This window comes from Narcine bancroftii, chromosome 5 (assembly GCF_036971445.1).
Source record: "Narcine bancroftii isolate sNarBan1 chromosome 5, sNarBan1.hap1, whole genome shotgun sequence".
In the NCBI taxonomy this organism is placed as follows: Eukaryota; Metazoa; Chordata; class Chondrichthyes; order Torpediniformes; family Narcinidae; genus Narcine; species Narcine bancroftii.
The window spans coordinates 253,145,174-253,271,486 of record NC_091473.1 but is presented as its reverse complement, the minus strand read 5'-3'; the positions used below and the strand labels follow the sequence as shown (position 1 = coordinate 253,271,486).

General features: G+C 44.3%; 4 protein-coding genes across 14 annotated transcripts; 2 read left to right on the top strand and 2 right to left on the bottom strand.

Moving 5' to 3' along the window:
• Nucleotides 1-5,342: 5,342 nt before the first annotated feature.
• On the bottom strand, nucleotides 5,343-47,700 carry LOC138765215 (protein Mdm4-like). 10 transcript variants are annotated; one of them, XM_069942183.1, is made up of 13 exons: nucleotides 41,162-41,249; nucleotides 37,662-37,812; nucleotides 34,795-34,995; nucleotides 30,253-30,346; nucleotides 29,871-29,945; nucleotides 24,515-24,648; nucleotides 21,446-21,495; nucleotides 16,891-16,955; nucleotides 15,429-15,519; nucleotides 13,187-13,353; nucleotides 9,725-9,892; nucleotides 8,800-8,892; nucleotides 5,343-7,487 (listed from the first exon to the last, which is right to left on the bottom strand). In XM_069942183.1, exons 4-13 carry the CDS (start codon nucleotides 30,328-30,330, stop codon nucleotides 6,912-6,914), a joined length of 1,497 nt encoding a protein of 498 aa, XP_069798284.1. In that variant the 5' UTR covers nucleotides 30,331-30,346; nucleotides 34,795-34,995; nucleotides 37,662-37,812; nucleotides 41,162-41,249; the 3' UTR covers nucleotides 5,343-6,911. The 10 variants fall into 10 exon arrangements, 8 of the variants coding, with proteins under 8 accessions (XP_069798284.1, XP_069798281.1, XP_069798282.1 ...); XM_069942180.1 differs by lacking the exons at nucleotides 34,795-34,995; nucleotides 37,662-37,812 and adding an exon at nucleotides 42,284-42,448 and having other exon boundaries at nucleotides 41,162-41,311; XM_069942181.1 differs by lacking the exon at nucleotides 34,795-34,995.
• On the top strand, nucleotides 42,554-43,987 carry LOC138765217 (uncharacterized). The gene is made up of 2 exons (XM_069942190.1): nucleotides 42,554-43,202; nucleotides 43,308-43,987. Exons 1-2 carry the CDS (start codon nucleotides 42,569-42,571, stop codon nucleotides 43,709-43,711), a joined length of 1,038 nt encoding a protein of 345 aa, XP_069798291.1. The 5' UTR covers nucleotides 42,554-42,568; the 3' UTR covers nucleotides 43,712-43,987.
• A 9,177-nt stretch (nucleotides 47,701-56,877) lies between the features above and the next one.
• LOC138765216 (uncharacterized) lies at nucleotides 56,878-58,339 on the top strand. The gene is made up of 2 exons (XM_069942189.1): nucleotides 56,878-57,496; nucleotides 57,603-58,339. The coding sequence occupies exons 1-2, from the start codon at nucleotides 56,893-56,895 to the stop codon at nucleotides 58,046-58,048; spliced, it is 1,050 nt and encodes a 349-aa protein (XP_069798290.1). The 5' UTR covers nucleotides 56,878-56,892; the 3' UTR covers nucleotides 58,049-58,339.
• A 767-nt stretch (nucleotides 58,340-59,106) lies between these two features.
• On the bottom strand, nucleotides 59,107-85,479 carry taf8 (TAF8 RNA polymerase II, TATA box binding protein (TBP)-associated factor). 2 transcript variants are annotated; one of them, XM_069942192.1, is made up of 9 exons: nucleotides 85,405-85,479; nucleotides 82,655-82,744; nucleotides 80,341-80,500; nucleotides 74,600-74,698; nucleotides 71,941-72,003; nucleotides 66,828-66,952; nucleotides 65,004-65,151; nucleotides 61,869-62,011; nucleotides 59,107-59,691 (listed from the first exon to the last, which is right to left on the bottom strand). In XM_069942192.1, exons 2-9 carry the CDS (start codon nucleotides 82,730-82,732, stop codon nucleotides 59,551-59,553), a joined length of 957 nt encoding a protein of 318 aa, XP_069798293.1. In that variant the 5' UTR covers nucleotides 82,733-82,744; nucleotides 85,405-85,479; the 3' UTR covers nucleotides 59,107-59,550. The 2 variants fall into 2 exon arrangements, with proteins under 2 accessions (XP_069798293.1, XP_069798292.1); XM_069942191.1 differs by having other exon boundaries at nucleotides 85,338-85,435.
• Nucleotides 85,480-126,313: the final 40,834 nt, after the last annotated feature.

Sequence of the window (126,313 nt, the reverse complement as noted above, 5' to 3'; positions counted from 1 at the left end):
TTTTCTTCAATTACACTCAATTAACCTACAACCCTCCTGTATATTTTGAACAGTGGGAGGAAACTGGAGCCCACCAGGGAAAACCCACAAAGACAGGGAGAATATACTAACTCCTTTACAAACGGCACAGAATTCAAACCCAGATCACTGGCCTTGTATCAGCATTGCAATAACTTTAATGGGTCAGCAAGGTGTATCGGTTATAGCACGTGATCAGGACTGGAGTTCAAATCCCACACTGTAAAGAGTTTGAATGTTCTCTTAGTGTCTGCATGGGTTTTCCCAGGGGGCTTTTCTAGTTTCCTCCCGCCGTTCGAAACGTACCAGGGGTGTAGGTTAAATGGGTGCAATTGGGCAGCATGCTCGTGGGCTGAAATGACCTGTTACCACGCTATATGTCTACATTTCATTTAAAATTTAACTGCTACACTAACCGTGCCTTACTAACATCCACATGGACCACATCTACCACCCTAACTCATTAATTTCTTTTGTTACTTCTTCAAAACACTTAATTAGGCTCATAAGGCAAGGTTCAGAGGTAAATGTGCATTCCTTGCAATAAAATCAGGAAATATTTGAAACATCAGGCAGGTTAGAGCATATTTGGAGAGGAGCAGATTTTTATTCCAGACTAATAACTGATTAGTGTCGAGTATAAACAATCTGCTGATTGTGGCTGAGGACCAGTTGTACATTTGAGGGGGGAACAATTACTGATCAAATCAAGAACCTGCAGAGCTGTTCCCACGGAGGAGGCAGGAACTTGTGATTGTTGGCAAGGGGTCAGTAATGTACAATGGGTAGAAATGTCTTTGTGCCGTAAATCTTTCCCTCAGGAAGGATGCTGTGGCACTAAAGAGGAGTCAGAGAAAACTAACAATGATTCACCCGCAAATTGATTGTTTTCAGTTATGGAAATGATTAGCAGGAGGTTGAGGGGTGATCTCAGAGAAGTGTAGAAAACCATGAGAAGAATAGATCGTGTGAGTGTTTTCCCCAGAGTAGGAGAATCAGTAACCAGAGGGCATGGGTTAAAGGTGGGGGGGGGGGGGGGAGGAAGAAGAGATTTAACTCTGTTACACAGAGGGTGGTGGGTGTATGGAGCAGAGTATGGATAGGATGGACTGGTTGGGGTTGAGGAGAAATCTACTGAATACTGAAAGCCTGGATAGAATGGTTGTTGAGAAGATATTTCCAGTGGAGGGAGCGTCTTGAACCTGAGGACACAGCCTCAGGATAAAAGAACATCTCTTTAGAACAATGAAGAGGAACTTCTTTTGGCAGAATTGGTTGCTATAGTTGGCTATGGAAGCTGAATCATTTGGCTATATTTAAAGCTGACAATGAGAGGTTCTTAGTAATAAGGGAGAAGGCAGGAGATTTGAGTCGAGGGAAAAGTACATCAGCCACGATTTGAACAGTGAAGCAGACTCGAAGGGCTGAATGGCCTAATTTGGCTCCTATGCTTTATGGACATCATGGGGACCGACTTTGTGTGAGGTTCTCCCTTGGGAAGACAGCCAACATCACCAACTTTTCTCGCTGCTACTGTCATGCAGAAGACACAGAACAGCAATGTACAGGTCCCTGGCTAACGCTGTTGTGCCGACCTAAATAAATCTACTCAAAAAAACTAAATCCTCCCTACCTCATGATCCTCTATTTTTCTTTCATCCCTGGTCCTGTCTTAAAAATCTTTTAAATGTCCCTATTGCATCAGCCTCCATCACCACCCCTGGCGATGCATTCCAGGCACCCACCATTCTTCGTGTAAAAAAAAAGCCTAACCCTGACATTTCCCCTAAACTTTCCTCCCCTCACTTTATGGTGTTTGCTACTCTATGCCTTGCATAATCTTGCAGGCATCCCCTCGCATCCTTCTTCACTCCAAAGAGAAAAGTCCCAGCTCTGCTAACCTCACCTCAACAGACATGTTCTCCAATCCAGGCAACATCATGGTAAATCTCCTCTGCACCCTCTTCACAGCTTCCACATCCTTCCTGTAATGAGGTGACCAGAACTGAAAACAATATTCCAAGTAACCCTAACACTATTCCAGGACCATCTCTGTCTGCACACTTAACAAGGCACATCTTTTGCACTAACAGCCAACTGTGCATATTTCTTTATGTTCCTTTTTCCCCCAATTGTTTGAGTTAATTATACTTAAATTGTTAGTGTGTTGTTACCATGGACTTCCATTGCATCTGTATTATGGCTATGACAATAAACCATTAATTATCTACTAACCAGCAAGCTTTAATTGTAGGAAGTGCAATAGCTGGTGCCATCTTGTGGCTTTATGTAGAATTTCCCATCCAAATGCCATCAAGCAGGGTTGAAGCATGAAAGTCTGCAGACGTTGTGACTGTAGTTAAAAACACAGAAATGCTGTAGGAACCCAGCATGTCTCACAGTGTCCATAGAAGGAAAAGATTTATTACTGGCATTTTGGACTTGAGCCGTTCATCAAGGTGTGAGAGAAAAACAGGAAGGTACCTGAATTAAAAGGTGTACAGACCAAAAGTGTTTACTGAATATGGATAGGAGTGGTTGCAAACTGCCAGGCTTAATATTGTTTGGCCCACGACTCATTATTTTTATATGTGGCCCACAACAAAAAAGGTTTGGCCACCTCTGCTCTACACCTTTCCTGACCATGTGCCTGTCCAAATGTTTTTAAAAGTTACAATTGTATCTGCCTCTATCACTTCCTCTGGCACCTTGTTCAACGTACCAGTGGGCCAGTTAGCATGATGCTATTGCAGTGCTAGCGACCCAGGTTGCCCACTGTCCATAAGGATCTTGTACATTTTCCGTGTTTTGACATGGGTTTCTTGCCAATTTTCAATATATAGATAAATTTGTGTGAAATTGGGCTGGAATCTGCTTCCATTGTGCTGTAAATAATCAAACCTTGCTCTTTAGGTTCTCTCCGAATCTCTCTCCCCTACCTGAAGTCTGTTCTGTAGATTTAGGGTGCCTACCCTAGGAGAAAGACGGCTCTGTTCTCGCTGCTGCCATCAGGAAAGAGGTGTCGGTGCCACCAGACTTGCACCACCAGGTTCAGGAACAGCTGCTTCCCCTCCACCATCAGACTCCTCAATGACAAACTCAATCAGAGACTCATTTAAGATCTCTTATTTTTGGACATCACTGATGTTTTTTTTCTCTGTATTGCAGTTTGTTTACATTTCTTCTAGTGCAGACCCGCAGAAAGCAGGGGGTGAAGCCTCAGCTCTCCCTCGCGAGTTCAATCGTAGTCACAGCAGAAATGCACAAAATGGAGCAATGGTGATTACAGTTGCAGATGACCGCCATTTTGGAATACATAGAGCAACATCAGTGGGAGAAATTTTAAATTGGATTTATGGCAATCTAGTTGCTTCATGGTCTATATCCACTGGTAAAAACATGATAGGAATTGATATCATCAATTAATTTTAAAAAAATATATATATATATATATTTTATATATATATTATATATAATATATATTATATAATATATATATAATATATATATAATATATATATATATATATATATATATATATATATATATATTATATATATATATATAGCTCTATAAAACTACTTAAGAGTATATTTTCAGTTCTGGTCACTGCAATACAGGAAGGATGTGGAAGCTGTGCATATGAGATTTACCAGGATGATGTCTGGATTGGAGAACGCAGAGCCAGGGCTTTTCTCTTTGGAGCGCAGAAGGATGACAGATGACTTAATAGAGGTCTACAAGATTCTGAGAGACATACATAGGGTGGACAGCCAGCACCTTTATTCCCAGGGAGAGAGATGCAAATACCAGAGGACATCTGTACAAGGTGAGAGGAGAAAGTTTAGGGGAGATCTCAGAAGTAAGTTTTTTTTTTAAACGGAGTGGTGGGTGCCTGGAATGCATTTCTGGGGTGGTGGTGGAGGCTGGTATAATAGGGACATTCAGGACTCTTACACAGGCATATCGCTACAAGAGAAATAGAGGGTTACGGGTGTGAATGGAGGGAAAGTTTAGTTTGTTAAGTAGGTTTATATCGGTCGCCACATCGGGGGCCGAAGAGCCTGTAATGTTCTATGTTAATTAAATTCCACACCAATTGGAATGAGATGAAAACATAAATATAAAAAACCATTGCTAATCCTTCATTTAATTACAAATGGTACAAACACATAGTTGGAGTACTGTCAACCTTTTTCAGTACCGACAGACCAGTGTCCTAAAGACTTTAAACAGATGCTTGTAATAATCAAGAGAAGGATTACAAGAATCTCACATGAAATGTGCTTCTGGTTGTTATGGTAGAATTTTAGGTACATCAGGACGCTTGTTAGAAAAATAATCAATTGGTTCCAAGTGTACCAAAGTACTGGATCTCTTCATGTGTAAGTTCCAACCACCCACCTTAAACAGACAACTACTTTTCTTATCTATGTCCAATGTTCAAATTTTTAACTATCAACTTACTGTCTCAAGATGAAAGAACGTTCTCGTCACCTCCTTTGTATGTCCATTGTCACTGTGCAAGGAAGCAACTCTGTACCATTTAGTGCGATTATCAGCCAGGCCCAGGAACTGCCAGAACAAGATTCAAGGATATAAAACCATACATTACAACACAGAAAGAGTTAGTTTGGCTCTTCTAGTCTGTGCCAAACTATTATTCTGCCTCGTCCCATTGACCTCAATCATTCCATATCCCTCCCATTTTTAGTTAAAATCTCACATTCACCTGGTAGCTCTTTCCACACTGCCACCATTCCCTGTAAAGAAGGCCTCCCCTTTCACCCTTAATCCATCCCCTCTGATATATCTCACCTACCCTCAGTGGGAAAAGCCTACTTGCATTTACTCTATCAATACCCATCATAATTTTCTATACTTCCATCAAATCGCCCATCATTCTTCTATGCTCCAGGGAAAAACAGAAGCCAGTCATAATTCAGTCAATCCATCTAACAAGCAGTATCGGAGAACCACGTTAGACAGTCTGCCAATGGAAATACTAATCATGAAATGGAGAGTGGTTCGATGTAGACTATTGGATTTCCTGAATAAAACTGCTTTTTATCTGCATCCATAATGAATGCTGATAAGTGCTCAACAGACAGGATGTCCAATAATAATGCACTTCATTGGCAAAGCTTCACAATGAGAAACAAACATCTGGTGGGGATCTTACTGGGAGAAGTAATGGACCCTCTATTTTCCGACAGGGTTGAACCTTGATACAATAAAGGTTTCATTTCTTCAATGACAAATCCCATTCAAGTGACGGGGGAAAAAAATTTAAAGCCAAAATAAGAAACAAAGAGGTTTGATAATAAATATTCAAATCGTATTTATTAACTTTAAGCTGTAAAATTCTTTTCAAGTTCAAACTGTTAACACATTTTGCAGATAAATGCAACTATTTAAATACGACATCCTTCTCCCACAAGTAAAGCAGTGAACAAGCAAAACAATCTGAGAATCATACCAATCTGGGTCACTGTGAGGCATAATGACAAAGCAACTCTATAACACAGAGAAAATAAATCTCACAAGCTCAATTTCAACAAAGACGGCTATAATTATATCTGAATTCACAATCTACCCATTGAAGGGTTAGGGAGAAAATATTAACGTCAGCATGAGCAATTACTGTCACAGGAGTTTCACAAACATAAATCGATACAGAGGTTCAAAATAGGATGAAATTTTAAATTTTCTTTCTTAACCAGAAATGCATTTGGAACAGCAACTGCAATCTTCATAACATCAGGAGGAAAATCAGGCCAGTTGTTTTTTTTTAAAATTAAAAAAAAATTTCGACCTGCAGGTCAGAGTCTGTGCTGCCCAATGGCACCAAATTGACTTACAGCACCCGATACACTTTTGAAGGGTGGGACGAAACCAGAGCCTCCGGAGAAAAGCCATGCAGACACGGGGAGAGCGTACAAACTCTTTACCGACAGTGGGGGATTCGAACCCTGGCCCCAATCGCTGGCACTGTAACTGCTACACCAAACATGCTGCCTGTGTGGAGGAAAGTTTGTACCGAGGGCACAGAAGACTCAAAATATTGGTTTGTGTGGTAGATTTTCATTCTTATCATTATAGCACCATCAACTGCTAAATATTGATAACTACTTTTTAGTGTTTCATGAAATTCAGCATTGGATAGAACCTTCAAATTCTGGATGGTGCTGCTTTGGGAAGAATTAGTGAAGTATAAAGTCTAAGGAATTGCTGTCTTCTAGCTCAAGCAAGGGAAAATGTCCCATCTCCAGTGTAAAACAGTAATTGAAAATAATTGTCGAGCTTGATCTAATATTAGAAGTACAAATCCAATCATCGCTCTGGCCGACTTTGTAATTTTACACATTTAGTAAACTTTTTTTGTGGCACATCAGTTTTCGCGCCCTTGCCATCAGAAAGAATTAGATACAATGTTGGAAAAAGAACTGTGCCACTAAGTGTCATGGCCAATGGCTCTGTGGATTATTATTTGGCACTATCTCATCACATTAAATCCCCAAAATACCTTTACTTTAATCTCACTAAAATAGTAGCAAACACTGAAAACCACAGGCTTAAACAGCAAGGTTATTGTTTCAGTAATTCAAATGGACTCATTACTTCCCAAGATGTCTCACTGTTAATTAAGTCATTAATCAAAGTAGTTACTGAATGCATTCCCCCCTCTGCAGTGTGTTTTACAATTGACGAGAATCCAGACTAATGTCCTGCCAATGGATTGATGTGGAATGATCAAAATGAGTTGTTTTTCTGAAGGCAGAGATCTCCTTCATCATATCCATTTGATGCAACAAAGACTGGAATCTATAGGACGTAACAGGAAGCTGAATTGTTCTACGTCACATTCATTTCAATAGAGTAGGATTTGTAGTTTATGCTACAAATGTTTTTATGACTGTATTGATCGGTTGCACACACACAGGACAAGGCTGCTTACGCTTGAATAACATCTTAGCACATACGTAGCATGCTACAAGATGTCCAGTCTTTCCATGAATGATATTCCCAGATCTCGGACGCACACCACAGAGCAGGCAGGGCCCTAACCGATTCCTTTGATACTGCATGGATCCCTCGTATTGCACATTTGCTTCTTTGCCTGCGGAGTCAAGCACCTCTTTACTTCCATACAAGCTGATATGTGAAGTGGATGGCTGCAAAAGTCTCTCTATGGATTCCGAAGAGCAATGCTGGGCATGTTTCCCTTTCTCCCCACATTTCACTTCTTCAGTCTGAAGCAGAGGCTCAGAAATGGACCTCCGACAGTCGGGAACATCAAAACCTTCATCTTGCTCCACATCCGCACTGAGCATGATGGCTGGGTCAGAGACGCATGGTGTAAACCTGGGACAGTTAAGGTGCCAGCCTTTACGAAGTGCCCAGCACTGAAGGCAGTATTGCTTTTGAGAAGGATTAGGCCTCCGACATTTGGTACACTTCCAGGAGCCCTAGAAGGAAAAGCAGACAGTGCAAGTCATCACAGATCCCAAAAAGCACTTGGAGTGCAACAGGCTTGCTGGAAGGCCACAACATCATGTTATAACACTGAACAAATATTTGGCAACAATTCACCGTGAAGCTTAACTTCCATTATCAATACTTACTTGCAAACTAATCAATGTTAATATTTTATATAGCAAAAGCAGAACATATGTTTACATGTCCTTTCATGTTTAAAACTAAATGTGAAACACCATTTGAACCATACCAACTTCAATAAATTAAAAAATATATGAAGACAAAGGTACATCAGGCAGATCAAGCAAGAAATTTGAAGAACCCAATGACTAACTTTTTTTAAGATTATCTATTTTATTTTTAAAAAAAAACAAATTACAATCATCAACTTTGTTAATAAGGCACAGATAGGGACCAATGTCAATCAAACACAAAATGACATTTTATTTAAACCTAGCCAGAATTCTCTCTAGTTGTTGCTAACAAGGAGAACATTTGCTTTGACTTGTTCCCAGGATCCACACATCATTGCTGAGGCTAATATATATAGTTTGAGGAGGTTGTATTGAGCCACTGCCTTGAATGGCATTCGTCCTTCAGATGACGCTGCTTCCACAATGCCGTGGGAGGGGTCAGGGTGAGTGAGCTCCAATATTCAGACCCAATCACAATGAAGAAACACCAAGATTTTACAAGCAAGTGTAGGTGTTCCAATGTGCTTGCTGCCCCTTGTCCTTGATTTGGGCAGTAATGTTGCTTTGCAAGAGGGTAGCCCAGTTTTCACAAGAGCCAAACTTGGATGTGAATGACTGCTCATGGGTAGCCGTAAATGTATCAGAACCCAAGATGTTGAATGCTCAAATGAACCATATTTTACCCAGATAATTGATGTAAATTGTAACAACCTTTGGCTCGTATTGTATGGATTACAGAAGTCTACAAATGGTAAGAACATCAGGGTGGTGACTAGTGAGTGGCTCCGCTGCTCAAAAGACCCACAACAGGCTGCAGGCGGCTTGCGGTCAAAGCAACCACACCAGGTTATGGGCTGCTGGAAACCAGCTCATGGGAACCAGGTATCAGAACCAGGAGTCGAGTGGGTACTGAGGGCAAGAAGGGCTCCGAGGCTTCCTGGTCATATCAGAAGATTGGATGAGGAGAGGGACTTTCTTTTGCTGTAAGGGGCACTGAGCAACATTAATGGCGACTCTTTGCCTGCCTAAGAGCAGACTAAAGGACATTTCATGTACTATGACATCTGTTTTATTACATAACAATAAAAGGACCTTGAATCTCTCATACCTTCAAATCAGAGGAATCCTCGGCCACTTCAGATACTTCTGTGTCAGTTTCATCCTCTGAGCATGGTAGATCTTTATCTGTAACTCCAATAACCTTTGAAAGGGAGGTATGAAAATCACAACCAAAGCCACACAAGGGACTGCTGTTATTGAGAAAGTGTAAATCACTAAATGATGATCTGGTGCACTGTCATTCTTACCTTGGCTACTCGGAGATTAGGGTTACCAACTTTTCACTTTCACCGTGAAGAATGATAATATTGTTTTTTTTTTAACCCAGTGGCAGTACTGAGCACTTCTGAGCCTTATGCCATAGGTTAGAAGCAAGGTACAGCTGTCTACACATATTTGGTGACATAATGACTTTAGCGAAGTACCATCATACCACATCAGAGTAAAACTTCCCCAAACATTTCATCCATGAGTTTTCTATAACTGAGCTTGTTGAATTGGAAGCAGTCTATGCTAAATTCAGGGCATTTAACTGAGTCAATTGCCCACAAGCTCATTTTATTCCTGGGAAATTAAGAGGCTTCGGAGAAGAGACCTGTGTGGCATCTATTTTGTCTAGTTTCCACTCCAATTCAAGGTTCTTCTCCAGTCAGGAAATGAGCACTTTTTTAACCTGAGACAGACAATGACCAAGGTAAAAAATCTTCAACTAGCTGTTGTTATTAGTTCTAACACAAACTTTGCCAAATGCAAGGTACATTCATTTTCTTTCATGCTGCTAATTTTTGAATAACAATCTTCGTAAGTTATGATCAAATCTAAAGATTCTCAAATATTCAATACAGTGAAACATCTTTAAAAATGACTTACAAAATCACCTTAAATTAGACTCATCAATCAATAGCTTGTCCTTGGAGAAGGGTACGAGTGATTTGACCAGAATTAGCTTTTGTTTGAAATTATATTCTGCTTACCTCCTTGTGATCTGTGTTTTTTTCTTTCTCTATTTGGCCCTCACAATCATCTTTCTCTTTCAGCTCAACCGTATCCAACTTGATCTCCACATTTATCTGGTCAGGAGCAGGTTCATTCAGAAACCACAGATCATCGGTCGAGTCAGAAACAATGGCAGTGTCTATATCCTGCAGAATCAAAATCCACCATTACTCTTATTCAACTGAGATAGCAAGTGATTCTTCACCCCACTGCCACCTTACCCAGGCAGAACCAAGAGGGTCAAGGTTGGGGTAGGCAACTTGGCCATTCTTTCATTGGATCACTGAATCTTTACAGTAATGTACAATATTCGATTCTGTTGGTGCCCAGAATCTATTGCTCAGTTCTGTATAAGCTCAGCAACTAAGGATAATAAATTCTAAAGATTCATAGGGAAATTTCACCTTGTTTTAAACAAACCAAACCCATGTCCCGATGTGTCATGAGCACGAGCTTTAGGATTTTCAGCAAGGGGAAGTGAATCTCAACTTCATGATCACACACTCAGAAACTTCTAAGCTCAAGAGAATACATCCCGATTCCAATCTCATCTTGCCCTGTGGTCCATCTCAGCATCCTACAACACAGTTACAATCACCTTGGCAAGAAACTTGCTTGGCATGCACTAGTTCAGCTGAAGCCCTGAACTCTGACTACAAGTACTTAACTGGCAAAAGAGCAGTTCACTGTCATTAGATCTTAGCTTGTTTCTAAGGAATAGCAACCTTTTGGTCAGTGCTGAATGGGGCTAAGATGAGACTACACACTCCTTAAATGAGCTAACTTTTCCAGTTTTGTGCCTCAGACCCCTGAAGGTTGATGGTGCTTCTGACCCATCAGGGTGAAATGATTGAATTAGCAAGTTTACAAGAGTAAATTACCCAAAAAAAAGCTACAAAGCAAATCTGGAGTGGTTGTGGAAAAGATGTTAAAGCTGCAGACAAATGCACACTATAAAAGTTGTGAACAGTGGGAATATTGTTCTGAGTTGCATCTATTACAATGTAAGTATTGTAGGAAAGGAAGATGAACTTAAAGCATGAATCAAGACATGGAATTATGACATTTTGGCCATTAGTGAAATTTGGTCGCAGGAGGGGCAGGACTGGCAGCTCAATGTTCCAGGGTACAGATATGAAAAAGGGAGGGGTAGCATTGCTAATCAGGGAAAATGTCACCACAGTGCTCAGACAGGACAGACTAGAGAGCTCAACCACTGAGGCTATATGAGTGGAACTGAGAATGAGAAAGGGAAGAGCACATTAATGGAACTATATCATGGACCACCCAATAGACAGCAAAAATTGGTCAGCAAATTTATAGAAAGACAGCAGACAGTTGCAGGAAGCAATGTTGTCATAGTAGGTGACTTTAACTTTCCACATATTGACGGGGAATCCCATATTGTAAAATGGCTAGATGGGTTCGTTTTTCAAATGTTTTTAAGAATATTTCCTTAATTAATATATAGAAGTCCCAACTAACGAATGCAATATTGGATCTCGTATTAGGGAATGAGATAATCAGGAAAATTAAGTGTGCGCAAGGGAACTTTTGATCTATTGATTAGTTTATGGGGGGGGGGGGGGGGGGGGGAGGCGCAGCAGGATATAGGATTGAGATTCTAAATTGAGGAAAGGAGCTATCAAGTGTGGATTAGAACAAATGGTTTTCTGGCAAAGTTATGCATGTTAAGTAGGAGGCCTTGAAAGGTGAAATGTACAGAATACTGAGTTTGTATGTTCCTAACAGGTATAAAGGAATCTTGGCTTTCAAGAGACATTAGGCCCCCCAGTTAAAGAGGTGCATAGCAGGTATTGGCAAAAGGAGTAAATGAGATACTTGAGTTTTACACAGATTACAGAAGGAGTGCTTGTCATTTTGAGGATAAGGGTGGATAAATCCCCTGATCTTGACAAAATAGATCCTGAAGGAGGTTAGAGCTTAAATTGCATGGACCCTAGCAGAGGTATTTAAAACATCCTTAGCCACAGGTGAGGTGCAGGAGGGTTGGAGGATAGATAATGTTGTTCCTTTGTTTAAGAAAGGCTCAAAGAATCTGGAAAATGACAGGCCAGAAGGCTTGACATCAGTACGCAAGTTAATGGAATCTAAAAATATACAAGTACTTGGATAGACAAGCACAGATAAGGGATAGTCAAAATGGCTTTGTGAATGGTAGGGTTGCCTAACCAACCTTATAAAGTTTTACAAGGAGATTATCAGGAAAGTTGATGAAGGAAAGGCCATAGATGCTGTCAGTATAGACTTGAGTGAGGCCTCTGACAGGGTCTCGCATGGGAGGTTGGTCAAGAAGGTTCAGTTATTCAGGATAAGGTGATAAATTGGATTAAACATTGGCTTTGCAGGAGAAGCCCGAGAATGGCAGCAGATGACTGCCTCTCTGACTGGCGGTCTAAGACTAGTGGTGTGCCTCAGGGATCAACACTGAGTCCATTATGTTCCTCATATTTACCAATAATCTGGATGATAATGTGGTAAAATGGATCAGCAAATTTGCCGATAACACTAAGATCTGGGGTGCAGTGCATAGCGAGGAAGGCTTTGCAGAAAGATTTGGACTGCAAAATGGCAATGAAATTTAATACGGAAAAGTGTGAGGTATTGCACTTTGGGAGGACAACCGAGGAGGGCTTGCACAGTAAACAGTAGGGAACTGTGGAGTGTGGTAGAAAAGACAGATCTGGGAATCCAGATACATAATTCCTTTTAAGTGGCGTCTCAGGTAGAAAGTCAGCTTTTGGCACATTATCCTTCATAAATCTAAGTATCGAGTACAGGATTGGGGATGTTATGTTGAAGTCATTGTTGAAGCCAAATTTGGATCATTGTGTGTGGCTTTGGTTAGTACTTACAGGAAAGCTATCAATATCTGTGCAGAGAAAGAGAGCAGAGAATATTTTTAAGGATGTTGCCAAGATTTGCAGAGCTGGGTTATAGGGAAAGGGGAAAGGTTATAATAGGTTAGGCTTTTTATTCCCTGGAGCATGGGAGAATGAAGGTAGAATTGATGAGGTATACAACATTATGAGGGGTATAGATAGGGTCAATGTCAGCAGGCTTTTTCCCCACATTAACCGAGTCAAGAACTAAAGGACACAAGTTAGGGGTGAAACATTTAAGGGGGAATATTTTTAAATTAAATTTTAATTTTATTTATTTTAAATGTAGATAGACAGCACGGTTACAGGCCCTTTCAGCTCATGAGCCCATACTGCCCAATTTCACCCAATTGACCTACACCCTCCTCCCCCAGATGCATTTTGATGGGTGCAAGGATGAGAGGGGTATGGAGGGCTATTGTCCAGGTGCAGGTCAATGGGATTAGGTGAAGTAATATCTTAGAAAACTAGATGGGCTGAAGGGCCTGTTTCTGTGCTGCAGTGTTCTATGGTTAATGAAAACCAAAATCACATCACCTGGTTGCTATGAATGTCAGTTGATCCACTTCTCCTGCTTCCGTAATTAGTACGCAAGGATTTTATAAACCACCATGGCAGTCCAGCAGCATCCCAGAGATCAGAAATATTATCGGCTTTGAATTTTTTGGCTTGACATTCAGTGTGATCATCTGTTACAGACTCATCTGGAAAAGTGAACACATTGCTTTAATCCCAAACTCTCCTCATCATGTTTGAAGTTCTCCACTTATAAAAATAGAATCTCTCAAAGTTCAGGATTGATTTTTATTTATTTACAGCAGGTAGAAGCTGAATCCGGCCATTTAAACTCGTGCCGCCCAATTCTCTTTGGCTTGGCTTCGCGGACGAAGATTAATGGAGGGGTAATGTCCACGTCAGCTGCAGGCTAGTTGGTGACTGACAAGTCCGATGTGGGACAGGCAGACACGGTTGCAGCGGTTGCAAGGGAAAATTGGTGGGTTGGGGTTGGGCGTTGGGTTTTTCCTCCTTTGTCTGCCTACAACCCCTGTACATTTTTTGAAGGGTGGGAGGAAACTGGAGCACGGGGAAAGCCCATGCAAACATGTGGAGAACGTACAAACTCCTTACAGACAGTAACTCTGTATCAGCATCGCAATAACCACCTACACCAACTGTTCTGCCCATCGGTACCATGGTTCTTAAAAGAACATGAACAGCAGAAACCAAACTGAGCTTCGAGACGACATGAATCCACAGCAGTGCCCAACTAAGTGGAAACATTAGTGGATGTTCTCCTCAGAAAAAGGCCAAGTTTATATTCTCAGAATGTCAAACAGAACAGCTTCCTGTTTGAGTTGCCGTAGTAGAGATTAATATTAATGCTGGTGTCTGCAAAAGGAAGAGTTCTGATCCCAATTGCATCCATTACATTGAGTCCTTTTATGCAATTTTAAATGTTACAAGATTATAATTACTCCAACAGGACCAATTTCAGACTTGGGGGGCGGGGCTCTGTTAATATTAACAGTGATCCAATTCTAGCCAAAGATGAATTTGTCAATAGACCTGGAGAATTCAATTCACCAATTCTATTCAGAGTGACAGAGTGAAACCCAAAGGGGGGGGGGGGAGAGGGGAAAAACGGGATGACTTTCTATTTGCTACCAAAAGATTATGGAGTAAAATCACAGAAGGTTAACAGCAGAGGGAACCCATGAACTCAAATAAAGAATGACTCATCTAGTTTCAGTCCCCAAAGCTCAATCTAAGCATTCAGTGTACGCAGCGTCAATAGAAGGCAAATCTAAATACAGTGTAATGCGCGTCAAAAGAACCAAAGACTTGTTGATCCAAACCAAGGCTTTTATTAACTAAAAGACTGGAGCATATCACAAGTAGGTCGACCAGTCCAGAATGACCTAGTCTGGCAAGGAGCAATCCTTTTAAGACCTGCCAGTAGGTGTGGCCACACTCTCAGCCAATCACAGTCATCCTACACGACCATCTGTACATATGTACATATACACATTGGTGATAGAATCTGTCCTATCACAGACAGTAAAGCCCCTGTTATCCGAAATTAAAGCACAAAAATTTGCAGAAAATCATGAAAAATACAAAAGTTTAAAATTGACACACCTCGCCGTTAATTCGCCAATCCAATCTCAAGCAAATGGAAAATTCTCTTATGCACATCTATCAATCCTCATAGGTGCCAGATACCAGGGGTTTACTGTAATATACAATGATCTCAACACAAAATGATCTCCTGGGTTATGGGATAGAGAACACTGAGGTATGAAGTGTTAGGAGAAAATTAATGGCCGAATATCATTCTGTGCCATAATGATTTATACCATTCCCAACTTAAATTTGATCCACCTTGTTACAGAAATGACAGGACTGTCACTTAGCTCAACCCACTGTCTTTGAAGCCACAGGTTGCGTGCTCAAGCCACACACCAGAATTTAAACCGAGACATAATCTATGCTGACACTTTGTGTTCGCCAGAATCCACAATGCAAAGTTGAAGAGATGCCCCCTTTCAATGATCTGGCAGAAATTAAAATTTCTTTATCACAAAAATATCTCCTGTTCTGATCTATTTTTGTTTCTGAAATACCAGTAAAATCAGATTAAATGGTTTTACTCATAAATTATCTGCTGTTTTTGGATTTCAAATGAGGTTCTGTGTTTCTGAAGTTTTTTTTTTAAATGGCATTTAAATAAAAATATTTTGTTCAAACTCAAACTGCATGCTGATACAAATTCACAGACCTGATTCAGAGCTTTTTCTTTTCGTGTGTGAGGTAGCTGAAGTTGCTATGTTCCATGTAGCTGTTTCTTCACATTCCCCTGATGCAGGACACTGCGTAAGGAAGACAAAGTGAGAAGCAAGCGTTTACACAATGTTCTTTGCTTGGGAATAGGATGTAGCAGTTCAACTCAGTCACCAACCTTTGTGTTCACAAAAAGGCAGAAACCCTACCAACATTCTCAAACCCCCTGGAAGAATCAAAGATTTAAAGCGACTTGTAAATTGAAATTCGGACACGTTACACCCGCCAGCAAGTGTACTTTATGTTAAAGCATCTGTATGATGCTTTTCCAGTCCAATCAAAATGAGGAGGAGGAGGTGTGGCACAACTGATTCTGTGAAACAGTGGAGATAAAACTGAGCCATCACAATTATAATGAATGTTCACAAAGCTCATTTTTGTCGTGTGAAGTGCAGATCCATGCAAAATAATATTGCACCCAAATATAGATTCATTTTACAAACTTTTCAGCTTTCAACTGGCACTTCCAAATTGAGATTCAAACATTTCCACTCCAAACTGGGTTTAAACAAACTTGTCACAACAATTAATTGCAAATTTCTATAATTGACCATGTCAATTCCATTAATTGTTACGATTATATTTTCCAAATATATTATAACATAAACCATACAGATGTCGTTCCAGCAAAAATTTCTTATAAAATGTCCCACATCTCAAAGAATTCAACTGGGTAAGAGTGGAAACATTGCATAAAATATTCAAGACCTGTTCAGATCCCTGCCCAGTGCACTTCTATTGTTCATTCTTGCTGTTTTTGAGAGGTGGTGGTAAGTTAGCTCCCATTCAAATTGTTCAGGTGGTGTTGATGAGCCCAGTGTACTGTGAGACGTAATAAAGAATTATCAGTGCTAGGATGGTGTGACACTTGGGATGAGTAGCTCACAGATAATGGTGCTCCAATGTATCTGCTGCCTTCATCCTTCTTGGCAAGAGGCATGAGAGCAACTGAAGGACGGAAGTGCCACTGTACCAATACTGGTCACGTGGGAGCTGCAGCTATTGAAGTGGTATTCTATAGTTGAAAGGCCACGGGCAATAAGAAAGGCAATAACTCACAAGAGATGCTACGTCCCAACTCTCGTGATTCTTTTGGAAAATCGTGTTGTGAATATAGCAAATTTTTGTAGATGGAAAGAAAAACAATTAAGTCATTCAATTTGCAACCTCCCTCATATATTTCCAAAGACCATTGCAAGTTTACAAGCAGCTTACACATTTCTGCCAACTTTCACAAATGGAGGCTGTGAACAGAGAAAGAGATGCTACATCCTACAAAAAACAAACAGAGAAGAGAACTCTGAAAACAGAGAAGGAGACTCTGTCCCACCCGTCTAAGCTCAGACGAGAAGTACAGAGACGGGGCCACTCTGTACAAAACAAAACACGCAGTAGTTTACCTTCGGATGATCTTCCCTCAAAGGCAGGCATTTCGTTTCCTTTAGTGCGCGAGTCTGTGCAGCATCTACATTGCAGGCAAAACAAAGAAAGAAAAAGACCTTCCCCAATATTAACCATTCTCACAAGAAACATTAGAAATTCAGTGCGCTTTACCACTCAACCTCGATCACTGATTGAAAAAAAACAAGGAAGAATTATTAGTTTCCCTTATTAATACTCTTCTCTCATTCCACACCTTCCTTCCAAGTAGAAATCGAACTGCAGATCTACAGTTAATAAGGGGATTTAAACAATATGTTTTAGTGCAAAGTATACATACGAGGGAAGAAAAAGACTCCTGATTCTTTAGAGGTTTCCTTTTGTAAGTTATTTTTCCACTATATTGAAGCTTTGTAGGGAAAGCTTTCTAGATCTAAACCAGTGTTTTTGCCTCATTTAACCACGGTGCTTAATCCAATGACAACAATTATTTACACTATATTAAAAGCAAATGTGGAAATCCCACACTTCACCTCTGACCTACTGGAGAATGGAGTGAATTGGGTGAAGGGCTCTTTTTTTTAAACTTTAATGCCTATTTGAGGTTCTTTGTGCACACTCTCGAATACATTGCAATTTCACATCTGGTGGGAGGAAAAAAAACTAGAAAACATGTCTTGCTTTGCACAATTTAATTCAAGCAGCCATTCTGCTGAAGAGCATGACACAGTACAACTTGCTCTACATTTTAATGTCCAGATGAAGTTAAAAACTTATTGATGTCTCTGTTCTGTGGAACACCTTCTGGGAGTACCAAGATAGGAAGACCTGAATTTTTGATGATCACATAGCTATTTAATCCCTCATCTGGATCTAAAATAACCTTCCCAGGAGATTATCTGCCAAAAGATTCTAATTTTGGGATGACGGTTTGCAAATTATGCGTTGGTAAACTGAAAGGGGACAGTTCGGCAACAAACCATTTATCACGCAGTGTAAACCAGGAGGATTGGAGTTCAAACTCAGGCATCGACTGATATGCCAACTCACCTGCCCCCTCTGGGGGGAGCTTCATCAATTCTTGGCCAGACTGCCAGATGGAGCACTTTGCAGTGGAGTGCTCACTCTCGATTGGGGAGGGGGAACTGGCAGGACCAATTCCACCCTGCAGAAGTGCAGCTTCTGTCAGCTGGTCAGGAAGCAAAACTGAAAGCAGTCACTGAAGTCTGCCACCAAAAACATGCCGGCTGAAGGAGGAAGCCCAGCGGCAGCAGGGACCTACAAGGGTAATAAAAAGAGGCATGGGGAAGGGTGCACATATCAATAATATTGCACATCGATTTTTAAAAATTAATTTCAAAAAAATGTTGTTAAAAATGAGTAAATTTCTACTGTCAATGCTCGAGGACCCACAAAGCACAAACCAACCACAACAATGGGTCAGAAATGGCAGCCGGTGGTCAGACCTTGCTCGTCACTGGGCTACACAGCACGTACTTACTTTTACAGGATTCACAGGAGTCAAGTCGCACTCAAAATTGGCCACCATTGCCACTCACCCCCATCTAAAAGTGTCAAGGCCAGCATGCCACAAGGGCCATATAAAAAATAATATCATTGGAAGAGGGCTGGGGAGGAAGGAGATTTGATTGTTTATTGAAGTGTGTAACGATAGGGTGAAAAACTGTTACATACCATCTGGACAAGTAAACCTCTATGTTGTACAGCAGGAAGTGCAAGAATAAAAACAAATGGAGAACAGTGCTACAACAAAACAAAAAAAAATCCCATGGTATATAGAGAAAAGTATGGTTAATCAGGGCAAGGCTGATGGAAGGCCTGTTCAAGGGTCTGTTAACAGCAGGAAAGAAACTGTCCTTCAATCTGGAGGTGTGCGATTTTAGATTCATGCATCTTCTATCCGACGGGAGAGGGAAGGATGGTATGAGGCAGCAGAAGGTACAGTCTGGAAGGGAGGTTTGTTTGCACAATACCCTGAGCTGCGTTCATAACACTCTGCAATTTCTTGCCGACATGGGCAAAGCAGTTCCCAGACCAACCATTCACTACACAACTGGATAAGTAACTTTGCCAGCTAGCTAAACATGCCTGATCTTAGCAAACCATCACATCTATCAGGGACTTTGAATATTTTTGAATGCTCTTGACATTCAGAAATGACCCAAAACTAAAAGTAATACACATCAAAAGGTAGAAATGGTTAGGGACGCAAAATTAAAATACATTAAAATCAATTGATTTTTTCTTAATTTGGAGATTCAACAGTCACAGGCCACAAATCCATGCTGCCAAAATATACTCATGTGATTAATTAACCTATTTACCTCATACATTTTTGGAAGTCGGGTGGGGGGGGGGGGGGAAAGAAGCCAGATAACCCAGGAGAGATCCACACGGTCATGGGGAGAACAACTCCTTACAGACAGTGGCAGATTCAAACCCAGGTCGTTGACACTATAATTAGTGGTGCACTAACTGCTACATTATCTGTGCTATCCAATTAGTGAAAGAGGTCTCTGCCCTCATACAGGTCCTATGCATCTAGTCATATGAAAGAAATCACTGGGCAGATTCCTCGGTTTTCCTGCTGAGGAAGTTACAGCCAATTCACACAGCCATTGGACTCCACGTGATAACAAAAATTTGAAGGCAGCTGGTTATTGCCAAAGAGATAACAGTGACAAGCGGCAAACCTATCCACCTTGGTTGGCTGACATCAACTTCATTCAGCTATTAGTTCCCACCATCTCTGATGAAAATATGGTCGATATTCCGATGAGTTTAGCTGAGTAACTTGCCACTATACAGTACTCAAATATAACCCACTCCATGATGAAACTGTGCAGAGTCAAGGGTAAAGAACTGGAGCAATAGTCACAGGGTTTTTAAATCAAAATAAGTTCATTGCTCTTTGGATGTTTCAACTGAATAAGTTGCATGCACTCAGACAGCACACAACAGCTGTAACAGCATAATAGCATCTTTAGACTCTAGCACTAATCCAGTCTCAAAGCCATATAAAATAACATTTTTTTTCTTAATTTAGTAATTCTCTGCTCAGAAAATATCCATTATATTCATCTTTAAAATTTAAATTAGAAGCCGATTCCGGCCACTTAAACCTGTGCCACACAATTACACCCAATTTAACCTAGACCCCCCATACATTTTGGAGGGCAAAAGGAAACCACAGTACCCAGAGAGAACCCACACAGACAGAGGGAGAGCATACAAACTCCTTACAGACAGCGCTGGATTCGCAAACCCCCGTCTCTGGCGCTCTAATAGCTTTGCACTAACCCAGTGGTTTTCAAACTTTTTCTTTCCACTCACATTCCACCTTAAGTAATCCTTATGCCATCGGTGCTCAGTGATTAGTAAGAGATTGCTTAAGGTGGGATGTGAGTGGGAAGGGAAGGTTGAGAACCACTGCTCTCGACCCAATCGTCACTGAAATATCTTGCTTGAGAAAAACTGTCATTGGCCCATTTCCCTTGGAGTTCTGAAACCGTGCACATTAGTGGCTTACAAACTTTTTCTTCCCACTGACATGCCACTTTAAGTAATCCCTTACTAATCACAAGAGCACTGATGGCATAGGGATTACTCAAGGTGGGATGTGAGTGAAAAGAAAAAGTTTGAAAACTGCTATGCTAACCGTGTGTTCCTTTAACACACAAATTATTTTCAAAAATATACTGGCTAAGAACTTGCTAAAAAGGAACCATGGTCTGACTGATTAGTTAAAACCTTTGTTGTGCTCTTCAACCTCACTTATTTTGTCTTTCAAGCTGCAGTCGGTAAGAAAACAAGAGGAATTAGGATATGATTGCAATGCATCACCTTAAGATTCAAGGTTTGTGAAAACAGAAGAGATGTCAAAATGAGAAATAAAGCCTGAGTTAAGAAAATAAAAAAGGAAGATGGGAAAAAAAAACACCTGATATTATATTTCCAACAATTCACTGACTAATTTGTTTGTTTCTATACAAGGTTGGTTTCTGCAGGAAGTTAAAAGGGAAAATAAAATGGCAATACTCATGAGGTTATGACTGAGATACCATTTTTTGAAAACCTAACATCTGAATACTTTCAATCCACAAGGTTTCAACAAACTGTTGACTGATATGCACAGGGATAAAAGAAACAATCATTCAGATGCTATTTCTCTTTCCATTAAACTGCAGACCAAACACACTGACGTTTCACCCATTTTTTAACAAGCGCAGGATAATGTAAGAGATCAAAACGTGCACAAGTAGTTATTTAGCTGTAAGCCTTCATTCAATACTCATACTCTTGAAAACTTTTATTCTCTTTCCTTCTTTTCAAATGGTCACGGTTCTGCAAAACAATACTTAATTGGAATAATCTTAATTACTGTACACTGATAAATCCACCATTTCATTTTTGTCAATACCTGAATGGGATTGCTTAATCACATTTGTACTCTACTTTTTCTCCATCTGTACATGAGCTTCAATCTTTGCCTTGTTGAAACAAGAACAAGTATACACTTCAGTAGAATGACAAAGTCCCAAATCATATACATACCTTGAAAGCTTGCAGCTATCAAGTTTCTTGAAAGCATTTCGTATAACTGGCTGTAAGAAAATAAAATTGTGGTTAAATACAGCAAGATATACTGTCATTTCAATCAGCATGCAATGGATTAAGAGAACGTAACTATTTATTTCCGAAGCATCCATGATGTAAAACCTTGGCGTTCATGTTGAAATCAAAACAAGTTGCTAAAAAACAATGCCAGTAAATAACCATCACCACAGGAGCCTGCCAATCCAACAGTGAATTTTTGACGCAAATTCAAATATAGCCATGTAACGGTGCAATTTCTCTGCTTGACATTTTGTCCCTGTACTGCAACTCATTTCACTCAAACTTCACATTTCTCAACAATATCTTGCCAGATTGCAACACCATATGATAGAATGCCTAATGAATCAACTTTATCAAAGATAAAAGTACAAACCTCAAAAAAGTAATGTGAACATTTCATTGTTTTAGTAAACATTTTGTTTTGATAAAAAAAACAAACTAGTGAAGGAAGTCACCAGTCAAGCAGCATCTGTGAACATGAAGAGATGTTGACATTTTAAGTTGAGACCTGCATCAGGAGTGCATCAACCACCCGCAAATAGGAGGAAGAACATTTGATTTTCCATCTGGGCACTCCAAATGGATGAGATTAACATCGACTTCTCTGCTTTCTGCTAGCCTATTCTCCCTCCCTCCCTCCCTCCCCTTTCCCCTTGTGTTCTCTCCTCCAGTTCTTCATACCCTTCCCTCTCCATTCATAGCCAACCCTCCTCCCTGCTTCCTGGCATGCTCTCCCTCCCTTATCCACCTTTTACCTTTTGACTTTGAGAAAATGCTCCTCCCCCTACCACTTCCCCCATCTACCATTTTGTTTGGGCGCCTACCGACATTTCTTCATACCTTGAAGGGCTATCTATCTACCTTTATCTTTGCTACGTAAAGGACACGGTTTGACCAGCTGAATTTCTCCAGCATCGTGTTTTTACTTCAACCACAGTGCCTGCAGACTTTTATGTTCTGACTTGCATGTTTTAAACCTTACTACTTGAAGTATTTTTGGGATGGTTAATTAGCTAAATGCATCTAATCATCTTATGTTTTTACATCTATCCAGATATAATAACCATGTGTCATTATTCTTTGAAGTAGCTCATTTCCTGCTCCAGATTCCTTTCATCTTGAATTTTTGCTTTGCCATGTCAATTTACAGGTATCTTTTTCAATCTTTTTATTGTTTTTTTAAAAAAATCAGATACATAGATATGATATAATGTACACTTTATAAAAAAAAGTCAAGCAAAGCAAAACTCACTCCCCCAACATAACATGTCTGCAATTGTCAGTGAAGATTGAAATTTAAATCCAGGCTGAAGCCGAATTCAGAATGTAAATGAAAAGTGGGATTAACTGGCATAATCTGTCAATTAAAACAAATAAATTTTGCTTTTAAAACCATCCAGATAATTGAAGACTTTAGATCAGGGTAACAAGATATAATAATCTTAAATTTAGACATACATACTGTAAGGACAACCCTCCCAATTAAACGCAATTGGTCTACAACCCCCGGTATGTTCTGAATGATGGGAGGAGACCAGAGGCCCAGGGGAAAGCACATGCAGACACATGGAAAACGTACAAACTCCTTAGAGACAGCATGGGTTTCAAACCCAGGCCCCAATCGATGATGCTGTAACAGTATTACATTAACCGCTACATTAATCGTGCTGCCCTAATGAAGGCACATCAAGAAACACTACACTTCATCTTAGCCAAAAGGCCGATCACATCAAGAAACACAAGGAAATCTTTGTAAAATAGGTGCATTAGTTTTTAAATTAAAAAGACAAGCTGCAAAATAATTAAAAAGCACCATTGAACAAAGGCAAACGAAACCAAGTGCTGTCATTTGGGAAAGAAAGTTACAAGGTCTACCTATCGGCTATAGTTCGTGAGGAGTTTGAGGAAATTCGGGACGTCACCAAAGATTTTTGCCACTTTCTACAGGTGGACTGTGGAGAGCAGCCTGACTGGTTGCATCCCTGACTGGTGTGGAGGTGTCAATGCACAGGACAGGAAAAGGCCACAGAGTTGTGAACTGGGCCAGTGTCATCATGGGCATCAAAGTTCACTTCATCAAGAGGCAGTGACACAGGAAAACAGCCTCCATCCAGGCCGTGCCCTCTTCTCACCGCTACCTTTGGGAAGGAGGTCCAGGAGCCCGAAGACAAAACACCCAACGGTACAAAAACAGCTTCTTCCCCACTGCCATCAGATTTCTGAATGGGTAATGACCATCACTTTCTCCTCCTTTGCACTAATTTAATTGTTTTTTTCAAAAATGTAATTTATAGCAACATTTGCTTCTGTCATGTCGCTGCAAATTTTGAGATAGCTTCATGACAAAAAAGTCTGATTCCAAAGCAGAAAGATAAAATCTGCTGTGAGACACGAAAATACACCAAAATGCTGGAGGAACTCAGCTGGTATTGCAGCATCTATATGGTCGACGTTTTGGACCTGATCCACTTTCTTCAAGTAATAAGCAAAAAAAAAGATCTCACTCAGAATATAGAGACAGTGCCAGCTGGAGGGTGCCCAGATGAAAGATGAGGTGTGTCTCTCAGTGGCCACCCATTTCAATTTCAGTCTGGCAGTGCAGGAGACCATGGACAGGCATATTAGCAAGGGAGTGGGATGAGGAATTGAAATGGATGGCCTCTGGGATATCCATGTTTCAAATATTAAAAACATTCTAAACGGGCATATTAAAATGCAAAGCGGTTGAAATTTTTTTCAATACTTTGAGTTTTACAAGTAATAATAATAATAAGTATACAACAAAGTAGATAAAAGCAGTGGAAATTCTAAATTGTTCTGGAACCCTATTCAATGCAATATAAAAAAAACAACATGCTGGAAACACCGAGCAGGTCTGAGAGCATCTCTGCAAAGAGAAGCAGTTAATGTTTCAGGCCTGAGATCTTTCACCCTACCCTCCTCTTTCAATATCGTCTTGATGCTATCCAGAAAACATTAAAAGAATTTAAAGCCCGAAATATTTACCTTGGGTCTTTAACTGAGAAACTCTGAACTCCAAATACTTTTCCAAGAGCATCATTTCCACAGTATACAATGTGTTGCTGTTGTTGGTCGTAGAGTTGCTTTAACATTATGTACTGACCAAGATAATACATTACCTGAAAAGGAAAGCATCAAGAATTAAGATGAGCTTCAAAATCCAGTGATTTAAAAAAAAATAAAAGTTATTCAGGATAAGAACGTGGCTGGAAACACTTTCATTTAATGAGTAATACTGTTCAATTAGACCTACAGCACAGTAACAGGGCCTTTTGACCCACGAGCCTGTGCCACCCAATTAAACCCAATTGACCTACAACCACGGTGTGTTTGGGTGGGGGAAACCACACATTCACAGAGAGAACGCAGGAACCCCTTAGACAGCGTCGGATATGAACACGGGTCACTGGCGATGTAATAGATGCGTTAACCGCTATGCTAACCATGCCACCCTCACAGATAATGCAGGGATTATCCAACAGGTTAATAAGCATCTGCAAAACAGAGTCAACTTCTCGTCTGTTTGCCAGATCAAGCCTGAGGGAAGAGTCAGAAATGACAGTGAGGTCAGAAACATGCCATTCTTTTCTGATGGTGGTGCAGAACCTACAAAAAACAAAATGAGGAACTGGGACAGAGGCTTTAACTAAATCATATCAACACAATCTATAGTTAGAGCAAATAATTATTTCATTACAGGACTGATAAGCAATAATCAAATTTGCAGCAGATTGGAGGAGCTAGTGGAGTTGTTCAAGTGAACCGGTACGGACTTGAAGGGCCGACATGGCCTGTTTCTGTGCTGTAAACGGTTACCCCAGACCAGGGTGCTGGCTTGTGGGAACCAGGTATTGGGACCCGGACTTGTGAGCAAGGCCTTGGGCACTGACAGCTTCTTAACCGTATCTGAGGTTCAGAACCAGAGGCCAAGGACGGTGGCATGGATGCCTCGAGCATGCATTCACTGCAGGAAAACAGACGATGTGGCTACGGGTGTTACGAGGGCACTGGAGGATGTGGTACTGCAGGAATGGCAATGATGACACTGGAGAGACTCTCCTTTCTTGTCTCGAGAGGGGCGCTGGATTAATGATGTCTCTTTGTGCATCTTTACAGGACAAAGGAAAACAAATGTGTATTTTGCATTTATGGCAATAAATGGAATTCTGAATCCTATCCTCTCTCATTGAATGACACAGCAAATGGCACCTTCTCTTCACTCAGAGTCCATCTCACTTTTAAACTCACCAATGTGAACCTTCTCAAAAACAGAGGTTTCCCTCCTAACCATTGCCTTAATAATAACTCATTTTTTTCTTTGATCCTGAATATTTTGTTATCCCATGTCGTCACCCACCCAATCTATTGGTGGAAATATTTGACACTAAACACTATGGCAAGACCTGCTTTTTCCAGTTGTGCATCATTCTGGAGGCATAAACCACTGGTTGTTCCCTTTATTCAGTTACTTGTGACAACACCGCTCCTAATCCTCTAATCCTACTGGTGACGCATCCACTATCAGATTAACTGCTTTGTTTGGGTCATAGTGGACGAGAACATGGTTGCTTGACGTTAGTATTTCTTTCAAGCGATCCACAGTGCAACTAGTCTCGTCATTCCAGTAGCATTTCAGGTCTCTTTTTAACAGTTGGTTTAGTGGGTTGCACAACGTCGACATATTTGGAATGAGCTTCCGATAATGGCTAACTAAGCCTAGGAATGACTGCAATTCAGCTCAGTTTGTGGGGCAGGGTGCTCTGCGGACTGGTGCCAGCAATGTCCATTCTTACTCCTTCACTGTTAATTGTAAAGCCCAGATATGTGACTCTTGGCGCAGCTGGACTTTTACTTCTTGTCGACCTGTTTAATGGCGAAGTGAGGCAGGGGTCATCGTTTAAATTTAATGGCATCAGCGAAAACTGCTACTCCTGTGTCCAGCTCCATTCGAAGAGGTTCATTGTTGATTTTCACCTTGAAATAGAATTCTGATTTTCTAGTTTTAAATCCACAAATATCTCATCTTCTTCTGAACCATTTGTTTCAGTGCTCGGGCTTTGGTCCTTCTCTTCCACTGTTCTTATTCCAGTGGGGGCATTTTTCATATCTCTGCCCCTTCTTTTTACCTTTGTTTCTCAGCTTTGATGTGCCCTCTTTGTCACATAGATAGTACCTAGACCTTCTGAAATATTAGTTATCAGGCGTAGTGTTGCCTTTTCCTTAGCGGAAGCAGTTTCGGTGGGAAAATTTGGGGATCATCTTGGCAGATGTCCACGATATTATCGACCATCTTGAAACCCAAGGATGCCTCACATGCAGAATTAAGAGTTCTCTTTTTTGACTTAGTAGTTTTTGTCTGGCACTGCGGTCGGCTAAGCTCATTATTAATCGATCTCTTAATGCATCGTTTAAGAATTAACCAAATTCACAGTGGCATGAAAATTTACATAATCCTGCCAAATATTTACTTACAGATTCATCTGTACTTTGCAATAAAATCTTTGCCTTGCTGCTACAACTGGTGGTTTGGGACTTAGATGTTCCCCTACAACTGTACACAAATTTTAGATACAGATTTTTCAGGAGCGATGAGATTTTTTAACAGTTGAAAAGTTTTACTGCCCATTTAGCTTAAAAACAGCGATCTCTTTCCATTAATAGAACCATATAGGCGTAGCATCACTAATATTATGGGCTACACAGTGATGATCATATTGTTCCACGTAGTCATACCAGTTTTTTTCTGACCCCATGAACTGCCCAAACTGTGCCTTCGCCACCTTGAATCTTCTTTTCTTTGATCTTTGTGGTTGTGCTTGTGATATCCACTGTGAGAATGAACTTGCATTTCACTTTTAAATTTTCACTCCAAGGTCTGGACTATCAAGAGGTCCTTGGTGTCACTGTTATGTATTTGATGTTTCAAGGACAAACACTGAACACTGAGATGTGGTGCTTCTTTCATTCTTTAATCCAGAACTAAAATGGTTCCCCTTGATACACAGTATATAAAGTGACCATGTTATAAGCACACAGGAGTAAATACCTAATAGTGGTGGAGGCTGAAACATTAGGGCATTTAAGAAACTTTTAGAGAAGCACATGGATGAAAGGAAAATAGAGGGTTATGAGGTAGAAAGAGTTTAGTACTTTTCTTTTTTGTGGGAATATATAGGTCAGCACAACATCAAGGGCTGAAGGGCCTGTACTGTGCTGCAATGTTCTCTGTTCTAATATTGTCAGTCACCATTTCAGGTCAGGCCCTCTTACTGAGACAAATGTGGGAAGGTGAAATATCAACTATATCAAGGGTAGAAGAAGCTGGAGAGGGACTAAGATATGATGAGTAATGGATAGAAGGGGAAGATGTGGAGAGAGAAAAGTAGAGGGAGAAACCACTTTGAGCAGGTAAGGTTGTCTCGAAAAGCAAAAATAGGAGCAGTTAAAGAGATAGAAACAACAAAAACAGACAAAGGAGGGGTTTACCTAAAATTGGAAAAAAAAAATCAATGTTTCTGCTGGTTCCAAGAGGAAAATGATGTGTTGCAACAAGTGACAAACACACCTATGTGGAAATGGTGAAGGGAATTGAACAGGAGCTCAAGTTTGGACTCGGCGTACAGTTATTTGACGAATCTGTCACTCACGAGAAGAGGGCAATTACTTAATTTTAACAGCGAATCAAAGTTGTTCACCGAACATCAATTTAATACAATATTTCAAACATTGATTGATTGAGTGATTTTAGTCTTCACATTTGCAAAGTACTTCCATCACCATCACTAACTCATTAACATCAAGTCCTATGGCAACTGATATAGGCCAGTCATTGTGACAATGACCCAGTTTTGACACTAGAGGTACTCAGCAAGCAACGAAAGTGGAAAATCTTCATTTACTGATAGGAAACACTTGGATGGATTCCTTCTATTATTTGCCTGCCCGGCAGTCCTGTGTTACATCTACATTATTTCTTCAAGGATAGGTTTCTGGAGCTCTATTTTAGAACCTACAACTACCTGAACTAATGGAAGCAAAATAATATTATTGGTAGTGAATAGAAAACATTTTTTGTGCGACGTCCTGGATCATAAAACTCCTTGAAGGGCAAAGGGTGAGCTATATATCTTTTCCAGATGGAATAATTAAATATACATGAAGCAAGTTCATGACCTGTGTGATCTAAAAGCCTAAGTGCATTCAAAATCTGTTTCTTGCTTGAAGTTACATTCACCTATGATCCCTGGACTTGCAACCTATATTGGCTCATGGTATCAAAGGCCCTTCCAAATTTCAAATCTCCTTAGTTCTGGCTACTTGACATTTCAAAATTAAACCACCCCACCAAAGCTTTTAGTTGCCAAGACTGTCAATTTTGGTCTTCCCATTAAATCTCACCACCCTTGCTTGTCTTTAAAATCTAATCTTTTAGGTCATCAACCCCAACAACTCCCCATTTCCTTGAAAGAAATTTGTGTAGCATTTCTTAGCTCGGGATGCTTTTCTCTATGTTAAAATTCCATACAAGTGGAGGTTCTTGTTTATGCAAGTGTCACAATAAGCAAATACACGTTTCTCTCATATATTAACAACAAAGAAAATAAGAATGAATTGACTGCAGGAGTCACAAGAGACTGCAGATCAAATACAAGACCATAAGACATAGGAACAGAAAAACAGACTTTTCAGCCCATTGAGTCTGCTCCACCATTTCATCACAAGCTCATCCATTTTCCCACTCAGCCCCACTGCCCTGTCTTCTCTCCAAAACCTTTGATGCCCTGGCTAAACAAGAACCTATCAATATCTGCCTTAAATACATGCAGTGACCTGGACTCCAAATTCCACAGATTAACCACCTTCTTGTTGAAGAAATTCCTCCGCATCTCTGTTCTAAGCAGATGCCCTTCAATCCAGAAGTTGTGCCCTCTTGTCCTAGACTCTCCCGACCATGATGAACAACCTTTCCACATGTAATCTGTCTATGCCTTTCAACATTGGAAAGGTTTCAATGAGATCTCCCCTCATTCTTCTAAATTCCAATAAATACTGTCCAAGAGCTCTCAAACGCTCCTTTCATTCCCAGAATTATACTAGTGAACCACCAAATAAATTGCCAAAATAGTTCACTCATTCACTCACAGCTGCTTGAAAATACACCGAGCTCTGAAAAGTGTCTCCCACAAATTACCTTAGCCAAATAAGAGATGCAAACTCTTTCAAAAGAACGGATTATTATTCTGCACTTTCTACAAAATATTCAAAATTATACATGCCTACAATTTGCACATTCATTTCAAAGATTTATGGATATCATTAAAATATTATTTTACTGTTTTACCTCCTTCAATGTGAAGGTTTCCCCTGATGCACCTGCTTCATGTAGAATGTTCAGCAGAAGTACCTTTGGCCTTACCTAAAGAGGAAAACAAATCAGATCACGCACATTTTAAATGTAGTAAAACATTTTTACACTAAATATGCACACGTGCTTTTATTCTTAGTCAAAAAAAGTTCCAAAAATAAAGGTTTTTATTTGGCCCTACTCACAACTAACACAAAGCAAAATGAAATAAAGATTCAGCTTTATTAATAATTCAAATTCAAGGAAAATTTGAAATAAGGAGTGTCCACCACATTGCACAACCCCCACCATCAAAACTTCCCAAGAACTGTAAATGTTAAACCATTTTTATAGATAACGTCATCCTCGTATAGGTTACCTGGCCAGCCTTTTCTGTTGAAATACTGCATGTATTATCAGATGTTGTATGTGGTTTAGATGTGGAAGCTGTTGTCATGTTGATAGGATTTTGCCTGGTTTTGGGGAAAGAAGAGGTGAAATTAGTAAACTGATTGTTAACCATCAACGAATACTTAACACATTTAGATTTCCAAAATAGATAATGATATTGTACGTGACAAAACCAGCAAACTTTGGAATCACAAAAAATGCACAAGTTGTATGTTGTTTTACGATAAAAAGATTCAAGCTTCCTTGATGAAATGTAACATTACCACTGGCTCCTGCACAACCTCTTCCCCCAATTCCTCAAAATGTAGAAGCATCCAAGATGGTATTGAGAACCTTGAAGTCACACATTTGAAGCCTAATATAAATTGCAAAAGGGGGTACCACTTCACACATTACCACCCACCTGCCTAATCAAACACCCCCCCCCCATCCCATGTATGGTTCCCTCATTCAGAATCCACAAACTGGAATGAACTCATTCTCAATTCCGAGGTGCACGAGAAAACTAATTGAAATAAGCATTATGATGGGGATCCAATCCCATTTCAGCAAACTGAACAACTTTAAAATCCTTATAACCAGAGGTCACAAGTTCGTTCCTCACTGGACAAAGTTGAAGAACTTTATGCATGTTACATTCTACATGTAGTCCATTAAGTGACAATAATGGATCCTTTACTTATACCCTCTCCCCGGAATCATGGTCCAATTCTGAAATCATGAAATTCTTGACAATTTGAAAGTGGTCCATCCGAGAGTTTTACACTTTTTTTAAACAGTTACTGTTCACCAATGAATAGGGATGGATAATAAGGCTAGATTTCCATCTCACTGGTTGAGAATGTAGATGCCATGAGAAAGTTAGGATTAAAGAGGGTAGTAAACATGGCTAGGACTGTCACAGGAAAAAGGACCCCCCCACCCCCCCCGCCCATTATCTCTTCTCATTGCTCAGCATCAGCAGAACCCTGAAAACAAGATAGTCTGCATAGATCTGAAGTCATGATATATTTTGTTTTAAAATAAGAACATCACAGCTGTAAGAGCAGGTCCTTCAGCCCACGTTTGTGCCAAAAAATAAATCCAACTTAAATCTGTTTTGGGAGTGTCCAAAACTGAATGATTTTGGGGAACAATTTTAGCAGAGATTCTCAGGGTCAATTGAGATCCTTGCCCTTGCATTGTTTTGTTTGGTTATTGTCAACAGGAAAATATTTATTTGAATCTAACTCAAAGAAGAGTTGGAGCTCTTACTTTTATTGATGACCAATTTTGATTAAATGGAAAGATCGCTCACCAACGACTCATATGGATTGGGTACATTGTTTGAGCTTGGAGAATATTAGATGAAATTTGATACATTATGGGGTCCACTCATGGATTACTATCAGAATTAGATGACATAGGCTTGAGTGCTCTGTGGGTTACTTGCTCGTTGCGTGGAGGCCGGAACTCGATTTCTTGCTTACTCTTTTGCTGGGAGGAGTGAGATTAGTATGGGGTGGATTTCTTTCCTTTTCCTTTCTTTTCTTGCTCTACTATCTTTCTTAACTTCTGCTTTTTCCTTTTTCTTTACACAAGTACTTATCATACCAGAAACTTGTTCCAATGATAGATATGAACCAAAGTTCTTCCAAATTAACTTCTTTTTTACGTGATTTACTGTGTACATTATAATGTACAATTTGCTAATGAGATTCATGTTCTGAGTTTTAACACTAAGATTGACGGTTTTTTTTGTTCAATATATGATGTCATATTCCTCTTTCAAATCAATAAAAATAGATTAAAAAGAAAATTAAATCTCTGCTGCTTGCTCTTGACAGGGTGCATCAGTGCTCTGTGGTTAGTAAGGGATTACTTAAGGTGGTATGTGAGTGGGAAAAAAAAAGTTGCAAACCACTCATGTCCTCTCATGTGATGCTTTTATCCTGGGCAAAAGATTTTGTCTCTTCACCCTCTCACGATTATATCAATCTCCATCAGCTTTCCCCTTAGCCTACCTAATATGGTCCAGGGAAAACAACCCAGGTTTATCAAATCTCTCCCCATACTTATACCTTCTAAACCATGCAACTTCTTCTGTCCCCTTTCCAAAGCCTCCATAACCTTCCTGTTTTGGAGTGACCAGAATTGCATACAGCATTCAAGTGCATCTTAACCTAAGTTTTATATTGCTGCAACAGGGCCGCCTTATTTTTATACTCAACGCCATGCCCAATGAAGCCAAGCATACCACACCTCGCCTTTCCCACTTTATCTACCAGTGTGGCCATTGTCAATGAGCTATAATCCTGGGCCCCCAGATCTCTGTACATCAATGTTTTTAGGAGCCCTGCCATTCTCCTTACATTTGACCTCCCAAAGTAAAACACCTCACTCTTGTCCAGATTAAACTCCACCTGCCATTTCTCTGCCCATATCTGTAACTGATTTATTCCTGTTGTCTTCTTTGATAACCCTTTGCACGGTTCACAACTCCACCAACCTTTGTATCATCTGTAAACTTCTTCAACCAAGTAATACAAAACAACAGAGGTCCAACCACAAGATGCCTGCAGAACACCAGAGGTGAAACACAAAAGTCTGCAGGCACCATGATTAAAGTAAAAACACAATGCTGGAGAAACTCAGCAGGTCAAACATTATCCTTGATATAGCTTGACCAAAGCATAGGCAGGTGCCAGAGTTCAGCCCACCCAGTCTGCTCCATTCACTAACGTCTTCCAGAGAAGGAAATCTGACACCTTCATTCTGTTTTATTCAGGTGTCTGCCTACATTTTGCTCATTCCTTGATGAGGGGCAAATATAAAATGCCTTGGGATTGTCCTTAATCCACTCACCAGGCATTTCATAGCCCTTTTTGGGTCTCCTAATGTCCAAATGGCAATGAATAATGGGAAGAATAAAGCTTCCTATGATGTGACCTCATTGTTTTTTTGTAACTCTTCCATAATTTGTCCACACTGTAATCTGTTCCTTCACCACTCAATTGCTACTAGGAGGCTTAAATTAGTCCTAGCAGTGACCACACCTTCCTTATTTCTGAATTCTACCCCCCTTGCCTTAGTTGAGTCCATTATTTTGTCCTCAGAATGCAATTGTGACACCCTCCCAGATCAGCAATGTTATGCCTCCACCTCTTTTACCTCCTTCTCTATCTAAAAGAATTAAACCCAGAAGCATTGAGCTGCCAGTCTCTGTAACAGCCACATCATCATAATTCCAAGTAATATCCATCTGCCTTACCTGCAACATTTATTTTAAAATAAACACACTTCAGCCCATCCAGGGGCTCCGGTTTCCTCCTACCATTCAAAATGTACTGAGGTTTGTAGGTTAATAGGGTGGCACGGGCTCATGGGCTGAAATGGCCTGTTATCATGCTGCATGTCTAATTTTTTTTTAAATTAAAATCACTGTAACCATTCACTTGTCCCTTCCTTTTAGGATTGCAGTTTAACTTCTTGCGGTAGGCAGGTCAAAGGTCCTCATTATTGGTTTACTCCTGGGCCTAACCAAGGGGGCATTAGCAAATCCAGGCAGCGTGCAATACGGGAGTTCCACCATGCCAACTGCTTGCCCCCTTCCAAGAAAATGTTCATGCTCCGGTGTTCCTGAAGGGGGAGAACACAGTATGGACTAGTTCCTTGGAAGCCTTCGTACCCAACTTTAGGGGCGAGAGTGAATTCTGGACCCAAAAGTCATTTTAATTTTTGAGTACTGACCTGAAGGGCAAGGACAACGTGCTGAATAGTTGATTAGGGTGGTTGACTTTGACATCTTACAAACATACACAATAGGTTGAATGGCATATCTGTTTTCTAAATATTAATCCACTGTTTCAGTACAAGAAAGGATTTCACAGACCACTGTGTTCTTTTAATGCAACAATAAACCTTAAAGTCATTTGAAGAATCTTGTCAGTTACCTTGGCGGGGGTGGGGAGGGGGGGGCAGTTCATTAAGGGGCTATTAATGAAGTATAAAATATGCAACAAGAATAAATTTAAGGATGTGGGCACTCCAACAACTTTAACATTGTTTTAAAAGCACTAGTACAAATGAAGATGATTTACATTCAACACATACTTAATTCACATGTGTTTTGAACATTTTAATCAGACCCTAAAAATTCCAAGAGTACTAACCCTAACCACGCACTAGCACTTTACATAGAATTTCCCAAATAATCAATAAAATCAAACACTGCCTGACCAAATAAATAATAACCAAATTCATTGGTATTACTGTGCACAAAAATATTCCTTTTTTAACTAGGATAAAGAGTCAAAACATACCATTACAATGAAGGACCACTTGTAGAAAGCAGAAACTGTGTTTATGAAATACTGTAAAGCCAACAAATTTGTACTTTATGTTTTGTAATGGCAGGTGCATTCACTTCCTTAAAAAAGCAACCACAATTTTGGAAACAGTTGGTATAATATTACAGATTTATAAGTGCTCAAGCTGCTTAAACACCCGCAGAAGTATAACATTTCCATACCCGTTTGTCTCCCAGTGCCCTGTCCAATTTCAGTCCACTGGTACTACTGGAGCAAAAGAAAAATCAACTCGCCACTGATTTCGCTGTTTGTGGGAATATGTTCCTAAATTGGCTATTGCATTCAGGAACAAAAATCAATCTGCTGAAGGAACGCAGCAGGACAAACAGGATATTGCTGGAGGAACTCAGGTCAGTTAGCATCTGTGGGTAGAAATGGTCAACAATATTTCAGGCAAGAACTCTAACGTACAAAAACTACATTGGGAGAGGGGGGGGCAGACTACAGGGAATCTCTCTGCCCTGCCTCCAACTTCACAGTTCTCCAAACCCACACTGCCCACTTCCATCTCCTACCCAAAATTCACAAACTGCACTGGCAGAACCATTGTTTCTGCCCCACCAAACACATCTTCTCATACCTCAACAACACCTGTTATGATTTGTCCAGTCCTTTACCAACATCCTGGACAACACTCTCTACCTCTTTGAAGAATTCCAAATCTCCAGCCCCTACTACCTTATCTTCACCATGGATGTCCGATCCCTTTCCACATCATTCCCATCAGAAAGGCCCTCCCTCCGTTTGATAGAACTGGTCTTCACCTTTAACAACTTCTTTGAATCCTCCAGATCCATGGTGCACCCACGGACTCCAGTTATACTTGCCTTTTGCCAGCTATCTGGAACAGTCCCAGTTCCAATCCTACTTGCTAATTCTTCCTCCGCTACACCATTGGTGCTACCTCCTGTACCTGTGCAGAATTTCTATCGTGCACTTATTTATCTAAATGGTTTCTGACACCTCTCTCCCCTTCCTTGACTTCTCAGTCTCCAACTTAAAACTATCCATGGATATTTGACTCTCACAGCTGCCTGCATAATACCTCTTCTCATCCTGTCCCTTGACAGGTGCCATTCCAACCTCACAATTCCTCTACTGCATCCATTCCCAGAATGAGACCTTCCACTGCCCAACATCCAAAATGTCCTCCCTCTTTCTTCTTTGGCTTGGCTTCACAGACGAAGATTTATGGAGGGGGTAAATGTCCACGTCAGCTGCAGGCTCGTTTGTGGCTGACAATCCGATGCGGGACAGGCAGACACGGTTGCAGGGGAAAATTGGTTGGTTGGGGTTGGGTGTTGGGTTTTTCCTCCTTTGCCTAGATTTACCCTTACTGTCATTAATAAAGCTTGCACCAGTACCACATTTCTACTTCTGCCTTTACCTCTCCTTTACCCCCTCCCCCACCCCAACCCTGGCAGAACAGGTCCCTCTTGGTCTTCACTTTTCACCCCACCAGCCTCCTCCCGCAACTCAATATCCTTCTGCCAACTTTTTTAAAACTTATTTTTTCAATCCAATAAACAGAATTTTACATTCTCTTTCCATGTAATATGATATAGAGTCTTTATTTCCACCTCCTTACACCCTCCTCCCCATCCTATCCCTTAAAATACATACATACAAAAACCACCTAAATGCTGACAAATACAATGATCCTCCTCGAAGCAATAGGACATTGGATATTAAATAAAAACAGGTAGGGGCAAAAACACACATCATCTGTGCTACATTCCCCATGTCATACTCTTAATCCTTTACCTGCTGGGGTGGATTGTTTCTTTTCTCTTATTCCTGTGGGGGTGGGGGTGGGGGTGGAGTTCTGAATTTATATCTGTGCATCGATGTGCCTCAGATAAAGTTGCCACGCTTCAACGAATGTGACATCCCTTCTCTAAATTGTCAGTGATTTTCTCCAGGGGAATGCAACGCTATTTCCATATTCTATTGAGCAATACTTAGCTGGGAGTTGGACTTCCACCTAACTGCTATAAAGTTCCTGGATACGACAATGCACCCTTCAAAAACTGAATTGATGTTTGGACAGTTTGAACTGCACTTCTCCAATGACCCCCTAGAAGGTACAACACCAGATCCTGTGGAAAACCCACCATTGTAATTTTTTTCCAGAGTGCCCCCCACAGCCCTTCCAGAAGGATCTCACCCTTATACATAGCTAGGTGGAATGGACAAAGGTTCCTACCTCCACACTGCACCTAAAGCATATTTCTGAAATTTCAGACTTTAATTTGTATAATTTGTATAATGCACCAGCATGTGCCTGGCATTAACAATTCCCGTCAGGCTATTCAAACACAAATCTTCCCACCATCATTCATCAATTGTTATGCCAAGTCCAACTCCCACCTTTCCCTTGACCAATGTAAGCCCGGCTTTGGGCCTTCACTTTGGATTATGGAATACATCCTAGAGATAAATTTACATACAATCCCCTTTTGAATTTGTCACTAGTCAGGCAGTTATTGTTGGTCACAGTTTTTCCCTTAGGAAAGATCTTAATTGCAGAAAGCAGAAGATGTTTTATTCATTAACTCATATTTAGTTCTCAATTGTTCGAATGACAAGAGCTGCCCTTGATAGTAACAATCCTCAATACTCCTGATCCCCCTCCAGAACCAGGTGTCCTAGATCTTAATGCCCAGAGTCATACTTATTAAATTGTTCTGGGTCAATGGTGTTTAGGAGATGACCCCAGTTTCAGCCCAATTCATTGATTTATTCTTTGCACGTCTGGCCCACGTTTTATTATGGGGTTATGAGTGTTTTTTTTTCAAAACTGATTTGGCATTCCATTTGTATATAAATTCGCCTGTTGTCTTTTCTCCCATCACATGTAACCCGATTTGTGCCAAAAAAGGTAGCCCCCCCCCCCTCTCAAAAAGTGAGACAAACCTTCCTTGGAATGCCCAGTAGTTTTTTTAAATCTGGCAGGTTTAAGGTGTGCACCCCACTCCCAATTTATATTCCCATGACAACTTTTCCATGGAGACTCTAGACACCTTACCATTCCATGAAAGGTTTCTGACGTATCCACTGAGCATTTTAAAGAAGCACTGGGGCAACGAAATGGGCAGCATTTGAAAAAGATATAGTCTTGGCATCACCTTCATTTTTATAGTTAACTCTGCCCACCACCTAGCCAGGTCCTTCTTGACCTTCCAAAGCAAAGGGAGATATTTTAGTTTATACATATTACGTCTATCTTTATCCACTCTTATCCCTGGTATTTAATGCCTCCCTACAGCCACATGAATTGGCTTTCCCTTTGATAGGGTCTATAATCTCCTTTTGACAAAGACATAATTTTGCTTTTATCTGATTATGGGAGACATTCCCATAATCCTCCAGCATGGTCCTCAATCTGGTCACCAACTCCCCAGGTTCCATCAAATACACTAAACACATAATCAGCAAACAGGTTGATTTTGTTTCAGAGAAATACTATTTCATTTTTATGTTTTCAGTATGGAAATGACAATAAAATAACTGACCCACTGAGTTCCTCCAGCAATCCTCTGTCTTTACATGAAAAACACTCATTTACCATGCATGGATCTTACTAAACATCGTATGTAATGGGGAAGCAGTTTAAGCATCCGATGAATTGATTCATTTTTCTGTTACTAACTACCCCCAAGCTGATGGATTTGAAGATCTCTGACTTTAGTTAAGAATTTTACCATCTAAGTTTTACACATTTTTTCTGTTAATTGATTATTTCTGGTAATAAAATCCTTTCCCATATTAACACCTGGACATCATACTCCCATTCATCTATCATTCTACAAAAATAAACTTTATTCATTAGAAAAAAATTACATAGAAAAAAAGTGCAAAGATTTTATCACATTCTTAGTGTCATATTCTTAGAACACAGGGATCTGGGAACAGAGATACATAATTCCCTAAAAGTGACAGGTAGATGAGGATGTAAAGAGAGCTCTTGACATATTGGCATTTATAAATCAAAATATCAAGTAAGTAGAAGAGTTGGGATGTTATGGTAAAGTTTAAAAAGTCAGAGGTGAGGCTAAATTTGGAGTATTGTGTACAGTTTTGGTCACCTAACCACAGGAAATATATCAATAAGATTGAAAGAGTGCAGAGATGTGCTAGAAGTTGAGGAACTGGGTTATAAGGAAAGGTTAAACAACTCAGGACTTTATTCGCTGGAGCATAGAAGAATGAGGGGAGATTTGATAGAAATTTTTAAGTTACAAGGGGATAGACAGAGTAAACGTAGGTCGGCTTTTTCCACTGAGGGCATGCAAGATACAAACCAGAGGACATGGATTAAAGGTGAAAGGGGAAAAGTTTAGGGGGAACACTAGGGAGAACTTTTTCCGCATGGAGCGTGGTGACAGTGTGGAACGAGCTACCAGCTGAAGTGGTGAATGCGAGTATTTAAGAAAAATATGGACAGGTACATAGATGGGAAGAGTTTGGAGGTCTATGGACTGGATGCAGATCAGTGGACGAGGCATAAAAAAGTTCAGCACAAACTAGAAGGGACAAAGGGCCTATTTCTGTGCTGTAATGTTCTATATATACACATTTTATTACTGTACATTGTATGGTTAAACATTAATTTTACCAGTGCCACTAACGGAGTTCCCTGGGGTTACTCTGCTTTGTTATTTGAAGGGGTTCCCTCAAAAGGCTCTGCAGCACCTCCCCCACAATTGGATCATTGACTTTCTCATTGGAATACCACGGTCAGTATGAATTGGAAACGTCTCCCACTCACTGATCATCAACAAAGGCGCACCCCAAGAATGCGTGCTGCGCCCACTGCTCTACTCGTCATACACCCACGACCGTGTGGCCAGGCACAATTCTACTACCATCTACAAGTTTGCCGATGACACCACAGTTGTCAGGAGAGTCACAAATGGCAACGAGGAAGCAGACAGGAGGGAGATGGATCAGCCCGCTGAATGATGTAACGACAACAACCTTGCGCTCAACGTCAGCAGAACCAAGGAGATGATTATAGATTTCAGGAGGAAGTCAGAACATGATCCGGTTATCAAGGACTCAGAAGTGGAGAGGGTCAAGAACTTCAAATTCCTGGGGAATCTATTCTGGATTCTCCATGTTGATGCAACCACAAAGAAGGTTTGCCAGCGGCTATACTTTGTGAGGTGTCTGAGGAGGTTTGGTACGTCACCGAAGACTCTCACAAACTTCTACAGGTGTACCATGGAGAGCATTCTGGCCGGTTGCATCACTGCCTGTTATGGAGGTGTCAATTCTCAGGACAAAGAAAAACTCCAAAGGGTTGTTAACTCGGCCGGTGACATCACAGACACCAAACTTCACTTCATTGAGGACATCTACAAGAGGCAGTGTCTTAAAAAAGCAGCCTCTATCCACAAAGACCCCCATTACCCAAGCCACGCCCTCCTCACTCTGCTACCATCGGGGAAAAGGTACAGGACCCTAAAGATAAGGAGTCAGCAGCACAAGGACAGCCATCAAATTTCTGAATAATCCATGAAGTCACTGGCTTACTTTTCATGCATTATTATTGTATTGTTTTATTTTTTTATAGTAATGTCATAAGATGGCAGTTATGACGCTGCCACAAAATACTGAATTTCATGACTTGTTCATGACAATAAATCCTGATTCTGAGGTAAACAAGAAAATCTGCAGGTGCCAGGGTCTTGAACACAAAGGTGCTGGAGAAAATCAGGTCATACAGCATCCATGTGAAGTAAAAGACAGTTTCAAGCCTGAACCCTTTCATAGGAACATCAACTGTGTTTTTCTTCCTATGGATGGTGCGTCACCAAGTTTCTCCAAAACACTTATGTACATTTTCACCCAGCAGTTTGTACTTTGCTCTGGATTCCAGCATTGGCAGGCTCAAATGTTCCTCTGCATTGAGAAGTATGCTAGGCCATTTCAGTTGACGGTTAGTCAGTGAATACAATACTACAGTGATCAAGCAACTGGACAAATAGTAGCTTGGTAATTTAAGTTGAGAAATTTTAAAATTAAAAGCTAATACCAGTGAAAATGACCATTAAATGATTGAGATTACGAGATTTTTTTGTTTGCCATGGAAGTACAATGCTTAAGAAACTCAGCAGGTCAAGCAGTGTCCTACATATAGTGAGGTATAAATAAAGAACCAATGTTATGGGTTGAGCACTTCATCAAGGTCTGGAAAAATGTCAGCAGGCATCTGAACAAAAGAACTGGGGTGGTGTGATTGCAATGGCAGGAGGTGATAGATGGAGAAGGAGGGAACAGAAGCGATCAAGGGGAAGGAGAGATGGCTTTTTTTTTAATTTGTCTTTTTACTTGTCTACAGAGTTTCGTTTTTTTGTTGTTCAGGGGACCTGTCTACTTTTTATATACAAAACAGAAATGCTGGAGGAACTCAGTTGGTCTTTTCAAGAGACAAAGATATATTGCTAACATTTTGGGCCTGAGCCCTTCTTCAAGGAATAAGCAAGAAGCAGAAAATATCAGAAAGCCTCTTTTTTTTCATACCTTAATGAAGAGCACAAGGATATTAACTTTATCTTTGCTGTATACCGTACGCTATTTGACCTGCTGAGTTTCTCCAGCATCGTGTTTTTACTTCAATCATGGTGTCTGCAGACATTCGTGTTTTAGCTATATATTCCATATTCTGGAAAACTGGAAATCACAAAGTTTGTTAATAATGCAAAACATCAACTATCTTTTACCTTTCATGATAAAAAGATTAAATTTGATAATTACTCTGGTTTCTACAAACAGCAGAGGGGTGAAGGAGTGATCCACTGACCATTTCCACACAGCATTTGCCACAGACCGTTCTGCCCATCTGGCTCCATACTGGCATTCAGACTAATCCCACCTCGACTCCACTGCCCGCCAATGTTTTCCACCTTTACCGTCCCTGGGGAAGGGGGAGGGAGGGGGGAAGGGGGAGGGAGGGGGGAAGGGGGAGGAGGGGGAAGGGGGAGGGAGGGGGGAAGGGGGAGGGAGGGGGGAAGGGGGAGGGAGGGGGGAAGGGGGAGGGAGGGGGGAAGGGGGAGGGAGGGGGGAAGGGGGAGGGAGGGGGGAAGGGGGAGGGAGGGGGGAAGGGGGAGGGAGGGGGGAAGGGGGAGGGAGGGGGGAAGGGGGAGGGAGGGGGGAAGGGGGAGGGAGGGGGGAAGGGGGAGGGAGGGGGGAAGGGGGAGGGAGGGGGAAGGGGGAGGGAGGGGGGAAGGGGGAGGGAGGGGGGAAGGGGGAGGGAGGGGGGAAGGGGGAGGGAGGGGGGAAGGGGGAGGGAGGGGGGAAGGGGGAGGGAGGGGGGAAGGGGGAGGGAGGGGGGAAGGGGGAGGGAGGGGGGAAGGGGGAGGGAGGGGGGAAGGGGGAGGGAGGGGGGAAGGGGGAGGGAGGGGGGAAGGGGGAGGGAGGGGGGGGAGCCACTCCCGTCTGGGACCCCGATCCCACCCCCACCCCACCTCCAGACTCGCGTCTTTGTTCCCACCCCCAGCGGCCATGGCCTCCCCGCAGCCCCCGACCCCCCCCCCACGCAGCCCCCGACCCCCCCCCCGAGGCCTACACCACGTCCTCCATTTTGCAAGCGGCCGTCTCCGCGCCCACAGGCCTCCCCCACCCCCCTCCCCGCCCGCCACTCACGTCCATTAACGTCCGTCCACAGCGACCACCCTGATCGGGGGGTGTTGGGGGGGGGGGGAGGAGAACAGGAGGGGAAACCATCAATCGGTTGCCGGCAGCCGCCACCTGGTCGCCATGATGGCGCCTCTCACACCAGCAGAACCTCCCGCCCACTCACTTCCGGCCCGACCTCTGATTGGCGTGTGAAGCCCCGCCCATGATTGGCAGCCGAGCGGAGTGAAAGGCGGAAGCCTGCAGACGCTGTGTAAAAAAGGGGCGAGGCGGCGGCCCGGGACCAGGGCGGGAATGGGATGTGACGTTTTCATGACGTCTTTAGTGTGCGACCCACCGGGGAGGATTTCAAAAGCTGCAGTTCACCTGTTCCTCAAGATGTCTGCAAATTGGGGGTATAAGGAGGTCCAGGAACTCCTTATCCTCCGAGCTGCTGATGAGATAAACCGATACATAACTGGCACGGTGAAGGATGGACCATTATTCGAAAGACTGGCTCAACAGCTTCGAGACCGTGGCTTTGTTCGTGGCAAGGGGCAGGTGATAACCAAATTGAAGAGCCTGAGAAAAAAATTCCATCAGGTCAACGACCATAATGACAGGAACGGTAGAGGACGCTTGGACTGGCCATATTTCGATCTGTGCTATTCAATTTGGGGAGCAAGCCGGACTACAAGCCCGCTTGATCTCCCGAGTGACATGGAGGACCCATCTCCCCAGGACCCAACTCTGCAAGGCCCCACTCTCCAGGACCCAGCTCCGCAGGGACCCGCTCCCCAGGATGAAGCTCCACAGGATGAAGCAACCCCTGAGACCATCACAGCTGCATCTCCCTCCTGTAGCAGCTGTTCTGATGCCGGAGTCCCAAGCGGCATAGAGACAGACGCCAGCATTAAAAACACTGAATCTGTGCCTCCCATTCGGCCAGGTAAAAACTTTTCTTGTGGTTAACATTTTTTTTCCATGTGTTCTTGTGAGCGTGTTTGCCCACAAAGAGCAGTCTCACTAATGTTGCTTCTGGTCTATTCTATAGGATGTCTGTCGCGGCAGAAAAGGAAGAAACTGACAAAAGCTCAGTTGGTGACGAAGGAAATAAAGGACTTGTTACTGGCAATGCACCGTGAGGATGAGAAAAGGGAGCGCATTCGATTCGATCAGCAGAGGGCCCATGAAGAGCAGCTGAGGAGAGAGGCACGGGAGGTGGAAGTGGCGGCGCGGGAGGCCGATAGACGGGAGCGGGCAGATCAAATGAATGTGTTCGCTAACATGTTCAGAGACATTCAGTGTGAGATGCAGAATCAGACCTCACTTTTGAGGGACCTGATTGCACTCATGCCAGCTCCCACTCCACAGCACCAAACCCCCGCCAACATTTCGAGCCTGAGCCCTTCAATGAATGAGCAAAAAATAAGCATGAAACAGGAAATCACAGAATAGAGGCAGGGCTGGCTGGGCGAGGAGTCCAGACCAACAATAGGTGTTAATTGGATATCAGTAGAATTCATTGTTTTGCGTCAGCATTACAGGGCAAACGTTCATGTAGACCATCTTGCAACAATCAATAAATGTAGTGCATAACAAGTCAAAGTAAGGCAAATGTCTGCGATTCATTGATCATTCAGGAATCTAATGGCAGTGGGGAAGAAGCTGTCCTTGTGCCACTGAGGGCTCCTCATAAGGGAAGAGGTGAGAATTTATCATGTCTGTGCAAAAGGGAGCGACTTGGAGGAAGGGGGAAGTAAGTCAAGCGGGGGGGTGGGGGGGAGGAAAGAGGTTAACAGAAACTGGTGACATCAATGTTAATGCCATCTGGTCAGAGGGATGCCCAGATGGAAGGTGAGCTGCTATTCCTCTGGTCTTTAAAATCATACTTTTGTCTAATTTGAAGTAAATGCGTCACTAACCACTGTTACAGGTAAGACTACAACCTGATTCCAAATATCTCACTGAACAGATACTATATTAAAATGGTCTGTCTGCCCATCATGTTAGTGACAGTGTCAAGCCTTTCTTCATAAGATTTCTTCAACAATCACTCCAACTGGTTGCAATGCCACTGCTAAGTATTAGGAAGCTAAGAAGTAATCACTGTCCAAGCTAAAAAGCTGGAAGGATTCCTCTAAACAACGTCCTCACACCCAGGGTAAGGAGGTTTCATAATGCGTCATACCCTTCTCCAGTTTCATCACCTGCACACTCTAAGTAGTTGCGTGAGGTTGGGCACCTCAGTAAGAAGACATCAGGTGTGTCAATGCCACCTGTTTTTAGGGAGGAGTGGGAAAATAGCTCAGAGGGATTGAAACACTAAAGTCTGAAGAAACTGTGATTTTAGGAAAAATGCTGGAGGAACTCAGCCGGTCTCGCAGTGTCCAGAGGAGGGAAGAGATTCAAGTGCTTCTTCAAGGTGTGGGGGGAAAAGCAGGCAAGCAGCTGAATTAAAAGGCTGGGAGAAGGAAAGAAAGGGCAGGTGGGAGTTGTGCAGTCCAACAGACTGGGGTGGCTCGGTTCGTGTAAGGGATAGTGCAACACTGTTACAGCAACAGGGACTGGGGTTTGAATCAAGCCTGTAAGGAGTTTGTACATTCTCCCTGTGTCTGCGTGGGTTTCTTTTGGGGACTTCAGTTTCCTCTCACCATTCAAAAAAAAATGTTAAGGGGGGGGGGGGGGGGTGTAGATTAATTGGGCCTGTTACCATGCTGTAGATGTAAAACTTTTTAAAAAATTTTAACTCTATGAATAATGTATACAGGTAGGACTGGAGTGGAAAGGTGAGAACTATCTCGGCGGGAACGGACACTCCTACTTGAAGCGATAAAAGATGGTCGCACTCACTGCTGCTCTGCAGATTTAATTTTGATTTAGACCTGCAGCACGGTAACAAGCGCTTCTGACCCTCGAGCCCGTGCTGCCCAATAAACCTTCAACCCCATTACATTTTAAAGGGTAGTAGGAAACCAAAGCACCCAGGGAAACCCCACACAGACACAGGTCGGAACATACAAACTCCTCACAGACAGCGCAGGATTCGAACCCCAGTCACTAGCGCTGTAATTGCATCGTGCTAACCATACCGCATCTTGAATTTACTAGTGATAACCGCACCTCACTTTACTTACTTTTTAAAATATTTTTATTGAGTTGAACAAAAACCCTTTACACAAGGTATACTAATGATATCATAAATCATATCATCTACATATCACACCTCACTTCGGCCTGCTTTAATGATGGATAGGTTAAAAGACGAGGAACGTTATTAGTCAAACTGCTACAAGAAATACCCCACAGGAACCACAACATTCTGGGTGTTAGAAGACGATGTTTTTAAATACAAAAACGGCAGTCTTGAAGTTACTGACTAGACGAGCATCACAGACGCGACGACTTTGGAACTTATTGAGTGGAAGACAAAAGGGAGGAATGAGCAACTTGGTCCAGTTGCAGGAGAAGGGGAACGACCGAGACGCAAAGGAAAATGCTATTGTAAATTACTGCATTGCAACAGGTCTTGCCGAATCCTGGATGGAAACAGTTTAGCTTTCTCACAGCAGATTTCAATCAATTATTGAGATTAAAAACCCAGTCAAGCTCAGAAATCATCTTAAAAGCTTAACCCTCCGGTCACAGCATGTGCTGCTCAACAATCCGTGCAGCCTTTGCAACTCCCACCACCCCCTTGAAGATCGACAAGCATATGTGGCCAAATAAGAATGACCTCTGAAAAATGTTATGCAGAATCACACTGCAATAATGGACAATCCAGAGTGAGTGGAGGATCCCAGCAGGATGACAAATATTTACAAATTGGATGAAAGCTTTATATAATGGACCAAAACCCAAAGTTGTAACAAATGCACCTTTCCAAGTCTAGTAGGCAAGGGTGTCCATTATCTCCAGCTTTATGATGCTGAACCAAGCCATGAAAGACCCCAACAATGAAGACGCTGTTTACATCCGGTACCGCACGGATGGCAGTCTCTTCAATCTGAGGCGCCTGCAAGCTCACACCAAGACACAAGAGAAACTTGTCCGTGAACTACTCTTTGCAGATGATGCCGCTTTAGTTGCCCATTCAGAGCCAGCTCTTCAGCGCTTGACGTCCTGCTTTGCGGAAACTGCCAAAATGTTTGGCCTGGAAGTCAGCCTGAAGAAAACTGAGGTCCTCCATCAGCCAGCTCCCCCACCATGACTACCAGCCCCCCCACATCTCCATCGGGCACACAAAACTCAAACGGTCAACCAGTTTACCTATCTCGGCTGCACCATTTCATCAGATGCAAGGATCGACAATGAGATAGACAACAGACTCGCCAAGGCAAATAGCGCCTTTGGAAGACTACACAAAAGAGTCTGGAAAAACAACCAACTGAAAAACCTCACAAAGATAAGCGTATACAGAGCCGTTGTCATACCCACACTCCTGTTCGGCTCCGAATCATGGGTCCTCTACCGGCACCACCTACGGCTCCTAGAACGCTTCCACCAGCGTTGTCTCCGCTCCATCCTCAACATCCATTGGAGCGCTCACACCCCTAACGTCGAGGTACTCGAGATGGCAGAGGTCGACAGCATCGAGTCCACGCTGCTGAAGATCCAGCTGCGCTGGATGGGTCACGTCTCCAGAATGGAGGACCATCGCCTTCCCAAGATCGTATTATATGGCGAGCTCTCCACTGGCCACCGTGACAGAGGTGCACCAAAGAAAAGGTACAAGGACTGCCTAAAGAAATCTCTTGGTGCCTGCCACATTGACCACCGCCAGTGGGCTGATAACGCCTCAAACCGTGCATCTTGGCGCCTCACAGTTTGGCGGGCAGCAGCCTCCTTTGAAGAAGACCGCAGAGCCCACCTCACTGACAAAAGGCAAAGGAGGAAAAACCCAACACCCAACCCCAACCAACCAATTTTCCCTTGCAACCGCTGCAATCGTGTCTGCCTGTCCCGCATCGGACTGGTCAGCCACAAACGAGCCTGCAGCTGACGTGGACTTTTTACCCCCTCCATAAATCTTCGTCCGCGAAGCCAAGCCAAAGAAGAAAGAAAGAAGATTTATTTTAGCAGTAGAACAATTTGCATACGATCTGATTCTGATACTTAAGGTTGACCAGAAGGAACATTACGTAAATTATATTTAATATTAAAAGAATATGAAACAGATTTTGGTTATTGGGATAAAAGTGAAATTATGCCTCGAACTAGAGGTGATTATTCTCAGTGTCAAAGAGATACCCAATTGGGTCACGTGATACTGAAAGGACATGCTCAGACAGCTTCCGTCTTAAAGCCTCTAAAACAAGGAAAATAATTACAGGTTAAACTTACCCACACTGAAGTAAGATGGGCAGGAATTGCAAGAAGCAGGTGAAAGAAGATCAGGACCTGCTAGAAGTGGCGGAAACTCGCTCGACGCTAGCGACCTGCAGGCTCCCGCGCTGCTAGCAGGCCTAGTGCTGAAGGCGTGAGGACGAAGCCTGCAACATTGGGCTTGCCCGTTCAAGATGTTCTAGCAGCAGTGCAGTCATTGGTGACCCAGATTGGAGGTCTGGAGCAACGACTGGGCACCAGACTAAAAGAGCTCTCTGAGGGCCTGCTCAACCTGTGGACTTCAAATGAAGCTCTGACAAATCATGACAGAGTCCTGGAAGGAAAGATAGACAAGAAAGATTAAAAAGCGCAGCTGACTCACAGGTTGTCAAAACAAAAACAGCTGACAGACAAGTTAGACTATCTAGAAAACTACAATCGGAACAATAACATTAGACTATTGGGCCTGAAAGAGGGTGAGGAAGGAAGGACTTGTGTTGGGAAACGATAGATTTAGAGCCCCCCCTAACCAGCCCATCAGACATTCAGCCCCCATCTCACCCAAATCAATGGCCGAGGCCAGTTCTGATCCTGTTTGTTAATAGCTTGGACCAGAAAATAGTGCTAAGGGCAGCGATGACCTAATCAAGGAATACAGGGCGATTGGTGGAATTCCAGGGGGAAGACTGATGTTCTTCCCTGACCTGAGTCTTGAGCAGATAAAATAATGAAAAGAATTTGACCAGGTCAAGAAAATATTGAGATATAAAAGAGTAGAGAATGTGACGCTGTACCCAGCCACAAATTTAATCACAGTGAACCAAAAGCTTTTAGAGAAAGTGGATGTATTTGAAAACTTCAGCAGAAGGAATAGTGAGTTTTCCACAAGGAAAAGATGGTCCAGAACCAATTTTTTTTTTCAAAAATGGATTGCATAAGATTTGGGAGAGCAAAATTTTGAAAATCCTATTGAAAGAGCTCATAGACCTCTAAGAGAAAAAAGCTCCTCCAAATCAGAAGCCGCGTCTGTATTAATTAAATTTCTATAATATCAAGACAGAGAGAAAGTTTTAAGTCTTGCTGTAAGAGGGGCGAGAGACCGGAAGGGCCTGCTTCAATTGGATGGAAATAGAATTCTATTTTATTTGGACTTCAGTGAATATTTTTTGAACAGAAGGAATTTAATCCAGCTACAAAAGCTCTTTTTGATAAAGGTTATAAATTTGTGCTACATTACCCTGCAACTTTAAGTTTTTGTACCAGAAGATCAAAACAGATCTATTTATTTTTCTTGTAACCTTGATTTATTGGGAGGGGTTAGACTAGTATTAGTTTTAGGGTTTTTCTTTTTTATAAGTGGATTTATGTGGTTTAATTATGATTATTGTGATACTATCCATTTTTTAAAGATTTTATTAAAGTATGCCATTTGTTATAAATGTATTTAACTGATATTTACGTATATGTAGCGGCCCACGCACGGAGACACAAACCAGCCTGTAAAATGGCCAACGAACAAGGCAACTGCACAAATCTAGGGGGGGGGGGGGGAGGGGGGGGGCGGTGACACTGGCCGTCATCCCAGGTGACCTCCACATGGCAGGAAGACAGGGAACTCTGGCAGGAATGCCGGCCAACCAGTGGTTGGTGCTCCGATAACGTGGGGCCCTGACATCGGCGCCAAGGGCGCATGTAAGCAGAGCTGCCAGTGCAATAAATCAGTCTTCAATTTCAAGTCCTCATATGTCTCTTCCTTCCACATTCCTCGTGGCGCGAATGCTATATTGGTGACCCTCTACACGTTCAACCGGCAGTTGGACCCAAAGATGATAGATCGAGCAGAGCCACTGACCATCCATGCAGTCTCTCTCAGGGTTCAGAAACATACTCTCCCAGAAACTTTTTCGATGACAATAATTACAGCGATACCAAAAAAAGTCCCTTTAAAGCCTTCATCTTATAGCCCCATTTTGTTATTAAATGTACATTATAAAATTGTCGCAAATTTTTTGGCAAACAGAATTACTGAATTGGTACTTAAATGAATAAATATGGATCAGACAGGTTTTGTGAAAAGGAGACAATCAGCTCAGAATGTGGCCAGATTTAGTATAATTCATCTAGCAAAAAAGGGGAAGATTTAAGTATTGCAGTGGCTCTAGATGCATTAAAAGCATTTGATTAACTGGAATGGGATTTTTTTATTTAAGGTGCTGAATAAATTTGGATTGACTTTTTTAAAATTGAATTAAGACATTGTATAATGATCCTAAAGCTAAAGTAGTTAATAATGGTATTTGCGCCATTCAATTTAGCAAAATCAAAAAGACAAGGATGTCCCCAGTCTCTAGCTTTGTTTATTTTAGCAATTAAACCACTTGCAGAAGCAATTGTAGTGATTTGGAAATTAAGGGATTTAGAATTAGTCAAGAAGAGTGAAAGATGATATGCAGATGACATTTTATCTATTTGACTGAACATGAAATTACAAGAATTGTATATTAAGTTGGAAGAACATGGAAAATTTTAGGATGCAAAATAAATTGAGATAAAAGTGAAATTATGCTACTAATGGAAGGAGATGATACTCAATGCCAAATGGATACTCAGTTTAAATAGCCAAAAGATGCTATTAAATATTTAGGGATTCGTGCGGTTAATGATTTGAAGAATTTATATAAATTGAACTACTTACCATTACTTAAAATTGAGATTTTTTTTAAAAAATAGATTAATTTATCTATAAATTTTTTTCAAGAATTGAATAAATATGTAAGGAAATTCCTCTGGAAGGGTAAAATGTTAAGAGTCATCAAGAAGTTAACGTAGATGTATGAATTAGGAGGTTAACAACTTCTTAATATCAAAAATTAATATAATGCAGCGCAAATGAAATTTCTTCCATCTTTTTCAAAAGAGAAGAAAATTCAAGGTTACAATAGAAACAAGTTGGAGAGAAAATCAGAAGAATGTGTATATATAAATGGGACACAATTTTGATGTTTGGAGGAAAATAAACACCATTGTTGAAACATCTGATTAATATGTGGAATGAAGTAAATGGTGAAATTGGTGCAAGAGGTTATTTATCACCTAAGATGCTTTGGATTCAAAATTCCCTTATACCTTGTTCAATCAATTTTTAGATATTTGGTTTTGTAAGGGAGTTATAAATATTGAAGACTGTTATGAAAGAGGTCAATTAATGTCATTTTAACAAATGAAAATAAATATGGAGTATTTCAAAATACTCTTTTGTTACTTTCAGTCGAGACCATATTTGAGAGATAAGACAGGACCAACCATGTTGCTATCTGCCTGTAGTAAGTAGAAATTTTTATTAGAAGAGGAATTGTTAAGAAATTGACTTGTGCAGTATATTCTTTACTACAATCAGAAACTCCTCAAGGTGGAGTTCATGAGTCTAGATAGAAGTGGGAATTGGATTTAAATGTTACATTTGATGAGCGAAGATGGGCGGACCTTTGTTGAGACTGTATGACTAACACTATTAACGTAAGATGTAGACTAGTTCAGTATAATTTCCTTTAAAAACAAAAATTGCATAGATTTAAATCAGATTCATCAGATCAATGTTTCAGATGTGGTGAAGAAATAGGAACTTTTTTTTTTTTTTTTTTTTTTACACATTCAACTTGGTCCTGTTCCAAGGTAAATCCTTTCTGGTTGGAATTAGCAAACTTTTTGGAACAAGTTAAAACAGGTGTTGTACATGGTCAGTAATGACCCAGAGGGCGAATGCTCTCTTTCCATGCTTTCAGATTCTATGGATCAACATTGACAATTTTAAACAATGATTTTGCCCACTCCTACATCTGAACTTATCAGGAAGGCGCAACAGCGACTGCATTTCCTGAGAAGACTAAAGCATGCATGGGTACTAGCTACCTTTATGTCAACCTTCTACAGGAGTTCCATCAAGAATATCCTGGTCTATTCAACAGCACCCAGCAATAATGCAACTGCATATGTAGTGCTGTTTAACTCACACAGTAGAGTCAGCCCTGGTCAGATTCACAATGTCAGTTTCAGTGTTATTCAACCACATAAGCACAGACACTGACCCTTTGTCACACCTTTGCCATCCATCAAGAACCCACAAAGCCTGCATGAATCCTAAATTTTTCTCTCCACATATTCCCATCACTTTCCATCTCCCTCCTCCCCCCCCCCCCCCCCCCATTCTAAGCCTCACTGACACGTTAGAGGCAACTTACAGTGGACAATCAAGCTATTGCCTCTCATGCTTTCAGGCTGTGGGAGGAATGCCACACAGTCACAGAGAGAACGTTCAAACCTTGCTCAGACCTCTCATTGATAAAAGTCAATCACTGATCCTTACCTCCTATGGATGCTGTGGGACTCAACGAGTTCCTCCGTCATTTGTGTTTTTACTACAATCAGAGACTTTCGTGCTTCATTGATCTCATAAACCCCTCATCACGTCCCGAGCACTGTTTTAACTGTACTTCCCTCTGCAACAATTTTCTCTGCACTTCTGTTTTACTTTTCAGCAATACCTACACAGATTGACTTTCCTGGATAGCACACCATACAAACCTCTTCACTGTATCTTGGTGCGCGTGACCACATACGCAGGACAGCATTGGAGCTCCTGTATATTGGCCACTGGAACATTTAAGCACCTGCTCCACCAGTTGTACCACCCACTGTCCCATTTCCACGGAAAATTACTCCTAACAAACAAATTGAAAGGTAAAATTTCTGAAGTTATCACGTCACTATTCTCACCCTGTGTTTATTAGCTGTGGAGGTGAGGCTACAATGTTTTCTCATGTGCCAGTTCAGATTTATTGCCAGAATACATACATGACATCACATCCAACCCTGAGATTCTTTTTATCTGTGGGCCAGGCAGAATTACCACTGATTGGTTGTGCAAAAAGCTGTACTCAAGAAAAGAAGATGCCTACAAAAGAAAAGTAAAAAGAAGGCAGTGCAAGCCAAATGGGCAACACAAAAAATAAATCTTCAAAAATCAATAATCTGCAAAGTCAGAGCCCTTAAATGAATCAGATTGAGTTTTTCGTTGAGGAGTCTGGTGGTGGAGGGGCAGCAGCTGTTCCTGAACCCGGTGGGGCGAGTCTTGTGGCACCGATACCTCTTTCCTGATGGCAGCAGTGAGAACAGAGCGTGTGCTGGTGGTGAGGATCCTTGATGACTGCTGCCGCTCTCTGATGGCAGCACTCCCTGAAGACGCGTTCAATAATGGGGAGGGTTTTGCCTGTGATCACTTGGCTTGTGTCCACTACCTTTTGGAGGGCTTTTTGGGGGATGGCATGGATCGCTTTACAGCACCAGTAATCAGGACCAGGGTTCAAATCCTGCACTCCCTGTAAGGAGTTTGTACATTGTCCGTCTCTATTTGGGTTTTCCCCAAGGGTTCCGGCATTCAAAATGTAACGTTTGGGGGAAAGGTAGGTTAATTGGGTGTAAATTGGGCTGGGCTGCATGGGCTCATAGTCCAAAATGGCCTGTTTCCATGCTAGATGTCTACATTTTTAAAAATCAATTTAAATTTAAAAATGTAAAATTTACACAGGGGTATTGGTGCTTCCATACCTGACCATGATGCAGCGGGTCAAAACACTTTCACCAAACTGAGGAAATTTGCCAGGGTTTCTGGTGTCATATCAAACCTCCGCAAACTCCTGAGGAACGAGAGGAGTTGACGTGCTTTCTTCATGATGCCCTTGGTCCTGGAAAGATCCTCCGAGATAGAGATTCCCAAGAACTCCCCTCTCTACCTCTGATGCCCCAAAGATCACTGGATTGTATACCTGACTTTTCTTTCCTGTAGTCAACAATCAGCTATTACAAGCTCATTTAGTAAAATGGGATGATCACTGTAAGGAATAATATAGACAGGAGGGACTGAATGGACAGTTAACAATTAACATTTCACACAAGCACATGTCACAGCCCAGCGATAGTTAGAACTGAGGGAAGGTTTGTCCGTCTGCTCCAGAATTCAATACATTTCCAAAGACATTGTGATTTTGTAAGGGAGAACCATTCTGATGCTGAAGAGAAAGCAGCTTTTTGAAGCAGCTCTTGTGGCCAGCCATTTTTGTGAAATTCAGAGGAAAGCCAGCTCTGGGAATGACTGGGCCATTTTAGTGGATTGACCTGTGCCAGGAGGATCTTTTTGGGAAGCAACTGGCTTCATTTTGATTGTGACTAACAGTGGAGGCCACTTGGAGAGATGGCTTCATTTTAAATGAGTAGCAGTGAAGTCACTTGGAGAGACTGGTGCCAGGGTCTTGGAAGCTTCGTGGAGGCCGCCCAGTATGAGTCTTGCCTACAAAAGGATCAGGAGTGTTATGACACAGTTCATGTAGATGGAGAATTTGTGAGTCTGTAACCACCACAACTGCAGTCTTCTATCAGTTCAACATTAATTTTGGGCATCAAATTTCAAAGACCTACGCTTCAACACTGAATTTGAAAGACTGAACTTTGAAGTAACTTTCTAAATTTTGTAATGGTTTGAGTCTATCTCACACATGCCCACACAAGTACACCCGCACATAGCTGAGGATAGACTTAGTGTTAAGGATAGATTAAGAGTGAGAAATAAAATTAATGTTTTAAAATTAGAGACTGTTTGGTTCATTACCTATTGCTTCTCGTTACGTGTGGTTCATAACACAGCTCCTGAGTTTTGGTGATATTGAGTCCAAAGCAGTTGTTGTTACACCCAGTCATAGGTATAAAGTGAGTAGAGCAGGGGGATAAGAACACAACCCTGTGATGCTCCAGCACTGATGGAGATTGTGGAGAATTTCTTACCCATCTTCAGCTTGTAGTCTGAAGGTGAGGAAATCCATGATACGCTTTGATCTTCAATGCCATGGTTAATCACAAACCTATCAATCTCTGCCTTAAATGCACCCAATGACTGGCCTTCACAACCCCCTGTTGCAACAAATTTCAAATTCACCATCCTCTGGTTGAAGAAATTCCTCCGCGTCTCTAAGACAGCCTTCCACCCTGAAGCTGTACCCGCTTGTCCTGGTCTCTCCCACCGTGGGAAACAACTTTTATACATCGACCCGGTCCATATTTTCAACATTCAAAATATTTCAATGAATTTCTCCTCATTCTCCTAAATTCCAACAAGTACCTCACATGATAACCCTTTCATGCCCAGAATCATCTTCCTTTCTTCATTGCATTTGCCTTCTCCACCAACTGAACCTGCACGTTTACCTTCAGGCGATCCTGCACGAGAATTCCCAGATCCCTTTCCACCTGGGTACAGTAAAATCCACGTTATCCAGCATCATCAGGAATTACAGATGCCGGATATGTGAATTTTCCAGTTGCCTGAAGCACTCTCTCACAAGGCCTAACTAATACACCTGCATTAAGAGTTTAAAAGACAAGACACTGTAAAACGTAAAGAAATTAGAAAAAACTATTGTATCCCTTAATTATATAAAGTTCACTTTAATCAGTTAATTCCCATATCCTACAAAATTTAAATTCCAGTCTGAGCCCCAGTCACTAACAGGATTGCGCTAATTGCTAAGCTAATCGTGTTGCCAACGTAATTAACCTCCCCCCCCCACCATTACAGATAGAGCCTTACTAATATACTAATAAAGACTCTTAATGGGCAGAGTCGCCCCAGAAGCATCGGCCGGATCTTCATCCTGGGCGACACCATTTTATTCAAATACAACTTTATTCAAACAGCTGCTGTAGGCGAAGTACAATCCGTTTCAGCTGTGATACCCATGTCATATTCAAGTGACATTCAGAGGGAAGTACTTCTTAAAAGAATTTTTGACGCGAATTTCAAACTCGATGCTGCAGCCCCCGACCCCCCCCCACGCAGCCCCCGACCCCCCCCCACGCAGCCCCCGACCCCCCCACGCAGCCCCCGACCCCCCCCCACGCAGCCCCCGACCCCCCCACGCAGCCCCCGACCCCCCCCCATGCAGCCCCCGACCCCCCCCCACGCAGCCCCCGACCCCCCCCCACGCAGCCCCCGACCCCCCCCCCACGCAGCCCCCGACCCCCCCCACGCAGGCCCCGACCCCGCCCCACGCAGCCCCCGACCCCCCCCACGCAGCCCCCGACCCCCCCCCACGCAGCCCCCGACCCCCCCCCACGCAGCCCCCGACCCCCCCCCACGCAGCCCCCGACCCCCCCCACGCAGCCCCCGACCCCCCCCACGCAGCCCCCGACCCCCCCCACGCAGCCCCCGACCCCGCCCCCACGCAGCCCCCGACCCCCCCCACGCAGCCCCCGACCCCCCCCCACGCAGCCCCCGACCCCCCCCACGCAGCCCCCGACCCCCCCCACGCAGCCCCCGACCCCCCCCACGCAGCCCCCGACCCCCCCCCACGCAGCCCCCGACCCCCCCCACGCAGCCCCCGACCCCCCCCACGCAGCCCCCGACCCCCCCCACGCAGCCCCCGACCCCCCCCACGCAGCCCCCGACCCCCCCCCACGCAGCCCCCGACCCCCCCCACGCAGCCCCCGACCCCCCCCCGCAGCCCCCGACCCCCCCCCCACGCAGCCCCCGACCCCCCCCACGCAGCCCCCGACCCCCCCCACGCAGCCCCCGACCCCCCCCCACGCAGCCCCCGACCCCCCCACGCAGCCCCCGACCCCCCCCCACGCAGCCCCCGACCCCCCCCACGCAGCCCCCGACCCCCCCCCACGCAGCCCCCGACCCCCCCCCACGCAGCCCCCGACCCCCCCCCCCACGCAGCCCCCGACCCCCCCCACGCAGCCCCCGACCCCCCCACGCAGCCCCCGACCCCCCCCCCCACGGAACCCCCGACCCCCCCCCCACGGAACCCCCGACCCCCCCCCCCCACGGAACCCCCGACCCCCCCCCCCCACGGAACCCCCACCCCCCACGGAACCCCCACCCCCCGAGGACTCGAGGCCTACACCACGTCCTCCATTTTGCAAGCGGCCGTCTCCGCGCCCACAGGCCTCCCCCACCCCCCTCCCCGCCCGCCACTCACGTCCATTAACGTCCGTCCACAGCGACCACCCTGATCGGGGGGTGTTGGGGGGGGGGGGAGGAGAACAGGAGGGGAAACCATCAATCGGTTGCCGGCAGCCGCCACCTGGTCGCCATGATGGCGCCTCTCACACCAGCAGAACCTCCCGCCCACTCACTTCCGGCCCGACCTCTGATTGGCGTGTGAAGCCCCGCCCATGATTGGCAGCCGAGCGGAGTGAAAGGCGGAAGCCTGCAGACGCTGTGTAAAAAAGGGGCGAGGCGGCGGCCCGGGACCAGGGCGGGAATGGGATGTGACGTTTTCATGACGTCTTTAGTGTGCGACCCACCGGGGAGGATTTCAAAAGCTGCAGTTCACCTGTTCCTCAAGATGTCTGCAAATTGGGGGTATAAGGAGGTCCAGGAACTCCTTATCCTCCGAGCTGCTGATGAGATAAACCGATACATAACTGGCACGGTGAAGGATGGACCAATTTTTGAAAGACTGGCTCAACAGCTTCGAGACCGTGGCTTTGTTCGGGACAAGGCGCAGGTGATAAGCAAGTTGAAGAGCCTGAGAAGAAAATTCAACGAGGTCAATGACCATAATGGCAGGAGCGGTAGAGGACGCCTGGACTGGCCACATTTCGATCTGTGCTATTCGATTTGGGGAGCAAGCCGCACCACGAGCCTGCTTGATCTTCCGAGTGACATGGAGGACCCAGCTCCCCAATGCCCAGCACCCCAGGACCCAGTTCCCCAGGGACCCGCTCCCCAGGATGAAGCTCCCCCTGAGACCATCACAGCTGTGTCTCCCTCCTGTAGCAGCTGTTCTGATGCCGGCGTCCCGAGCGGCATGGAGACGGACGCCAGCATTAAAAACAGTGAATCTGTGTCTTACAGTCGGCCAGGTAAAGACTTAGTTTTGTTTGTGGTTAACCTTTTTTTTCCTGTGTGAGCGTGTTTGCCCATGAAGAGCAGTCTCGCCAATGTTGCTTGTGGTCTATTGTTCTCTAGGATGCCTGTCGCGGCAGAAAAGAAAGAAACCGACAAAAGCCCAGCTGGTGACGAAGGAAATAAAGGACTTGTTACTGGCAATGCACCGTGAGGATGAGAAGAGGGATCGCCTTCGATTCGAAAGGCAGAGGGTCCATGAAGAGCAGCTGAGGAGAGAGGTGCAGGAGGCAGAGATGGCAGCGCGGGAGGTGGAGATGGCGGCGCGGGAGGCCGATAGACGGGAGCGGGCAGATCAAATGAATGTGTTCGCCAACATGTTCCGAGACATTCAGTATGAGATGCAGAATCAGACCTCACTTCTGCGGGACCTGATTGCACTCATGCCAGCTCCTGTACCACAGCACCCTGCTCCCACTCCACAGCCCCAAACCCCCGCCAACATTTCAAGCCTGAGCCCTTCAATGAATGAGCAAAAAATAAGCATAAAACAGGAAATCACAGAATAGAGGCAGTGCTGGCTGGGGGAGGAGTCCAAACCAACAATAGGTGTTAATTGGATATCAGAAGTAGAATTCATTGTTTTGCGTCAGCATTACAGGGCAAACGTTCATGTAGACCACCTTGCAACAATCAATAAATGTAGTGCATAACAAGTCAAAGTAAGGCAGTGTCTGCGATTCATTGATCATTCAGGAATCTAATGGTAGTGGAGAAGAAGCTGTCCTTGTGCCACTGAGGGCTCCTCATAAGGGAGGAAGTGAGAATTTATCATGTCGTGTAAAAAGAGTTGGGGGGAGGGAAAGAAATGAGTGGGCAGGGTGTGGGGGGGTGATTAACGCAAACCGGAGAAGTCAATGTTAATGCCATTCAGTTGGAGGGGGCCCAGACGGATGTCGACGTGTTGTTCCTCCAATTTGCAAGTGGTCTGAGTCTGGCAGTGCATGAGACCATGGATAGACACATCAGCAAGAGAATGGGGTGGGGAATTGAAGTAGGTGGCCACTGGGAGAAGATCTACGCTCTTGTGGCAGACAGAGCCAAGGTGCTCAATGAAGCGATCTCATCTGCACGACGTTTCTCCCATGTAGAGACCACAATGGGAGCACTGGATGCAGTAGATGAGTCCTGTGGATTCACAGGTGAAGTGATGCTTCACGTGGAAGGTCCGTTTGGGGCCTCGAATGGTAGTGAGGAGGCATGGGCGCAAGTGGGAGCATCTCAAGCAGTCAGAGGGGTAGGTGCCAAGGGGACGATAGGTGGGGAAGGGGGAGTGGACAAGGGAGTCACAAAGAGAGCAGTCCCTGTGGTTATTCTGAACATTCTCCCCGTGTCTGCGTGGGTTTTCCCCAGCAGCTCCGGTTTCCTCTCTTCAAAACGTACTGGGGGTTGTAGGTCAATTGGGCAGCATGAGCTCATGGGCTGGAAGGGCCTTTTAATGTGTTATATGTCTAAATTTTAAGAATTTTTTTTTAATTTAATAGATCTGCGACCCTTCGTCTCAATCTGACAAGGTTAGTTACGTGGAATAGACTCATTAAAAAAAAGTAAACTGCATACAAAGTGGTTCTAAAAAATATTTAATTTATTTGGAACTATAATTAGCTGCAATAACCAGCAGAGGGATAAAAAAGAAACAGGTGATGTTGAACTGGTGGTGTGAACCTTAACCACACTGGTAAATCGTGAGGTTTCATGCTACAAATGACCTTCACACAAAGATCCATGAGTTGTCTTGTAATGTGTATCAAGCAGTTGTTTTTAAAAAAACGAACAGCAAGAAAATGTTTTGGAGATGCAGAAAATTCAAGTTTCATATTGGTTATTCAGTTTTGATACTGCTTATCCAAACAGGAACGGCCTTGTCTAAGATGCATTTCAGGACCACCTTTATGGGGTCTACAATCCCTTTCTCCATCATGTGTATGAGGAAGGCAATGTTCAGTTAATATAGTTGCATCATTTCATTGCACAATATTTTGCCGAAATGATCATTGTATTTGCTTGGACTTCACTTTTTCCTCCGGACTTTGGGCTTTTTCACCGGCCTTAGATACGGATTGTCAATCATTGGTTCTTCACTATTTTTGTTGTTCGGCAGACCTGAATTCTGTTGCAACATGGAGTTCTCCTTCTCGGCAGAAATTTCATCCTGGGGGGGGGGGAGAAAAAAATATTGCTTTTATTAAACAAAGCAGTAATCTTTTCATTATTTGGAATTTGCAACACATTAAGGCTTTGTTCAGATTTTTCCCTGCTCTGAAAGAATATGCGGGGGAAAAAAAAGTGTAGGAGTATCTGGGCCTGTTTCCGCGGTGAAAGACTGTGACTCTAGACCATCCATTCTCAGCAGGGTCCCTACAGCCCCCGGGGCCAACAGTATGTGGAAGCAAAAGCTGTTTTCTTTTCACCTCACATAACACAAATATCATTTATGCTTTTTGTGGTTGGTAGGAGAGAAGTACTGACTAAACCAAAACGTGACTGCTTCACAGGGAAGGGGGCCCATAAACTTTGAACAGAGTCAGAGCTGTTTAGGTTGAGAATGGCTGGTCTAGGCCATTCAACCCAGCCTCACTATTCAGTATGATGGCGCATTCGTCATTATCTCAAAGCTGTTGGCATTTAAGAACGAGGACAGGGGGTTGTTGAGGCCACAGGTGGAATGCTGTGGTCTAAACAACAACCCCAGTGGCTGATCCATCTCATGCCGCAACTCCTGAGGCACATTGCTTAAGGTGGGATGTGGGTGGAAAGAAAAATGTTTTAAAATCACTTTTAATCATACCTAATTGACTCATTAAATGCACAGTTTCATAACTCCAAACAAAATGGGTCAATGACAATTTTTCTCAAACAAAATATTTCAGTAGCAATTGGGTCTAGAGCAGTGGTTCTCAACCTCCCTCTCGCTCTCGCATCCCACCTTAAGCAATCCCTTACTAATCCCAGAGCACCAATGTTATAGGGATTATTTGAAGTGGTATGTGAGTGGAAAGAAAAAGGTTGAGAACCAGTGGAATAGACCATGAACCACAGACACAACCTCACTATCTCTTCTCCACTACTTTATTTTAAATATAAATTTGGACATAGAAACAAGCCCTTTCAGCCCATGAGTCTGTGCTGCCCAATTAATCTACAACATCCAGTACATTTTGAACAATGGGAGGAAACCGGAGCACCCAAAGGAAACCCAAGAAGACATGGGAGACAAGACACAGTGGAACCCTGGTCCCCATCGCTGGCTGTTACACGGTTGTGCCAACCGTTAAGCCAACCGTAATTTACAGTAATGCTGCCGCAAAACGAATTTCATGACGAGTTCTGACAATATTATGGCATCATCATTTAATATTAGCAGATGTAAAATTATTCAGATTGCTTCTATCTGCAAAATCAGTGGTCGAGCTAATTGGTCACCTTCAAATGTGCTGACTTGCAGTCTGAAAGCTAGCTCTTGCCTATGCATTTAACCAATGAGGGGCCACGGGGAAAGACAGTAGAGAGTCGGAGCCATTTCCAAACTCATAAAAGCAAGGACCATTTCAGATCCAGCTTACAGAAGTGTTCACAGGATTCTCTCCGTTGTTATTATCACCATTTAAAGCAATAAAATTTTGCCTGCTAAAGGACTCCCGTGAAGGGAGACAATGAGGCCCATGCAAAGCTGGTATTAGGCCCAGGCCAGCTTGGAAATGTAGGCCCCATTTCAAATGCTCATTAAGTATTTTTGTAATCTGTGCTAAACACATACAATTTATGTCTGGGTATATACATGTAGTGTACATATAATAAATTTGGAACTTAAAGTTGGTTTCTGTTATTTGCATTGATATATATTTTATCTGCATTAATCTTTTACGAATCTTGTTTAAAATGTTAACATTTTGTGCTAAGGGATTCCCCCTTGACTCTCTTTACAATATCAATACTCTTAATTAAAATCGTAGGCCCGTGCCCCCCACCCACCAGAAACAAGCAGATCTGATCCTGGATAATATGGTAAGGAAGATGATTCTATCCATAATCAATCAGTCTCAACATCTGAAGCAAGGAAGGAAGAAAAATTCAGCCATTATGCATCAGAATTATTTTGATTTTGTCTGATGTCCATTGTTGTATTTACCTAGAAAACAGGTACAGAAATTCAATACATTGTTGCCGTAGTTATCAAAAATACTCACCTGACAATCTGATAGCATATTACTTCCCCAACACAGAACATTGTATGTGATAGAAGGTAAATTTAGATTATCATCCTTGGTTTTATTATTTGGCAGAATTAGAAGACAAAATATTGCCAAGGAAATTAAACTGGAAACATACAGCATTCATATTCAGGGCCACGTTTTCTGTGTCAGTCTGGTCATCCTGTTCTGAGGAATCCGTCTCCTCCATCTGCTGAAGCTCCAGTTCAGAAGGTAGCAAGGCATTAAGATAAGGAATAGTGGTGGTTCGGGCAGCGATCACTGCAAGAGAAAACGATGTTTATTTTTTAAAATCCAGACAAAACCAGAGGGAACTTCAACATTACGATAAGCACCTCACTTTTTCTGACTATATTTTGCATGATGGACAACATTTCTAATCAATGATATTGAGAATAGATAAAACTCTGATAACTTAAAAAGTGCAGAGATTTACGGATGGTTCCGGGACTTCAGGAACTGAGTTATAAGGAAAAGTTAAACAGGTGAGAGCTTTATTCCCTGGAGCGTAGAAAAATGAGAGATTTGATAGTTATTTAAAATTCGGTATAGATGGAGTAAATGCAGGTCGGCTTTTTCCACTGAGGGGAGATGAGACACAAAGCAGAGGACATGGGTTAAGGTTGAAAGGGAAAAGTTTTGGGAGAACTGCTTCACATAGAGGGTAGTGGGAGTGTGGAACGAGCTGCCAGCTGAAGTGAATGCGGCTCAATTTTAACACTTAATAAATGTTACGTGAATGGGAGAGGTACGGCGGGCTATGGACCATGTGCTGATCAGTGGGACTCGGCACTGAAAACAGTTCAGCTCAAACTAGAACGGCCTATTTCTGTGCTGTAATGTTCTAATTTGTTATGTTACAAATGAGCACTTTTCAAAGAGACATTCAAAACACTTGGGAATAAAACAGTTACACGTTGAACACAGCAGTATCATAATATCAAAGCCAGAGTCTCCTATTTTTGGAACTGCTTTTCTGATTACAGTATCATACACAAAATCCGTTATAGCTAACTGCAGCCATCAAACTGAAGATTCTAATTTACATATTTGGCTGCCCATCAGAAAAAAAGATTCAACTAGGACTATGAAAGATCCTATTTTTAAGTCACCCAGAAACGACAATTATTAAGGAAAAGCATGTCCTCTTGCATTAAGTCCAGTGTTAGAAAAAGTTATAGTCATGTTTAATGAAAGCAGACCCACTGGCTTGTCCAAACAGCTACATTAGCATTTAAACTAACAGTTCGAGGCCACCTTAAATTGCAGATTGATAAACAAGTTGACAGAAGCATAAATGGCTTAACGATCTGACGGAGCTTGTCAGAACCTGCCCTCCCATTCATAAACAGCTTGGCGGTGGGACACATCTGTTCCCCATTCATAAATGGCCAGCCGATAGGCAGCCTGTCAAAGCTACTAAAGAGGGCAAAAAACTGGCATCTCACTGTCAAGCACCAATGAAAGTTCCTCTGCAATGTGTGCCTTAAGAAGAAGCTTCCTTTGCTTTGTGTGTCTTAAAGATTCGATTAACTCTCCAAACTAATGAAGAGCATTTTGATTATTAAAACTTAAAACAAAAGTTCACAGAGAAAGGATGTTCGATATGTATTGAAGGCAAAACCTCTCTTAAGACATGAAACTTAAACAGAATTAACTTTTAATGTGGCTAGTTGACATTAGTGATTTACATTTCCTAAGAGAGCACAATGTCAAATGTTAACAAGGAACTGTAACAATGTACCTCAAACGAATTTAAAAAAATGTTAATCATCGTGAAAAATGCTGCCAAAATACTGCACCAAATCACTGGATCTTTGAGTGAGGTTCGATATTGACTAAGGTGACCCTGTCTACCTGAACTTGATAGACCTCACTCCCTCTAGCGTAATTTAATAAACCTGTATTGTGTGCTCTGCCATATATTTTCTGTCTTGACATCGTTGGCTGACCATCACAGGTCCTCAACTCTGGAGCAGCACAGAAAACTTCACTTTTTTTTTAAAACCATTTTCAGGTAAGCCACTGAAAAGGTCACATTACATTGCACTTCATCAGCTACCCGAATAAAAGTGATGATGTTTTTCTCTTGAACCATTGCACTTCACATTTCCAGCAGTTTGCCATAATTGGGTGTCCAGTTGAGTATGGCAGAAGCCAACATCACATCAGACCAGATAACGAATGCCTTTAACAAATCAGCTTCATGATACACATTTAATGACACCAAAGGCTTGTAACATAGAACATTACAGCACAGTAGAGGTTCTTCAGCCCTCGATGTGGTACTGACCCAAGTAAACCTACTCCACAACAATCTAACCCTCCTCTCCCTCACACCAAAACCCTCTTTTTTTTCTTACATCCATGTGCCTATTTAAGAATCTTTTGAATGTCCTTATTGTACCAGCCTCTACCACCACCCCTGACAATGGATTCCAGGCTCCCACCACTCTCTCCACAAACTCATCTCTGTAGTCTCCCCAAACAATGGTGTAGCGGTAAGCGCAACGCTTTTACAGCGCAAGCAATTGGGATTGGGGTTCGAATACCTCACTGTAAGGAATTTGTACGTTCTCCTCGTGTCTGTATGGGTTTTATTCGGGGGGGACCAGTTTCCTCCCACTATTCAAAAAAAATAGGTATTGTGGTTTGTAGGTCAATTGGTGTAACTGGGCGTCATGTGCTCATGGGCCAATAGGCACTGTATGCCTACATCTAAATGTAAATTTTCCTCCATTCAAATATTCTCTCGTATTTGAAAAAGGTGCTGACTGTCTACCCTATCCAAGCGCCTTATAATTTTATTCACCTCTTATCCTTCATTGTTCCAAAGAGAAAACCTTGCACTTATATTTCTAGGTTTTCAACTCAAATTCTTAACCTGCCAAAATGGGCTTCAATCTCAGTGTTACAGGAGTACAAATCAAGGCACCTGGAGCACTCAAAGAAACTCAAACATCCATAGAAACATTTTACAAAACTGCCTCCCAAAGTGCCACACGGGCCTGGAATCAACTGGAGTTTGAATCCCTTCTGGTAAAGTATCTTCAGCATAGACTAGTTTTAATTAGCCATGCACGCAATCTGGTTCAGAATGAGCAAAACTTTCACAATGTACTCGAAGGCATTAGATTACCTACACTCAAGGACTCCAGTATTGCAAACCATCTCCAACTCACATACATTACAAAAACTGGCTGCCCTCTTCAGCCAGTTTTCTTTTGTATGAATATACCTTTGACACACTTACATGGAAATGTTGAGATATCATCTTTAAACAGACTCTCGGTCTCTCCCGTTTTGGCCATAAATCTGGTAAGAGCTCGTTCCACGTCTCTTCTCTGTGAGGCAGCTTTCTCCCGCAACACTTGGTAATCAGATACTGGCTCTCGGATTGTCTACCATGAGAGAAAACGCACTTGAATATTTACACAAGATGCTGCGAGGTATGGTACGCTCTCTAGAGATAAAAGTAGTTTGGATCACCAGCAAGAATTCTGAGAGGGTGCTAATGCATTTTGTGTTTTAAAGTAAAAACCTATTCCTGGAGAAGCCTACTCCTTTATTTTTCTTTTTTTCTTTTCTTTGGCTTGGCTTCGCGGACGAAGATTTATGGAGGGGGTAAAAGTCCACGTCAGTTGCAGGCTCGATTGTGGCTGACAAGTCCGATGCGGGACAGGCAGACACGGTTGCAGCGGTTGCAGGGGAAAATTGGTTGGTTGGGGTTGGGGTTATGTAGCAAAGATAAAAATACATAAGTGACATTTCGGGCTGAGCCCTTCATCAAGGTGTGGAAAATGTCCGAATAAAAGGGTAAGGTGGGGGGAGGTGTGGTCTCAAAGGCAGGAAGTGACAGGTGGAGAAGGGAGGGAGGGCACAGCAGCAAGGAGGGAGAGGAGGGATTTTGTGTTTTGATCTTGTCAGATAAGGAAACATAATCATGTGCCCACGTGACTCATCCTGAAGTCTAGTTTCCTGCTCTCTGCCACATCATTTAGCAGGAATTTTCAGCACGTCACACCAGAAAGATAAAATGCAAACCATCAGGAGAAATATCGAACAGAAATACGGTTGGACGCCCAGAACAAAACATGGACAGTAGAGTGCATGTTAAAAAGCTGCTGAGACATTTGTACATGAATAACAAATACAGTAAAACCCCTGGAATCTAGAATTCAAGCAACCAGCAAAAAATTTAAAAAATCAAGGAAAATAAATAAGAATAAAAAAAAGGTTAAAAAAAACAATTTTAAAATTATAAAAGAAAATATTCTCTGAAATAAGACAAACCTTTGCAGAAGATGGGAGCAAATATTCAGCCTTGGTGGAGCTTTGCTCGTGGGAGCTGTTTGCATAGAGTTGTGTAAAGCAGCGATGAAGAGCTGGTTGATGCCGCTCGCCGTTGGGGCGACTCTCTTAAAGTGTTTCCTTATCCCTGCTTAGTAAGAGTTGCCCCGGTCAGAGGCTTTATCTGTAAAGGGGGAAGGGGGCTAATTATCTAGAATGTTATTGTTCGTCTTTTGGGCTGCTCCGTGGAGAGGGAGGAACCTGCAGATGCCGCGATGGTTAAATGTTTTCAATGAATGTGAAGGAAAATAAAGTAAAATGCTTTAAGCTTTAGATATTCATGCAAGTGAAGTTTGTTCTGTGTAAGTTCAGTCAAGTGTTTTTGTATTTTACTTCAGCTGCATTTTAAGAGTAAGTCTCAAGCAACCGGAAAATACACTTAGATGCCGTATACCATGGGTTTTACTGTAATAGATTTAGTACTTCTTCGACAACAAAAATTGGTAAAGTGTTTCAGTTTTCTCTACTGGTCACCAGATTTATCATCTCAACCTGTTTTTTCATTGCATTTTTTTTTACAACAAGTTCAAACATATAAAGAGCAACTTGTTCAAATCCGTTCCTTTCTATTTCACACTGAATCTGGTCAATGGAGCATTCATGCATCCTTTAAAATTCACCTTTTTCAATTGGAGATCTCAAAGAAATCAGAGGGTATGCATCACCTAACAAATTTTAGCCACATATCTGAGATTTAGCGCAACACCAAAAAAGTCTTTGCACTTACAGGTGTCTTTATGTAGGTGTGAGGATCGGGAAATTCTGGGAAGTGGCCCGGGATGTATGACGGGTGAACTCTTTTCTGTCCTGTAGAGAGTGCTCTGGGAGTTGCTGGAGTATTCGTAACAGGAGCTTTGAGACCAAAATAAAAATCTGACATTAGAAATGAGCTCTCACCTCCAAAAGCAGCCCCACTGACAAAATGATCTAATCGGAGATCTCGAGTATCACTTCACAGACTTTACTTCACAGCCTCCGCTGCTATCTGACTCCGAAATCTACTTCGATGCGCACGTATACAGAGATAAATAATCATTAGGAGAGACAGGATTTACATCACGGAATAAACCCACTGAAAACTAAATTAAAACCTTTATTACAATTTTTGCCTTTAAAAATCAGAGTTTTGTCTAACTTTTTTTCAACACTGCCAGATAGCGAAAAGTAGACTTATAACCTTTACACCACAAAACTTCTTTAATTGGATTAAATCGACGTCGACGCTGAATAACCTCTTGACTCAAATCAGGATAGAAAAAAACTCTGCTATTCTGGATCAATAACGGAGTTTGTCGTTTTCTCGCATTTTGCACCGCCAGTCGAAAGTTTTGTCTAACTTGAAGAAAATGCGTCACTAACCACTGTTAGTGTCCTTGACTACAGGCAAGGCTACAACCTGCTTCCAAATAATATCTTGCTGAACAGATTATGTTAGTGACAGGTGTCAAGCCTTTCTTCATAAAATTTGTTCCAATCACTCCAACTGGTTGCAATGCCACTGCTAAGTATTAGGAAGCTAAGAAGTAATCACTGTCCAAGCTAAAAATGTACCTGGAAGGATTCCTCCAAACTACATCCTCACACACCCAGGGTAATGTAAGGTAAAAACATCATGAGATGGGACCGGAGAAGGAGTCACCCAGTACTAAGGAGTAACAGAATGCAGATGTGACCTTGTACACTCAAGATAAGCTTTGCACTAACAAGAATGATGTGCAACAGACTAACAGAGAAGGATAGCAACAGTTTATTCATTGGACAATGTCATGGTATGATAATTTACTAAGTGCGTGTCCTGGGGTATAAAAAAAACACCACTTGCTGATATCGGGAGAATGCGCCTTCTCCAACTAACACTGTTAGTTGCAAGTGTTACAATCCGGTAATAAAGAACAAAGAACCTTGATTTCGACTCAGTCTGGTGTCTGACTCACTCATTCATGAACAAAGCAGATCTAACAGTAAGGAGGGTTCAGGATGCGTCATACCCTTCTCCAGTTTCATCACCTGCACACTCTCAGTAGTTGCGTGAGGTTGGGCACCTCAGTAAGAAGACATCAGGTGTGTCAATATCACCTGTTTTTAGGGAGGAGTGGGAAAATAGCTCAGAGGGATTGAAACACTAAAGTCTGAAGAAACTGTGATTTTAGGAAAAATGCTGGAGGAACTCAGCCGGTCTCGCAGTGTCCAGAGGAGGGAAAGATATGGAACCGACGTTTCGGGCCCGAGCCCTTCTTCAAGGTGTGAGCAAAGAGCAGGCAGGCACCTGAATTAAAAAGATGGGGAAAAAGGGCAGGGGGAGGAGTGCAGACCCACAGACTGGGGAGCCACGGTTAGCGTAGCAGTTACCGTAACACCGTTACAGCGCCAGCAGTCGGTACAGGGGTTCGAATCCCGTGCTGTCTCTAAGGAGTTTGTACGTTCTCCCCTTGTCTGCATGGGTTTCCTCTGGGCACTCGTTTCCTCACTGTTCAAAAATGAAGTTCTGGGGGTGTAATTGGGAAGCATGGGCTTGTTGGCCGAAAGGGTCTGTCACCGTGCTGTATGACTAAAACATTAAAAAAATTTTAAAAGGTGTGTAAAGGACAAGAAAGGTGAGAACTATCTCGGAGGGAACGGGCACTCCTGCTGCTCTGTAGATTTATAGCACAGTAACAGGCACCTCCACCCCCTGGTCCATTTTAAAGGGTGGGAGGAAACCCACACAGACAAGGGGAAACTGCGCGCTAACTCCTTACAGACAGCGCCGGATTCGAACCTGGGTCGCTGACGTTTCAACGGTGTTGTGCTGACTGCTACGATGACCCTGCAGCCCACGCCTCAAGATTCTTTGATCAGCGCTGATGGCAAGGAAGCTATTTTGCCAAGGAGCAAATCAGTAGGGAAAAGAAAGATTGGCATGGTAGTTTTCTGCCTTTCAGTTCCAATTTGCTCTAAAGCCACGGATAAATAGGAATTAAACAATTCCATCTGGCTCCACAATGTAATCAAGGTCTCAAAGATAAACTCCATCACTGTTTGCTGAACTACTGTGCAAGGTAATCCACAGTAATGCAAGTACTATATCTAAATATCTTCCTAGTGGTATTTAGAGCCCTTGCAATACCTCTTTCAGGAGGTCATAAAAGATCCCTTGGCACTAGTTTAAAGAGAACCTTCCTGATGATACTTTATCTCCTGCTTAGCAATCAAAACACATGATCAAAGTGGTTGTTGTGGCATCTTGCTCAGTGCACATTATTAGATGTTGTTTGAACATTAAAAAGGAGCTTCATTAGCTACAAATTGTTTAAGGACAAACTGAGGATATTAAAAAAAGTTACACATCTTTCATAAGGCTGTCAGAGATATGAGCAAATTTGCATTTCCATCAAGTTTTATCCCTCAACAGCAATTCCACAAATAATGGCAGTCTTACAAATGTTTACTTATGGATTGGTAACAATATACTTCTAGAAAAAGCAATTAAGCCTCGCATCCAATTCTCTTCATCATTTTCATGCGCTAACCGCTACACTACTGCGACAACGCCAACGGCAGGGGTTCAAATCCCGCACTGTCTGTAAAAGATTTGTACATTCTCCCCGTGTCTGCGTGAGTTTCCTCCAGGTGCTCTGGTTTCCTCCAACCCTCCGTAATGTACCGGGGAAGGGGTGGGTGTAGGTAATTGGGTGTAATTGGGCAACACGGGCTTGTGGGCTGAAAGGGCCTGTTACCATGCTGTAGGTCTACATTTAAAATTTCAACTTCCACCAGCCACCAACACTATGCAGTTAAATCTTCACATTTCTGCAAGCATAATCCTCTTGCAGCAAAAATACCTATAACTTTATTGCTAGGTTTAATTTACGATCCAACTGCACGAAAACCAACAAGGTCGGGTCAGATACAGCAAAGAGATCTCTGAACCTTTCTCCTTTAACAATGGCGTGAAGCAAGGCTGCGTTCTCACACCAACCCTCTTTTCAATCTTCTTCAGCATGATGCTGAACCAAGCCATGAAAGACCTCAACAATGAAGACGCTGTTTACATCCGGTACCGCACGGATGGCAGTCTCTTCAATCTGAGGCGCCTGCAAGCTCACACCAAGACACAAGAGAAACTTGTCCGTGAACTACTCTTTGCAGACGATGACGCTTTAGTTGCCCATTCAGAGCCAGCTCTTCAGCGCATGACGTCCTGTTTTGCGGAAACTGCCAAAATGTCTGGCCTGGAAGTCAGCCTGAAGAAAACTGAGGTCCTCCATCAGCCAGCTCCCCATCATGACTACCAGCCCCCCCACATCTCCATCGGGCACACAAAACTCAAAACGGTCAACCAGTTTACCTATCTCGGCTGCACCATTTCATCAGATGCAAGGATCGACAACGAGATAGACAACAGACTCGCCAAGGCAAATAGCGCCTTTGGAAGACTACACAAAAGAGTCTGGAAAAACAACCAACTGAAAAACCTCACAAAGATAAGCGTATACAGAGCCGTTGTCATACCCACACTCCTGTTCGGCTCCGAATCATGGGTCCTCTACCGGCATCACCTACGGCTCCTAGAACGCTTCCACCAGCGTTGTCTCCGCATCCTCAACATTCATTGGAGCGACTTCATCCCTAACATCGAAGTACTCGAGATGGCAGAGGCCAACAGCATCGAATCCACGCTGCTGAAGATCCAACTGCGCTGGGTAGGTCACGTCTCCAGAATGGAGGACCATCGCCTTCCCAAGATCGTGTTCTATGGCGAGCTCTCCACTGGCCACCGTGACAGAGGTGCACCAAAGAAGAGGTACAAGGACTGCCTAAAGAAATCTCTTGGTGCCTGCCACATTGACCACCGCCAGTGGGCTGATATCGCCTCAAACCGTGCATCTTGGCGCCTCACAGTTCGGCGGGCAGCAACCTCCTTTGAAGAAGACCGCAGAGCCCACCTCACTGACAAAAGTTAAAGGAGGAAAAACCCAACACCCAACCCCAACCAACCAATTTTCCCCTGCAACCGCTGCAACCGTGTCTGCCTGTCCCGCATCGGACTTGTCAGCCACAAACGAGCCTGCAGCTGACGTGGACATTTTACCCCCTCCATAAATCTTCGTCCGCGAAGCCAAGCCAAAGAAGAAGAAGATAATATGGTGAAGCAATGGAGGGTGAGTTCATCAATTCAGATATTGACATTGAACTGAGGCACAAGTTAGTAACAGTTCAGGACACTGAGGATAAAGTCCAGATCCGGGCTCCAGCCCACATTTTGTTCACACCCTGATGAAGGGCTCAAGCCTGAAACGTTGGTTATGCATTTTTATAATAATAAAGGACACTGTGTGACCAGCTGAGTTTCTCCAGCGTTGTATTTTTAATTTCAACCACGACAAACACTTTCGTGTTTCACTTCACTTTTACCTAATTCTATCCCACCAAATAGGTCAGCTACCCCATCCAGAAGTGCTCCTCTACAAATTTAATCAAATTAATGAACGTTTGTTTTTGTCACATACACAAGTACAACGTACAGATGCAACGTACAGGGGGCGACATGTATAGTGCGACACTGTGACGGAGCCAGCGACCGGGGTTTGAATCCCACACTGTCTGTAAGGAGTTTGTACATTCTCCACGTGTCCGCGTGGGTTTTCCCCGGGGCTCTGGTTTCCTCCCACCCTTGAAAACATACGGGGGGGATGCAGACGGACTCATGGGCCAAAAAAGCCTGTTACTGTGCTGTGTGTCTGAAGTATTTCTTCCAAACAAGATTTCCTTTTTCCACTGGCATCATAACTTGATAGCTACACATCATGGAGCAAAATGTAAATGGAATTTTATCATTAACATTTTGCAGATATACTTACGAGCAGTAATGACCATCCTCTGCGAACGCTTGGCATAAGCTTGAATATTATCCACATTAAAACCTGGAGAAATACAGTATAATAATCAATAATCTGCTTAGACTTCCTCTGGCCTTCATAACAAGTTAATTCCAACCAGCAGTTTCAATACTGACTGTAATTTAACTCTAATTTCTTGCTTCACTGATAAGACTCCAAAAGCCTAGGATGGGAAATGTAATCATTGCAGCTGTGATTCTTCACTTGATGAACGATTAAATCAGAGTCTGGAGGGATCATTCTCAACCTCCACTTCCATCAGAAGTAAGATCCCTGTGCTCTGCCATAGTGGGGATGTTCCCAGTGGCCACCCATTTCAATTCCCTGCCCCATTCCCTTGGTGACGGGTCTGCCTTTGGCTTCAGGCACTGCCAGACTGAGACCACAAGCAAATTGGAGGAACAACCCCCCATCTTCCGTCTGGGCAACCCCCCCCCAACTGGATGGCATCAACATTGACTTCTCTGGTTTCCATTAAACCCCCGTTCCCACCCCCACCATCTTCATTCATTTATTTCCTTTCCTCTAGTTCTGTCTGTTGTCTCTCTTCCCTTTTCCCTGTCTTTTTGTAACAGCACTGATTTACCACATTTACAAACAAATAAAGTACACACTCACTTGTTTCTTTCAGCCACATCATGAAGCCGACTTTCTTTTATTATCACTAGACATGACTTTGCATTCTTCAACTCTTCAAACACCACCCAGCCAAACCCCTCTGATCCCTCTCATTGATCCTGACACTCTCACTCTCCTCCTTCTGCATCTGAGATTCATTACCAGTACTCAGGACACTTAACACACCCGCACATGCGTGCTACTATCCCCATGAGCCGCATCACCGCAGTAGCCAGCACTGCTCCCGACGAAGGTAAGTACACGACCGCGACAGCACCCGCCCCCCCCCCAACTCTTCCCCAACCATTGAGCCATGCAAGGAGGCGGCTGATTGGAACTGTCCTGCTACATAACAGTCCGGGACGTGCACTGCAGGTTGGAGTAATCTCATGTTTTTCTGAAGATGATCAACATAACCAGCCGGATCATGAGCCTTGGGCACGGACTCAGGTTCACAAACCTGCCAGGCAAGGTTAATGTCGTGCCATCTACCAGCTCCGCCGCTGAACATCCAGGATCCGCCTTAACCCCAAGGAAATCCATGGGCAAATATTCACTCCACCACCTGCTGTTAATGCTGCCTTCAGTTGTTGATGGAAACGCTCAAAGAGGTCGTTGGCCTGCGGATGGTAAGCCGTAGTGTGAACACGGGTAGTACCCAGAAGATCAGTGAGAGCTTGGAACAGTGCTGACTCGAACTGAGATCTTTGATCTGTTGTAGTAGTGACCAGAACACCGAGAGATGGAATCCAATAATCTACAAAAGCCATAGCGATCGTCTCCGCAGAGATGTCACTGATAGGAATGGCCTCCTGCCACCTGGTAGTCCGGTCTTCACATATGAGCAGTTAAGTACATTATATGCCTGAGATAGCGGAATCGGGCCTACCAGGTCTAGGTGCACTTGTTGGAAACGGGAATCCAGAACAAAATCCCCCATCTTGGAGGGGAAAAGCAGGTCCTTGCCCATAATCCAACATCTCGTATAGTATGAGGCAAGGTAAAATATTCAGTAACTAGATTGATTGATGGTCTTCTACCAGGATGCGATAGGTCGTGGCCGGCACAAAAGGCCTAGGCCTTCCTGTGGAAAAATTGCAGACCAACTTTGCACCTGATTCTTCCAGAGTCACATCTTGAAGATGGAGACCAGAGATGATCCGGCAATACTGGATGAGATCGGGATCGGTGTGCTGTGCATGAGCCATGGCGGTGAAATCGATGGCAGTAGCTGTATGCAAGGCATCAATGTTGCACCTGGACAGGGGGGGGGGGGGGGGGGGGGGGGTCGGCCACACGTTCGCTTTTCCTCTGATGTGCCTTGTGCCCAATTAAAATTCACAGAGCCAGAATCAATTCTCACCTTTCCTCTCTCCTGTCCCATCATATCTGTACTCCTTCCCTTCCTAATCTTCCCCTTTTATTCCCGGCCTTTAACACAGACATTAGTCTTTTATTGCTCATACCTTGAAGAAGGGCTCAGCCCCAAGATGACAAGTAATACATCTTTACCTCCTATGGACACTGCAAGACTGGCTGAGTTCCCTCCAGCATTTGTTTAGACATTCAACCCGTCGAGTCTATCCCATCATTCAATCATCTCTCTCCTTCCCACACTTGCAGACCCTCTCTTACTCTCTCACACACACACACACACACCCACCATCCCCCCTCTCAAATATAAAAATAAAGCCATTGAGCTGAGACCAGATAACAGAGCTGTGAGAAGACAATCACACTAGTAGCAGTTCCTTCTTAGCTATTCTGTATTTTTTTTTAATTTGATGAAATAGTGACTCAAACTGTCCAATATTAATAGAGGCTCAATCCACTAAATTACAAAGCAAAGCACTTTTTTTTCTTGCTTATTTCGAACAACTTTTGTTGAAAAACTACTGCAGATTTGGTCCAGCTGTGAAAACTCTGGGTCCTGGAGGTTCAAGGTACAACATGGTCACCAAATTTAACTAAGTGTCCGATTTGAACCCAATGGAGAACGTACCCATTTCTGCCAAAGTGACCACCACATCTGACAGGGTTGACTGAGTTCTTGCCGAATGTTCACAATAAACCTTAGCACTTCGACCAATTTCAGACAGATCTAGACGGGGTGGGGAAAAAAAAGCTTTGTTGAAAGGATCATGACACAGTTATACCTTTCTCCAGTTCTGTTATGTAATTTTAAATAATGAAAATTTCCACAATAAAACTGTTGCAATTGAAACTTTAACAACTGCACAGTTCAGATTTTCAGATTCTTTTTCCTGTGCGCAAGGCAGAATTATCACTTCCAAGTCATTGCTCTGGTGTGCTTAAACATTCTCTTTCATTTTCTAGAGCTCGCATAATTTGTAAGGACTCCTACCACCCCGCACACATCTTTCGGGTTCCTCTGTCAGGAGTGAAATACACAAGTATTAGAGCCAGATCCACCAGGCTGAGGAACAGCTTCTTCCCGTGGGCAGTGAGAATGCTGAACTCCAGAAATAACTCCCCGTGACACTACTATTCGTTAATAATATTTAGTTTTATCTATGTATATAGGTTGTGTGTATGTGAAGAGTTTGTCGGTATGAACATTTAAACTGTTTTTGCAACTATCATTCAGGGAAAGTTGTTTCATCAGGTTGCACTGATTCAAGTGGATGATAAATAAACTTGAACTTTCTACAATTCATAACAAAAAACATTATTTTTGTAATAATTAATTGTCATGTTTCTGAACGAAAGTGTATGTTTACAAACTCTTCTATTGGGCTTTTAAACTAAATTAAGCTAAATTTTATTTTCAGGATTAACCCCAGGGACTCAACTAGAACAAAAGCAAAACAGGTAACAGAAATCTAAGGAAATAAGTCCAGGCCGAGAGGGCCATGCGACACATCAGGCAACATCTGTCCAGAAGTAAGATATAGATGGGAGGTAAACCTTCCTGAGAACTCAGATCATTCACATGTTTAACGATTGGGTTTACAACGGCTTGATTCGCCCGAATTGTGCGGCAGCTCTTGTCAAATCGACCTTAGAGAAGGGTGAGAGAGGGGGAAGAGTTTCACTGCAATGCAGGCACTGGAATATCACCCACTGCGGAAAACCGAGCTCTAGCATGGACTGAGAAACAAGATTTAGTGCGGAATAAAAGATGGTGATGGAGTAAAATAATTCTGAAGTCAGATATATAAATCCCATGTGGAGAAATACACGACTTTATATTGTGTCAGAACAGGAAGATGAAGTGTAGAGATGGAACCAAATGCTAATTATTACCTGCATTTGCTTTATTTTCATCTCATTGTGAGTTTGCTTAGTCCATCTTGGAAGAGGTTCCAGGTGTCCACACAATATAAACATCGGAACCAAATTTCTATCATTCACATTTCCACATTGTTACCGGAAATAACTATGTAGATTACGTCTATCAAATACTTATTTTACCAAGGACAGCTTGTGGAAATGCATCTAAAGCAACACTAAGTTTGTACTAACGTTCCTCAAAGCAAAAGAGTTAACTGGGAGTGCAGTTAAGCAAAATACTTTTCTTGGAAAAATAAACTCCCAATCAGGTACTTTAAATAATTTTGATCGTTAACACTGTTAGTCAAGTGGAAAGTCACAATATTTTTTGTGATAAAAATGGAAGAGAGTTTTGGAATATTAACATTTTAAATTTAGACATACAGCACAGTAAAAGACCATTTCGGCCCATAAGTCTGTGCCGCCCAATTTACATCTAATTAACTTAAAACCCCCTAGTATGTTTCAAATGGTCAAGGAAACTGAAGCCTCCGGGGAAAACTCAAACAGCTACGGGGAGAACGAACAAACTCCTTACAGATAATGCAAGACCCAAACTCCAGTCCCAATCACTGGTGCTGTAAAGGTGTTGCGCTAACCGCTACAACAACCGTGCTGCCCCATTAACTCAACGCTGTAAAGCGACAGCGTCCTGGGTTCGAATACAGCGCTGTCTTTAAGGGGTTTATGTTCTCCCATGTCCTCTGGGTACTCTGGTTTCCTCTCACCCTTCAAAATCTACTGGAGTTATAGGTTAATTGGGTTGTAATTAGGCAGCGAGGGTGAAAATCAGAGGTCAATCCACAGGACCATAGGTGGTAGAGAGGATCAATAGAGTCTCCCTGACCCCCATCAATGTAATCTACCGGAATTGTTGTTTGAAGATGTCATGCAAAATCATTGAGGACCCCTTCCACCCCACACACAGCATCTTTCAGCTGTTCCCATCGGGGAAGAGATACAGGAGGATCAGAGCCAGCACCTCCAGGCTGAGGAACAGCTTCTTCCCACGGGCAGGGAGAATGCTAAACGACCAAAGGAACGGCTCACACTGACCCTCCGAGACTCTACATTTATTAAACAATATTTATTAATTTTTATATGTGAATACTTGTTTGACTGTATCTGTGTTCTGTCTGGTTGTGTGTCTGTGTATTTTGCACCAAGCACCAGAGAATGCTGGTTCACCTGGTTGTACTTGTACAATCGAAGTGCAGTCAGACGAAGCGAGAGGAAACTTCCAGGCAAACCTCAAAGCAAAGCTCGACGTTGCAACCCGCCTCACGGACCCGTCCCCTGAAACCCTCTGGGATCAGTTGAAGGCTACCATACTGCAATCCACTGAAGAGGTACTGGGCTTCTCCTCCAGGAAAAACAAGGACTGGTTTGACGAAAACAGCCAGGAAATCCAGGAGCTGCTGGCAAAGAAGCGAGCTGCCCACCAGGCTCACCTTACAAAGCCGTCCTGTCCAGAGAAGAAACAAGCCTTCCGTCGCGCATGCAGCCATCTTCAGCGCAAACTCCGGGAGATCCAAAATGAGTGGTGGACTAGCCTCGCCAAACGAACACAGCTCAGCGCGGACATTGGCGACTTCAGGGGTTTCTACGAGGCTCTAAAGGCTGTGTACGGCCCCTCACCCCAAGTCCAAAGCCCGCTGCGCAGCTCAGACGGCAAAGTCCTCCTCAGCGACAAGATCTCCATCCTCAACCGATGGTCAGAACACTTCCAATCTCTTTTCAGTACCAACCGCTCAGTCCAAGATTCCGCCCTGCTCCAGCTCCCTCAACAGCCCCTAAGGCTAGAGCTGGATGAGGTTCCCACCCTGGATGAGACATATAAGGCAATCGAACAACTGAAAAGTGGCAAAGCAGCAGGTATGGATGGAATCCCCCCAGAAGTCTGGAAGGCTGGCGGCAAAACTCTGCATGCCAAACTGCATGAGTTTTTCAAGCTTTGTTGGGACCAAGGTAAACTGCCTCAGGATCTTCGTGATGCCACCATCATCACCCTGTACAAAAACAAAGGCGAGAAATCAGACTGCTCAAACTACAGGGGAATCACGTTGCTCTCCATTGCAGGCAAAATCTTCGCTAGGATTCTACTAAATAGAATAATACCTAGTGTCGCTGAGAATATTCTCCCAGAATCACAGTGCGGCTTTCGCGCAAACAGAGGAACCACTGACATGGTCTTTGCCCTCAGACAGCTCCAAGAAAAGTGCAGAGAACAAAACAAAGGACTCTACATCACCTTTGTTGACCTCACCAAAGCCTTCGACACCGTGAGCAGGAAAGGGCTTTGGCAAATACTAGAGCGCATCGGATGTCCCCCAAAGTTCCTCAACATGATTATCCAACTGCACGAAAACCAACAAGGTCGGGTCAGATACAGCAATGAGCTCTCTGAACCCTTCTCCATTAACAATGGCGTGAAGCAAGGCTGTGTTCTCGCACCAACCCTCTTTTCAATCTTCTTCAGCATGATGCTGAACCAAGCCATGAAAGACCCCAACAATGAAGACGCTGTTTACATCCGGTACCGCACGGATGGCAGTCTCTTCAATCTGAGGCGCCTGCAAGCTCACACCAAGACACAAGAGAAACTTGTCCGTGAACTACTCTTTGCAGATGATGCCGCTTTAGTTGCCCATTCAGAGCCAGCTCTTCAGCGCTTGACGTCCTGCTTTGCGGAAACTGCCAAAATGTTTGGCCTGGAAGTCAGCCTGAAGAAAACTGAGGTCCTCCATCAGCCAGCTCCCCACCATGACTACCAGCCCCCCCACATCTCCATCGGGCACACAAAACTCAAAACGGTCAACCAGTTTACCTATCTCGGCTGCACCATTTCATCAGATGCAAGGATCGACAATGAGATAGACAACAGACTCGCCAAGGCAAATAGCGCCTTTGGAAGACTACACAAAAGAGTCTGGAAAAACAACCAACTGAAAAACCTCACAAAGATAAGCGTATACAGAGCCGTTGTCATACCCACACTCCTGTTTGGCTCCGAATCATGGGTCCTCTACCGGCACCACCTACGGCTCCTAGAACGCTTCCACCAGCGTTGTCTCCGCTCCATCCTCAACATCCATTGGAGCGCTCACACCCCTAACGTCGAGGTACTCGAGATGGCAGAGGTCGACAGCATCGAGTCCACGCTGCTGAAGATCCAGCTGCGCTGGATGGGTCACGTCTCCAGAATGGAGGACCATCGCCTTCCCAAGATCGTATTATATGGCGAGCTCTCCACTGGCCACCGTGACAGAGGTGCACCAAAGAAAAGGTACAAGGACTGCCTAAAGAAATCTCTTGGTGCCTGCCACATTGACCACCGCCAGTGGGCTGATAACGCCTCAAACCGTGCATCTTGGCGCCTCACAGTTTGGCGGGCAGCAGCCTCCTTTGAAGAAGACCGCAGAGCCCACCTCACTGACAAAAGGCAAAGGAGGAAAAACCCAACACCCAACCCCAACCAACCAATTTTCCCTTGCAACCGCTGCAATCGTGTCTGCCTGTCCCGCATCGGACTGGTCAGCCACAAACGAGCCTGCAGCTGACGTGGACTTTTTTACCCCCTCCATAAATCTTCGTCCGCGAAGCCAAGCCAAAGAAGACTTGTACAATCGGATAGTTATAAGCTTGAACTTGAAATGGCCGGAATCGACTCCTACTGTGTTGTAAACTAAAAAAAGAAAACGGAGGAGGCAAAACAGATCATTCTCATCTTATCAGAGTCTGAAAATGCAAACTATTTGGGTTTGTGTTAAATGATTCTGACGAGAGCCTCTAACTGCAGTCCTTTGCTTGGAGCCCATCAACCCAGGTAGGAATTTAGCACCTTGTAGTTAAAAGCAACCCTTGCAGCCAGTCTAGACAGCAAGGTGACCATGGTGGTACCATTCATTGAGATCTATACAGCAATGTGCTGCTTTAAGGTCCATGATATGTTCTGCGAAAATGGACGTTATACGAAGTGGACGTTGGGCGGACACCGTATTACTGTATATACTTAGCAAAGCTGCACAAGATACTGAATTTAACCAAAATTAAACTGTTTAATATTTTTCTTTTTTTTAAATTTTTATGTAAACACTTCCTTAGCCTATATCACACACAATCTAACAAAGAGGATCAGGATCCTCCACGTCACTGTTCTCAACTTCCTCGGAGTGTTCCACTAAAGAGTTTCAGGTTGAATAACCTGCAATGATGAACAGTCACCCTATCACGCCTGAGAGACCTGACTGAAAGGCCTGAGATACATGCGTTGCATGTGGGATGTTATTGCGTACATCCAGTTACGTCCGCTTTGTCCCGTTCTCTGATGAGGATTTGCTGAACTCTATAGGGCCACAGACAACGTTGGTCGTTGCCCAGACGGACGTTAAGCGGCGCCTACCTGTATTTAAAAGTGAACAATATAGAACGAAGCCAAATATGTCTTACAACTCTGCAGCATTTCTGTTAGTGTTTCAATGGCAGCCGTTTCTGCTGCTTCAAAGCCTGCTTCCGTTAGTAATGAACTGACCACCACCTGCAATGTTCGTCTTCGGGCGAGGTAGTAGTTATCCGATGGGGATGTTGGTACTTTGGAACTCGACGACTTCTGAAAAAAAAACACATCTAGAATGAACAATAAGCATATCCCAAACTACAAATCTACTTCCTGTCTTTCGCGAACATTGGGAGACCGTATATGCCGTTGATTAGGACAGTCCTTGAAACTTTAAAATTTTCACCTTAAAATTAGGGATCCTGCACATTTCTTACCATGGCAATGAAGTCTCAACACCGCCACTGTCTTCCCTCTGGCTTTGACGCAATTTCGCACAAGCCCTGTTACTTATTTGCGAAGTCTCAGCACTCCTCCGCAGGGTCCATCTGCCAGTCACCCTATACTGCTCAAACCTAGCATTTTAGCTGGAAATTCTGGGGTCATCCTCTACAGCGTCATCCTGTACAATGGCATATATGGTATATCTTTACCAGTACAACCCTAGCCGACCAAGACTATTTCTTGAGCAACACAAAATGCTGGAGGAACTCAGCGGGTCAGATAGCATCCATGGAAGGCAACAGACAGTCAACGTTTCAGCCCGAAATTCTTTCATCAGGATACAAGAGAAAGAGGGACAACGTAAGAAGTGAGGAGGTGATAGGAGAAAGATGCCGACAACTAAGTAAGATGCGCTCTGATAGGACAGGAGATGATGGAATATCCTTTGCCATCATTCCTCCTACCACCTCCTCGCTTCTTGTATCATTACCCTTCCCCATCCAGCCTCTTCAAAGTTCACAATTCAAAGTGAAGGGAGGGAAGTTTAGAGGTGACAACAGGGCCAAGTTTCTTTTAACCCAGAGAGCTCTGGGTCCCTGGAATGCCTTGCTAGGAGTGGTGATGGAGGCTGGAACCTTAGGAGCGTTTAAGACAGGCACACGGATGGAAGAAAAATAGAGGGTTACCAGGTAGGAAGGGTTTAATTTTTTGCTTGGTAGGAATATAAAGGTCGGCACACATCGAGGGTCGAAGGACCTGTACTACGCTGCAGTGTTCTATGTTCCCCTTCCCACCTGTATTCACCCATCACCTGCCCATGCTACTCCCCTCCCTTCATCCTTCTATCCTAACTTCTGCCCTCGCTCCCTATGAAGGGTTTGCAATCCGCAATGTCTTCCACAGGTGTTGCCTGTTCCCCCAGTATTTTGTGCCTTGCTCCAGTGTTCCAGCTCCTGTGCTCTTTATATTTCTTGCAATTTTATTAAACGACATACAAATGAGCAGGTAAAACACAAAAGTCTGCAGACACTGGGGTTGAAGTAAATACGCACAAGGCTGGAGAAATTCAGCAGGTCAAACAGTGCCCTTTATATAGCAAAGGTTTCTGCTAACCTGTTCTCCTCTTCCCCCTCCATCCTCCCCTTTTACAGTTCTCCTCGCTTCCTTCCCCTATCCATCCTTCTTCCCTTTGATCGCGGCTCTCCCCTCCCTCCCTTCTCCACCTATCACCTCCAGCCTTTGTGACCACCCTTTACTCTTGCTCAGACACCTGCTGACATTTTTCCGCACCTTGATGAAGGGCTCAAGCCCGAAACGTCGGTTCTGTATTTTTACCTTTGCAACATCAAGGACACTGTTTGACCTGCTGAGTTTCTCCAGCGTCGTGTGTTTTGAGTACAAATGAGCACTACCTTTAGCATTCCACCAGTCAATGATCTGCAATGTGACCTTCTCTACATTAGAGACTGGGCGCAGACAGGGGGAAATCTTCACTCCATCCGCACCAGTGACAGGGACCTCCCATTTCAATTCCGCGCCCCACTCCCGTACTCCCTTCTGTCCATGGCCTCGAACTACTCCAACACCAACTGATTTTCTGACTGGGTAGTAATGTCTATTTCTCCAGTTTCTGCTAGCCTACTCTCCATCCTTCCCTTCCCTCCAGCACTCCACCCCTTCCCTCTCTATTCACAAAGCCATTCCCCCCCCCCACTCTCTGTTTGCTGCTGTGCCTCCCTTATCCACCTATTGCCTCCTGCCTGTGGGACCTTGCTCCTTCCCCCCACCATTTTGTCAGGCGCCTGCCCACATTTTGCTCCTACCTTAATGAAGGGCTCAAGCCCGAAACATTGGTTCTTTATCTTTGCTACATTAAGTGCACTGTTTGACCTGCTGGGTTTCTTTAGCATAGTGTTCTTACTTCAACCACAGCGTCTGCAGACGTTCATGTTTTACACCTGCAACATCTGATCTCCACGTTACCTGGGTTACATTCTCCACTGAGACTCGGCAAGTCGCATCGCTTGGTGTATACGTATCTGAGACCGTAGTTGTAGTCATTTTGGCAATTCACTGAAATAAAAAGTACAGTAAAATCAAGCAAATGGCAAAAAAACTGAAGTTTCTAGCAGTTAGTTCACCAATCGCGCATCACACAATCTCAAGCAAACAGAAAATACACTTCTCCGGCATCTACCAATCCACATAGGTGCTAGAATCTAGGGATTTGACTGTGTAAAGAGTCATTCAGATATACAGCATGGAAATGGACCACTGAGCCCAACACAGCCACGCCAATCATCTGAGACAGGCCCCATTTGCCTGAGTTATATCGCTACAAACCCTCCAAATGCCTTCTAAATGCCTACCAGCCTCTGCAGCATCCTGCGATACCACGTACCCACCATCCTCCCTGTGAAAATGTCGCCCCTGAGGTCCCTTTTAAATCAATTCTTCCCCCCATCCACCTTAAACTTATGCCCTCTAACTATAGCCTCCACTACCCTTGGGAAAATAGGACTACTTAAGTTATCTATGCACCGCATCACTTTAAAAACTTTTATAAAGTCGCCCCACCAATGATTTATGCAGATATTAAAATCACCAATTCAAAGTGATTTTTAGTTTAGTTATCATAGCTACAGTAATTATAGTTAAGCTTACTAACTATAATTAATAACTATAATAAGAGCACTTCAACCTCAACCGGAGTAAAACGCAAGACTGCCGCCACCGTGGGAGACACCTAGACTGGGTGCAGACTGGGAGATCGCTTCGCTGAGCACCACCCTGACCGCATCAGTGACAGGAATTTCAAAGTGGCCAACCATTTCAATTCTGCGCCCCGCTCCCGCGCCAACGCGTCTGTCCGTGGCCTCGTACCTGGCCAAACCAACACCACCCGTAAAATGGAGGAGCAACACCTAATTTTTCTTTTGGGCGCTCTCCAACTGAACGGCGCTAACATCGACTTCTCCGGTTTCTGCCAACCCTGCTCTTTCTCTTCCGGCTCTCATTCCATTTCCCACTGAGTTCACAGAGCCATTCCCCATCTCCCCTTGTTTGCAAGTGAACCCTCCTTCTTATCCACTGTGGGAGTGTGCTCCTCCCCCACCACACCACCATTTTGTTCGGGCGCCTGCCGACATTTTGCTCATACCTGGATGAAGGGCTCAAGCTGGAAAGTTTGGTGACATATCTTTATCTTTGCTACATGAAATACACTGTGTGACCTGCTGAGTTTCTCCAGCATTGTGTTTTTACATTAACCGCAACCTATTGGCCATCAAGGAGATTCTATTCATTGTAGCACAATCTCAAGGACAAAAGGGACCAACTGTTGAGGGATTCAAATGCAAGAAGGTGAATAGTCATAGAATCAATCAGATACACCAGGATAAAATGCTAGCAGGAAACTGAGAATAGGCCTCCTTGAATGGCTGGGGAGGTCGAAAGAAGATTCAAAGGCAATTGGAACAAAAGTATTCTTCAACCTAGCAACCACTATGAAAAGGCACTTTCATTTGCTTGGACGGAGATAATGCGCCAGCAGACGCAGCTGGGGAAGTGCAGCTGAGACGTTCAGGTGGCCACGGAGAAGACGCCTTTCTTTCACCTGAACGAGCCGGCCGAAGGAAAGCCACGTCCGAGCAAACGCCGGCTCCTGGGGCTGTAGTCCCGCTGCTGCTTTCAGGTGCAACGGGGGATTCTCGGAGCCGGAGATTATACCTACAGGAGGAGGGTTAGGTAAGTGCTCCTCCTGGCCAGTTTCTCCACTTTCAGGTGGACTCCCAACAGCTGCATAGGGGTAGAATATGCGGCTTTACATGGGGTATTTTGGGCACCTGAAAATGCCTAAAGTCTGCAGACTCCGTGGTTGTAGTAAAAACCCATCAAAATGCTGGAGGAACTCAGCTGGTCTTTTCAGGTTCCATAGGAGACAAAGATGTATTGCCGACGTTTCAGGCCTGAGCCCTTCTTCAAGGAATAAGCAAAAATAAACCCCGGGAAATCTCAGAATCAAGGTAGTGCTGGCAGGAGGAAGAGTCCAGATCAACAAAAGGTGTTAATTGGATATGATAAGGGGAGAGGTGAGAATTAATTTTGTCTGTGTGAAAGGAGACATGGAAAAGGGAGAGAGACGGAGCTGGGGGAAGAAGTTGGGGGGGGGGCGTGGTTTATCGAGAGTCAGAGAAGTCGATGTTAATGCCGCCCGGTTGGAGGGTGCCCAGTCAGAAGGTGAGGTGTGCTTCCTCCAATTTGCAAGTGGTCTCAGTCTGGCCGTTGTCGGCAAGGGAACGGGATGGGGAATTGAAACGGTCACCACGGGGTGATCCGCGCTGCTGCGGCGGAGGGGTTCGACGAAGCGATCTCCCAGCCTGCGCCCAGTCTCTCCGATGTAGAGGAGGCCACTATTATTGGGATCTTGCTATGCCCCTGCTGCTTGTCCTGATCCATAAGTGGTCGTGAATGCACCAGAGACGGCCATTGGGCCCGTCCAGCAGGGATGGGAGAGAATAGGAGGGGATGGGAAAGGCACTATGGAAATGCAGTCTCCCCTGCCGCCCTCCCCGTGGAAGAAGGCCGTGGCCGGGCCCGCGGGGACCGTAGCCCTTCACAAGCCCTCCTTCGCTGCCCCCCCCCCCCCCCCCCCCCCGACACTTACACTCGCCGCAACTCTGGAGGCCGCGACTGGGAGGCAAAATACAACAACACCACGCCGCCCTGCTCACCACTTCCGGCCTGCCCGCCGCCCCGCTCGGCGTTCACTTCCGGCCTGCCCGCTGCCCCGCACGCCAGTCACTTCCGGACCGCCGGCCGCGCTACTCGCTGTTGCCCCCTACCTCAGCTGAGCAAACGGCTGGAACTGCAGCCCCAACGCCGCCTCCCAAGAAGTATCCGCTGTCTCCCTTTCGACACTCTCCCCCCTTCCCCCTCCCTCTCCCTCTCTTTCTTTTCTGTCCCCCATTCCCTTTCTCTGTCCCTCTCCCTCGTTATACTCTCTCCCACACACACTCCTTTCTTCCCCACTCTCTTTCTGTCTCCCTCCCTCCTCCCCTCTCCCTCCCTCTCTCCCACACACACTCCTTTCTTCCCCACTCTCACTCCCACTCTCTTTCTGTCTCCCTCCCTCCCCCCCTCTCTCTCCCACTCTCACTCCCCCTCTCTCCCACTGGCTCCCTCTCCCTCCCTCTCTCCCACACACACTCCTTTCTTCCCCACTCTCTCTCCCACTCTCTTTCTGTCTCCCTCCCTCCCCCCCTCACTCCCCCTCTCACTCACAGGCTCCCTCTCTCCCACACACACTCCTTTCTTCCCCACTCTCACTCCCACTCTCTTTCTGTCTCCCTCCCTCCTCCCCCTCACTCCCCCTCTCACTCACAGGCTCCCTCTCTCCCACACACACTCCTTTCTTCCCCACTCTCACTCCCACTCTCTTTCTGTCTCCCTCCCTCCTCCCCCTCACTCCCCCTCTCACTCACAGGCTCCCTCTCTCCCACACACACTCCTTTCTTCCCCACTCTCTCTCCCACTCTCTTTCTGACTCCCTCCCTTCCCCCCCCCTCTCCCACTCTCACTCCCCCTCTCTCCCACTGGCTCCCTCTCCCTCCCTCTCTCCCACACACACACTCCTTCCCCACTCTCACTCCCACTCTCTTTCTGTCTCCCTCCATCCCTCTCACTCCCCCTCACTCCCTCAGGCTCCCTCTCCCTCCCTCTCTCCCACACACACTCCTTTCTTCCCCACTCTCACTCCCACTCTCTTTCTGTCTCCCTCCCTCTCACTCACAGGCTCCCTCTCACTCACAGGCTCCCTCTCCCTCCCTCTCTCCCACACACACTCCTTCCCCACTCTCACTCCCACTCTCTTTCTGTCTCCCTCCCTCCATCCCTCTCACACCCCCTCACTCCCTCAGGCTCCCTCTCCCTCCCTCTCTCCCACACACACTCCTTTCTTCCCCACTCTCACTCCCACTCTCTTTCTGTCTCCCTCCCTCTCACTCACAGGCTCCCTCTCACTCACAGGCTCCCTCTCCCTCCCTCTCTCCCATACACACTCCTTTCTTCCCCACTCTCACTCCCACTCTCTTTCTGTCTCCCTCCCTCCCCCCCTCTCTCCCTCCCTATCTCCCACTTTCACTCCCCCCTCTCCCTCCACTCTCCCACACACACTCCTTTCTTCCCCCTCTCTCACTCCCCCTCCCTCTTTCTGTCTCTGACTCTCACACACTCTCTCCCTCTCTCATTGTCTCCCTACCAGACACCATCTCCCTCTCTCTTCCCCTCTCTCGCATGCACACTCCTTTCTTTCTCACTCCCTTCTTCTCCCTACCAGTTTCCCCTTTCTTCCCCTCTCTCGCATGCACATTCCTATCTTTCCCATTCCCTCTCTCTCCCTCCCACTTCCCCTTCCCTACCAGTTTCCTCTCTTCTCTTTCACCCACTCTCCCACACACCTTTCTTTCACACTCTCCCCTCTTTCTCTCACACAACCTCTCTTTCTTTCACACTCCCTCTCTCACTCCTCCACTCTCTCTTCCACTGTTTCTTTCTCTCACACATTCTCCCTTTCTCTCTCTCTCTCCACCGCACCCCCCCCCCCCCCCGTCTTCCCTTCCCCATTCCACCCAACAGACCATGAGTTTTGTTTTCCGACATTGGAGAAGAAGGAGAATGGGAGCAAGTAGGTTTTTTTTCCAAAATACAGTATATTTATTCGTTGTACACATTCCAGTGGTATTCAACCTCTTTTCTTTCCACTCACGTACCACTTTACATACCATCAGTGCTCTATAATTAGTAAGGTGGTCTGTGAGTGCAAAGAAAAAGTTGAAAACCACTGTTTTAATCGTCCCTCATTGACTCGTTATGTGCATGATTTCAGAACTCCAAAGGAAATGAGCCAATGACCATTTTTCTCAAGCAAAATATTTCAATAGCAATTGGGTCTAGAACAGTGGTTCTCAGAACCTTCCCTTCCCACTCACATCCCACCTGAAGCAATCCCTTACTAATCAGAGGACCGATGGCTGAGGGATTACTTTGATGTACATTGTGCTCCTGTTTTCTCCTTTTTTTTTGAACAGAAAAATTTCAGACTTCCAGTGTAATAAGATTAGACGCTTGGCTAATAGGGATGTAAATGCTACCCCGTCTCTGCAGAGAATTTAGGGAGTTATCAGAGACTCCAGATCTTGTAGTCAACAGGCAGGGCTGCAAATCAACTTTAAATTTTTCAGATAGTGTGCTGAAGACTCCACTCCAGAACCCTCGTATTTGGGGGCTCTGATAAAATGTGCCACTTAGGTGGCAAGGGGAGCCAGGACACCATTGCATTTGTCCACAGGATAGATGGCTGCCAGTCTGGATTTTGAAACGAGAATCCTGTGCAGTCCCTCAAACTGTATGTGTCCCAAGCAACCACAGGTGGTGGTTGAGCGAATTCTCTCAATAGCCTCTTCCCTCAATTTCCATTTCCAATTCTTGTTCCCATTTGGTCTTTACTTAGGGAAGTGAATGACTTTTAATTGACAGAATAGAGCCATCAATTTTTGAAATTCTCCCTCTCCCTCCTGAATTAACTGAGAGTAGCTTTCCCCAGAGTTGTTCGGCAGGTAAATGGGGGAAATTGGGAAAAGCCTTTGAAATAAGATGTCGGATCTAAAAGAAACATAATAAGTATGAGGTAGGTAAGCCAGATGTGTGAGACAGGGAGGTGAAGCTGCTAAACCCTCCGTCCGCATAAAGATCCTAAAGTCATTTGGTACCTTTGGTTGGCCATGTATTAAAGAAAGAATCGGTGAATGAAGGTAAAAAATACATATTTAAGGGACCCTGAACAGAATTCTGCTGATCTGGTCCCAAACTTTTACTGTATGGAGCGGTGTAGTTGCAGACGTTTGTAGGTAGTGAAGACTATACCATGGTGGCTAAAGATGACAAGTTACAAGATGACTCTTCCAATTTACACCAGGAGAGCTCAGGGGAATGTTCCCAGTAATTTAGCTTGTGTATATTTGCTGCCCATTAGGGTACATTTTGTACCTCACCCAGTACGAGCTCTGTTCTCGCTGCTGCCATCAGGAAAGAGGTGCAGGTGCCACAGACTCGCACCACCAGGTTCACGAACAGCTGCTATCCCTCCACCGACAGACTCCTCAATGACAAACTCAATCAGGGACTCATTTAAGGACTTTTAAAATTCTCTCTGTATTGCAGTTTGTTTAAATTTATTATCTGTTTACAGTCCTTTATTTGTTTACATGTTTATGCTGTGTACAGGTTTTTTTTAGCGCTACTAATTAGGAGTAATTCTGCCGCGCCCGCAGGAAAAAGGAATCTCAGGGTTGTATGTGATGTCATGTGTGTCCTCTGACAATAAATTGGAAATCAGAAATTGGGCAGAAGGAGTCCTCCACTAACTTTACAGTTCTGCAATTAATCCTTTTCGTACCCTTTCCTGTTCCAAATATATGAGTGGAACACAAAAGTCTGCAGACACTGTGATTGCAGTATAAACATAACAGCTGGATTTCCCTGTGGTTTTACAAATAAAGAAAGATTATTTTATCCAGCAAGGTGAAAAAATACTAGGGAAGAAATAGAGGAATGGTTTGAAACAAGTAAGGGAGTCTTGGTAATATGTTCACTTTGACTACATTTATTCGACCCATTAGTGATGGGGCAAATTGCTCCATCTCTGAAAATCTGATTCACCTGGTCAATAGGAAAAGTAAAATGTTTTATTAGGAGATTGGAGAATGTGCACGTGGTGTCTACACTGAGGTACTTGAAACCTGTTCGCTAAACTGAAAAGGCAGATCTGAGAGTTGTTCCTGTTGACGAGGTGACATTCACTCTTTTGAAGAATTCTTTTATAACCTGAAAACGAGCCGAACTCCTCCTGAATGGATGGGATGAAGGGAGAGCTTCCCTGCGGTTACAAACAGCAGCAAGTCGTCCTCATACACTGAAACTCTCTTTTCAAGTCCATTTCGGACAATGCCTTTGAAGGGGGGAAGACTATAACATCATTTTAGATTTAACAAAAATTAAATGTAGACATACAGCACGGTAACAGGCCATTTCAGCCCAATTTACACCCAATATACACCCAATTTTCTTGTAGTTGTTTTCAATCCTGAAAAGGAATCTTGTATCAAAAACATACTCTTGGATACAGCAAGAAAGAATTTCCGTGCATATGTACATTGTGCTTATGAATATGCAAATGAACCCATTATAATTATTATCATTAATTAATTAATAAAAATTGCACCAGTAATGGTGTCTAAGAATGAATCTGATGCTTACAAAGAAAAAAAGATGGTGCCTGACAGCAACACTTTGCACGCAGCTCCAACGGGAATCATCACATAATTCCATTCCGAACAGTAAAACCCCTGGTCTCCGGCACCTATAGGGATTGGTAGATGCCGAATAAGTTTATGTTCTGGTTAGCTTGAGGCTGCATGCTGCGTGGATTGGCAAACAACCAGCAAGGCTCGCCAGTTTTAAACTTACGCTTTTTTTTACCTATTTATTTTCCGCAACTTTTTTTTTGCCGGTTACTTGAGGCTTAAATTTCAAATAACATGGGTTTTCCTGCATGACAGCTCAAGCCCACAGCTAAAGAAACCAACTTCTAATTTATAGCTTTATTATTTGCACCTAGTGTGAATATTTGCACCTGTAATGCTGCCTAATGTAACCCTAACCCTAACCCTGTACCCATGTTCACGACAATAAGTTCTCATTCTGAAACCTTTTGTTTTACTGTTTGGAAATCAGCTGATCTGTGCCCAGCAATGTGATTACCTCATTACAATCCTCTGGAACTATGACACCTGACTCACCCCTGACTCCCCGGGGCATTTCCGTAAGGCACAAGTCAACTCCATTCAGGCAAAACCACCCCATCCACCACCCAACACATTCATGGCTCCATCACTAGCCCAGCATGGCAGCAGTGGGTACCATTCACTAAAAGCCCTTCTATTACTTTCCTGGACACGAGTCATTGAGACATTCACCGCGGATACTGCTCTTCAGCCCATCAAGTTTTCATCAACCATTTACCACCCTTTAAATAATCCCGACATTAATCCCTTTTCAATTGTAAATTTTACCTCTCACCATTATGTATATTTACCAATACCTCCTCCCCCACCCCACCCAAGTGTAAAGCCCTCCAAAAGGTAGTGAACACAGCCCAGGACAACACAAGCAAAACCCTCCCCACTATCAAGGACATCTACGGGGAACGCTGCCGTCGGAGAGCTGCAGCCATCATCAAGGATCCACCCCACCCAGCACACGCTCTGTTCTCGCTGCTGCCATCAGGAAAGAGGTATCGGGGCCACAAGACTCGCATCACCAGGATCAGGAACAGCTACTACCCCTCCACCAACAGACTCCTCAATGACAAACTCAATCAGGGACTCATTTAAGGGCTCTTACTTTGCAGAATATTGATGTTTTCTCCTCTGTATTGCACAGTCAGTTTGTTTATATTTCTTTATTGTTTACATGAGTATATTGAGTACAGTTTTTTGCACTACCGCTACGTAGAAATCTGCCTGGCCTGCAAGAAACAAAATCTCAGGGTTGTATGTGATGTCATGTATGTAATCTGACAATAAATCTGAAATCATCTGTACACGGGGGAATTTAAGATTCAAAGTACAGAGAAAGAATGAAGAGGTTAGGACTTTATTCTTTGGAACATAGATGGTTGAGAGGGGATTTGATAGAGGTGTTTAAAATTATGAAGGGAATAGATAGACTAAATGCAAGTCGACTCTTCCCCCTGAGAGCAGGGAGGTTGAAACAAGTTGAGGGTAAGGGGGCAAAATTTTAGGAGAAACATTAGAGGACGTTTCTTCACTCCGAGAGTGGTGGCTGAATGGAATAATCTTCCGGAGGAAACAGTTGAGGCAGAGTCAATTCCTTCATTTAAGAGGAGGCTGGATATATACATGGATAGGAGGGGATTGAAGGGTTATGGGTGGAGAATGGGCGGAGGGATCTAGCGGAGTTGTTTGAGTGAACCGGAATGGACTTGAAGGGCCGAGATGGCCTGTTTCCACGCCATAAACTGTTATATGGTTACATGGTTATAAGTTTATTTTATTGCCATGTAATCATACAGAACATGTAATATTACACAAAATTACCTTCTGTCTGCCGCAAGACTAAGAGTCACCATGAGTATTGACCGATGTCCTTTACAGCATGAGAGAAAGAGAAGCAAAAGCGAGTCCCTTCAGAGTTACTGAGTGTCCGTGGATTGACCTCCAGCACTCCTGCAGCCTCCGCAGCTGCACAGACTCATGTTCGATCATGAAAATAAATTGGGGAATGGGACGCTTGGGAATGTTCTGAGAGACAACACTGATCTTCGATCTATTCCCTCCATGAATGCTGCTGAACCTGCAGAGAACTCCCAGCATTCCCTGTCTTTATCTCAGGTTTCCAGCAGCTGCAGTTTCCTAATGAGTTTCATAACCTTGTGACCTAGTCAACGTGAGGACAAACATTACCCTTTTATTCGGATTTCTGCTAACCTGCTCTCCTTTCCCCCTCCCTTTCCTTCCCTCCCTCCCCCCCCCCCGTCAGTTCTCCACCCCTTTCCCTCCCTATTCACCCAGCCATTCCTCCTCTCCTTGCTCGCTGGTGTGCCCTCCCTCCCTTCTCCCCTGTCATCTCCTGCCTTTGCGACCACTTCTCCCCCCCCCTTACCCTTTTATTCGGATGCCTGCCAATATTTTTCCACACCTTGATGAAGGGCTCAAGCCCAAAACATTGGTTCTATATTTTTATCTTTACTACATAAAGGACACTTTTCACCTGCTGAGTTTCTCCAGAGTCGTGTTTTGACTTCCACCATGGTGTCTGCGGATTTTTGTGTTTTACTACTGAGGACAAATGTGGTATCCACATCCTGTAAACTGGGTGGTTGGGGTGGGAGGTGGGGGTTGGTGCTGAATCACCATTCCCATTAGAACATTAGTTGGGGAGGAATTTTTTCAGCCAGAGGGCGGTGAATCTGTGGAATTTGTTGCCACAGGCGGTAGTGGAGACCGGGTCATTGGGTGTATTTAAGGCAGGGATTGATGGGTTCTTGATTAGCCAGAGCATCAAAGGTTATGGGAAGAAGACAGCAGAGGGTCATGATGGACAACTGTCTGTCAGGATGGAAACCTGTGATGAGCAGCATGCCTCAAGGATGGGTGCTGGGTCCCCTGTTGTTCATAATTTATATTAATGATTTGGATGATGGGATGGTTAACTGGTTAAGTAAATACGCAGACAATATAAAAATAGGGGATTGGTGCATAGCGAGGAAGGTTTTCAGGGATTACAGAGGTATTTGGTTTGTCTGGAAAATTAGGCTGAAAGATGGCAGATGGAATTTAATGTAGAGAAGTGTGAGGTGTTTCATTTTGGGAAAAAAATTATCAAAATAGGACGTATGTAGTAAAGGGGAGGACATTGTGGAATGCACAAGAACAAAGAGATCTTGGAGTTATGGTGCAGCATTCCTTGAAGGTGAATTCCCATGTTGACAGGGTGGTTGAGAAGACATTTGGTTTGTTAGCCTTCATAAATCATAGCGTAGAGTATAGGAGCTGGGAAGTGATGCTGCAATTGTTTAAGGCGTTGGTGAGGCCAAGTTTATAGGAAGGATATAGAATAGGTGGAGAGGGTGCAGAGAAGATTTACAAGGATGTTGCCTGGCTTAAAATACCTAGAATACAGAGAAAGATTGAAGAGGTTAGGACTTTATTCATTGGAACTTGGACGGTTAAGAGGGGATTTGATAGAGGTGTTTAAAATTATGAAGGGAATAGATAGACTAGATGCAAGTAGACTCTTCCCCCTGAGAGCAGGGGAGATTGAAACAAGAAGAAACAAGTTGAGTACAAGGGGGCAACATTTTAGGAGAAACATTAGAGGATGTTTCTTCACTCAGAGGGTGGTGGCTGAATGGAATAATCTTCTGGAGGAAATAGTAGAGGCTGAGTCAATTCTTTCATTTAAGAGGAGGCTGGATATATACATGGATAGGAGGGGGTTAGAGGGTTATGGGTGGAGAATAGGTGGGGGGAGCTAGTGGAGTTGTTTGAGTGAACCGGCGTGGACTTGAAGGGCCGAGATGGCCTGTTTCCATGCCATAAACTGTTATATGGTTATATGGTTAAGGCTGGGCAGTGGGAAAATGGATTAAATGGTGGAGCATTCTCTATGGGCTGAATGGTCTATTTCTGCTCCTATGACTTATGTTCGTTTGTAATTGTCCAGGGAGGTTTTCTCAGAAGAGAAAAGTAAGGAGTATAAAATATAACCTTCGTTGTTGGAAGAGCAGGTGTGGGATTGGGGGGGGGGGGGGGCGGTGTGGGGGTGGGGGGGAGATGCATGGTCTTTTAGGAAACCAAGAAGGTGATCTGGAAGAAAACATGCAATTCTATGACAATAGTTCGTGCACAAATTGAAGACTCCCTTTTCTGTGTTGACAGGGTTAACAGCTGACATGTACTTTGCAACCACCAATCGTTGTCAAAAGCACGTCTGTCAGTTTAATCTACTCTGACATAAAACTGCCAAGAGGCGTGGAAGGAAATTCCCCAGTTCCGGACTCAACAACTGCAAATGAGAATCAAGGGTGAGCAGAGTAAACAATTAGCACGTTGATGTTTAAAGGTTTCGACGCAGATGGGGATGAAAGCATTAAAAAAGGTTGATCTTAACTCTATGCGGTGAACCGGATTTAATTTATATAAAGCCACGAAAAGAAGCAGATTTATCTATTGAAATTAGCTTATTTATTGTGGTGGTCACTGAGCTCCCCATGTACTTGCTCCTCTCTCAAGTCTGGAAGGGCTGTGAAGACAGAGGCTGTGGCTGGAAGTTCCCTGGAAGGTTTGGGCGCAGATGTGTCAGCGAAGAAGGTAACTTTCTACTTTAATCCCCTAACAACTAAACGTGTGTGGAATTGTCTGCCAGCAATGCTCAAGGGGCAGATGTGCCATGACCAAAATTTGTTTGGCTGACTTCTATTTCATCAGTGGAAAGAAATGGTGAAATATAGCACACCGTGCCTGCCCGCTCTCTGGAGGCACTTTGGCGTTTCATTGATTTCTCCGAAGTTCTCATTGCATCAACGAGATGTACACAGATACAGATAAAGAGTAAAGAGATAGGCCTTTATATTCAGGAGTCATACCCTTCCAAGTAAGCTCATGATGACACAGATTGAATACAGTACCCACCATAAATAAAACAGTAAATCTGGAGGTTTTGAACTGTGCAGAATACTACTGAATGCTTGCAATCTGAAGCTCAAAGATTGCAAGTACTGGCATGTGCTGGTTATGTTTGTACTGACGAATTTGCAGAGCTGCGTTATATTTTTTGGTTTGTGCCCAACACATTTTATTTTCCTTCTTAAGCTCCTCCAACTCTTACAAAACCCTGAGCTATATCGATGTTGGACGAACTGCCAGAATAGAACCTGCCCTCCACCATGAGAGACTCATTTAGAAAGTCACAAGGCATGGGATCCATGGGACCTTGGCTATATGGATTAAAAATTGCCTTGTCTGTAGAAAGCAGAGAGTAGTAGTGGAAGGAAGTATTCTGCCTGGAGGTCGGTGACGAGTGGATCTGTCCTGGGACCCTTGATCTTTATAAATGTCCTGGATGAAGAAGCGGATGGATGTGTCAGCAGGTTTGTGGATGATGCAGAGGTTGGAGGAGTTGTGGATGGTGTTGAGGGTTGGCAAAGGTGACGAGAGGATATGGACAGGATGTAGAGTTGGGTGGAAAAGTGGCAGATGGAGTTTAATCCGGATCAGTGTGAGGTGATGCATTTTGGAAGGACAAACCAGAAGGCTGAGTGCAGGGTTAACGGTTGGATAGTTAACAGTGTGGATGAACAGAGGGACCTTGATATCCAAATCCAGACATCCCTCAAGGTCGCCGCACAGGCTGATAGGAAAGTCAAAAAGGCCTATGGGATGTTGGGCTTCATTAAAAGAGGGACTGAGTTCAGGATAGAGAGGTCATGTTGCAATGCTACAAATCTCTGGTGAGGCTACACGTAGAGTATTGTGTTCAGTTCTGGTCACCTCATTATAGGAAGGATGTGAAAGCTATGGAGAGGGGGCAGAGGAGATTTACCAGGATGTTGTCTGGGTTGGGAAACAAATCTTATGAGGCGAGGTTAGCAGAGCTGGGACTTGTCTCTTTGGAGCATAAAAGGATGAGAGGAGACATAATAGAGATCTACAAGATTATGAGAGGCATAGATAGGATGGACAGCCAGCGCCTTTTGCCCAGGGTGGGAATAGCAAACAGCAGAGGACATTTGTACAAAGTGATGGGAAGGAAGTTTAGGGGAGACATCAGGGGTAAGTTTTTTTTAAACACAGAGTTGTGGGGGCCTGGAAGGCCTTGCCAGGGAGGGTGTTTGGAAGCTGAAACATTAGGGACATTTCAGAGACTCTTAGACAGGTACATGGATGGAAGTAAAACAGAGGGTTACAGGGTAGGATAGGTTTGGTGTTTTATTGTAGAAATATATAATTCGGCACAACACCGAGGGCTGAACAGCCTGTTCTGTGCTATAGTGTTCTATGTTCTAAATCCGGACCTTTTATTCATGTTAAAATCCCACCAGGATGATGGGGAATTTGTATAATTTAATAAAAGAACTGGAATTTTGGAAAAAAATGTTTAATTTAAAGTAAGAATGCAAGTAGTGGAGAAGATATCGCCCATTCTGGCCTGTGGTAAACCATTAACTGCCCTCAGTTCAGGGGCACTGAGAAATGGGCTGCCAATGTTGATGTGTTCATTATTATTCAAGTTTAAAGAAAAACAACTTTAAGAGAGGAGATTAGAACCATAGAACATTACAGCACAGAAACAGGCCCTTCGGCCTCTCTAGTCTGTGCTGATCCATTTTTCTGGTTGGTCCCATTGACCTGCACCCAGTCTCTATCCCTCCATACCCCTCCCATCTATGTCCTGTACAAATTCTTCTTAAATGTTAAAATTGAGCACACATTCACCACCTCAGCTGGCAGCTCGTTCCACACCCTCACCCCTCTCTGTGTGAAGTTCCCCCTAAACTCTTCCCCTTTCACTTTTAACCCATGTCTTCTGGTTTGTATCTCACCTCCCCTCAGTGGAAGAAAACCCATCTACATTTACTCTGTCTGTCCCCTTCATCATTTTAAATTCCTCCATCAATTATCTCATTTTTCAATGCTGTTTATCCTTCCTCTGGAACTCAATTCCTGAAGTCTGGGCAACATCCTAGTAAACCTTCTCTGCACACTTTCTATCTTATTGATATCGTTCCTATAGTGAGGTGCCCAGAACCGCCCATGATCCTCCAACTTTGGCCTTGCCAGATTAATTTATGAATCAGAATCCTCAGAGTGAGGGTAAAACTATCTCTCCAATCACGATCTCGCTTTTCAACTCTCTCTCCAATCACGCTCTTGCTTTTCAACTCTCTCTCCAATCACGCTCTCTCTCCAATAAAACTCTCTCCTATCACGCTCTCTCGCTTTTCAACTCTCTCTCCAATCACGCTCTCATTTTTCAACTCTCTCTCCAATCACGCTCTCTCTCCAATAAAGCTCTCTCTCCAATCACGCTCTCTCGCTTTTTCTCTCTCTCCAATCACGCTCTCATTTTTCAACTCTCTCTCCAATCACTCTCTCATTTTTCAACTCTCTCCAATCATGCTCTCTCTCCAATAAAGCTCTCTCTCCAATCACGCTCTCTTGCTTTTCAACTCTCTCTCCAATCACGCTCTCGCTTTTCAACTCTCTCTCCAATCACGCTCTCTCTCCAATGAAGCTCTCTCTCCAATCACGCTCTCTCGCTTTTCAACTCTCTCTCCAATCAGGCTCTCTTGCTTTTCAACTCTCTCTCCAATCACGTTCTCGCTTTTCAACTCTCTCTCCAATCACGCTCTCTCTCCAATCACACTCTCTCTCCAATAAAACTCTCTCTCCAATCACGCTCTCTCTCCAATAAAGCTCTCTCTCCAATCACACTCTCTCGCTTTTCAACTATCTCTCCAATCACGCTCTCTCGCTTTTCCTCTCTCTCCAATCACGCTCTCGTTTTTCAACTCTCTCTCCAATCACGCTCTAATTTTTCAACTCTCTCCAATCATGCTCTCTCTCCAATAAAGCTCTCTCTCCAATCACGCTCTCTTGCTTTTCAACTCTCTCTCCAATCACGCTCTCGCTTTTCAACTCTCTCTCCAATCACGCTCTCTCTCCAATGAAGCTCTCTCTCCAATCACGCTCTCTCGCTTTTCAACTCTCTCTCCAATCACGCTCTCTTGCTTTTCAACTCTCTCTCCAATCACGCTCTCTCTCCAATGAAGCTCTCTCTCCAATCACGCTCTCTCCAATGAAGCTCTCTCTCCAATCACGCTCTCTCTCAATAAAGCTCTCTCTCCAATCACGCTCTCGCTTTTCGGGAAAAAGTCTTTACAAGGCAGTGGTGAGGCCTCACTTGGTGTACAGGGGACAGTTTTGGGCTCCTTATTTAAGAAAGGATATGCTGGCTTTTGAAATGGTTCAGAGAAGATTCACAAGAATGATTCCTGGAATGAAGGGATTAGCAGAGGAGGAACGTATGACGGCTCTTGGACTGGACTCCTTGGAGTTCAGAAGGATGTGGGGAGACCTCATAGCAGCATCTAAAATGTTGAAAGGCCTGGATGGAGTTGATGTGGCAAAGTTGTTTACCATGGTAAGGGAGTCTGGGGCAAGAGGGCAAAACTTCAGCATTGAAGGGCGTCTGTTTAAAACATAGATGCCGAGGAATTTATCTAGCCAGAGAACCTCTGGAATTTGCTACCACGGGTGGCCAGATTGTTGGGTGTTATTTAAGGCAGAGGTTGATAGGTATCTGAATAGTCAGGGTATCAAAGGTTAAGGGGAGAAGGCCAGGAAGTGGGGCTGAGTTGGAGAATGGATGATCTTGATGGGCTAAATGGCCTACTTCTGCTCCTATATCTTCTGGTCTTCCAGGATGTTTCTTGTCTGATACTAGAGTGCTTTCTCCAAGTGGGGATGGATTACATCCCACTCAAGTCCACATCCAATAAACAAGTAACTAATAAACATAACCAAACAATGAGGAGCAGGAGGGTCTCAGCAGGCGAACCAGCATGCACAGATAACTACATTTTGAGTTAGGGCAGCCTTGATAACAGTTCCAGGCCCAGATTGCTAACTGACCTTTTCTCTCCACGGATGCTGCCTGACCCGCTGAACCCCTCCAGCTTCTCCGGAGATACACGATCAACTGTGGATGCTGGAATCTGGAGTAAAACACAGTCCGCTGGAGGAACTCAGCTGGTCGAGAAGAAGAATGGTCGGGGTTCCCAGCCAGAAACCTTCATCAACACTTGACGAAGGATTCCCTTGATCCTTGCCTCCCACGGATGTTGCACGACCCACTGCATTCCTCCAGCAGGACACATCTCTCCCCACCTCTCATTCTTTACTGAAGATTCCAGTACCTGCAGATGTTCTGTTTCTCAAGCCCAAAAACATGCATAACCATGCACAAGGGCAAGATTCATGGGATTGGGTCTAAAAGAGGAAGCTCTGAATCAACCAGCATCCCTTTCCTGGCTCAGCGAATGGCAAGAGAAAAATTCTGTTGTCGTTCTGTCTCTCTTGAAATCAATGGCAGAACCTCAACCCTTTTCTATCTTGTCTTCAGGGCCACTCATAGGCTCTGGGGGACGGTCTTAAAAAAAGTGAACGTTTTATGTCCAAATCCTGACCACAGTATCTTCCGGCCTAAAACGTCAGCGCATCGTTTTCTCCCACAGATGCTGCTCGACCTGCTGAGTTCCTTTGGCAGATTGTCTTTGGCTTTCGATTCCAGCGCCTGCAATCTCTTCTGTCTCCTCTATCCACATGGTCCATCAAGAACTACGATCCTGCTCCTGCCTATATTTTGCTCAGACCTTGATAATGGGCTCAAGCCCAAAACGTTGGTTGTGTACCTTTATAAATGTTTTAATTTAAATTTTAAATTTAGATGTTCAGCGCGTTAACAGGCCCTTTCTGCCTCCAAGCTCGTGTTGCCCAATTACAGCTAATTAACCTACACCCCCGCTACGTTTTGAAGGGTGAAAGAAAACTGGAGCCCCCGGGGGAAACCCATGCAGACATGGGGAGAGCGTGCAAATTCCTTACGGACAGCAAGGGATTCGAACCCTGGTCCCAGTTGCTGGCACTGTAAAGGCATTGCGCTAACCATTACACCAACCATGCTATAATGTAATGTACTCTGTGTGACCTGCTGAATTTCTCTAGCATTGTGTTTTACCAATAACAGCAGGGTTACTTCACCCTTGATTCTTTAATTCTCTTTTATTTTATAGAGAGCTCCTACCCTTCACACAGCACAGTGGCCAAAACACATCTTGGCAACCTTAACCCCATCCCTCGATAAAGCTCAATCAACTGACTCAGGATCTAAAGCAAATTTGTGAAGTTAAAAGTTCAGATTTATTGTCAGAGCACATACCTGACATCACATACAACCCTGAGATTCTTTTTCCTGTGGGGCAGGCAGAATTTACACTTACTGGTAGTGCAACAATAAACTGTACACAAGAAGATACATACATGATTCCATGCAGGATTTTATTTATAAATGGAATTTAAAATTGTTAACAGGAATTAGAGATATGCCTATTCTGAGACAATCGATTGAATTATGGAATAAAATAAACATAAGAGAGTCTCCCATCCCACACCCCCCTGCCCCCCATCGACGTGATCTACTGGGATCATTGTCTGAAGAGGGCGCGCAAAATCATTGAGGACCCCTTCCACCCTGCACAAAGCATCTTTCAGCTGCTCCTGTTGGGGAAGAGATCCAGGAGGATCAGAGCCAGCACCACCAGGCTGAGGAACAGCTTCTTCCCATGGGCAATGAGAACGACCAAAGGAACAGCTCACACTCATCATCTGAGGCTCTCATGTGTACAAAACAATATTTATTAATTTTTTTAACAGATGAAATATTTGTCCTGCATGTGTATTGTGTGTTGCGTCTGATCGTGCATCTGCGTGTTTTGCTCTGAGGACCGGAGAACGCCGTTTCCTTGGGTTGTACTTGTACAATCAGATGACAATGACTTACCAAAGTTCAGTGATTGTGGTCTGCCATTGCTCTTGTTCCACGTTCCCCAACAAGACCGTGGCACAGAATTTATTCGCCTTGTGAAATGTTGTGCTGTGGGTTTACGTTAATGCTCTGTCAGCAATACTGATAAGTCCTGGGGGAAATCACACCTAGCAACCACCAGTCCTCAGCAGAGAACTCCCTCACTCTGCAGTCGAATACCTTCAGAACACAGCAGTTGGAAGTTTGTTTCCCCCCCCCCCACCCAAGACATCCAGTGGACCAGAGGACTGGGCAGGTGTGAACCACATTGGGAAAAGGGGAATGTAGGTGTCACAGATTCATGAGCGTTTAACAGCATGGAAACAGGCCCTTCGGCCTGACTTGTCTATGCTAGTCCCATTGGCCTGCATTCGGAACATGCCTCCCCCTCCCCAAACCTCTCCTCTCCCTGAGAAACACAGAAATTGAAGATGGTGGAATCTTCCCCAAACAAAGAGCTAGGTGCTGCGGTATCTTATCGAGCTGCATCTCCTGCACAAGATGTAATTTGCCATTTACTGCACCAGTCCCGGAAACCATACCCTGCTTGATGTTTGCTGTAAAACGCATCTGACCTCACCTGTGAAAACAGGATGTGTGTGTGCATCAGCCTGACATTTCAGCTGTACACAACATGGGCATTTAAATCTTAGTTGGGCTGTCGTAACAAGTTCCCCGAAATGGTGCGCAGAGTGCAAAGAGGAGAAAGAGCCGCTGTAACCTTCAGGGAATGGAAAAACATGACAGGTTGGTCATTACATTCAGGACTATTTCCTGAACACATCAGAATTACAGGCAGTATTGATAAAGATGGCTTCATGCAGTAAGAGCTTTATCTGAGGACCCGGTTCGACATTCTTGTGGGAAGAACCTAGGACTCGGGGAAACTGGGAGCAGAAGACGGAAAGAGAATTAAAGAGGGAATAATCGAGGCATGGTGGCCAATAGAGAAAATACATTTGGGAATAATTGGGTGGTTGGAATTGGAGAGGCACCAGTCTCAGGGGATGGTGGGATCAGAGGAGATCTCAGAGATGGGGAGGGATGAGGCTGTGGGGAAAACAGAAAAGGGGGAGAATTTTCCTCTGGGAGCTCTGGTTTCCTTCCACAAGTTAATTGATCTTAAGAATTAAGATTGAAAGAGTGGAGAGAAGATTTACTAGGATGCTCCCGGGTCTTCAGGAGTTGAGTTCCAGGGAAAAATTAAACAGGTTAGGGCTTTATTCCTTGGAGCGTAGAAGAATGAGGGGAGATTTGATAGAGGTTTATGAGGGGAATAGACAGAGTAAATGCAAGTCGGCTCTTTCCATTGAGATTGGGAGAGATAAAAATGAGGGTGAAAGGGGAAAGGTTTATGGGGAACAACAGGGAGCAGTGGGGGTGTGGAACGAGCTGCTATCTGGTGTGGTAAATGCAGGCTCACTCTTAAGTTTTAAGAATAAATTGGATAGATACATGGATGGGAGAGGTCTGGAGGGTTATGGACTAGTGGAATGATATTTCAGCATGGACTAGAAGGGCCAAATGGCCTTTTTTCTGGGCTGTAGTGTTCTATGATCTACTTATGTGCAAGTTAGCAGCAAAATCTTGCTGTTGCGGATGGGAAGTTCGGAGTAAATGGGTGTTTGATGGCTGGTATAGATGATGGGACGGAAGGCGCGTTTCTGTGAGGAATGTGTTGTCAGACCTAGAGCAGTGTCGAATGAATGGATGCATTCTGCGTTAGGGTATGGGAGCAGAGTAGCTAATGCTCTCTAATCCAGGCAACATCCTGGTGAACCACATTTGCACCCTCTCCAAAGCCCCCACACCCTTCCTGAAATGGGGTGACCAGATCTCCACACAATACTCCAAGTGTGCCTAACCAAGTTTAGCACAGCTGCAACATGACTTAGCGACTTTTGCACACAAGGATGCTGCAGGCCACACAGCCAGATGGCGTTGACGTTGACTTCTCTGGTTTCCGTTAGCTCCTCCTGCACCCCCCCCAATCATCTCTCCCCTTTCCCATCCCTATTTCTCCCTCTCTCTCTCTCTCTCTCTCTCTCTCTCTCTCTTTCCCTCTCTCCCTCTCTCTCCCCCTATCCCTTTGTCTTCTTTACTCCAGCTCTGCGACACCCACTTCCCCGATCAATCCTCACCTTTCCTCTCCTACCCATGCACGATCAAAGACTGAAGTTATTGAAAACTGAAGGCTTTCATTAGGCAAAAGGTGGACAACATCCCTTGTGTGGCTGCCTTACACCGACCAAGGCTCAAACTGGGGCCAGGCTTGTGGCATGACAGCCTTTATAGGGTGGGAAGAAAGGGGAGGAGTCACAAGCTGGGCAGTAAGAGTAGGGTCAAACATAAAAGATCGTGTCATTTACATACAAAAGTGGTTTCACCACATGCCCTTTGCCTGTGGGTTTGTGCTCCCCCAGCCTTTTAATTCAGGTGCCTGCCCAGTTTTCACTCATACCCTGATGAAGGGCTCAAGCCTGAATCGCTGGTTATGTATCTTTACCTCCTATGAACACAGCACAACTGGCTGAGTTCCTCCAGTATTTACGACAATCACAGCATCTGCAGACTTTCGTGTTTCACTCCATGCTTTCTTGACCATTGACCTCCTTTCAGGGAGTGACAGACTTGCACCCCAACATCCCCCTGTATGTCAATGCTCCTAAAGTCCTGTGTTTACTGTATAATTTCCCCTTTTATTGAGTATAACCATAATGCTGGATGACGCACAGTAAATAACTCAAGAGGTTGAGACCGAGTCACTGATCTACAGGCTTTTATTCACAATGGACAGGTACCTCTGTAAAGGTTAAAACCTTGTGTTTTTTTAACTTTTAGTTAATGTTGTGCCTGTCTCTTTAAGAGAACTATTGTTTGTAGTATTACCATAGTGACTGTGATGTAATGTATCATAATATCCGCCCAGACGAACAACTTGCTCATTATTCTTCAGGAGGTAAAGGAAGCATGAGCACGAGAAATTTTCTTTGCATTTTTTCTCTCTTTAAATACTTTTCTGCATCTCTTTAAAGTTTGAGATTCTTTATTTACGTTCTATATCTCTATCGTTACACAGTAAATACTTTGTTATTCATCGTTAAGGAAGTCTTAATGAGAAGCTATGCAAAATGTTTATCTGTTTTATCAACGACTTAAAGCTGCATAAAACAGCAGTCACGGAGTTGGATTTTACTGGATTAAAGAGGCTGAAATTCGGGATACTTTTGGAAGATGATACTTGGAAATTAGGATATATTAGAATAAGGAAAATGTCGTCTATGCCTCATCCTGTGCCATGACCCGGGCTTTCTGGGGAAGGGTCAGGGTGATGGAGGCTTTATACAAGGTCAAAAGGTAGGGGGACCGCAGGTACAGTCACAGGACGGGGCAGAGCCAGGTCATCAGGAATACAGCAGTTCACCACACTGGAGAAACTCAGCAGGTCAAACAGTGCCCTTTACATTGCAAAGGTAACGATACATCATCAACGATTCGAGCCTGAGCCCTTCATCAAGGTATGAGCAAAATATAGGAGAGGCAGGGAGAAGAGCACTGGTCCCCAGGCAAGAGGCCAATGGAGGGCCTCTTCCTTATACACCTGTTACTGTGCTGGATGTCTACATTTTAAAATTTAACAGTCTTAAGGGACACAATATCAGATTTAAATAAGAGCACATTTGATAATATAATAAATTATAAACCACTGCAACAGGCCATTTCGGCCCATGAGTCTGTGTTGCCCAATTATACCTCATTAACCTACACCCTTGGTACGTTTCGAACAGTGAGAGGAAACTGGAGCCTCTGCGGAGAAATCCCATGCAGACTCGGGGAGAACGAACAAACTCCTTACAGACAGCATGAGATTCTAATCCAGGTCACGATCACTGGCGCTGTAACAACATTTTGCTAACCGCTAGGCCAACCGTGCTGCCCTTAAAACTGAGAACAGACTGGCTGCTGGTACAATTTTATGCTCTGTCTCCATTTAACACCCCCAGAAAAACATTCCTCATGGACATATTCCTAGGGATTACTGGGGTTCCAAACAGTTTGGGTTGCTGCCCTCTCCATCCCTGACGAAATAAATAAAACTAAGAACGGATCTATCGGTGTCTGAAGAAATGAGAAAGGGTGAATGAGGAAGGGAGTGAGAGAGTGAGTGAGTGTGTGAGGGAGAGGTGAAGGAAGAAGAGAGGGGTGAGCATGTGAGAGAGGGAGGAGGTGATAGAAGGAGGGGCTGTGTGTGAGAGGGAGGGATGGGGCTGAGTGTGAGGGAGGTGAGGCGGACAGTATGTGAGGGAGGGGTGAGGGAGGGAGAAGAGTGTGTGATGGAGGAGGAGGGTGGGGGTGAGGGAGGGATGGGGGTGAGCCCTTCATCAAAGTATGAAGTCTGACCTGCCTGGTCAGGTGACCCTATAGGGACAAGCATGTGGATTACCCTCTGTTCAGAGCAGTGTCCCATCCAACCTGTTGGATGATCCTCTGGATAACACTACCGACCCCCACCCCTCTCTTTAACACCACCCATCTTCTCTCTCAGTCCTGAAACAAGGTCTCGACTCAAAGCGATAACTATCTATTTCCCTCCACGGATGCTGCTTGATGCTGAGTCTTTTTCTGCTCCTGCAGTTTCTCGTGTGCCTTCATGTTGACAGATTGGCTGCTCACTGGGCAGAATGGTCCGCTTCCCTGCAGTGTTTCTTTAGAACCTCTGGTACTTGTACAGCCAGTGGTTGGGTTCAAGGAGACACACGCACTGCAGATGCTGGAATCTGAAGCTCAACGTGGTGTGTTGGAGGAACTCAGTGAGTCAGTGTTTTGAGCCGGGACCCTTCAATGAGAGCAGTATCTGTGAAGAATGAAACAGAGTTACTGCTGACTGAGTTCATTCTAATCCTGTCTCCACATACACTGCCTGGCCTTCTGAGCATTTCTGGAATTTTCAGAATCAGAATTTATTGTCATGAACATGTCACGAAATTCGTTGTTTTGCGGGAGCGTTACAGAACAAATATTGCTATAGATTAGATCGCAAAATAAATAAATAGTGAGAGAAAATAGGAGAAAGTGAGATCGTGCCTGTGGTTCATGTCCATTCAGAAATCTAACGGCCGAAGCGAAGAAGCTGTTTCTGCTTTGTTGGAGTTTGCCTTCAGACTCCTGTATCTGCTTCCCAACAGCGGCAGTGTGAAGAGGGCATGGCCTGGGTGGTGAGGGTCCTTGAGGGCAGAGGCTACTTTCTTAAGGCCAGCACAATTAGCGTAGCAGTTAACGCAACACTGTTACAGCGGCAGTGGTCGCGAACGGTGTTTGAATCCCACGCTGTCTGCAAGGAGTTTGTAACATTCTTCTGTGTCTACGTGGGTTTTTCCCAGGGCCTCAGTTCCAAACATACCGGAGGTTGTAGTTTAATTGGGTAAAAATTGGGTGACGCGGACTCGTGAGTCGAAAAGGCCTGTTGCTGTCCTGTGTGTCCGCGTTGAAATTTAAGATTCCACCTCATGTAGACATCCTCGATGGAGTGCAGACCGATGGCGGTGATGGCGCTGGCCAAGTTCACAACGCTCTGTAGCTTGTTCCTGCCCTGTGCATTGCCACCTCCACACTTCCAGACAGTGATACAACCAGTCAGAACGCTCTCCACGGTCCACCTGTGGAAATTTGCAAGAGTCTTTGGTGACAGACCGAATCTCCTCAAACTCTTCACGAAGTACGGCCAACGGTGAGCCATTATTTCAGAGTTATAGCATCTCCATGTTCATGCTTATGTCACGTGCATCAAAGCTGCAGTGATAGAGGTGGGTTTGTGAGCAGGCCAGTGGACATCTCATACTTCGTACCACGAACAGGAGACAGTACCAAGGTACAAAAGAACAGAGGTATAGAGAGAGAGATCAGTTGGAATGGAGCAAAGGCAACATAATTTTATTATTTAAGGGGTTCACTCAGGGGTCTGATAATGAATAACCTGTATATAATTTTTTTATGTTTTAGATGTACAGCACGGTAACAGGCCCTTCAGACCCACGAACCCGTACCGCCCAAATACTCCCAATTAACCTACAATTCCCAGGACATTTCGAATGGTGGGAGGAAACCGGAACCCCCCCTTGGTGAAAACCCATGCCGACACAGGGAGAACATTCAAACTCCTTACTGACAACGTGGGATTCGAACCCCGGTCCCGATCGCTGGCACTGTTACGGCGTTGCGCTGACCACTACGCCAATCATGCTGCCCGTGAGCGGTGGGAAAGAAACTGAACCTGAAATGGTGTGTGATCCCATACTCGTGATCCTTCTTGCTGGTGGGAAGAGGGTGAAGGGAGTGAGGCTGGAGAGGGATGAATGTTTAGTACAGTTCTTTCCACCTCAGAATCTTTTGTGATATCACATCTCGTTCTTTGAATGAACAAAGTGGCAGAAAGATGGAGGAAGGTCATTGTATAAATATGTTAATTATAGTTGCAATGACCATTGTTAAAAATCACCATGAAATTCCAAGTTATCTCGAGCAGTTAACAGGCAGCAGAGGGAGCCCATGTCCCTCAGATCTTTAATCTCTTCATCACACTCTTCTGAACATACTTGCTCTTTATAAGATATAGGAGCAGAAATAGGCCATTCAGGCCATTGAGTCTGCTCCACCATTCCATCATGATCTGATCCATTCTCCCACTCAGCTCCACTCCCCTGTCTTCTCCCCAAAACCTTTAATACCCTGAAAACTCATATAACCTCACTAAAATACACCTAATGACCTGGCCAACACAGCTGTCAGTGGTAACAAATTCCAGCCTTTCCACAAATTCCTCTGCATCTCTGTTTTAAACGGGTGCCCTTCAATCCTGAAGTTGTGCCCTACCCTGGGAAACAACTTTGCCACATCTACTCTGTCCAGGCCTTTCAACATTCGAGGTGCTTCTATGAAGTTCCCCCCCTAATTCTTCTGAACTCCAAGGAGTTCAGTCCAAGAGCCATCAAACGTTCCTCATCTGCTAATCCCCTCATTCCAGCAATCATTCTTGTGAATCTTCCCTGAACCCTCTCCAATGTCAGCACATCTTTTCTTAAACAAGGAGCCCAAAACTGTACACTGTACTCCGGTGATGCCTCTCCAGTGCCTTATAAAGCCTCAACATCACATCCCTGCTCTTAAATCCTGTTCCTCCAGATATGAACGGCAGCATTGCATTTGGTTTCTTCAACCCGGAGGTTAACCTTTAGGGTCTCCTGCACAGGGGCTCCCAAATCCCTTTGCACACCCGAAATTTGAATTGTCCCTTCATCCAAACAATAGTCTGCCCTTTGATTCCTTCTACTGAACTGCATGGCCGTACATTTTCCAACATTGTATTTCAGTTCCCACTTCTTTGCCCGTTCTCCTCATCTGTCTCACTACCTACCCTTCCACCGACATCTGCATCATCTGAAAAGCCATTTATTCACCAATCCAGATCATTGATATGCGAGTTGGCCCCAACATCGACCCCTGCGGAACAGAGACTTGTTCTGTTTTATTTGCACAGACAAAAACAGACAATGCTGGAAATGCTCAGCAGGTTGCATTTAGATACATGGAAAACTCTGCCAGAGGAGGTAGTGAAGTCAGATACAGTCACTCATCACATACGAGTTTGAGAGTTTATTGTCATATACATAAGTACAATGTACCAACATTTTTATTCACTCTTCTTGTTTGAAACCTCCACTATGGAATGGATCTGTAGCCTCCTTCTACTGTAATATATATATGGCAAAAAGATAGGAACAAATTTAAATTCTTGAGTCTCGGAGGATGTTTTTATGGACCCAACACACTAATGGCATCGTGAAGAAAGCACTTCAACACCTCGACTTCCTCAGAAGTTTATGGAAAGTTGGTGTGACACCAGAAACCCTGGCAAATTTCTATAGAGGTGTGCTGACTGGTGCATCACAGTCTGGTATACCCCTGAGCATAATGCCATCTAAAAGGTAGTGAACACAGCCCACGGCATCAAATGCAAAATCCTCCCCACCATCGAGAGCATTTATGGGGAACACTGCCATCAGAGAGCAGCAGTAATCATCAAGGATCCACCCTACCCAGTGCACGCTCTGGCAATAAATCTGAAATATTGGACAGTATTCTAATAATTCTCCAACACGTGTTTGTTTAAGAAGTTACACAGAAGAATAATGAATCTTCCAGCCACCCCAGAGAGTTTAAAATGAGCAGATGACACAAAACCAGGTAAATGTCAAGGGAGTGCAAAAACTAGGGTCAAAGTTCATTGCCCCCCTCCCCCCCCCCCCAACATTAGGAGAAAGAGAAGCAGAAGGGAGTCCCACCAGAGTCACCGAGTGTCCGTGGATTCGCCTTCCACAGCCTCTGCAGCTGCACAGACTCCTGTTCGATGTATCGGCCACCCGAGGTCCAATCCAAATCCCCGACACGGTCAGGAAGCCTTCAGCAGCTGAAGCCCCTTGGGATCCCTTCTTGCCCTCAGCGCCCTCTCGAATCTTGGTTCTGATACCTGCCTCCCCATGAGCCGTACTGCATTAGCCTGCTGCACATGTGGGTCCCCTGACTGCCAGCTGCCCGCAGCCAAAATGAATCAGAAAGGAGGGCAGTGAACATCATCTGGTGAGCTGCAGGCAAGCCATCGAACAGTCAGCTAACAGCCAGAGTTTTACTGAAGCACAAGAAAAGATTAAATATAGGAAATGATGAAATGACAAGAGAGCAAGACCATGAAGCCAGTTCGCAGCTGGTCATGCCATCTAGTGGAGAGAGCTTTGATAGGTTCCTTTGCAAATTAATTTTTCACTTCACAATAATTGCTCTTGAACTTTAGGTGAGTACTCCTAAAATAATTAACGTAATACATGATTAGTGCATTACACAATTTAGTCAGTTGGATAGAAAAGCGTTGTAACAGAACATTTCTGAGTTCTCACCCCATTTCCATCCCAGCGCCTCTACTTCCTCAGGAGTTTGCGGAGGTTTGGTACGACACCAGAAACCCTGGCAAATTTCCACAGAGATGCGGCAGAAAGTGTGATGACTGACTACAGTATGCCCTGAGCATAAAGCCCTCCAAAAGATCTTATTCATCTTATTTCATCTTATATCATTTTATTTCATCTAATTCTTATTATATCTGTTTAAAGGTGAATATCATTATATCATTATACAGTATGCTTTGTTTGTTCATCATGGAGACCGGGACATTGGGTTTTTTAAAGTAGAGATTGATAGGTTCTTGATTAGCCAGGGCATCAAAGGTTATGAGAAGGCCAGGCAGTGGGGCTGAGTGGGGAAATGGATCAGCTCAAGATTGCATGGTGGGGCAGACTCGATGGGCTGAATGGCCTATTTCTGCTCCTATTGTCTTATGGTCTCATGGTCTTAAGTGCTTTGCCTGATTATCTTCCTCCCTTCGGGCTGAGGTGATCATGTCATGAACTTGACTGAAAATTCTGAATCCATAATGCGAATCCAACCACAAGAACCGTGGAGAACAAGTTCAGTTAATCAAACAGGTCTGGAACGAATTGTTAGCCAGTGGCAGGTTTAAATTGTCACAGATGACTCGCATTTAAAGTGATGGGGTGATAGGTGGCTGGAACAGGCTAGCTGGAGCAGTGTTAAAACAGGGTGTAGACAGGATGCAGAGTTGGGCAGAAAAGTGCCCGATGGAGTTCAATCCGGCTGAGTGTGAGGTGATGCATTTTGGAAGGACAAACTTGAAAGCAGAGTACAAGGTTAATGGCAGGATTCTCAACATTCTCTCAAGGTTGCTGGGTATCGTTTGATTGGGTATTTAAGAAGGCTTATGGCATGCTGGCCTTCATTAGTCAGGGGATTGAGTTCAAGGTTCAAGAGGTCACGTTGCAGCTCTATAAAGCTCTGGTGAGACTGTGGTCAGTTCTGGTCACCTCATTACAGGAAGGATGTGGAAGCTTTGGAGAGGGTGCAGAGATTTACCAGGGTGTTGCCTGGATTGGAAAATAAGTCTTATAAGGCAAGGTGAGTAGAACTGGGACTTTTTTCTTTGGGATTGACGAAGGGTAAGAGCTGACTTAATAGAGGTCAACAAGATTACGAGAGGCATAGATAAGGTGGACAGCCAGTGCCTTTTTCTCAGGACAAGAGTAGCAAGCACTGGAGGACATCTGTTCAAATTGAGGGGACAGATGTTTAGGGAAGACGTCAGGGATAAGTTTTTTAATGCGGAATGACTTGCCAGGAGTGGTGGTGGATGCTGGTACAATAGGGACGTTTAAAAGCTCTTAGACAGGCACCTGGATAAAAGAGAAATAGAGGCTTCAGGACAGACTTATGAATATTCAAGAAATAGAGGGATATGGATCGCATGCAAATGGCAACATTTTAGGTTAATCTGGCCATCATGTTCAGCAGAAACTTAGGCTGAATGGTCTGTTCCTGTCCTATACTGTGTTCCATGTAGTCAAGTCGTCACCTTTATTTATCGTTCATCCCATGCTCGCAAAGTAAAGAAGAGATAGCGTTTCTCCAGGACCATGGAGCATATTTACATAAATACATTAGAATAGAAGTTAAACACATTAAAATATTAAAGACACAATTAGTAAAGTCCACAGTACATCATCCACATCTGTTCTGGGAGTTCAGGAGTCTGATGGCTTGGGGGAAAAAAAACTGTTGCCCAATCTGGATGTAAGGGCACGAGTGCTACAGTCCCTCCTACCAGATGGTAGAAGGGAGAACAGTTTACGTGAGGGGGGTGTGGAGTTGTTCACAATGTTTATTGCCTTTCGCCTGCATCGAGTGTTATTGATGTCCTTCATGGTAGGAAGAGACCCCCCAATGATCTTATCCACTGACTTCACTGTCCTCTGTGGGGTCATGCGGTCCGAGGAGGTACAGCTTCCAAACCAGGTGGTGATGCAGTTGCACAGGATGTTGTCGATACATCTTCTGGAGAATGTAGTGAGGATGGAGGGTGGGAGATGGACTTTCCTCAGCCTTTGCAGGAAGTAGAGATGCTGCTGGGCTTTCTTGGCGATGGAGCTGGTATTAAGGTTCCAGGGGAGAATCTCCGCCAAGTGCGCACCAAGGAATTTGATACTCTTGACAACCTCAATGATGGAGCTGTCAATGGTTAGCGGAGCAAGGTCCACTCGAGCCCTTCTGAAGTCGACATCCATCTCTTTGATTTGTTAACATTCAAATACAGGTTGTTGGCTCTGCCCCAGTCTGTTAACAACTGCACCTCATCTCTGTCCGCTGACTTGTCATTCTTATTGATCAGCCCCATTACCGTCGTGTCGTCAGCGAAGTTGATGATGTGGTTTGAACTATGTTTAGCTACACAGTCGTGGGTCAGAAGAGTGACCAGCAGTGGACTAAGCACGCCGCCCTGGGGATGATGTACCTGCCCTAATGTTTTATTAAATGTTGTCATCCATACTTACAAAAGTCACAAAGTATGAATTGGATCCTGGTAACTACATTTAATTTAGACGTTCAGTTTGGTTGCACGCCCTTCCAGCCCATGAGCCCGTGCCGCCAAAAGACCTCAATTAACTTACAACCTCTGTATGTTTTTGGAGGAAACTGAAGCACCTGGCTGAAAGACACAGGAAAGAATGGGAAGAAGAGAAGAAGGCAGTTCATCCCATATTCCCGCCACCCTCTGGGTGAAAAGCTTGCCCCACAGATCTCCGTTAAATCTTTCCCCTCTTATTCTAAACCTGTGCCCAATTGTTTTTAATTCCTCTTACTGTTTGCCCTATCTGGGCACCTCATGATGTTATAAACCTCCATGTCACCCCCTCAGTCTCCCTCATTGAAAGGAAAACAGTCCTATTCCCTATTCACTCTTCTATCCTCAAGGACCCCTACTACCTAGGCCATACCCTCTTCACTCTGCTACCATCAAGGGAAAAAGGTACGGGAGCCGGAAGATGAGCACTCAGTGGTACAAGGACTGCTGCCATCAGATTCCTGAATGATCAGTGAACCACAGAGTCTGCCTTACTTTGAATTCTTCTCGCACTGTTTTGCAAGGTGGTTTACATAAATGTTTGCTCTGTGATATGCCTCAAAACAACACATTTCATGACTTGTTCATGATCATTTCTAATTCTGATGTCCCAACTCCTGCACACAATGCCACATCAGGGAACTCAAGTGTGCCACAAACCTTCTTCACCACCTAATCGACGACTGGTACGACTTTCAGGGAACTATGACCCTCTCCCTCAAGGTGTGTCTATTCAACAGCTCCCCTACCATTCACTGTGTGCTTGGTATACCTTCCCAAAATGCATCACAATTACATTGAAGTGGGATTGAGGGGTAGAAAAAAACAAAGAACCATTTTAGTTCTGTGAAATGCAGGTCAGAGCTGGAAATGCTACAAATGTCCAGTTGGTGAGTTAATATTGCATATGGATAATTTTACAGCAGAATTAGCCAGTCCTGATACGAACAGTAAAATGTGAGCTCCTTGAAATAGTTCAGAATCAGATTTATTGTCAGAGTACATACATGACATCAAATACAACCCTGAGATCCTTTTTTCCTGTTGGCAGACAGAATTACCACTTACTGATAATGCAAAGGAAAACTGACTCAACATACACATGTTAACCAATAAAGAAATGTAGACAACCTGTACAATACAGAGAAAAAAATCAATGAAGTGCAAAAGTAGAGTTCTTAAATAAGCCCCTGACTGAGTCTGCTGTTGAGCACCTTGGCAACAGCGAGGATCTCCCAGGGGCCACCCATTTCAATTCTCCATCCCATTCCCTTGCCGACATGTCTGTCCATGATCTCATGCACTGCCAGACTGAGACCACCCACAAATTGGAGGAACAACCCCTCACCTTCTGTCCAGGGACCCTCCAAACGGATGGCATTAACATCGACTGCTCTGGCTATCGTTAAATCCCCCTCCCCCCCCTCACTTCTTCTCTGTCGCCTTCCCCTAGCAGCTCTGTCTTTCCCTTCCCCGTCTCCTTTCGCACAATGATAAATTCTTACCTCGTCCCTGATCATATCCTTTTATGGGTCTGGATTCCTCCCCCAGCCGGCACTGTCTGAATTCTGAGATTTCCTGCTTCTGACACATTCTGCTTATTTCTTGAAGAAGGGATCAGGCCCGAAACATCGGCAACACATCTTTGCCTTTTTATGGATGTTGGAAAGACTGGCCGAGTTCCTCCAGCATTTTGCTGTGTTTTTACTACAACCACAGCATCTGCTGACTTTCGTGTTTCCCTCAGCGGTTGAGGAGTCTGACTGTGGAGGGGTGGCAACTGATGGTGCGAGTCTTGCGGCACCTGTACCGTAGGGTGATTAAAATCAGGTACGGAAAGTGTTAACCATCGTCAGATTCCCTTACACAGTCTGCTGTCTCTTGGCACTGAACTGTTTCCCAGGGCTAAATCTGAGAAGGTATGTAGTGGCAATAAATCATGGCACACAAAGGAATGTAATACGTTTGATCTCCAAATGCCCACAAAGATCATTGGATGCCTCTCGCCTCCCATTGTCTCCTCAAGTGTGCTGTGCCGATCCTGCTCGGCAGTAATTTACATACAGATGCTAAAGAGTTGTTGTGCAGTCAGAGGTCTCAGGTACTCCACATTATGTGGTACCTGAATGGGGCGGCTCAGATGAGATTGTCTCTCCAGATAAGCTTTACAATTCACTCCCCTGAAAGGGAACTTTGGTCCCAGTGTGCGAGCATTCTCCTCCAAAGGTCTTGCGAAAGCTTCCATTCCTTTTGGAGTCACCAAGGCAGCAGCTGCAGAGGTGATTGGGCGGCTGCCTCATGCAGGTTTGGGGCCCTGGCATGCAGCAATGGTACTACTTAACCCAAAGACAACCTGCTCCCCATTCTTTCCCTTGGCACGACCTCATTGAATCCCAGGATCAACACACCATATTAGTGGTCGCAGCACGAATCTTTACAAGGAGTTTTAAGTGTCTGCACGCACTGAGCTGCTGGAAGGACTCAGCAGGTCACTCAGCATCCGTGGGTACATGGAACACAGTACAGGCTCTTTGGCCCTCAATGTGGTGCTGGCCCATATATTCCTTCCTTACAAAATAAAGTACTAAATCCTCCCTACCCTGTAACCCTCTATTTTCCTTCCATCCATGTGCCTGTCTAAGAGTCTCTTAAATGCCCCTAATGTTTCACCCTCCAACATCTCCCCAGCAAGGCATTCCAGGCCCCCGCAACTCTCTGTGTAAAAACAAAATGGCACCTAATGTCTCCCCTAAACTTCCCTCCATTTTGTGCACATATCCTCTGTTGTTTGCAGATCCTGCCCTGGGAAACAAACGCTGGCTGCCCACCCTGTCTATGCCTCTCAGAATTTTGTGGACTATGAAGCCTCCTCTCATCCTTCTTCACTCCAAAGAGAAAAGTCCTGGCTCTGCCCACCCTGCCTGATGAGACATTTCCTAATCCAAGTGGGTAGACACGGGTCAGTCAACGTTTCATGCCGGGTTGAGACTAACAAAAAAAAAAGGGTTGATGAATAACTATAAAGAAGGGAAAGAAATTGGGGAGAGGCAAAGTGCTGCTAGGGTATTAGACAGAGGTGGAAGAGATAGAGAGACAGGGAAATGGAGAGTCCACTTCAAGAGTCAAGGTTCCTTTTACTGTCATGTAATAATGCAGAAATTGTAATATTACAGGAAATTTCCTTTTGCTTGGCATGGCAGTCAAAGCGTCGCCATGAGCATTCGACAAGAGAAGAAAGAGCAGGAGAGAGTCCCCCCCAGAGTCCCTGAATGTCCGTGGATTCGCCTCCAGCGTTCCCGCAGCCTCCGCAGCCGCACAGAGTCCAGACCAAACCACGGGCCGCCGAAGCTCCAGGTCCAAACTTCCTTCGGCACCTGAAGCCCTTTGGGAGCCCTTCTTGCCCTCAGCGTCCTCTCAAATCCCAGTTTTGATTCCTGGTTCCCATGAGCCTGACTTAATTGAGACTGGTTCGTTCAAGTTTATGGCCAACTGATTGTACATATACATATATACAACCCGACGAAACAGCGGATCTCCAGACTGTAGTGCACACACGTACAGACTCACCGTGCACCCCACACACAAACAATATATACAACATAACAATCCAAAATAAATATAGATATAAATAATTGACAGGTTTCAAGGATTGTTCAACAGTCTCATTGCCTGTAGGAAGAGCCTGTTTCCCACCCTGGCCATCCTGGTTCTTATGCTCCTGTACCTCTTCCTTGAAGATAGCGTCCTCTATGATTCTCTGAGCCCTCTTTAAACACCACTCCCTGTAGACGCTGTTGATAGAGGGAAGGGAGACCCCAGTGATCTTCTCTGCAGTTTTAATCCCCCTCTGTACTGCCCTCCTATCTGATGCTTTGCGTTACCACACTATGATGCAGCCAGGCAGGACTCTATTGTGCTCTTGTAGAACATTGTTAAGATGGGGGCCAGCAGCCTTGCCCACCTCAGTCTCCTTAGGATGTGTTGGCGCTGCAATGCCTTCCTGACTAATGAGAAAGTGGGTCTAGGATAGGTTGTCTTTTAAATGGAAGCCAAGGAACTTTGTGTTCCTCATTCAATCTGTGACGGGCTGGGGAACAAAATTGAGAGGGGCCAAGCGGTGATAGGGTATTGGGCAGTAGATGGAAGAGGCGGAGAGACGGGGAGAGGGAAAGACCACTGGGAAGGGGAGAGGGAGTTCGAGACAAAATAAATCCAGGATAAACTGTAGAACCATAGAACACTGCTGCACAGAAAACAGGCCTTGTGGCCCTTCTAGTCTGTGCTGACCATTGGTTCAGCTAGTCCCAATAGCCATCATCCTCCAGACCTCTCCCATCCAAGTATCAATCCAATTTATTCTTAAAACTCAAGATCGTCCGCACTCACCACCTCAGATGGCAACTCGTTCCACACTCCCACCGCTCTCTGAGTGAAGAAGTTACCCCTAATGTTGCCCCTAAACCTTTTACCCTAAAGCCATGTCCTCTCATATTTATCTCTCCTAATCTAACTGGAAAGAGCTTACTTGCATTCACCCCTCATAATTTTGTAAATACCTCTATCAAATCTCCCTTATTCTTCTTTGGTCCAAGGAATAAAATCCTAACCTGTTTAATCTTTCCCTGTAACTCAGTTCCTGAAGTCCGGACAACATCCTAGAAAATCTTCTCTGCACTCTTTCAGTCTTACTGATATCCTCCCTGTAGTTCAGCGACCAGAACTGCACACAATTCTCCAAATTTGGCCTCACCAATGTCTTATACAACTTCATCGTAACATCCCAACTCCTGTACTCAATACTTTGATTTATAAAGGCCAGGATGAAGAAGGGATGGAAACATTGGAACCAGACAGAGGCAGTGGTTACCTGATGTTAGAAAAATTAATATTCATTCCTTTAAAAATTCTGGTGAATAAAGAACTCACCATCCACCATGAACAACTACACCGAATACAACAGCTGGTCTGCTGAGAGTTTAAAAACCCAACTATTTCAAACTAACTGGGCAAGGCCAGAATGAGGAAGTATATTCCTCTGAGTCAGCCTTACCCCAACGGCATAGACATCGATTTTTCTAACGTCCACCGTTTTCATCTCCTCTTCACCTACTCCTGTTCTTTCTCACTACTCCCCAACACCCCCTCTCCCTCTTCTACTCTCTCCACCCACCTTCTGGGTCTAATTCTCTGTCATCTCTTGCCCCCTCCCCAACTCCCCCTGCCCCATAGACAATATCATCCCTTCTTTCTTTCGTCCCGGGAATGGGTCTCGAGCTGAAACGTTGACTGGCCATTTCTACCCATGGATCTACTGAGCCCTATTGTTTGCTCAAGGAAGGGGTCCACTTGGGATGAGCCCCGAATGGCCAGCATGGATCAGAATCAGGTTTATTGTCATGAGATTTATTGTTTTGCATCAGAAAGGTGGTGCAGAAGAAGGTGCAAAATTACTATAAGATTACAGTGACATGAATATAAGATTTTAAATAAAGAAATAGTGTCCAAAAAGTGAGGAAGTTCAAATTCAGATTTATTGTCAGAGCCGATACACGACATCACATACAACCCCGAGATTCTTTTTCCTGAGGGTGCGGCAGAATTACCACTTATTGGTAGAGCTAAAAACAACTGTACACAGTGTATACATGAAACTGTAAATAGTTAACGATTGTAAACAACTGTGCAATACAGAGAGAACAAAAAATAAAAAATAAATTGCACAAGTAAGAGTCTTTAAATGAATCCCTGATTGAGTTTGTCGCTGAGGAGTCTGATGGTGGAGGGGGAGCAGCTGTTCCTGATCCTGGTGGTGCGAGTCTTGTGGCACCGAGACCTCTTTCCTGATGGCAACAGCGAGAACAGAGCGTGTGCCGGGTGGTGTAGGCCTTTGATGTTTGCTGCTCCTGTCCGATGGTAGTGTTCCCTCTAGATGTTCTCGATAGTAGAGAGAGTTTTGCCCCTGATGTCCCCATACAATTTGCTGAGAGGAACTCATCAGGATGAGCAGAGGGACGAAAAGAACGAGCAACAGAGCAGGCTGTGATGCAGCCGGTCAGCACACTTTCCACCACACCTCTGTAGAAATTTGCCAGGGTTTCTGATGTCATACCAAACCTCCGCAAACACATGAGGATGTAGAGGCACTGACGCACTTTCTTCACAATGCCGTTAGTGTGTTGAGTCCAGGAAAGATCCTTCAAGATAGTGACTCCCAAGAATTTAAATTTGCTCTCCCTCTCCACTTCTGATCCCCCAATGATCGCTGGATCGTACACCTCTGGCTTTCCCTTCCTGAAGTCAACGATCAGCTCCTTAGTTTTGGTGATATTAAATGCAACGTTGTTGCTAGTGCACCATTCAGCCAAGTTTTCAATCTCCCTCCTGTAAGCTGACTCATCCCCATCCTTTATACAACCCACTACCTTGGTATCGTAGGCAAATTTGTAGATGGTGTTATTGTCGTACCGAGCCAGACAGTCATAGGTGTAGAGTAGAGCAGGGGGCTAAGAACACAGCCCTGTGGTGCTCTAGTACTGATGGAGGAGGAGAAGTTCTTACCAATCCTCACTGATTGTGGTCTGGAGGGGAGGAAATCCAAGATCCAATTACACAGTGGGGTGTTAACTCCAAGGTCTTGGAGTTTCATGTCCATTCAGCAATCTGATGGCGAAGGGGAAGAAGCTGTTTATGAATTGAGTGTGCCTAAAGGCTATAACACAGCCATGCCATAGGATGTGAACGTCTGCCCTGTAACGCTGCTGCAAAACACCAAATTTCTTGACTTGTTCATGACAATAAATCCTGATTCTGATTCTGACCTTTCACCTTTAACCCATGCCCTCTAGCTCCCGTCTTGCTCAGCCTTCTGGCATTTACTTTATCTTCACCACTCAAATTTTGAACACCTCTATCAGACTTCCCCTCATTCCCCAACTTCAGGTAAAAGTCCAAATCTATTCCCTGTAACTCAGCTCCCCTTGAAAGGGTGATGCTCCATTTTATATCTCGCCTGAGTTTAGTTTCCACTGAAGTTAATGGAAATAGAGATGCGGAGAGGTGTAAAATGTACTGATAATTTACTTTGCCTGATACACATTAATTCTCCCACGGTGTTGGGAGATTCATCTGCCTCCAATGTGCATGAAGGGAATGGACCATTGCTCCCTTTGTCTTTGAAGCTGCAAAATCTGATCATCTGATTGCTCACAATATCAAAATGATGACAACAGACAGCAGATACTAAAAAGGTGAGAGGAGAGGAAATGGGACAGTCCCCATCTACGGGGACTTTCCTTTGCTTTACAAGACCATCACGCAAGTATGAACCTCTAGGTGGCAAAGCCTCCCTGTAAATCAATAAGATACTAAAGTCTGCAGACGCCGTGATTGTAGTCAAAACGCAGAAATCCTGGAGGGACTCAGCCGGTCTCGCAGCGTCAAGGCACGAGTTAAAAGTAGGCAGGAGCCTGAATTAAAAGGCTGAGTTCCTTCAGCACTTCTGTGTGTTGAGATACAAGAGAAACTCAATGCACTCCCCTCTTTCAGTTAAATTAAGCCGCAGGCCAGATAGAGGTTTAATAATTCTTGTTCACTGGAACATTTTTGGCCAGTGTCATTCCATATGATTATTAATTGTAGAAATGTAGACCAAGGAAGAACATTTGACTTGTTATTTTCATCCTGCAAGAAATACACAGTTTAATGAATTAAATTTCTGCCCTTGGTCTGTATCCTTGTAGTTAGGGAGCGTTAAGGATTATTTCACGAACCTTTTAAATGCGGTGATTGTTCCTGCCTCGATCTTTTTCATGGTGAATGAGTTCCAGACTCTCAAATACATCTTTGTTACCTTCACTGGTTATCAATGAAGTGTATTCCCCATTCACCTGGTTATCAATGAAGTGTATTCCCCATTCACCTGGTTATCAATGAAGTGTATCCCCCATTCACCTGGTTATCAATGAAGTGTATCCCCCATTCACCTGGTTATCAATGAAGTGTATCCTCCATTCACCTGGTTATCAATGAAGTGTATCCCCCATTCACCTGCTTATCAATGAAGTGTATCCTCCATTCACCTGGTTATCAATGAAGTGTATTCCCCATTCACCTGGTTAACAATGAAGGAAATTCCCTATTTACCTGGTTATCCATGAAGACAGTTCCCCGTTCACCTGACGAACACAAGGGTCAATGTGAACAGGAAAGGGCTCTTCAGTCCAATGAGTTGGAATTGATCAACAGTCACCCACTAACACCATTTAATTCTACCCACATTCCCATAAATTTCTCCTAGGTTCTACCCCTCACCTACACACTGGGGTTTACAGTGACCCATTCACTGATAAGCCCACACATCTTTGGGATGTGAGAGGAAATCCACAGGGAGAATGTGCAAACTCCACATGGACAAGATTGAACTCAGATGTCTGGAACTCAGAAGCAACACCATATAATTTCTCTTGTTTAGTGCATATTCTCAAAACAGCTATTACCTTATGTAAAATGACATTGTTAACTGTGTTCAAAACACTCAAGGAAGTATTTTATTTTAAAAAATTATTTATGTTAAAAGCTACGGTAGAACATTACATAGAACATTCCAGCACAGTACAGGCTCTTCTATCCACCTTGTTGTGCTGACCTATATAAACCTATTCAACATTCTACACCTTCCCTACCTCACACCCATAGCCTTCTATTTTTCTTGTATCCATTGACCTGTCTAAGAACCTATTATGCTAGCCTCCACCATCATTCCTGGCAAGGCATTCCAGGCACCCACAGCTCTCTGTGTAAAAAAACTTATCACTGGCATCTCCCATAAACTTCCTTCCCCTCACCTTATCCAGATGTCTTCTGGTGTTTGCTACTCCCACCCTGGGGAGAAAGATACTGGTTCCCCATCCTGTCTATGCCTCTCATAATCTATGAAGTCTCTCATCCTTCTTCGCTCCAAGGAGAAAAGCCCCAGCTCTGCTAAACTTGCCTCATAAGACACATTCTCCAATCCAGGGAAAACCCTGGTAAATCTCCTCTTCACCCTCTCCATAGCTTCCAGACCAGAACTTAACACAAGAAACTAATCCTCACATTTCTGAATTATCAATTGATTTCGTCCCACGTGAAGATGAGAATTTATTGTCATATCCATAAACACAAAGCACAATGGAGGCACCAAAATTCTTCCTTGCTGCCGCCACACTGCGACACAAGATGCACCGACTACAACAGTATACATTAAATCACCACAATATTCAAGACTGAAAGTCCTTGCCACCCAATTTAACCTACAACCCCTCCCCCCCCCCCCACCCTGGTACTTTTCGAACGGTGGGAGGAAACTAGAGCCCCCAGGGAAATCCCACATGGACACGGGGAGAATGTACAAAATCCTTACATTCAGTGTGGAATTCTAACCCCGGACCTGATCGCTAGAGCTGTAAAGGCGTTGCCAACCGTGCCGCCCAAGTGCAGCTGAGGGGTAGGATCTAGGAGGAGGTTAATTGGACTGTGAAGAGAAGAAAATGGGATTAGTGTCAGACATTCAGTGAGGAGTCCATGGGTTGAAGGGCCTGTTTCAATGCTGTTCCTTTCTGACTCTAATCCATCGGAACATCAGGGATGGGGAGCCCCGAAGGTTGAAAAACTGGGTAGTGGCAGCGGCAGGAAAAGTTGAGACACGCAAACAGTTTTTCCTTCCTTCTATGTACACTTTTCTCAAGTTCAAATCCTTTGATGTGTTCTCTTTTCATGCTCAGTTGTACTTCGTACTATAGGCCTTGGCACTCTGCCTAGATTTCCAACAAAAAAACACTCTAACTCTTTTCATTCAGAGATAATGTTTCCTCACGAGGCCTTGTAGCTATAAAATAAATGATGGAATCAAATAATCCTTAAATAATAACCGGAACACAAGGTTTAAAAAGAATCCCAATCCCTACATGTTCTTTCATGTGCAGTTAATTGGTATAATGATTTCAGTTTTGTATTAAAACTGAAATCTGTTCATCGTGTATATGGTGAACATTGTGGAACATTGTGTTTCGCTCTCATTATCAGCTGTATACCTTTCAATATCGTCCTCGTCATGGCTATCCCTCGAGGTTGGGAATGGCAGTCTTCGTTCCTATGGACTCAAGTGGCTAATGAGTCCAATCTTGGGAAGTGGTCTACCGAGTGAAGACGCCTGTGCGTGGATTTGTTTAACATGCACTCCAAGAAGCACACGATGCTTCACAAATCATCCAACTAGTTCCAATGGCATGGAAGCCACGACGACTGGAGCTGATGGATTTGTTGCAGCCTTCGTCCACCTTCACAGCCATTGAGTTCAGAGTAACTTCGTCCCCCTGTTCCACTGTTGAGGTTGGATTCTTCTTTGTCAGGGACCTCACCCTCGATCTTACCGCCATGGGTGGCCCTACCAGAAGCTTTGCTCCAGACCGCATCACTCTCAGCATCTCACAACCACACAAACTTCTCTACCACCACAAGGTAACAATCCACAGAGAAGAGATACATACATATTATGCAGTATATAAAAAGGAAGTCTTCCTCAGATTTCTGGACATGAAAGAATATGGGAATAGATGTGCCCAGCTAAAAGGACATCAATAAGCTGGAAGGGGTGCAGTGGAGATTCACCAGGATGTGGCCAAATCTGGAGCAGGCATAGGCCAATCAGCCCATCGAGTCTGCTCTGCCTTTCTATCATAAGCTGACCCATCCTCCCACTCAGTCCCACTCCTCACCCTTCTCCCCATAACCTTTAATGTCCTGACTAATCAAATACCTGTCAATCTCTGCCATAAATATACCCAATGATCTCCCTTCCACATCCACCTGCGGCAACAAGATCCACAGACTCACGACCCTCTGGCTAAAGAAATTTCTCCGCACCTCTGTTTAAAATTGATGGCCTTTTATCCTGAAATTATGCCCTCTTGTTGTAGACTCACTCACTACGGGAAACATCCTTGTCACATCTACTCTGCTCAGGCCTTTTCTGCGTTTGAAATGCCTCCATGAGATCTCCCCTCATCCTTCTGTACTCTAACGGGTTCAGTCCAAGAGCTGACAATCATATGTTAACCCTTTCATTCCTGGTATCATTCCAGTAAATCTTCTCTGAACCCTCTCCAGCGCAAACACTTTCAAATACAGCGCTCAAAACTGTACAAAGTTCTCCAAGTGAGGTCTCATCGGTGCCTTATAGAGTCTCTTCATTACATCCCTGTTCTTATAGCCTATCCGTCTGGATATGACGCCAACATTACATTCACCTTTTTCACCACTGACGCAACCTGGAGGTCAACCTTCAGGGTATCCTGCAAGAGGACTCCCAAGTCCCTTTGCACCTCTCGAATTTTGAGTTTTCTCTGCATCTAAATAATAGTTGGCCCGTCTATTTCTTCGACCAAAGTGCACAACCGTTCACTTCCCAACATTGTTATTTCACCTGCCGCCTCTTTGCCTGTTCTCCTCGTCTATCCAATTCTCTCTGCAGCCCTTCCGTGTCCTCAGCACCACCTCCCCTACCACCCATTTTGGTATCGTCTGCAAATTTAGACCAAAAGCTCTCTATTCCATAATCCAAACTTATAAAAGGAGAGTGTCTTTAGCCCCTGGAATGTAGGAGGCTGAGAGGTGACCTTATACAACCACGAGGGACATGGATAAAGCAAACCCTCGCAGACTCTTTCCCAGGGTAGTTTGTTTTCGATCTAGATGACACAAGTTTAAGGGGAATGTGGAGAGATTTAAGAAGGACCTGAGGGACAACTTTTTCACTCAGAGGGTGGTCCGTGTCTGGAACGAGCTGCCAGAGGAAACTGTAGAGGTGGTTATGATTTCAAGGCTCAGCAGACATTTGGAACCCGTGTATGGACAGGAGAGGTTGAGAAGGATACGGACCAAATGCAGGCAAATGGGACTAGCCCAGAATGCCAACTTGGCTAGCATGAATGGGTTGGGCCAAAGGGCCTGTTCCTGTGCTTTATGGATCTGACTCCAAATGACTGCTAAAAGTTATGAATCCTGCTGGTATTAAATTTATTTAGACACCTTTTGGTGCACAAGCCCTTGCCGCCCAATTACACCCAATTAACCTACAACAACAAGGGAGGGAGGAATCCAGAGCCCCCAGAGGAAACCCATGCAGACACAGGGAGAACGTACAAACTCCTTTCAGACAGCACCAGTTTTGCACCTCGGTCCCAATCGCTGGCACTAACTGCTATACTAACCTGAATGCCCCAACTAGCCCATAATGCCAACTTGGCTAGCAGGGATATTGGGCCAAGGGCCTGCTCCTGTGCTGTATGGCTATGACTCCAAATGATTGCTAAAAGCTGTGAAACCCTCCGGTATGTTTAAGATAGAGCAAGCTCACACAGACAGCAAGATAATAAGAACGAGGTGATGCATTTTTTTTTAAACAGCTGTGGAGGGAAGAACATTGTCCAAAAACACACCAAAATGCTGGAGGAACTCAGCCGGTCTTTTCAGGGTCCATAGGAGACAAAGATATATTGCCAACGCTTTGGGCCTGAGTCCTTCTTCAAGGAATAAGCAGAATGTGCTAGAAGCAGGAAATCTCAGAATTCAGACAGTGCTGGGTGGGGGAGGGATCCAGACTAACTAAAGGTGTTCATTGGATATGATAAGGGACGAGGTAAGAATTTATCATGTTTGTGCAATAGGAGACAGGGAGGGGAGAGAAAGAGCTGGGGGAAGGTGATGGGGGAAGTGAGGGGGGTATTTAATGAAAGCCAGAGAAGTCGATGTTCATGCCATCTGGTTGGAGGGGGCCCAGTCATAAGATGAGACATTGTTCCTCCAATTTGAAGGTCGTCTCAGTCTGGTAGTGCATGAGACCATGGACAGTCATGTCGGCAAGGGAATGGGATGGGGAATTGAAATAGGTGGCCACTGCTCCCAGTCTGCTTCCAGACCACAGCGGGAGCATTGAATGCAGTAGATGACCCCCCCTGAAGATTCACAAGTAAATTTTGCTTCATTTATAAGGACAGTTTGGGGCCCCGAATGGTGGTGAGGGAGGAGATGTGGGTGCAAGTGGTCACAGGGATAGGTTCCAATGGACGATTTGTGGGTAGGGAGGAGTGGACAAGGGAGTCAAAGAGGGAGCAGTCCCTGTGGACAGGGGAGGAGAGGGGAATATGTGTCTAGAGGTGGGATCACGTAGTAGGTAGTGGAAATGGCGGAGGAGGATGAGTAGGACACGGAGGCTGGTGGGGTGGTAGGTGAGGACAAGAAGAGTCCTGTTATCCTGTTTTTGTTGCGTGAGGTGGCGGAGGGGGCCAGGGCAGATGTGCAGGTAATGGGGGATATGCAGGTGAGTGCCAAGTTGATGTTGGTAGAGAGAAAGCCACATTGTTTAAAGGAGGAAGACATCTCTGATGATCTGGCATGGAAGTCCTATTCCTGGGGGCAGATGCGACGGAGGAATTGAATGGAATCCTTACAGGGGGCAGGGTGGGAAGAGGTGTAGTCGAGGTAGCTGAGGAGTTGGTGGGTTTGTAGAAGATGTTTTTACTACAAACAGAGTGTCTGCAGACTTTTGTTCAGACAAAGAAATGCTTGGGGATGTCAAGGCAGCCCAATTTGCATGAGAGATGTTGGTGGGGGGGGGGGGGGGGTGCGGTTGCAGGGTTGAATATGCACGTTTCCAGAGAATTAGGAAGGGGGGAACAATTAAAGGAAGTTGAGAGAGAAAGGGGGGAACCTTGAACATTTATTCTTGATGCAAATTTAATTGAACCATCTCTGTGTGGGCTGAGGAACCTTTAAATAGGATATGAATAATTTGAGGGGTTTTTTATTTGTTCATTTACAGGATTTAGCAGTCATTTGGAGCAAGAGAACCAAGTCAT

What these genes read in the sequence shown, in the direction of transcription:
- LOC138765215 (XM_069942180.1), bottom strand. Translation starts at nt 41,241, where the DNA reads ATGCTGGAGAAACTCAGCAGGTCAAATAGCGTACGGTATACAGCAAAG. An exon ending in CAACAGAAAAGGCTGGCCAG is followed by an intron (nt 29,946 to 30,252) that starts GTAACCTATACG and finishes TTTCCTCTTTAG; the next exon opens with GTAAGGCCAAAGGTACTTCT. An exon ending in AAACCTTCACATTGAAGGAG is followed by an intron (nt 24,649 to 29,870) that starts GTAAAACAGTAA and finishes TTTCCTTTTCAG; the next exon opens with GTAATGTATTATCTTGGTCA.
- LOC138765217 (XM_069942190.1), top strand. Translation starts at nt 42,569, where the DNA reads ATGGGATGTGACGTTTTCATGACGTCTTTAGTGTGCGACCCACCGGGG. An exon ending in TGTGCCTCCCATTCGGCCAG is followed by an intron (nt 43,203 to 43,307) that starts GTAAAAACTTTT and finishes TCTATTCTATAG; the next exon opens with GATGTCTGTCGCGGCAGAAA.
- LOC138765216 (XM_069942189.1), top strand. Translation starts at nt 56,893, where the DNA reads ATGGGATGTGACGTTTTCATGACGTCTTTAGTGTGCGACCCACCGGGG. An exon ending in TGTGTCTTACAGTCGGCCAG is followed by an intron (nt 57,497 to 57,602) that starts GTAAAGACTTAG and finishes ATTGTTCTCTAG; the next exon opens with GATGCCTGTCGCGGCAGAAA.
- taf8 (XM_069942192.1), bottom strand. Translation starts at nt 82,732, where the DNA reads ATGACTACAACTACGGTCTCAGATACGTATACACCAAGCGATGCGACT. An exon ending in GGTCACTTTGGCAGAAATGG is followed by an intron (nt 72,004 to 74,599) that starts GTACGTTCTCCA and finishes GTATTTCTCCAG; the next exon opens with GTTTTAATGTGGATAATATT. An exon ending in GAGGATGGTCATTACTGCTC is followed by an intron (nt 66,953 to 71,940) that starts GTAAGTATATCT and finishes TTGGTCTCAAAG; the next exon opens with CTCCTGTTACGAATACTCCA.